The sequence below is a fragment of the Oreochromis aureus genome, linkage group 3 (genome assembly GCF_013358895.1).
Source record: "Oreochromis aureus strain Israel breed Guangdong linkage group 3, ZZ_aureus, whole genome shotgun sequence".
Classification (NCBI taxonomy): Eukaryota; Metazoa; Chordata; class Actinopteri; order Cichliformes; family Cichlidae; genus Oreochromis; species Oreochromis aureus.
The window spans coordinates 4,798,172-4,942,350 of record NC_052944.1 but is presented as its reverse complement, the minus strand read 5'-3'; the positions used below and the strand labels follow the sequence as shown (position 1 = coordinate 4,942,350).

General features: G+C 40.9%; 5 protein-coding genes and 1 long non-coding RNA gene across 16 annotated transcripts in view; 4 read left to right on the top strand and 2 right to left on the bottom strand.

The window, feature by feature from the left end:
* Positions 1–10,796: 10,796 nt before the first annotated feature.
* rab1ba (zRAB1B, member RAS oncogene family a) lies at positions 10,797–22,184 on the top strand. The gene is made up of 6 exons (XM_031727199.2): positions 10,797–11,093; positions 15,366–15,438; positions 15,566–15,661; positions 17,544–17,639; positions 17,885–18,016; positions 18,684–22,184. Exons 1-6 carry the CDS (start codon positions 11,080–11,082, stop codon positions 18,876–18,878), a joined length of 606 nt encoding a protein of 201 aa, XP_031583059.1. The 5' UTR covers positions 10,797–11,079; the 3' UTR covers positions 18,879–22,184.
* Positions 22,185–31,079: 8,895 nt separating this feature from the next.
* peli3 (pellino E3 ubiquitin protein ligase family member 3) lies at positions 31,080–78,029 on the bottom strand. 8 transcript variants are annotated; one of them, XM_039609185.1, is made up of 8 exons: positions 77,864–78,029; positions 73,561–73,659; positions 60,639–60,839; positions 44,161–44,290; positions 40,847–40,948; positions 39,145–39,360; positions 33,200–33,388; positions 31,080–31,843 (listed from the first exon to the last, which is right to left on the bottom strand). In XM_039609185.1, exons 3-8 carry the CDS (start codon positions 60,809–60,811, stop codon positions 31,244–31,246), a joined length of 1,410 nt encoding a protein of 469 aa, XP_039465119.1. In that variant the 5' UTR covers positions 60,812–60,839; positions 73,561–73,659; positions 77,864–78,029; the 3' UTR covers positions 31,080–31,243. The 8 variants fall into 8 exon arrangements, with proteins under 8 accessions (XP_039465119.1, XP_031583055.1, XP_039465120.1 ...); XM_031727195.2 differs by lacking the exons at positions 73,561–73,659; positions 77,864–78,029 and adding exons at positions 64,230–64,306; positions 73,342–73,549; XM_039609186.1 differs by lacking the exons at positions 73,561–73,659; positions 77,864–78,029 and adding exons at positions 64,230–64,306; positions 73,342–73,549 and having other exon boundaries at positions 60,639–60,836.
* Positions 48,076–56,143, top strand: LOC120438772. Of its 4 annotated transcripts, XR_005612126.1 has the most exons (4): positions 48,140–48,386; positions 48,540–49,873; positions 50,247–50,393; positions 56,033–56,143. It is a non-coding gene; the product is annotated as an uncharacterized LOC120438772 (long non-coding RNA). The 4 variants fall into 4 exon arrangements; XR_005612127.1 differs by lacking the exons at positions 50,247–50,393; positions 56,033–56,143 and having other exon boundaries at positions 48,095–48,386; positions 48,540–49,034; positions 49,100–49,984; XR_005612128.1 differs by lacking the exons at positions 50,247–50,393; positions 56,033–56,143 and having other exon boundaries at positions 48,114–48,386; positions 48,540–49,161; positions 49,236–49,984.
* rce1a (Ras converting CAAX endopeptidase 1a) lies at positions 77,050–106,252 on the top strand. Its single transcript, XM_031727198.2, has 8 exons — positions 77,050–77,552; positions 88,893–88,995; positions 89,119–89,202; positions 92,135–92,213; positions 92,410–92,577; positions 98,295–98,366; positions 98,452–98,514; positions 99,594–106,252. Exons 1-8 carry the CDS (start codon positions 77,383–77,385, stop codon positions 99,815–99,817), a joined length of 963 nt encoding a protein of 320 aa, XP_031583058.1. The 5' UTR covers positions 77,050–77,382; the 3' UTR covers positions 99,818–106,252.
* A 9,346-nt stretch (positions 106,253–115,598) lies between these two features.
* Positions 115,599–118,580, top strand: cd248a (CD248 molecule, endosialin a). The gene has a single exon (XM_031727192.2). It carries the CDS (start codon positions 115,799–115,801, stop codon positions 117,974–117,976), a length of 2,178 nt encoding a protein of 725 aa, XP_031583052.1. The 5' UTR covers positions 115,599–115,798; the 3' UTR covers positions 117,977–118,580.
* Positions 118,581–133,818: 15,238 nt separating this feature from the next.
* The window catches only part of znf16l (zinc finger protein 16 like), a 15,579-nt gene continuing 5,218 nt past the window's right edge, over positions 133,819–144,179 (bottom strand). The window contains exon 3 of the mRNA XM_031727197.2: positions 133,819–137,302. Within this exon, the coding sequence (XP_031583057.1) occupies positions 136,596–137,302 (707 nt within the window). The 3' untranslated portion in view covers positions 133,819–136,595. The remainder of the gene's footprint in view (positions 137,303–144,179) is intronic.

Below are 144,179 nucleotides of genomic sequence, written 5' to 3'. Positions count from 1 at the left end.
TTATTTACATTTATACATATATCACATATACACATTTAAAATCTTTTTTAACTTAATGTCACATATAACCTAATTAACGGTATATTATATTATTACATTTTTCAATCAATATTAAGGTCAACATCTAACAAAGTATACTGATTATATCTAAGCAGCTTTTATTATGAAGTTAAATGTGGATCATTTCCTGTGTTGGTTCGGTGAACTTGACACTGACGTACATAGTAGTGAAACTATCGCTTTATTTCAGTTTTTCTTTTTATTATAAATGCTGCCACTTGTTTATCTGCACACCAATAACCAGAACAATTCAGTTACTTTTCTGTGATTGAACATGGAAAGTTTGTACAGTTTTCCTTCAAATTAAATAGCGTAAACTTCACGTTAATAATCACCCAGTGAGCAGCTGAGTCACATGATATTATTAAAATCACTCTTTGCTTTGTCCCTACCTCTACCCCAAAGGATATGCATTTTTTGCAGATGAACACATTTGTTCCAAACAGTTTCCATCAACGTTTTCTCTCTGTTTGCTTGCACGTGGGTTTGACTTAGTGTGAGTTTTTTTCCTCGTTAATATCCCAGGAAAAGACTCAGCACTTCCTTTCCTCCAGTCAGTTCCTCTGTCAGCTCAGAATTGCAGCCAACTAGCAGCAGTGTTGTAGAAACACAAGAACTGTCACAGTCATGAAATCCCGAGACATAAAGTGACACACATTCTGCAAGTCTTGCAAATGTACTGCCATATAATGCTTCAGTGCTTTTTATTGTACACACTAGTAGTCAGATAAAGTACTATGTCAGCAACATGCGACCCTTAAATTCTCTTTTATGGTAAACGGACTAGTTGTTACTCTACTCAAGCACTCAAAGCACCTTATGCAGCTAGTTTCATTCACACACAAGCAAACTGTCAAAGTGCTGTCCAACATTCACACTACAATGAATGGAACACATCTGCAGCAACCTGTGTTGAGTATCTTGCCTGGAACTGACCCACCAACCTTCCAATTAGCAGATCGGCTGCTCTGCCTCCTGAGCCACAGCTACCTCACAGACAGCTGGACAGATGTTGACTGGTATTTCTTTATAAAATGCCAGTTAAAACAAGGATGAGTTAAAAATGACAGCAAAATGATACATGAATAAAATTAAAGGTGACCACATAATACGCTTAGTTAAATATGAACTTTTCAGTAAATTGAAAGCACAGCTAAAGTGACCCAATAATGACAAATGAACAAAAATAACTTACAAAAGAGTTTTTTAAAGAATGACAGCAAAAAGACAGCCTGCTACCAATACACAAAGATGAACAAGAATTCACACAAATGATCACTTTTTAAAGACTCAGAATCAGAATACTTTATTAATCTCATAGGAAATGATTTTGTCACAGTTGCTCCAAGACAGCAAGAACAGTAACTAATCAAACTAAAATAAATACAATATATTACAAAGTTACAAAATATAACAAAATTGCTCTAATCAATACAGATAGCTCTAACCATTGTCCCAGTATATTATTCAAATTAAACACACATGAATGACACTGAGGTGCCCTTCTGTTGTTTATCATCTCTGTAGAGGATGTGCAGATAATCACAGTGTGCAGCTATTGCAGTTTGTACTTGTGCTTTGAATGGGGAAATTGTTCAGTGAGACAGCCACAGGCAGGAATGACTTCCTGTGTCATTTAGTGGTGCATTAAGGTAATCTCTGTCACAATCAGGTGTGTGGGAACAGACAGAGGACCGAAATGCAAGACTCGGCTGGCTGGCTTGGAACCGATGCGGTCTTTTATTACAGGAACCAAGTGAACTGAACATAAATGATTGAAATAAGCAGGAACGGAGACAAACTGAGCGCTTAAATGGGCAGGATAATGAGAGGATGGGAAACGGGTGGGAAAACAGCTGGAATAAATCTAAGTAATGAAACAGAGGAAGTTAAACTACAGATAATGCACACAGAACAAAAGTCAATCACAAAAAAGCAGGAAACAGACACGGGAAACTAAACAGTGACAAAAAGTCCAAAACCAAATCACTGGATCAACCACCCAGGTACCACGACAATCTCTGTCTCTCACTGAACCTGCTCCTGTGACTGGCCAGCATCTCATGGAGCGGGTGGAAGGTATTGTCCACCAGTGTCCTGATCTGGACAACATCTGCCTCTCCAACACCATCTAACTCTGTTCTCCTTCTCTAATGGAACCCTTTTTTCCACCCAGACCTGGAACATCCCTGAGACATCCCCTGTGTTCACCCTTATTCTCTTCCTGCAGTTCAAGCACAATAAAGACTGTTAATCTCTCAGTGACTCTCTTTGTGGATCCAACTTTGCTATGCAGCCACACAGCCATGACACACACATATATGTATCCCTGCTACCATCTTGCACCTGGGGTCAGGCTGGGGTCTTGCCTATTGTGGCAGAGCCCAGCCTCTATGGCGCTTGTGCTTAGAGCTAGTTCCTGTGCTGCCATGATTAGTGAAAAAATTATTATTCCACTTATTCCTATTAATCTTTTCATGTAGTTCTTAGTGCACTGGTGGCAGCAAATCAGTTCTGTTAAACTTAAGTACAATAAGTGATAGCATTTCTCCAATTTTCTTTTAACAAGCACAACTATTATGGCACAATGCAGTCTTTGTACCAGAAGGCTTGTACTTGACACGTGGCAGTCTCCTGGCAGCTGAGCCATTGTGAGTGTGGTGCAGTCTAACAGTGTTAGAGATCTTTTCAGTCACGGGGAGACAGCGAGCTAGATGAGTGGCATTCCAAATCTTTCCATCAGTCAGCAAGAAGGCATTTGAGCCTTTGTTACTGTTACAGGAGGAGTAACTCTGGGGTGTCCTTTAGCAACGTGATGTGGTTTCCCTATCCTCACTCTCTCTGCTGGTAGAAATTTCTGCATGATGCTTATGATCAGCATAATGCTGCATTTTAAACTGATATTTCTTCACTGAGTGACGTGCAAAGTCATCCAGTGGAGACACAGTAGAAGGCAAAGGGAGGATGTCCAGTTTAGTACACATCTTCCTGCCAGACAGGAGGGAGGACGCGATGAAACCGTTCAATTGCTCAGTTTGCAGCTGGGTAGTAGACAGATGTTCTGCTGATGTTCTGGCTACCAGGCGTTATATTTGACATCCCTGGTCTAAATGTTAGGTGTGGTGTTCAAGCTGGTACAGCTTTAGTTGTGTACTGCACATACTGCAAGGTAGGTCTGGGGACGCGTACGTGCTTGACCATGTATCTCACAGCAGAAAACTCATTCTCAATACTCATGTACATTCACTGCTCACTTCAATCTGACAACCCATCAAAGGAGTTTGTATTTTGTCACTCACAGCTCCAGATTGCTCACTTTCCTGAATACTATCCAGCACTGCATTAATCTTTACAATCAAATTACTTCCACATTTTTTAAAGTTTGTACGAAACAGTGAATACAGTAAGTTGCTGTCAGAGGTTTACTTGCAACAAATATAAATACATATTTTCAGTCTTGTGTCACAGCTGCTCATCCAAATTTCCCTTTCAAGTATCCCAGGGACTACTGGAAACAGATCTGGTGACTGAGCAGGTCATTGGAGTACAGTGTTGTCTATTATTGGTGAGTCAGTGCAAAATGTAGCCTTAGTTTCCTGTTGTAGCCGAGCGACATGGCCCCCAGTGTTGTCTTCTGTTGGTGCCCATTTGCTTAAAGGTCAAATGTGCTGTGCTTTCATAGATGCTCTTCTGTGTGGTTGTTATTTGTAATGAGTGGTTGTTTGAGTTACTGTTGGCTTTCTATCAGCTCAAAGTAGTCTGGCCATTCTCCTCAAACATCAACACATTTTCAACCAGGAAACTGCTACTCACTGGATATTTTGCCATTTCAGGCCTTTCCTTGTAAACCCTGGGGATGGTTGTTTAGGAAAATCCCAGTACAACAATGTACTTACACGAGCCCGTCTGACATCATGTGATGTGGGAAGCCAATCTCAGGTTAGTAATTCATATAAGCATGTAGACATGGTCAAGACAGCCTATTGAAGTTCAAACAGAGCGTCAGGTAGAAAGGTGAGTGGCATGGTTGTTTGTCTGAGTGTTTCAGAAACTGCTGATCTACGTTCCCACTCTGTCACAGTCCCTGTTTTGTGTTTTGGGGGATGTTTTCAGTTTTCTTTAGCTTGTATTTTTGATCATTTTTGTTTGCCCACCTGTAGCAACGTGTGGTTTGCAATCTCAGTCTAGGAATATGCTCTAGATGTGCAAAGGTCTGCATGGGCTAGCAACTAGCGGTGAATTCACTGTGTTCTCCAATAGTCCAGAACGCAGCACCTTCATCCTGCATTTGTTCTTATTGCTCCCACTGCAGACACATTTGGACGATGGGTGGACTGAACATTGTCTCATGGTTTGTAGTGATCCATTTTGGTTCACTTGTAGTTCACTTGGGTTTTTCTCTCATTTCAAACTCATCAACTGTTTCAGATCAGAGTAAACAAACTATTTATGTGAAAATTCCCCTATGTTTTCTGATTTCATACTTTCGTACTCGTGTAGTATCTTTTTGTTTTCAGGCAGGTTTATCAATCTCTGTTTTTTCCTGCTTTCCTTGTGTTTCTGTTTCTGGTTCAGTCTCATTTCTGTGTTTGTTTACGTTTCTGTCTTCTCAGTCAGTCATGTGTTCATGTTTGTTTATCTCCTGTCACTGTGTCACATGTCCTAGTCCAGGTCTCAGTGTTTGTTACTACTCGTTTTGTTTAGACGGTCCCTCGTCTCGTGTTTGTTGTGTTTAGTTTTGCTTCCCCTTGTCTTGTTATTCTGATTCCATTCAGCTGTGTTCCCCGGTGTTTGGGGAGGAACTTTCCTAGTGTGCATTTACAGTGGCTTGCAAAAGTATTCAGCCCCCTTGAACTTTTCCACATTTTGTCACATTACAGCCACAAACATGAATCAATTTTATTGGAATTCCACATGAAAGACCGATACAAAGTGGTGTACATGTGAGTAGTGGAACGAAAATCATACATGATTCCAAACATTTTTTACAAATAAATAACTGCAAAGTGAGGTGTGCGTAATTATTCAGCCCCCTGAGTCAATACTTTGTAGAACCACCTTTTGCTGCAATTACAGCTGCCAGTCTTTTAGGGTATGTCTCTACCAGCTTTGCACATCTACAGACTGAAATCCTTGCCCATTCTTCTTTGCAAAACAGCTCCAGCTCAGTCAGATTAGATGGACAGCGTTTGTGAACAGCAGTTTTCAGATCTTGCCACAGATTCTCGTTTGGATTCAGATCTGGACTTTGACTGGGCCATTCTAACACATGGATATGTTTTGTTTTAAACCATCCCATTGTTACCCTGGCTTTATGTTTAGGGTCGTTGTCCTGCTGGAAGGTGAACCTCCGCCCCAGTCTCAAGTCTTTTGCAGACTCCAAGAGGTTTTCTTCCAAGATTGCCCTGTATTTGGCTCCATCCGTCTTCCCATCAACTCTGACCAGCTTCCCTGTCCCTGCTGAAGAGAAGCACCCCCAGAGCATGATGCTGCCACCACCATATTTGACAGTGGGGATGGTGTGTTCAGAGTGATGTGCAGTGTTAGTTTTCTGCCACACATAGCGCTTTTGCATTTTGGCCAAAAGTTCCATTTTGGTCTCATCTGACCAGAGCACCTTCTTCCACATGTTTGCTGTGTCCCCCACATGGCTTGTGGCAAACTGCAAACGGGACTTCTTATAGTTTTCTGTTAATAATGGCTTTCTTCTTGCCACTCTTCCATAAAGGCCAACTTTGTGCAGTGCAAGACTAATAGTTGTCGTATCGACAGATTCCCCCACCTGAGCTGTAGATCTCTGCAGCTCGTCCAGAGTCACCATGGGCCTCTTGGCTGCATTTCTGATCAGCGCTCTCCTTGTTCGGCCTGTGAGTTTAGGTGGCTGCCTTGTCTTGGTAGGTTTACAGTTGTGCCCTACTCCTTCCATTTCTGAATGATGGCTTGAACAGTGCTCCGTGGGATGTTCAAGGCTTGGGAAATCTTTTTGTAGCCTAAGCCTGCTTTAAATTTCTCAATAAATTTATCCCTGACCTGTCTGGTGTGTTCTTTGGACTTCATGGTGTTGTTGCTCCCAATATTCTCTTAGACAACCTCTGAGGACGTCACAGGGCAGTTGTGGAACTGTTTTGCAAAGAAGAATGGGCAAGGATTTCAGTCTCTAGATGTGCAAAGCTGGTAGAGACATACCCTAAAAGACTGGCAGCTGTAATTGCAGCTAAAGGTGGTTCTACAAAGTATTGACTCAGGGGGCTGAATAATTACGCACACCCCACTTTTCAGTTATTTATTTGTAAAAAATGTTTGGAATCATGTATGATTTTCGTTCCACTTCTCACGTGTACATCACTTTGTATCGGTCTTTCACGTGGAATTCCAATAAAATTGATTCATGTTTGTGGCTGTAATGTGACAAAATGTGGAAAAGTTCAAGGGGGCCGAATACTTTTGCAAGCCACTGTATTCTACGAGACTCCATTGAGTCTTTGTTGCATCATCCTGTGTTGTTTTGTCCTCACTTACAGTTTGTGTTCCCTTAAGATTAGTTGAAGTTTGGTTTCCTAGTTTTTTGTGCTGTCTTTTAGTTTGAACTCTTTTTTGAACGTAGATGATATTAAGGGTGTGCAGCTACTGCATTGCATTTGGATAATCTCAGTACCTCACTGAACATGCCTCTGTGACTGGCCAGCATGTCATGGAGTGGGTGGGAGGAATCATCTAGCATTGTTCTCGTCTTGGACAACATCCACCTCTCGTAACTGTAACTGTCTCTACTTGGGCCTCCAACACTCTTCCCTTTACCGTCTGCAGTTAGTTCAAATTGCTGCTGCACGCCTTCTAACAGGTACTAGAAAGTATGATCACATCACCCCAGTTCTAGCTAATTTACACTGGCTCCCTGTCAAATACTGTATAGACTCAAAAATTCTCTTGCTTACTTTTAAAATTTTAAACAATTTGGCACCCAGTTATCTGACTGAACTCCTCCGCTTGTACAACCCCAGGAGAGCACTAAGTTCTTCTTGCCAGATGCTCTTAGAACAACCTAGATCGCGGCTGAAGTCCAGAGGTGATCGGGCTTTTGTAATTGCACCACCTACACTTATATATAACCTCTCGTAGTTCTGAGTCTATTCATTCCTTTAAATCACGTCTTAAAACTCACTTTTTTACTTTGGCTTTTGAATCAAATTAGTTTAATCATCCTCAGGCCTGTTTCATGTCTGTCACCTTTGATTTTTGTTGCTGTGTTTGTTTGTTAACTTTTTTCCTGTGCATTGCCTTTTAATGTCACGCTGATTTTTGCTGATTGTTAAGCACTTTGATCAACCTGTTGTTTTAAAATGTGCTATATAAATAAATAAACCTTAAACCTCTCGTACACCACCTTTAGAGAGTGCAGCTCCACCCCCAAAATGTTACTGGCCTTGCAGATCAGTTTATTGAGTCTGTTGGCATCCCAACCCTCAACTACAGCATGCAACACCATAGAGGATGGCACTGGCTGCAACAAATGCATAGAAAATCCTGAGCATTGTCTGACAGATGTTAAAAGATCACAGCTGCCTCAGGAAATAGAGACAGCTCTGACCCTTCCTGTAGTGTGAAGTAGTGTTTTTTTTTTAACCCAGTCCAGTTTATTGTCAGTGTGTACTCGGAGGTATTTATTATCCTTCACTGTGTCCACTTTGACCCCCTGAATTAAAACAGGTGTCACAGGTTTCCTGGTCCTCTTAAGATCCACAATCATTTCCTTGGTGTCTGTCACACTGAGCTGCAGATGATTCTGTGTGCACCACATTATATGACTCCATCTCTTTACCCTGACCGATGCAACTAACCATCACAGAGTCAGCAGGAAACTTCTGAAGATGGCAGGACTCTGTGCAGTGGCTGAAGTCTGTGATGTAGAAAGTGAATAGGAAAGGGCGGTTCCTTGTGGTGCCCCTGTGTTGCTGATAGTTTTTAAACCAAAGTTTTTCTTTATCTAAATAACGCACTAGCATATCCTGTCCTTTTACCACGTCACTCTAGTTATACTGTCTGTAATGCATTTACTATCAGTTTAACACTACCTTAACTCTAACTCTTTGCTTCTCTCTCTTACTTCTTTACTGTAATTTTAAAACTATCCATCACTCCTTTAGATATTGTTTTTACAGTTAGGTCCACATGTATTTGGACACTCACACAAGTTGTTGTTTTTAAACTGTTTACTGAAACAAATTCCAATTATAGTTAAATAACAGACAACATCTGTAGACTCTCAGGTTTCATTCGAGGGTATCAGTACATTACAATACATACATTCAAATTTAATGAAGGTGTTATGATTCAATGAAATGTCGTGGTTTGTGATCACATGCTGGCTGTTTTGATGTGTGGCTCCTCCCATTGGTGTACGTGTGTTTTTTGAATCTCCTCCCTCCAGGCTGGGCGTGTGGGTGTGTCTGTGGCTGGTGAAACAGGGTAGAGCGCTTATTGGCTGATTCAAACAAGCTCTTGAAGTCCGGATTGGATGACTGAATGGACAGCAGCCTCTTAACCTCCAGCTGACAGCGCCCTCCCTTGTCTCCTCTACACCCAACAAAGAGCCAGCTAGTTGTTTGTAGTTCTGAGCATCTGTGTGAGAAAGTCTTTTCGTACAGTGTGCGCTGTTTGTAATTAAGATATCTTTGTGTTGGGCTAACAGCATTTTTGTAAATTCTTATTCATGTGTGTACATTGAGCACTGCAGCAGTTCATTAGGAGTGAGAAGCCCTTTTTCTTTTTTTTTGGTAGGAGCTTAGTTTAGAGAATTGTCTTGTTTGCTTTTACTTTCTTAAACAGAAGATTAGAAAAAATCCAAAACTTTTTTGTTTGTTATTTTGACATTGTTCATATCTGAAGAATATAAACTGCTGATTAGCCCCTTTAGTTAGTGTGTTGCTGGCCTGTCATGGGAGTCATGGGAGTGGGGATCGCTCCTGCATGTTAGGTCCCGGTTACCCCTAGGCCGGGTTGAGGGTCGAGGAGTTTCAGCCCCTTAAAATGTGCAACCCTGTTTTTGAAGGGAGAAAAGTAATTATTTTTTAATACTCAAATTTCCCATTGATAGGGCCAATGTGAGTTTATCATTTTCCAGATTGAGTTGATTGGTTCAGCTGCCCGTCATGTGCGAAGGTAACTCTACTTGGACAAACTGCCTGAAATGCGTTGACAGAAACATTTTAGGGATTTTGAGTCATTCTGCACTCCGATTTCCTTAATTGTGTTAAAAAAATTTTAATCGCGTTAACCGTGATGGTGGATTAATTTGCGTTAACACGTTATTTTTGACAGCATTACTTTAAACACATCAATCATGTAATCTTTATCTATTTTGGGATTAGGAACTTCTGTATCATCATTAAATATCCACTAATGATATCCAACTCTTGCTTCTTAAAATCATCCTCTCTAGGATGTTTATTGTCGGTTGACTCAGCCAAGTCAGTCAGAAATGGCTCCACATAATCAAAGAATTTTATTTGGAATATTTTTTTAAATGAGGATTTGTTTTTAGTAATTCCTTCCTTGCTTCCCTTTCTTTCCATAGCAAATCATATTCTGTTTTATTTTTGATTGACATACTCTTAATTTGCAGCAATTTACTGGCCCCATAATAAAGTATTATATACAAGCTAAATCTCAATCACTGATCCCGAGTTTCCTCTTCTTCATTTATGGCACCAACTTAATTACTTCGGACATCATGAGTAGGAACAGTATGTTGTTGCATGTCAATGCTGCTTTATTGATCGAGACTCACCAGCCTTTTTATTTGATAAACACTTCTACAAAATAGAGGTATGAGGCTGTATTGCTTCCCGTCTATTGTAATGAGGAACGTTAGGTTGCTAGCAAACAAAACAAAGGAGCTAACAGCGATACTGCAGAGTCAGAGGGAATATGGAGACTGCACAGAGACCTGCTATCTTCAGAAGTTTCCTGATGACTCTTGTTGGTTTGATGCATCAGTGAGGGTGATGAGACGGAGAACCCGGCTGTGGTGGACTCCTTTGTCATGAGGTGTGAACAGAATCATCTGGAGATCAATGTGACAAAGATCGAGGAAATGATTGTGGACTTTAGGAGAACCAGGAAACCAGTGACCCCAGTTTCAATGCAGGGGGTCGATGTGAAAATAGTGAAGGACTATAAATATCTCAGAGCACACAGTGACAAGAAAATGAAGCTTATGCGTAGTTTCAATAAGGAAGCTCTGTGGTCTCACATCTGTCTGATGTCACTCATGCTGTATGATTAGTGTGGTATCATACATAATTTTTATAACTTATACAAATCCCGTTTTTTAATTTGAAATCAGAAAAGTCACACTGAGGGTAAACACAAGCAGCTCTGCGCTAACGTAGCAAGGCACACTGGCTGCGATGACGTTATGTTCACCATACAGATGCCCGCGTTAACCTGACCAGCACAGGTTAACGTGGGCGTGTTTCCTAAACAAGCAGCTGGTGTTAAACAGCTGTGTTGTCATCCGCGTGACACACAGGGAGACGACCTGTCAGTGAAACCGTCCCATCGGCGGATGCAGCACGTGAAACACGGAGAATATGTAAACAAATCTAATCTGTCGTAAAACTCATTTAACCTGAAACACCGGGAACTACTGGGAAGTTCCACAAGCCGCCATGTCTGTATTTAAAAAAAAAAAAAAAAAAATGGTTTACGCTTCTTAATTACACGTCATCTTTCGTCACTACCGCACCTGCGCAGTCGTCTCATACATTTAGCAAAGAACGGTCACAGAAAGGCAGAAAGAGAGAAAATATATTAACCTAACCGGAGGAAACGATTTTCTGTCCGTAAGGATTAAAGATATACGAGCCGATAGAAGCCGACTACAGCGGAGGAGTCAGAGCAGTGACGGGGACGGTAAACAACCATCGATGTGCCTCTGATATCCGGACATACAAGTCATCTTTTTTGCCTTAGTAGGAAGAGACGAGTCGCCGACAGAGAAACATCCAGACTGAAAGCATGAATCCCGAATAGTGAGTTTCACATTAAACACAATCAACTGCACGGTTGTTTTTATTGTATTCTTCCAGAAAGTATTTATTATGTTTGACTAGTTTTATGCTACATCATACCAGGCTGGTTGTACTAATGTTATGGAGAACAGCAGGTCACGGGCTTTTGTAAACAGGGTGCGAACAGCGTCTTTAATGTGTCAGCTTTCCCAGTGCGGTGTCTCCACATCAGCAAATACTTTGCTTGCTCGTGTCTCCCGTTTCCACTGTGACCGCCGGGACCTTTAACTATGACCCCCCAACAAAACAGTGCAGTGTAGAGAGAAACACTAATGTAGTAAAAAGGAAAGAAACGCGGTTATTGTTCATTTCAGATACTAGAGCCAAAACGTGTAACGTTAGCCAGCTGATGATTGGGCTGTACTGGCGTGTCATGGCTGACCTGTAGCCTGGGCGAACAGGCTCCGCCTACTCTGTTTCCCTTTTCTCCATGGAGACGGCCACACAATGGAACACACTCGAGAAAAATAAGTTTTTAGTCCCACTTGCACTTAAACTATTTCCATATCAATACTTTTTAGATATATGTAAAGGCAGTTCATTTGTGTTATTTGCATAGTTTGTTGCTAAATAAAAACATAGTTTCCACACTTTAGTTAGAAATTCTTGAATGTCATAAAATGGAATTTGTTACATTAATTACCCTGAATAACCATGTGTTTATATCACAAACACACACACACGTGATATAAATATTTATATATGTTTAAGGGATGTACGGAGATTATGACTGATTAATCGCACAGTCATAATCTGCCTGTGCACTCAGCCTCTTTGGTTGACCACAGTGAGTCCTGTTAAACCGCTGTGTGGTCTTCGACCTGCACCTCAGTTTCAGGATGCTGTCAGTCTTCTTAGAGCCAGGCCATCTTTGTAGAGCAGCAATTCTTTTTTTCAGATCCCCAGACAGTTCTTTGCCATGAGCTGCTATGTTGAACGTCCAGTATGAGAGAGTGTGAGAGCGATAACACCAGCTTTAACACGCCCACTCCCAATTCTCACCTGAGACCTCGTAACATGACGCTGGGTAGGAAAAAATGGCTAACTGGGCATAATTTGGACATTTTCACTTGAAGGTGTACTCACTTATGTTGCCAGGTTTAGACATTAATGGCTGTATGTTGAGTTATTTTCAGCAGAGGCAAATTTACACCGTCATACGAGCTGTACACTGACTGCTTTACATTGCATCAAAGTGTCATAGTTTCAGTGTTGTCCCATGAAAAGATATAATAAAATATTTACAAAAATGTGAGGTTTGTACTCACTTTTGTAAATATACATCCATTAGTGTGTAATTACATTTTCTAACATTTGATACATTTTCATAAACTTAGAATTAATCCATTAAATTTGTGGCAGTACACCAAAGGTAGAGGAGAGAGAACTCGTAGGCCTTCACAGGCTGTGGAGGCAAATTTAATTTCATGTTTGCACCTTCAGAGTCTAGATATTAAGGATCATACCTATGCTTTGTCATCTGAGAAGGGGTCCCCTTCACCTGGGATGTGAAAACACGATGCAAAGTAACAACTGGCATCTGAAAAAAGTGTCATCTCTGATAGGTTTGTAGCTTAAACCTATTCGCTGGAACGTTGAAGACAATGTAATTACACAGCAAAGCAAGACACGAGTAGGCAAAGTTCTTTATGTTTCTCGTGCACGGGAGAGAACTGGACAGGCGCCGTTCCTTTGCTTGACCCCAGTTTCTCTCGTCTGCTCCCCCCGTAACACTGCTCTTTTATTGAGGTTACATGAATATACATAGGTTCATTAACATATGACGTCTACATACACACAAAGAGTACCTTGCCTGTGCGTTGTGTAAGTGTGTGTGTGTGTGTGTGTGTGTGTGTGTGTGTGTGTGTGTGTGTCCTGTGAAGACTCCCCAAAGCTGGTGCCAGGAGTCTAACAGTACATCTAAACAAAAGGCTCTTATACTTAACCAGATACAGAGTAGGTGCCCTCCTATACCATAAATCAGTAAGAGCAGATATAACCTCTCTCCTGACCTTAAGTTGTGTGTGCATGCCAGAGTGCTCTGGGAGGCACACAGAGTCTCCACAGACTACTAAGGATCAAACCTCTATCAGTCTACAACTAATTATAAAACTCTAAGCATATATGAGTAGATATTTCTAAGCATAAATGACAATCAACAATACAAATCTAACAATCTCTTTCTCCTCACTTTAAGTCTCATCTTCTCTAACACACAAAAGACTGAAGGCCTACACTCAGAGTCAGAGTTGTTTTTTCTGCTGCAGCTATATGCAATTAAATTGGGAGGGGTAAAGGCCCCAGTATACTCACCGTTAGGCACAGGAAGTGGCTGCAGTATTCTTCTGAATGATGGGTGTTGCCACTCAGACAATATTGGTATAAAAGTGCTAACATATGAGGGGCAGAAGTGCAAATCGAAAGCAAAGACTTTGCAGCGTTTATTTATTGGCAATGTTTTTTTTCCTCAAACTTCCCTCCCTCTTCTTCTTTCACTTCTTCACTGTGTAAAACTCTGGATACTGTAGGTCTTCTAAAAAAGGAAGTCTCACATCAGAAGTGCTCGACTGACTGGTAGAACTCTCAAACATGTCTCACAAATTTAGAGGATCATCATTTAGCCTGGAGAAATAGTTTGTTGCTTTATAAGAAAGCCCTCCGCAAAGCCAGAACATCTCACTATTCCTCACTGATTGAAGAAAATAAGAACAACCCCAGGTTTCTCTTCAGCACCGTAGCCAGGCTGACAAACAGTCAGAGCTCTACTGAGCCAACAATCCCTTTAACGTTAACTAGTAGACTTCATGAACTTCTTCATAAATACAATTTTAACTATTAAGGAAGAAAACTACTTGTAACCATCTCACACTCAATCTTAAGTATGATCAAACTATCTCAATTAATCAGCTATGTAACACAGGCCTTAAAGCTGGCAGTAGTTAAACTGTATATATCACATTATGTTTGAATAACCTCCAAAAACAAATGTTATTTTCAACCATAGAGTGCCTAAAACAGCACTGGCATACTCATTTTAAATCGACCATTTATTATTTTTTTCTACTTTGTATACTAAAAATCTGACTGAACTGAAATGTTTTATTTTAACCATTTTTTTTATCCATCAGTTGCACACAGAGGATTTTCATAAATGGCAGTACTGTCACAGTAAGTCTCTCTCTGTGGTCAACCATAAGCCTTTAACAAACAAAGGATCATAGCAAGAGAAAAGTCAATCAAGCAGAATTCACGAGACAAAATAAAACATTGAAATTAAAAAGATGCTCTTTTGTGAACATAAAAATTGTACAATTTAAAAAAAATGTGATGCCCTCAAATTACAGAAACAAAAGTCTAGATAGTGACTATAAAAATGACTGACCAAGAACAGTCACAGGTATCGCAGCTTAACGTTTTCTTTGGCGTGTGGGGAGACGTTTAAAACATTCGTACTTTTGCAGTGGATGACTTTTCAGCTGGTGGAATAAATTCTTCGTACTGCTACCTTTTGCAGCAATAGTTTTACAGCATGTTTTGCAAATTACTGCATTTTGTTCAGCATCATCTGAAGCTCCTCCTGGTGCTATATTATCCCGTGTCTGGTAGGATATGAACACATGCTCACTGCAGTGTGCTGGGTAGAATATTTTCCAGTTGGGAGGGGGCGATAAATGATGCATTCACAGTGTGTGGAAGAAAAAAAGTGAATATTGCCGTGGTAATTTATACTCGATTGTTTCAGTAAAGGCATTTTAACCATTGTATGTGGAAAAACTTGCGATACCTATATATCGAGTCTATTCGATATATCGTCCACCCCTGATTTGAAGAACACTGTACTTCTCAGGGGTCGAGTCGTATCAGCTTAACCTTGCCTGTCTTCCAGGTATTTTATCTGCACACTCCTTTTGAAAGTTGTGTTTGAACAGTAATTGTAAAAGGAAAAAAAGTTGTATTGTCCATTGTTATAAAGTCACATAGGTCTGATTGATTGTTGTAAGATGAGGTAATATTGTATATATTATAGTATAATTATGTTTTTGTTTCCTGTGACTTGGTACACATTTGTTTGAGCATCCCTACTTCAAATTAAAAAAACAATGGTTCCATTTAATTAAAGGGGGATTTTGCACTTAGTCGGGGCCGTATTATAAAATCTTTCTCACTGTTTTTGATTTTGTTTTGTTTTTTTATTGCAATGGAAACTTTTCAGCCTGGTTCTTCTTATTTCAGTGACTATCTGTTCAAGCTCCTGCTCATTGGAGACTCTGGTGTTGGAAAGTCTTGTCTTCTACTGCGTTTTGCTGTAAGTAGTACTTCCTCACTTCACTTCTGTTGGACTGAATGAATGTTTTTTAACTGGTTTTGCTGTTGGCCTGACCAAATCATGCTGTCCCTTCCTTTTCTGCCCCCCTTCCCTCCTCTTTCTGTAGGATGACACCTACACAGAGAGCTACATCAGCACCATTGGAGTGGACTTTAAGATTCGCACCATCGAGCTGGATGGCAAGACCATCAAATTGCAGATTGTGAGGGCACATGTACACACAGAGCACCATATTTATGGTCTTCTTTTGTGGCTGGTTAAGGGAAATTTGGCCAGACTGTGACAAAACTTGCAATTCTGGAATCTGTGAGATGTCAGCTTTTAGAAAGTGGATTGTTTGCTTGGTTACATGGTGGACTGAACATGGGGTTCGATAGTTTATATTTACACAGCAGACCTGACGTCATGACTGGTGAACCTGGAGTGAGTGAACTTCAGTTTTTGACAAGTCACGCCGATGTCTCCCCGTCCCAGCTATCCCAGCCCATTGTTCTTCGGAGAATCTCTCAAGTTCCTCCAGATTTTATAATCCTCTGATAAGGAGCTTGATCTTCAGTTAACCCCACAAATATTTAATTGGATTCAAGTTAGGGCTCTGTGCAGGCCAGTCAATAAAGTTGTTGTTAGTTTTCTGAAGGTAGTATTTCACTATTAGAGAAATATGTTTTAGATCGTTGTCATTTTGGGAGACACAGCGATGATGCAAATCCGTTTTTGCTGTGACTGCTTCATGATACTAATCACTCCAGCTCTTGATACTTGGAAATGCTGTGATAACTTTGCATGTCCATCTCCTGCTTTGTGAGAATCAACAACTCTTTTTCCTCAAGTCCAAACTGATGTTTTGTTTTGATCGTTTGTGAAGTGACAGGTCAAATCCTTGCTGAACTTTTTATACTACATGTACATTGGACGATTTCATTGTAAACACTGGGCAACTCCTGAAAAACAACCCCACATCATAAACCCCCTCCAACAAGCTTTACACTTTGAAAGTCATACAAGTACTGTTCTCCTGGAAACCGGCAAACTCAGATTTGTCCATCAGATTGCCAGAATAACCCAAGAGAACATGTTTCTGCTGTTGTAGAGTCCACTGGCAGCATGCTTTACACCACAGCTTCCGATGCTTTGCGTTGCGTGCGGTGATATAAAGCTGCTTGGCCATGGAAACCACTTCCATGAAGCTCTCTATGCACTGTTCTTGACCTAATCTTAAGGATTCTGAAGAAAGTTTGTAGCAATTGATTCTTCTTAAAGTTAGCAACCACTGTTCACTATGCACCTCAGCATCCGCTGACACCAGTCTGTAATTTACATGGCCTACCACGTCACGTCTGAGTTGCTGTCCTTCCCAATTGCTTCCACTTTGTTATTGGAATATTTAGTATCAAGGTAATTTGGTGGCTGTACTTGTTGCACAGGTGGCGTCCTATAGCAATATCACGCTGGCATTAACTCCTGACAGGGACTCATTCTTTTACAAGTGTTTGTAGAAGCAGTTTGCATGCCTAGGTGCTTGATTATATACACCTGTGGCTATGGAAGTGATTGGAATACCTGGATGCAGGGATTTGGATCGGTGAGTGAATACTTCTGGCAGTATAGTGTATTTTTGACACTGCCCTGAGGCGTGTCTACTAAAGGTAGATGTGTTTCCTCAAAGCTTTCTAATTTACCAAGTCATTAAAAGGCTAGAGTCATCATTCTTCTGGAAAACAGAAATATTTGGTCTACTGGCAACTTTATAGAAATGTTACCTTTGTCAGAAATCAGACTACAGAAACTTAAAACAACGACGGCGCAGGTTAACTTTGGTCTGTTATTAAGTGTATCATGGATTTAGGGTCAGTTATGGACATTTAATGGGACCTGCAATGTTAAATGGTAAAAGCAACAGTTGACACTGCTTAACTGGTGGCTTCATGAATGTTTCATTTTTCACAAACACAATTGTTTTTCTATCATAATATGCTCACAGCAAATCAAAGGAAGAAATGATCTTTGTGCGTGTACTTGTTATAATTGTAATCTATTAATATAGCCTCCCTTTTTCTCCTCCTTCTCTCTCTTCGTCCCTCCAGTGGGACACTGCAGGCCAGGAGAGGTTTCGTACTATCACCTCCAGTTACTATCGTGGAGCCCATGGCATCATAGTTGTTTATGATGTGACAGACCAAGTGAGTGAGCGATCTACAATCCTCAGAGCAGGCATTTTTATGGAGTTATGGTCTATTTAATCTGAAGTAAAGTAAATAAATATTTGCCAATACTTGCTACTTTTATCTGAAGAAGTGGTAACTTGGTAAAAAATTACAGTCTTGTCTTGCTATGTTCTCCACAAGGAAGATTTGAATTTTTGAAGATACTTTGTATTCATGTTTAGAGACAGCTTTTTGTTCATTTTCACATTCTCATTGTACAGGAGTCCTATAACAATGTCAAGCAGTGGCTTCAGGAAATTGACCGATATGCCAGTGAAAATGTCAATAAACTTCTGGTGGGCAACAAGTGTGACTTGACGACTAAGAAAGTAGTGGACTACACAACTGCTAAGGTATGGCTGCTTATGAATAACTGTATCTCTCTCTCTCGTGAGGTCATTTTGATGGGACCTGATTATTCATATCAAATATGATGGCATATCTGGATGGCATTATAAAACTAGTTCATGTTCATGTTATTATTGGTTGTAAATCATTTTTATCCTGTTCTCTTAAAACCTCCCTCAAAAGCCTTCAGTTGATCCAGAATGCTGCACCGAGAGCATTGACGGGGGATCGTCTAAGGAGCTTAGAAAACTTCTTCAGTTCTAAAACCAAATGTTGGAGAGTCCCAGGTATTTAATCCCTAGTGGAAGATGGGATTAAATGCAGTTTTGAGATCCCTTGCGTGCTGCCTCAACTGCCACTCACATCTTGCATCGGGTGATCTCACTTGAAAGGGTGACCCCGATCAATAGTGGGTCAACTACCGTCTTAAGGGACAACTCCCACTAGGGATTAAATACCTGGGACTCTCCAACATTTGGTTTCAGAACTGAAGAAGCTTCTCAGATGAGAGGTGAAACATCTTCAAGAAACTTAAAGAAACTTTCTTTCTAAACTCCTTAGACTACCAGGACCTGGATGACTGAGAACCCACACAGACACTTGAGGCCACCAAATGGACTGAAATATTCTGACAGCAGATTTTACACTAGAAATTTCTTCTTATCTTTTCAGGAGTTTGCTGACTCTTTGGCGATCCCCTTTCTGGAGACCAGTGCCAAGAATGCCACAAATGTAGAGCAGGCTTTCATGACCATGGCAGCCGAGATCAAGAAACGCATGGGCCCCGGGGCCACAGCTGGCGGGGACAAGCCCAACTTAAAAATCGATAGCACCCCCGTCAGGCAGTCTGGAGGGGGTTGCTGTTAAAGGACCTACAACCACACCACAACCATCTCAGTGATTTCTCTACTCTGTTCCCTCCCATCACCTGTACAACTCACACCCCACCATATAACCCACTCCCACTCCCGACTTTCCCTCTGTGACCTGCTCGGACAGAGGACTAAACTGCAAAGTCAGATTGAATCTGTATGAGGGTTAATTCAGACCTGTTCAGCCTTTTGATTAGACAGAGAGGAAAGCAACCAGGAAACACTGAGACCATTTTTATCTTTTGCCGTGGAGGCAGAAGGAAATGAGATATGGCAGGAGATTGGCATTAATTTAGAATGAAATGGAAATAAACGATTAGGTTCAGATTTAAGTGAGGTTATTGCTACAAAACACACAGACACAGTAGTCTGATGGCACGAGTTACAAAAATTAAAGCCATTTGGCCAAATGCATTTCTGCTTGGGCTCCGTCTGTTTTTACTGATCTCAGCCCAAACTTCACTCCCTACAATTATTTACCTGCACACACTCATTACGCTACACACTGTGGATGACCTGAACTCTTTAGGATGCTAGCAGTCTTATAACTGTGACACATCATCGCTGTTTCCTGAGGAGGGTCTAGGATGGATGATGGTCTAGGGAAAGCCCAATCAGGGAGCCTCCTCTCCTTCATCTATTTCCTTCCTCTTCTGAGCCACTTTTTTATAGTGTGTTTAGACAAAAGCAAGGTGAATGTTTTTATTATGTAACTCTTGTTTGAGGAATCAGCGTTCTTTTGCCTCAGTCAGCCAATGTACTAAACATACAGACGTATGCTGTGAGCCAGCAGGAAACAAACCCCACTGACCGTGTCGAAGAGAATCTGTTTCTCTCTGTTGGTCTGTTTTTATGTTTTGGAACAGTTACATTTCCCCCCAAAGTTTTTAACTCGCGCACCTGGGCCTAACTTTGCTTCATCGTGTATCATGTCATGTGTAATATATAGTCACATTGTCTTTTTTCTGTCTGAACACACCTTGCTCGCTCTTTTTCAAACAGACTGGGACTCTCTGCTACGGCCTTCATGGTGCTGCACTCTGTTTCATCCATGTAAAGAGATGGAAAGTGTTGATGTGAAAGATGGGAGAAGGAGAACTTGCTTTCAGTCTCTTTATAGTGGCAGTTGTTGTGTAAGAGTAAAGTAACTAAGCGTCTCTTTGCAGCCCCGTATGCAGAGGCTGAACCACTGGGTTGGGTCACCTGAGCCTGACTCTTACTGTTGTTTTGTTGTTGTTGTTGATTTGAGTCAAAAATTCAGATATGAATAAAATCACCAATATTTGTATTTATCTACATACAATCAGAATGTAAGTATTGTAATAGAATCAGAGCTGCTCTGCTGGATAAACTGTGATTGCACCATTTCTAAATTATCTCGAGCATCTTTTTGCTACATTCTGTATTGGATGGTATATAAACTGATTTGGTTCGGGCCATGAAGGTGTTTCCCTGACACAGCACATAGATGATGAACGATGACTAAGCTGGAGTGAAGAGATTCACTCAGTCGTACCCATGTTTCATCAAAGCTTGCAGAACTTTTTGTCCCAGGAAATGTTTTAAGGATCTTAAAGGTTCCTTTAGACTGGAGTTCGTCTGTGTTTCCGCTGCAGTCTGGAGTCCGGGGACAGTCAGTCTACTGGAATGCAATAAAGATGAGCAACCATGTTATACTGTCGTGATCACTGTTCTCTGCTCTCTGTGTCTGACTGGTCAGTGCTGAGCTACAGTCCACAGAGCCAAGAGGCTACTGTGAACAGCGTGAATTTGAACTTTGGTGGCATTAAAGAGCCTTCACAGGATTTTTTGTGTGGAAGGTTGGACACATGTATTTTAGGATAACCACAGTGAAACTTTTCACAGTAATATTTGAGTGCCACTGCGTCTCTCTTAATCAACAAATTGTTTGCAAACAGTAAAAATTTCTGTCCAATAACCATCAAACAAGCTACAGAGGAGACTGGTTGTGAAATACTGAAGAGTAATGAATACAAGACTGAAATGTTCAGCATTACCAGCATCTCTCTAGAGTTTCTTTGTAAGTGGATTTTAAGGGGTAAAATAATTTCATTGGAAACTAAATTTCAGCCCTAATCCCTGCAGTGGAAACTCTAAAGGAACCTGGTTCTGGTGATAGAAACAGGGCTTTATTCTGACAACATTGGCAATATCCTGCAATTATCTTACAATAAATTTTCTGTCAGCATTTTGTTTTACATTTCCTTTTGTATTTTCTAATTCAGCCCTGTTGTCCAGTTACATAACAGCAGATTTCCTTGTTTGCAGATGAAGCTGGTGCAGAGATGTGCTGGTTGAGGGAGTTTTAGAAAAACTGATGTTCTTTGCCTGTTATGGACCACACGTTGTTTCAGTCCAAGAGTATCTCTGGTTCTTCATCAAATTCTTTAGTGCTCTTCTTTGTGTCTTGTTTACATTTGAATGGGAATTTGAATGCCTTGTAAGAAAGCTGTACTTACATACTGCAGTCAGTTTCATCTTGTGCCTTGTGTTTGTGGGTGTCTGGATGTCCAGGGACTGAGTGCTTTTGGTTTTATGGCCAGATATGGACTTCCAGTACTGGCCTTTATCCAACAATGTCAGAGAAAATTGGTAAACCTTAAGATCAGTTCAGTCCTGACCTGCTGTCATAAAAATTAAGCTCCCCAAATTCGGCTCCCTTCTCTCAACCTGGCAGCATTTCCAGCTGATGTGAGAGCAACTGCTACATGTACAAGGAAAAACACTGAAAGAAGAAACAGCAGACGGCACCTTGAAGATGAAAATATAAAAAAATGCAGATACCCCCCAAAACCCCAAACTTGTTGAGTCGTGTGTGTGTGTGTGTGTGTGTGTCTACGCATCAGTGTCTATCAGAAAGTTCTAGCTCTGCATAGAGTTGAATAAAGCAGGTGTGACGGTGGCTTAATGTGTGAAACTAACATAGAAGCTTCAGTTTGCAGAAGGTGATTTAGTCTTAATTGAATAGATGCTGAACAAGCAGTCATATTATAATCAACATGATGATGATGATGATGATGCACTTTGAGGATTATTTTTTTAATTAAATGTTTTCTTTCAGCAAGTCTTAATATTCTTCTGATTTATAGACACTGAATCCTGCTCTGCTGTGTAGTCCATGGAAATATAAGGAGACCGTCTTTGTTTCTGAATGTGACACATGTCAAACATTTCTCTTTATTTCACTTCCCATTTTGTTTCTTGTGGGGGATTTTGTTTCCTGTGTTATTTGGACTCATTCATTGCTGCTTAGTGGCTTAATAAAGACACTTGATGTTTATTTATAAAAAGCAGGTGCTCAGCTGTCACCTGCTGTCTTTTTTCTCTTTGGTGCTGTCTCCCTGCTAAGCAAGATGGCTTTGGGTGTGTTCACACACACACACACACACACACACACACACACACACACTGACAAAAAAAGACTGACCTAAAAGATGGGATCATGGCAAAGCTGGAAACCTGGTTGACAAGAAGATGTGTATGCAACATTGTGGACAATCCTTACTTATGTCCATCAACAAAACCAACCAGCTAACCCACACCATGGCAGCTGTGATCAGTGAGATGCTTAGTTTTAAGATAAACTTGAAGAGATAGAAAAGATGGAAGCCAGGAGGATAACCAGCTCCACCGAACCATCCAAGGTGTACTCTCTGGCAGGAGTCTGGAATGTGGTGAACACTAGAGGCCAGTTTGAAGCCAATTGCACAAAAGTCACCATGAAGTGTGGGATTTACCTAGGAGATGCTGTCTCCATTGCTGTTCTGCCTGAACCCCCTCAGTAAGATCACTGGCTATGGATAGTAACCATAGAACAGAGTAATCGTTAGCCACTGCCTCTAGATGGATAACACCGATCTGTAAGCCAAGAGTGAATGAGATTGATTGATTCTAGGGTCAGTGACATTGGAATGTCATCTGGATTGGAGAAGTCTAGTTGGATAGTAGTGAAGAGAGGATAGGTAGTCACCAGGTAAGAGCCTAGGTGCAGGCTGTGCAAAGATGCCCCTGAGACAATCCAGAACATAACAGGCGGATGCAAGATGCAAGTACCCAGGGCATACGTGGTATCCCATAACCAAGTGGCTGGCATAGAATACAGGAACATCTGCGTTGAGTGTAGCTTGGATGTCCTGAGGTAAAAAATGGGACACACCTGATAGGATTGTCAAGAATGACTGAGTTAAGATCCGGTGGGACTTCCAGATACGGGGAAACTGGTGATGGCTAACCAAGCAGACATGGTAGTTGCCATAGTGATGCAACTATACCAAATGACAGCAACATCAGGAAGAAGGAACATGAGAAGCTGGAGAAGTACCAAGAGTTGAAAGAAGAACTCGAAAGGATGTAGAGGGTCGAAGGTAACAGGAGTATTGCACTGTTGCACTTGGTGGACCCCCAAGCTAGGCGAGGGGCTTCAGCATATCTCAGGAACAACATCTGCAATCTGTGGCCTGGGTGTTATATGCCCTGTAAATGTTGGCTTGCTGTGCTTCTTAGTATAAAAGGTTTATCATTAAGACATGAGAGGAGCTGGACGTAATTAATGAAGCTGCAGCCCTGGTGGCGGTGTGAGAGCAAGTAAAGAACAATTAAAAAAACAGAAATTAAAGGGTAAGTAGGCTTGCAAGTGTTGTGTAAGCTCAGTAAGCTACAGGGCTTAGATGCACTGTTTTACCTTCACCTTGACATTGAAACCCATGATTAAACCTGAGGTTATCTGCTAAGCTTTTAATTGTGTGATTAGTAGGCTACATGCCTCTGACTGTGCACACAAAAACATTAATTATGCTTTCTTTTTACATGCAGAATTGTTGCCATGAGGGACAATCTTAATGTTAATTATAGGCCTATAAACTGATATCACTTAGGAGCGTGAGAGTGTCAAGAGTATTATCTCCATCAGTCATTCACAGCAATGTTAATTCTTCTTTGCTCTTGGGGCAAAAGAACCACCACAAAGAGTGGAGTGTGCAGACGAGTTCAAAGACCTGGGTCACAACACGAGACATTCACTCAGCTACACAAGACACAGAGTGAAGGAACAAGACTAACTGGTCTGGGTCCAAGACATAGACAAGTTATAACATTTATAGTTTCATTACACCATGTGGGCTACACCTCACCTAGCTCCGTGACATAACAAGTTATACATGTGTAATTACCTCCTTTGGCATGAAGACAGGGGGTGTGGTCATGTTGGGTGCCACTGGAAACAAAAAGCTAAGCTAACAGAAGAGTTAGTAACGGTTTGACTCATGTGCATTTGATTCTTTAAACATAAAGTTTTCGTTCAGTAAAAAGATAACAGGACTTGCTGGTGATGTTCAACAACAATTTGGCAACATCAACAAGCAGCCATGTTGCTGCAATGTGTAAAACCAGAGCTGTGAATATCCGAGGTAAAAAGAAATATGACAAGTTGAGACCTAAAAAATAGGCTGATGATTAACAGAAATGGCATCCATTCACTGTAGCAGAGATCACAACGTCTCTTGAGCTGAGTCCCCGTGTCTGAACATGATGAATTAGAATAGCTGGTGTTTGTTTGTTTTTTTTAAACAACTGCAAACAATTAGAAGCAAGCAAACAATTTATTTATATAGCACTTTCAGAACAACTCCAAGCTAAAGAGAAAGTGCTGTACACTTGACATGCCAGAAATGATACATTGAATAAGTAAAAACATTTTTTAAATAAAATAAAATAAGATCATAATTAAAATGATTTAAAAAAATAAAATGAGCACATTTGATTAAAACAACAAAATCAGGGTCAGACTGTGTCATATGCCAACAAGTAAAAGTGGGTTTTAAGACGTGTTTTAAAAGTGGGCAGTGAAGGGGCCTCTCTAATGTACTGGGTCAGATTGTTCCAGAGATTAGGAGCAGCAATAGAGCAGGCCCCGCCCCCTCTGAGCTTCCTCTTGGACCTGGGTACCTCCAGGAGCAGCTGGTCAGCTGACCTGAGAGACCTGGGGGGTGAGTAAGGATGCAGAAGCTCAGAGAGGTAAGTTGGGGCAAGACCGTTTAAACGTTTAAAAACAAACATAAGAATTTTAAAATGAACTCTAAGGCAGCCAATGGAGTGAAGCGAGGATGGGAGTTATGTGCTCTCTTTTACGAGTTCTGGTTAAAAGTCGTGCAGCAGCATTTTGGACCAGCTGCAGCTGAGAGAGAAGACACCGACTAACTCCAAAATACAGACATTACAGTAATCCAAACGAGATGAAATAAAAGCATGGATTACTGTTTCAAAATGCAGCCTGGATAAAACAGGTCTTACCTTTGCCAGGCGCCGTAAATGATAAAAACTGGACTTGACAGTAGCTCTAATTTGAGTGTCCAACTTAAAATCACTGACCATCTTAAAACCCAGGTTTGTAACACCAGGTTTAAAATACTCTGCCAGGGGTCATCTGTGATAAGCAAGTCATTTACTATTCAGCAAGTGAAGTTTTTTCTAAGATAAAAGCACAGGACTGCAATCTTTGGCTTTAAAAGAAAATCAAATGAAAACAGATTTTCTCAATTTGTTACCCCTAATAAGGCATTTAAACATTGCTGATATTGTTGCATACTCATTGACTTTGTGACCAATAAGCCAGTTTAACTGGAGTCCCTCGGTAAAATGTATCATGTGAGGTATTGAAATGCAACTTATTTTGCTATTATGTATTTGTTTCCTTACTTTTAATTTATCATAATTTATCTCAACGTCACCTTTTAACTTGTTTTGTTATTTATTATTAGTGATTTATTATCACTATTTTTTCTTTTTACTTTATTACTACATTATTTTGTTCTTTATTCTTCTTACTTAATTATTTGACGAAAAAATTGTTGATATTTGTTTGTACTTTGTTATTACTCTGGTTTATATATTAATTGATTGTTTGAGCTTAATCTTAAGATTTTTATTTTCATTTATATATTTATTATTCCTTCGCCGCCTTGCTGTGATGTAATTGGCCTTCAATGCGGCCTCTGAAGGACGCAGCCCCTGAACTGGGACACAGCTCTGTGTGTCCACCTGGGCTGGCAGATGACCTGCAGTATCACCTACTGTCCACCAGATGGAGCAAAATAGTACTTTTCCTTAGTTCTGATACTAGTTGGCACTAATTCACTTTTTTTATTATCTGCTATACCCTCGTTCTACACACAGTGAAACACACTTACTGTCAGATAAACTGGTGCTTACTTCCTCTGTCCTCCACTATTGCACCTGAATACTCTACCCCTCAGCTCCGATTTTATCGGATATTCATGGACTTTTTTTCCTCTCTCTTATTCTAATATATTTTAATATAAAAATGTAAATGCTGCTAACAGAGAGATGCCAAACTATGTTTCATTGTTCTTGTAACAGTAACAATAAAGATCTATTATATTCTAAAGAGACAAAGAACAAAGACAAACATTTTACGACACTTTGTTGCTTTTGAACACTTCTAAAGGGACTCTAACCCACAATCAAAACCACCCAGTGGGCTCAAACCCCCACGGTTCAGCTACCTGATAAATGTCCTCCAAGAAACTACTTTGAGTATATTTCAGAGCCTGTCCTTTTTACTTTTGCTTAATGAAGGTAAATAAGAACTTCAGAGTTTAAGAGTATTTTTTAACACTAGTATCTATACTTCTGTTTTTAAAACTTATTTTTGTGCCTTTTAGCTTTTATTGGATAGAGACAGCAAAGCAGGGAGAGAGGAAGACATGCAAAGGGCTGAGGGTCGGACTCAAACCCAGACCTAGTGCTCTCCAACCATAGGGCATATGGTCACCTCCTCACCCACTGAGCTAAACCAGTATCTTTACTTCTACTTAAGTACAAAATGTCTGTATTTTTGCTACCTCTGGGACTTACAGCTTTAGTGGGGCAACTGTTTGTTTCTGGATTTTGTCAGCGGCGACTTCTTCTGTAATTTAGTGGGAAAGATAGACACAGACACAAGCTGCACCTGATTGGCGGTTTCAAATTTAGCAGATTCAGACCAGTGAACAGTCATGACCCTGTAATCCTGTGCTACGTAACCCTGTGTGAAAAAGTCAAAGTCCTGACCCGAATCCGATTGAGACGCTGTGGCATGACCTTAAAAAATGTGGTTTATGCTTGAAAACTTTCCAATGTGGCTGAATTAAAACAATTCTGCAAAGATAATTGAGCTAAAATTTCTCCACAGTGGTGTAAAAGACTCATTGTTATCAGAAACACTTGATTGCAGTTGTTATAAGGTTTAGGGGGCAGTCACTTTTTCACACAGGGCCATGTAGGCTTAGATTTTGTTCCTCCTTAATAATAAATACCTTCATTTAGAAACTGCATTTTGTGTTTACTTGTGTTATCTTTGTCTAATATTTAAGTTATTTGATGATCTGAAACATTTAAGTGTAACAAACATACAAAAAACAGGAAATCAAGAAGGGGGCCAACACTTTTTACACCAGATGTAACAACATCATCTAAATTCCTGCCGAATACAGTACACTTCTGAAGACAGTAATTCAATTCAATTTTATTTGTACAACGCCAAATCACAATAACAGTTGCCTCAAGATGCTTTATATTGTAAGGTAGATCCTACAATAATACAGCAAATGCAGAGAGGTCTATTAACACATAGTGAGTGAAGAAGAAACACCCAATGCATCATGGGAGTCCCCGGCAGCCTACGTCTATTGCAGCATAACTAAGGGAGGATTCAGGGTCACCTGGTCCAGCCCTAACTATATGCTTTAGCAAAAAGGAAAGTTTGAAGCCTAATCTTGAAAGTAGAGATAGTGTCTGTCTCCTGAATCCAAACTGGAAGCTGGTTCCACAGAAGAGGGGCCTGAAAACTGAAGGCTCTGCCTCCCATTCTACTTTTAAATACTCTAGGAACAACAAGTAGGCCTGCAGTGTGAGAGCGAAGTGCTCTAATAGGGTGATATGGTACTAAGTAAGACATTAGCAGCCAAAAATCTGAGCTTCATTGGATCAGAATGATTTCAACACCACTATGTGGAGCTTTGTTCTTGAATTCCTGATAGCTATTCACCATGACTGACTCAAAGCCCACTGTGTTTGGAAAGCTGTTTGCGTTGTTTTATTTAATGTTGTGTTTTCTCTCTTTTAATAAAAACTGCACTATTTAAGGAGTGAGTGGGTATTGCAGCCGCCCATTATGGTGATGCAAAGTACAGTTCAAAGATGATCTGGGTAGACATTCATTCACTTTTATTTTTTCCAACCTGTCACATTTCTGTTCATCTGTGGCTCCTGCCACAGGTGTTTAAGTTTAAAAGAGTAGTTAAAGGTAAGCACTTGGATTTTTTTCTCTTGTTTTAAGGAGTTGTTGTAATTTGACTCATTTGTTTCAATAAGGTTAGTTTTGATGTTTGAATAGATCTGTTTGCCATTGCCTTGGTTCAGCCTAAAGTCAGTTTATAGTCCTAGTTTTTTTGAAAAATTTGCTAAATAAATGCATCATAAATAACTGTTTGTCACGCTGTGTTTCTGGTGGCTTGGGAGTCGAGGAAGATGCTGTCTCAGCTGATCCTAGAGAGGCATATCAAGTACATTTGCGTCATAATTAATCTTATTCTCTTCTTTTTGTTATTCTGACATTCATAAATGATAATTATGGAAGACAATCTTGAATTCTCGGTTAGATTACATAATAAATTAAAAAAATGTCTATTTGGACTGTTTTTAAATTAAACGAGCAAAACCAACCCCCACTGGCTATGCTGCTTGAAAGAAGCTCCAGTAAACACAAACATTCAATATTACACATAAAATAAATAAATGCTTCCATCTTGCATGAATCCATCCATAAACTTTGATAAGAAGTACATTTATTGCACAGGTTTGGCAGTAATCACACTTGGGTGAAGCTATAATTGAATTGAATTTTTAAAAAAAAATATGGTTAATCACAGTTAATTTATAATTTCTTAATTTTTGACATAAGGCCAGGGATTTGGGGCCCTGTGGGAAAAAAAAATCCAACTTTGGGCCCCACCACTTTAATATTGCAAACCATGCCAACCCTAAAAATACAATACTGTGCAGAAATTGATCAAAATTTTGCTTCAATATATAGATGTTTTGATTTTGTGCAAAACTGATGAGATATCTGCAAGTCTTTTCTTTCTTTTTTTTTTTTTTTTACATTTTAATGTTTTTAATAATAAAGTTATTAGATATATGTTAGCAACGTAGGAACATTAGTCAGAGAAATTAAAAAGAAATTAAAAGTTACACTAAGTTAACACTGAGATATTAAGGTACACTTGAGAACGGAAAATGTCAAAAACTAATAACAAAGGCATTTTAAACCATTAATCACAGAATGAATAAATGTGTGGCAGCTCGCATCGTGCATTATCAACATCACACGTTATACTCCAGACAGCGAGGAAGACAACACTTCAATAACCTGATGTTAAATATGAAAACATGTTCCTATAAAAGATGTTCACGAATTACTAAAATATGACAAATTAACTCATAAATTGCAGTTGAAAAGTGTGGCGCATTGTGCCGTGCATTATGAATGATGCAAGCTGTTTGAAAATTCATGACAGCTACTTCAACAAAACTTAAAATCTAAAATAACAAAACAATAAATCATCCAGCCTTTTTCTTCCTCTTCTCTGAAGTCAGGTTGCGGGTCAGCAGCAGGGAAGCCCAGACCTCCCTCTCGCCACCGGCTCCAGGTTATTTGTGGAAACATCGAGGTGTTCCAGGGCAGCCGATGGATGTTATCTCTCCAGTGTGTCCCAGGTCTATCCCGGGGCCTCCCACCCAGTGTTGCCAACTCCTCAGTAAGGAAAATCGCTATTGGCTGTCCTAAAAGTCGCTAGAAGTCGCTAAATGACGTCATCACCTAATTTGCATAATTGGTCACGCTAATATAATTGTAACCTATGTTGTTGGAGAGAGAAATAACATCGTGGAAGAGACATAAAGTGAGTAAAAAACGTCCTAAATCCATTTAGAGTTTATTTAGAACTACAATTAAATTTCTTTTAGCAATTATTGTTTTTTTAATGTCACAATTCCAACCCTGCTCCTTTATCCGGGCTTGGACCGGCAAAAGTGACCCGAAATAGGCACTCTGGTGGAGTTACTTTGTGTTTGTGTGTGTTTATAAGTAGTTTTAAACCTTGTGATCCACAAAACCGCATAAGAGTAAAAGATTAAAAGAAGAACTGACTGCGTTACAGCACCCGCTGCTTGTTGAGAGTAAAAGCGATACGCGCTTTCACGTCTTTTTTTTAGCGACTTTTTATAGAAAAAAAGTCGCTAGGGGGTCTGAAAACTCGCTAAATATAGCGACAAAGTCGCTAAGTTGGCAACACTGCTCCCACCGGTAGGACATGCCTGGTCGGAAGACCTTCCCCAGGAGGTGACAGCCTAGTCTCCTTTGAACATGGAGGAGTAGCGGCTCTACTCTGAATCCCCCCTGAAGGACTGAGCTCCTGACACTCTAAGGGAGAGCCGGTCCACTTTTCGGAGAAAGCTCATTTCAGCAACTTTTTCAATAGCGTTAACAAAAAGATCAGGCCTAGATTAACAGATGTATGTTGTTTTTCAACAATGCTGCGCCATCTGCTGGCAGACGGCTGCATAACGTTTAGGACAAAATAATTGAAATAATTAAGCAAAGGCAAACATGACTTAAATAATCCTTTGGATATCTTTTTTTTTTAAATTAGTAATTTTCCAAGGGGCCTCCTGCAATTAGACACATTTCTAGTGTCTAATTGTCTCTTTTCTTTTTTGAAACCCAGACTTCTTTTTTAATGGAGCAGTCCTCACCACTCCTGGGCTCAGCATCAGCATCAGGACAAAACCAAATCGTGAAATAAGGAGGGGGGAGGCCAGGTCAGAGACTGGATTTTATTCTTTGTTCCCAAAAACAAAACAAAACTAATGCTAGGAAACAAACATGTACAACAAGTAGCTTGTGAAGCACACATTATGGTGATAGGTTAATCATTTCTGTCTTTTTTCTTTAAAAAAAGACTAATAGATTGTTCTGCTGTTTTCTAGGGCCCCTGTTATGGACCCTTTTCTCCCCCTGGCGCCCCCTGGCTGTACTGTTTACCAGCTGCATCCTACATGGATGCGAGCAGCAGTCTAGCTATTAGAATGCTGACACAGGAAAAAAGATACAGACATGTTGTTTTCAACACAATTTATTTTACATACTCTCCATACACCTCATATTCCATGTGAAGCCTTGGTATGTACTATTGCAAGTTGCTTTCAGCTTATCATGTCAGCACACACAGTCTTTAGTCAGCAGGTCCTTAGTCAATCCGCCCGCACTGAATTCTCTCAGCTTCAATCAACGGGCCCCTGGAAGATGAGTTTGATGTGGCCCTGCTCTCCTGTCAACCAGGTACCACAGAAAGGGCAGGCAGCATGAAAGGCATGAGTGCCGTGGGGTAATGGGATCTGGCTCCATCCTGCTACTGTCTTTTCTGAGCAAACGTGACCACAGGGGCAGAAAGCATGAGTGGGTGGCCCAGCGTCCAGGTACAATCCACCCTCACAGCCCAACCACAACGGCACGTAGGGGCCTACTCTTCGACACATAGGGCACTCCCTCTCACCTGTGCCGGCAGGTGCTGTGCCTCCAGGGCCGGGGGGGCCTTTTTCTTTCCGGTAGCCCCAGTTGTGGTAGCCGTGTACGTGACCGCAGTTGACATAAACCCAGGGTTGCTTCTTGTCGACAATCTCGCGCTGGGCCAGGCTGGGGAAGGCCAGCGTGTTGAAGCCCACAGGACACTGAGGCCTCGCAGCGTTCAGCTCCTGTCGAAGGCACTCCAGCTGTTTGAGAGTAGGAGTATGCCGCAATCCAGTGGGGGTCCTCCACAGCAACGTTGCTCCACACAGATCAATCAGAGAACCATCCTGGAGTGTGTTTGACTCATTTTCAACCTTCAGACCAGAACAGAAAAAGCAAAATGTGGGTGTAGATATGAAGCAAGGAAAGCATCATTATCAGAAAACTGAACCAGTCACTATCAGCTTTTGTATTCTTGGAATTTTGGGAATTTTCTTAAACTTGACAAAACTCTGCAGGATTTTCACTTCTATGCCACCACACAATGGGATGTAGCAATCTATGGAGTGTACAGCATCTTCTGGAGCAGCGGCCCCAATGAAATTTAGGGTTTTAGCAAATGTCTGACCTCAGGCAGAAAAAAATATTCAGTCACATTTAAATGTATTTACTCAAAAGACAAAGAAAACTCTGTGTTTATGCATTTATTGTTTTTTTATTTGCATCTTCTTTCAATGCGCTAAGAATAAATACTTCCTAGTTACTTTGACTATTGTCATTATTTCTAAAGCTGGTCTAAGGTCACAGTCCTTAAGCTGCAGTTCATCTTTGACTGCTTGACTTAACTTGTATACCTTCTGTGATAATTTCGATTATTAGATTAGCTTTTATATTAGATTATTTAGATTTAGATTATTCAGCAGGCCCCAGAAATGGACTGAAAAATAAGATTTCATTCATCATCACAGGATGGTGTGCAGCCAACAGCTTGAATGTTTCAAAACAAAGGAAGTACTGTGTTAGTCCAGCTTTGGTCTAGAGAATCGTTTCCTCAGAACGTTTTTCTCTGTAAATCAGCTGAAACTGTTACTGGAATTAAAATCATCCACATGCTGGTAAAAACTTCATGTTTATTATGGGCCAAGAAATGTTTATATAAAACCAACCAAGACCTAAATTTAAGTTAAGTTTGGTTTAAGTTGAGTTCGTTATTCGACTCAATATTACTGTAATAACAGAGAAACCAACCAAATCATTGCCTCCTAATTAAATATCAGAGAGACTGTGCTGTACGACTGTGCACTGAGTATACTGACATTTTTCTTTTCTTTGTTTTTTGCTCCTTGTGGCTACAGGCCTTTACATGTTTTAAAGAATAGCGTGCAGTTTAACTGCAGCGCAGAAACACTACGTGTTACTAATTTAAGCTAATTTAACTGGCTTTAAATCCCATTTAAAGAATTGCACTCAAACACACATCAGGAGCTAATACACACTGCTGAAAGGACGCCTTTCCTCCTTTTTGAAATATTGATTAAAAAAACATAACAGACTCTTTAAATACAGTTATTCATAGGTTTAGATATTGTTTAGCTTTGCAGTCTGTGATGAATCAATCATCAAAAGAAAGCCCCGCAATTTCAAGTTTTTAAGTCAGGCTCAGTAGTTTGGACACTTGTATCCACATGAAGTCTGCATGAAACACATTTAGCCATCAGCTCCTTTCTTACCAGTTTTCCTCTCTGCTGGGCTGAGCGTGTCTCCCTCAGTGCAAAGACATTTCCACAGACTGAGATTTCTCTCCAGACCCCAGGAGCCGGCTCAGACACAAACTCGCCCGCTGGGTGCATGACCAGCACACCATTGGTAGTCAGACCATCCATCAGGCCATCTGATGTTCTCCATTTGGCAGCACGCTCCTTAGAGACCCCGCATGGACACACACAGAGCAGGCAGATATTCAGGTTAACATGAATGACGGTGAGGTGTTGGAGGTTGTTGTTAGAGATGGTTGGTAAGAAAACAGCTATGGCTGCACTTTTCTTCTGCTAGCTCAGTATAGGATGACCAATGTACTAACTAAAGCACAGAGATGCACCCATGCCTCAGAATAAACTCAGAGGATGCAAATCAACTCTCCTGATGAAATAGCAGATTTCTCACATGTACTTTAAAAAGCTTTTATAGCACCAAGGATCTGCAGGTGCTTTGGTTCAAAGACATTTGATGCTCTTGATAAAAGTGGAATCTTTCATGATTGAACACTAACACTGAGGTTATGTTGTTTGCGTACTTTGTGACAGTTAAAGAGTAAACAAAGACATTTGGCAACTAGTTATAAGAGTACACTTCTGATATGTAAAAAATGTACGAATGTTTGTTTCATTTTTATTTGAATTATTTCAATGTAACATTTTAAATGTCTTAAAAATAACATGGAAAATGATGACTTTGAAAAACACAGTAAGAGTTCATAAATTAAAAATATTTGACATACAATAAAAATAACATTTATTAAACATAAAAGGCTGCATTCTTCATTCTGACTGTAATTTAACTTAGAAAAAGCTTTTGTGGACTTGAAAACAAAATATTTCTGTGTTTATTTTTTTACATAAAACATCACAGTAAGATGCATGAAACAGATCAAACATCATTTTTAACCAAATGTAAATTTATCCCAATACAAACTATGATCAGGTCTCTGTTTCATATTTTGTGGATTTTTATAATTTTCTATTGACACAGGTCAGTGTCACTGGGCCTCATTTATATTTACAGTGCATAATTTAGCTGAAAATAGACATAAATTAAAAATGTACCAAAGTAAATCAAGCTCTTTCTCCTTTCACGCCACACAGCGCTTACATAAAGCTCCTCACCTATTGGCATCCAGCCTTTACGCCACTGCCACAGTCGGCTGTTGTCATTGAAAGCTGTGCTTATTTTGTGCTCATCAGAAACTAGGGGAGCGTTCCAAAAGTACCTCCTATGTCCTATTCCTAACCTCTTTTAGTGGATAGGAGAATCACTACGGACTTAGGAAAAGAGAACAGTCAGATGTGACGTCGTACATGTACAATGAAATTGTGGGTGCTCCACACCAGTTGCTTTGGCTTCTGTCACATTCTGTACACACAGGACAGACTGAAGGTCTCCAGTTCCTGCTCTCCAAAGATGGACCAGTCTGTGAGATCAAAACAGTCTTAGAGCTGGAGGAGAGCATGGCCATGTTTTAATGACCCAGGCGTTTGGAGGGGTTTGTTTCCTGAGGGGTGCAGGCAGGGATACAGTAGATGGACTACAAAATGTGCACACTTGCCACAGCGTGTTCTAACAACAGTGTTTTATGGAGGTCAAATGACAGAACAGCCAGTGAAAAATATTCCTTTAATATAAATGTTGGCATTTTAAAGAAAAAGTAACATTTAGGGCCAGATTAACTAACATTGACCCGTTTTCTTCTGCTTATGCCTCATTTATGCCTGACTTAGACTTCTGCAGGAAATCTACTTAGTAACTTATGAGGTAACCTTCCATGCCCTTCAGTTGTTGCTGGCTGCGTCGACCAAACCTGTAGTTACAGTTCTCATGAAGTGCACTTCGGGTTAAGTGGACGGTCAGGACGTAGGGTTGTGATGTTGTAAGTTACCATGTAGATTCTACAGTATGACCCCAGTCCATCAGTTTAAATATATTCCATTATCCCTTATCTTATCTTATCATATCTTAAATGTTATCTTTAATTAAAAGTGACTTTTATTATTGCTAGATGTCAGTTTATGTTACGTTGTCCTTTTCCTCCTGTGTCTGCTCTTTCTGCTCTTCCAAAGACAGAAGACCAGGAAGGCTGCAGGACCCGGCGGTGTGCCCCCCTCCTGCCTGAAAGTCTGTGCTGATCAACTGATCCGTTTTCAGCTGGATCTTTAACAGGTCTCTGGAGCTGTGCAAAGTGTCCTCCTGCTTCTAATGTTGCACCATCATCCTAGTCCCAAAGAAATCCACCATGACATGATCGAATGACTACAGGCCTGTCGCCCTGACGTTTGTGGTTATGAAGTCTTTTGAAAGAGTGGTGTTGAAATACTTGGAGTTGAGCCTGTTCAACACTGTGGAGATGATGATGGACTTTCTGAGAAACCTTCCCACCATCATCGTCTCATCATCCTCAAAAATACTCTCACTTCAGATTCCTGGGATCTGCCTTTACACACAATCTGAAGTGGCCCTCACATATAGACTCTGTCTGGACGAAGGCCCAGCAGAGGTTGTACGCACTGCGTACTGTTCATCTTCTAAACTGCCATCATCCAGTCTGTCCTGTGCTAGTTAATTATACCTAATACTGATCAGAATATAATCAGGTATAATAAAAATGATTAGGTGTATAGATGTACAATATATATGTATATATAAGACCCTTAACAGATGCCTGTGCCACTTTTATTTTAACTATGGTGTTTATTTCTTGTTTATTTTTATTCTTTATCACGCTGCTGTAACACAACAATTTCCCTCGTGGGATGAATAAAGTATCTCTCTGTCTATAGCTAGTCGCCTCAATATGAACTAAATTAAATGACTGTAGATTTCTTTCCAAGTCCACAATCAACAGCCGCTTCATGAATGTAAATATGCACAACAACAAGGTGCAAACTAGGTGTTACACTCAAAACAGGAAGGTCAAATTAGACTTTGCCAGAAAACATCTAAAGCCTCCTTAGGCTTGGAAAAAAGTTTCTCTGGACAGATGAAACAAACTTGAACCACAATGATGGAGAAGGAAAGGAAGTAGATTTAGATACATCTTCATCTGCCAAACACAGTGGAGACAGTGTTATAACATGGATTGTATGGCTGACAATGAAACTACACTCCCAGTGTTTATGTTACTGCTGATTAAAGAAGCAGGATGGATTCTGAAGTGTGCAGGGCTACAATCTCTGGTCAGGCTTTGCCAAATGCTAAATGGTAAAAAGGTGCTTTGAGTGACTTTGAATGTGGCACGGTGGTCGGTGCCAGAAGTGTTTAGTCTAATTATTTCTGAAACTGCTGACCTGCACATCCATCTCAGCTTACAGAGAAATGAGAAAATATCCAGTTAGCAGCAATACTGGCTGAAAATATCTTGTTGATGCCAGAGGTCAGACGAGAACAACCACACAGCTTTGTTCTGACGGAAAGGCAACAGTAACAAACAACAAAGCTGTTAAATATTAATGAAAAGACAACATTTGCTCCGTACAATATTATACATTTGTGTTGTGTAAAGCGCTTTGAGTGCTCAGGTAGAGTAGAAAAGCAGTCCATAAATTTAGTTCTGATAGCCACGTTGTCAGGGGTCTCAATGAATCTCTTATTATTATTCCTCAGTACTCTTAGCACAGAGGTATCACATTTTAAATTGCCCCACCCTAGCTTCTGCTATGGTTCTTAAGATTTCATATTTTAAAATACATTTAGAAAGGAAGGAATATTTCAAATACAGTACGGAAACTAACAACTGGAGGCTAATTTGAAAAACTATCCCCAGATAGCTCATATCACATATGCATTTATATATTGTAGAAGTCAGATTCACCACTAACTGTCCCAGACTTGCAGTTAATTTAGAATGAATTAAGTTAACATCCATGTCTTTGAGGGTGAGAACACACCCAGAGAGATAAAAACTGGTTTAGTTGGTGAAATTATCCACAGGTTTGCAGACTACTTGTTTAGGGAGTCAGAGGCAGCAGTATCTGATGAGTCCAGAGTAGAAAACTGTTGTATGTAACCATAACATGTATAGATTATTTAATTTGGTGAGTACAGTATTATAATAAATGAAGAAAAGCATGCAAGCTAGTTCAGGCAAACTACTTGCTATACTGTCTCTTCATGTCACATCCCAAAACAAATGATGTTCAACTACAGGATTTCACTTAGCATAGAGAGACTGTAACTGTTTCAGAAACCTCCTTTAAACCTAGTAACAGTTACTAGTTACTGATGAAGGGAAAACCAGAATGACACTATGTTGCTTTTCAGTACTTTAGCCTGGCTGACAAAGAGTTGCAGCACTTTTGAGCATCGTTTTGCTTTAGCTCCCAGTAGTAATGAGTTCAGTAACTTTGTAACCACAGCCGCCTCGAGTCACACATCTGTTAGCAAGTCAAACTTAGACACTGCTGATATTTTACAGACCCCTTCTCTCTTATTGATCTCTCTGGGTTACTTTATGCAGACTGAAGTCAAATGCACAAGAACCCATCCCTATAAAACTCTTTTAAAAAGTTCTGCCTCTAAATAAAGCATAGATGAGTTTGTTGTTATTAATAAGTTATATACCACAGGTTTTTAAGGTAGATATAATTAAGCTGTTACTTTAAAAAATGTAAATTTAATCCATGTGTTTTAGCCAAAATTCTCAAAAAGTTGATCTAAATAGGCTCTGTGATCGTTTGTATAATTTCAGTCAGGATTTCAGGTTCATCACAGCGCAGAAACAACAGGTCAAAGTTACTAATGATCTTGGTATCAGACAGTGGACTAATATCTGTGCTTGGCCCAACAGACCTTATTACAGCTCTCAATACTTTACTACAGAGAGTAGTAGACAGCATTGGTATAAAAGGAAAATGCACTGTGCTGGTTTAACAAGTCACCTTCTGATATACAAACTTAGCCATGGTGTTCCACTATAACCAACATTATGTTAGTTTTTTCACTTGGTGAGCAAATGTGAGCAAACATTTCCATTTCTAAGCACAATAAATACTCAGTTATGTTTATGTATGAAGTCACAAAACATAAATAAACAAAAGAAATTATACAGGTGTACATAGATAATGTTTTTTTGTGCCCTTTAACTGTAAAAACTAGCTGTGCTGCAAACTCTATACTAAGAGCTCTAACAGTGACTAAACATGCAGACCCGTTTCTCTGGCTAGTCTTCCCTGAATCCATAATTTAATTTAAAATCCTTATCTCAGGTACAAAGTCCTAAATGACAAGGCTTCATCTTAAAGACTTAACATATTACTTTGAGAAGGCACTTCATTCCCAGAGTGCAGACTTACTTGTTGCGTTTAAAGTTCCAAAATTAAAAATGGGAGGCAGAGCCTTTAAATCTCTGTCCCATGAAACCAGCCACAGGAGAGGAGAAAGACGTTCTCTCCACTTTTAAATCTAGGATTTAAACTTCCCACTATTATAGTTATACCATTCATGCTGCAAAATATGCTGCTGCTGCTTCCCTGCATCACTGTCTGCTGTTGTTGTTTGCAGGGAGTGATGAACTCAGCTGTAAGACACTAAACACAGCACCAAAAATAATTTGGATCATACATGTTATGACATGTGATCTGTTTACTGACTAGTCTTAAAAGTCATAGCTGTGAAGATAAACACATGACCAAAGTCTCTTTCATAACTCATGAGCAACAACTATTAACTCCCTCCCACACACACACACACACACACACACACACACACACACACACACACACACACACACACACACCTTCACGTTTTCATGCAGCTCAATCACATGAACAGACATGCATTCCTGCAGCTGTGATGTCACACGTGGGTGGAACAACCACATCCCTTCTGTCAAACTACCGTGGTTGCTATGGTTACCAGTGGCGCGTACCAAGCGATGCCTGACACCCACGTGGGAGGGAACACTCACCCCCAGGAAGATGTTCTTGGAAGAGTCAAAGCCAGCGGCGTAGATGCGAGCCGTGTAGGGAGCACTGCGCTCACACATGATGCGGCAGGCGTATCGTGAGATGGTGCTCTGAATTGATTGGCCTCCGCCCTCCCCCACCGCACCCCCAACTTGACCACTGCTGCCTGCTGTGTCCGTCACCACAAAATCAATCATGCTTTCTGTGGACCGGCCAATCTGAGAGAACCGAGAGAGAGGGATCACTAAGACCGTTACAAAGACATGCTGAGCACAAATAGTCCAGTGCAGAGTCTTATTGTGCATGATTTAGAGACATGTGCAATTATTTGTATACAAGCATCATTCGAGTGAAGAATCCTCTAGAAGATAATCATGTTCCAGCTGATTTTTTCTTTCTTTGGTTTTTGTCAGCTGTGTGATTTTTTTAGTAATACTTTATGGACCTTACTGTGTAAAGGGACGGTAAGGCCCTATAATAATAATAAGACTAAATTGATTTACTTAGTTCCCAGGCATATTCTTAGATGTGGAAAGTATAATGCCAGCATAAAGATTATTATTCTGAAAGATGGTGGAACCTGGATTAACAAAAAAAATTCTGTCCATAAATTTTGAATGGCAGAAGCCAGTTTTAGTAACATTTGACTAAATACATGAAGTAGTAAAACACTTGTGTGTGTTAGTGATTTCACTTTGACCGCTCTGAGTAGAAAAGGACCACATGAGAACCAATCAAGTCCGTATACAACGCATACGTCTCTGTGTTTACTATGTGGTGCTGCATTTTGATTTTCAACAAAGTGAGAGTCAACTAACAAAATGCTTTCGAGCCTGGCTCGTGTATATTTTAATTATGAAAAGATCAATGTGTGACAGAAACAGTATTTTTAATTGTTACTAGAAATAGGCTGTACCAGACAAAAGGTCCCTGAAAAACATGCAGACTTTTTTTGTGTATCATCCAGAAGGAGCTGGGACTCTACCCAAAGACAACCGTCTTTACAGCTGTTAGCAGTACAAGCTAAATTCCACTCATGGATCTGACCCTTAAATAGAGAACAGTGGAGCCCTGGCTTTGTTTGGGTCTTTGGCTGGAAAACAACTGCAACCTGCTGAGGGCAAACAGGTCTGACTGCAGACTGGAAAACAGTTGTTGCTGGTTTTACGGCTTTATGTTTAGTATCCAAGTAGGCCAGATCTATACTGTGTGTTCTCAGTCTAACATACCAATCGAAAAATAACAATTGCTTTAAAGTCTGAAGCAGAATAACAAAAAATATTAGTTTAATTTTGTAAATATGTTATAATTAGGTCAATTAGTGACAAAGAACATCAGAGAATATTGTAATCTTTAAGCCTTTTCGTCCTCAGAGACATAAATAAGCTTGAATAAAGGCTTGTCGCCATTATTAAACCTCGATAATCCTTTGATTTGTCATACTGTTAAATGAATATCATCAAATTTCAGCTTATGTTTTTAGAGTTACTATTTTCCTTTTCATATTCTTCCTTGAGCTAAGACTATCTAAGGGTATGTGTTCAAAGGTTAACAGATTTCACCCCAACCAGTGTTCAGTGGTACGGTTCTGTCTTCTGTTTGTGGTATGTTGTTACAATATTTTACACGATTTTTTACTTTCCAGTGTCCTTTTTTTCTACAACAGGAAACAGTGTGTGTGAGTGTGTGTGTGTAGACACTGACCTGAAACATATCTGTGTTGGTGTCATGGGTGTATTCCACAATTACAGAGTGGCTCCGTGACAGTGTGTAGGAGATGCTGTGCTGGCTTTTGTTGCTGAGTGCCTGCCAAAGGAAAACATATTATACATCACACCACATCACATTACTGACCTCCAGAACAAGCTACTTGGAGAGCATTTTCTATTTTTAAAGACAACAACAGCACCTGGATTTATATAGGTGCTGAACACTTTAACCCATCTTGATAAAGGGGCCTGCCAAACGCACACTCGGTGCAGCATCTCCCGACAACCCTTTATGAAAAGAGCCAGTCTGAGTAGCCTCTTGTGCTGTAATTTTCACCGTCCGGCAAAATTAACTTGCTACTCTCTTCGTCTCTTACAATGACTTTCTACAGTTACAACAAATAATTAAATAAATTATGGCATTGTAAAGCGCTTTGGGTGCCTTGAAAAGCGCTATATAAATCCAATCCATTATTATTATTATTGTTTTGGTAATACTCCTACCAAAACCCCCCAACAAAAAGCAAAGCACTGGATGAAGTTGATTTGGCACAAAATATTATATCCTAAATAATTGTATATTTTTTAATGAAAGAGCTAATGACCTGTAAGCTAGAATTAATCATGTGAAAGAGTCAGTGGAATTAATCCACTATGAAATTAAAGAAGTGAAAACAAATATGAAATTATCAAGAGAGTCAATAAAATTGAGCTAAAAAAAATGGAAAGCAAGATACTTGAATTTTAATGTTATAAAATACGTCGGGACCTATGCCTATAGGGCTAACTGGAGCATCTGTGCTTTAATGAAGACCTGTGCCCAGATGACCCTCAAAGAAGAATTGCACTGGTTGAGAAAACTTGAAAAGCAGGGGAAATGGCCTTTTATACTGGATCCAAACCTCACCTCACTGAAGCAGGAGGGAAAAGAAAAGAGCTTCAACTTCTCGGATAATATGTAACTTCAAGGTGGTGCATACGTTACATAACTCCCATTTTGGGGGTCTCCAGGTTACTGTATTGATCTCATTAGTGCTGCTCAATAATTTTTACATTAACTCTTGCCAACTTTTGCTGTTATTGCTCGCTAGTTCTTAATGCATTATTCTCTACTAAGTGAGATTAGTTTTTTGTAAAAAGGGAGGGAGATGCAATCTTGCTATATCTATGTCATTTTCTATATCTATTTCTATATTCTTAGGATTGTGCAATCGAAGCATTATCATCATCATGCAGCGCCTCTACTCAAGACCTGTGCAATATCAGTTTCAACAGAGACTCCAGACATTTAGGTGGGTCCAGAAGGAGGTTTTTGAAAATGAAATTTTTATATTAATGCAAATCCAAGTGTGCTAGGGCTCGTGGCTGATTGGTTACTGGGAGACCTGTGTGAGAGGGGGCGAGGGAGCACAAGAGAGGGAGAGGGAGCACGAGAGGGAGAGGGGACGAGAGAGGACGAGGGAGCAGAAGAGAGGGAGAGGGGATGAGAGAGGGCTGTTGGAAAAGATGAGGGGGAAGGTAAATATCAGTGGGCTCCACCTTTAAAACCGTTCATGTTGTCATGGTTCTGACCCAGTGTTTTGAGTTTTCTTGTATTTTGGTGACTGTTGTGTAATATTTAAGGTTCATTTACTAGTTTTGACTTGATTCTATGTTTCACTTTCTTGTCCATTTAGGTTCCCGTTGTGTCGTTGTCGTCTGTGTCCCTCACTGTGTGTTTGTTTATGTGCGTGTGTGTGTCCTTGTGTCTCGTGTCCCTTTTCTGTCCCCTTGTTCTTCTCGTGTTCATTCCATGCCTCCACTGTCTGTAAAGTTTATCAATGTTTCCCCACTCCATCATGTCTTTCCCTCGCCCTCTCTCGCTCTCTTGTGCTCCCTCGCCCTCTCTCGTCCCCTCTCCCTCTCTTGTGCTCCCTCGCCCCCTCTCGCCCCCTCTCCCTCACCCTCTTAGAGGTGTTTCTCTCCTTGTGTTCCAACTCGTCCCCCCAGTCTGTCCTGTGTCTCATGTCTGTGTGTTTTATGTCCTATTGATAAGCTTGGGTGTCTTTGGCTACGTTCACACTGCAGGCGAAAGCGCATCAAATCCGATTTTTTCGCCCCTATGCGACCCGTATCAGATCTTGGTATGACAGTGTGAACGGCACAAATCCGATATTTTCAAATCCGATCTGGGTCACTTTCGTATGTGGTACTGAATCCGATACATATCCGATGTTTTAGAAAGCGACTGCTGTTTGAACAGTCACGTTGCATTAAATCCGTCTTTTACGTCACTGACACAAGACAGACGCCAATTATCAGCGCCGGAGAAGACATCGCGAACGCTTCTTGGTCATCCAGTGTAGATGTTAGTGAAACTGTTGGGAAGACAACGTGAACATTTTATTTGTACTGTATAATCTGCAGATTCTGACAGAAATCTGCAGATTATCCTTTGAAGCACCGCTCCTCTAAAACAGCAATAAGGATCATTATTAGGTTATTTACATTATTATGTAAATAACAAAATAACAAAAGCAAAAATTGGGAAACGTAAAGTCCGAAGTCTTTATATTAAGGGCCATCAGTCAAACAATATTGTTTGCTCTGGGTCTAAACAGAGCGAGTTGTGTGTGACATCTTCTTTTGCGCATGCGGGCCGCTTTGAGCGTTCACACTAGAGCGCGTTTGATGTCGCATTTTATTTGTAGTGTGAACAAGCAGACAAAAAAATCGGATTTGATCAAAAAATTGGAATTGAGCATTAAGACCTGCAGTGTGAACGTAGCCTTTGTTTGGTTCTCACATGTCACTTCCTGTCTTACTTTGAAGGTACCTCGTCTTACGTGTGTTATATTTTGCTTCCTCTGTCTTGTCGTGTCTGGTTAGCTCCAGCTGTGTTTTCTCGTTCTCTCGGAGTCCTTGTGTATTTAACCTGCCAGTGTGCTTATGTTATACGCTTCCCAGTTTGGTTTTTGTTTAGTTCAGCACTAAAGCTGCCTTTTGAGTTCAGTTTGTTTCCACGAGTCTGCATTTGGGTCCATTCCTTCCTGTCCCATGACACATGTTTTGAGAGTTGTCTCTTTCTTACCCTTCAACCTGTTTTTAATTTTATTAACACCAAATAAGGTGAAACTGATCAAAAACCCCTTCTTCTACTATTGATCAGATCAATACCCCAGAAGTTTAAGTGAGTGGATGTTTTAAAGTATTAGGTTAATGTTTTGAGCAGTATATACATATTTTTATTGTAACTTATTTTTTGCTCAGATCAGTGACAACTCAATGCTGGAATGAATTATTTAATACTATAATAAACTGACTTCTTACCTTTGACACCAAAGGAGTTGAGACATTGTGGATAACATCAGGTTTGACCCCATTGGCTTTGGGTCTCTTGTAAAGAGCCAGACGACTTCTTCTGCGACCTTTGTCCCCATTGGCCAGTGACCCGTTGTGCCTGTGAAAAATAAAATCAATTGTACCTCACTATAATGGTTATAAAGACTTAAGTTTAAATAATTCCTTAGCAGAAAAGCAAACAATGTAGCTAGGGGCTTTTTAACTCTATATAAGTCAAAGGTGCTCTCAGTGGCAAACTGCATCAGTGCTGGGCTGGTCAGTGGACTTTTGAAATCAACACTGGCAACCTGGGATGAGGAAGAAATCTGTTTCGAAAAAAACAATTTTATGCACCACATATTCAAGTGTACTACGTAGGTGCATGGGTTAAAGTGGGATTTGGCAGGTGGTAAAACAATGACTCATATCAGTCACATATCTATTGGAAGCTCTTGTAGATGTTTTCTTTGTTGACAGGCTATCTGACCCTTGATGTTGCTGGCTCTGAAGTTCACTACTCTTTGTGAATTGTACCAACTATATTCTACAATATATAAACAGCTGTTACAGGAGCCATTGTGGCTGCTTTCCAAATTGTAGCCAGTAAGAAACTTGTACAAAAGCAGTACTTGGCAAGTGTTTCTAAAAAACATGAGCAACTTAAACTCAAATTGATGAAAGTCTTTCAAGAGGCAAGTCAATATACTGAGCAGTCAGATTAAAGAAAAAAGGGTCAACAACAATAATTTAAAATACTGCAAATTACTAGTTTTAGCCTATACTAACTATCCTGTATAACCGCTGAATAAGATTAAATTATAATTTTGTTTGTTAAGCAACAGCTCATGTGCAGATCTACTATCTGAATGAAAAATAACATGAGTTAGAATCCCAGAAAATTGATGCTTTTCATCTGAGCATTGCATTTTCAGTGGAAGAAACGTTTCATCACTTTTCACTCAAATGAACTCTTCAGTATCAGCAAACTGCAGGTTTCCATAGAGTTATAAACAATGCATTTGCATTATGACCAAAACTAGCACTGCTGACTGACAGTGAGGTGTGTGGTCAGATTCATGATTGGTAATATGCAAACTGATATTGAACAATGGTCATGAATACCATTCAAGGGGAGTTGAGGAATGGCTGCACACTGCACTGTAAGATGGTGAAAGATGCAGCCCCGGCCCCTCTTTGGTTCAGAGACAGTCTTTCCCTTTTCACATAAATGACCTCATTGACTCTGTGCTCCTCCTCCAGGATATGCACATCATCCTCATCTTTGAAAGAGGGATTAGTTTAAAATAAGGGCTGCACAGAGAGTTGTCGGAGGCAGCCACTTAACCATCACAGAAATATACACCTCCAGATGCAGGAAGAGGGCCACCTGTATCATAAAGGACCCCACTCATCCAGCACACTCACTCTTTGTCCTGCTCCCCTCAGGCAGGAGGCTGAGGACCATTAAATGCGAAACCACCAGACACCAGAGAAACAGCTTCATTCCAGAAGTTGTGAGACTTCTCAATACATAATGGACAAGAAACTGCTACTGTAGTACCTTAATCACTACTGATACTTTGCTGCTAAAATATTTATACCTGCACTTCTATATCTATACTCCATACTGTTACTCAGGTTGTTGCACTTCACTTATTTGTATTATTCTATTACTTATCTGTATTATTTATTACTTATTTGTATTATTTTATTACTATTTGGTACTGTTTTATTACTTGTCATTCTGTTGTTTTTATGGAAAACTGGGACCGTGGGTACGTAATTTCATTCCACCTCATGTAAACATGCAATGAGAATAACAATAAAGCTTCCTTGAATCCTTGAACCCCTTATTATTGGCCTATAGGTGTAAATAATCAAGGATCCTAGCCTCATATGGTAGCTCTTCTGTATTGTGCCATCCATTCTATCAGAGGTTGTTTGGTTTCCTTGATGTGTAATTTACGGCAATCCTCCTGGAACTTAACAGAGTGTATCAACCTGTTTGTCCCAGGGGAGCTGACCTTGGGACTGGACCTATTTTTAATGCAAAGTGTTTTGGGGTTTGAAAGCCAGAGAGAGGTGGGATTCTGAAAAAATGGGTCTGCTCACATATAAGGGATCACTGAAGGTTTTTGTTTATGCAGCAGTTATCCTTCTCTCCTGGACTGTCTGCAGCATCCTTTAAGTGCTTTCCCAGCATCAACAAATGTCTAGATTGGATCATCACATTCACTCAATGCCTGTTTGATATCATGTACTTCTGCTGCTCTTGCTGCTGCATCTGTGGGTGGGGATGGTGTTCATTGTGTTTCATAACACAGAATGAACACAGTTTGTGTCCAACTTGTATTTCAGTGGATAAGAGTCAAACCTTATTGGCTGATCTGTATGTGTTGGTTATGTTACATAATAACTTTTAAATGCCCATTACTGAATTTCACAGTCTAAGAAATCTAGCCTTTAATTTTCATATCCTCCCTGGTGAACGTCATGTGTTTGTCCACCACTTAATGCGATCAGTGACTTGTGGTGAGAGTTTATTTCCACCCTGGTATTATCCATAAAACTGAGCCAATGGCTGGGTGGTGTTCCGGTTTTCAGTACAGACTTGGTGTAGCTTTCCCCTGCAGTCCATAGGATTGTCATTTTCTAGCTGTGTCAGACAATCTATCAACATCTCGCTGTAACCACAGCCTGGAAAATAAGACATGTGATGAAGCAAATACAATATATTTAACATAAAAACACACAAAAAGAGAACCTGATGTCACTCAAAATGAACTTGAATTAAAAGCCAATGTAAAAAAAAGTTTCAGAGTCTTCAGAGTTTCAAGATAGGATTTGAAAGACTGTACAGACTCTGAAGTACGAGTACTGAGTGTAGGCGCTGCAACTGCAAATGCCCGATCTCCTCTATGCTTTAATCGAGACCTCGGCTGTACTAAAAGCATTTGGGTAGATGAGGAGTTTGCTTAAATAGCTGGGTGTTTATTTAAAACATAAAACTGAAATGAGGTAAAAGCATCTTAAAATCAGCACGATAATGGACATGGAGCCAGTGTAAATTTGATAAAACTGGAGTGATGTGATCGTACCTTCTAACACCTGTTAAAAGACGTACAGCAGCATTTTGGACTAAGAGAATCACAGTAGTCCAATCAAGAGGTGATGAAGGCATGAATAAGTTTTTGTAGGTCTTTAGGAGGAAGATAAGGCTTTGCAACTTCACGTAACTGATAAAAACTGGTCATCACAACTCTGAACACTTGCTTCTCTAATTTAAAAGAGCCATCTCCAGGATTCCTTACAGTCTGGGAATGATGTGGCAAGAGGGCCGAGGGTATCAGTTAACTGATCCAAAAACAATAACTTCAGTCTTATTTTTGTTCAGGGTAAGAAAATTCTGTGTTAGCCAGTCTGTAATGTCTGATGATGATGTTGTTGTGTGTACTAAGTGACAAGAGTGCCTTCCTTGTTTTGATGTTGATATTGGATGCTGACAAAATTCTGCTAATGTCAATTTTATTTCTGTAGCACATTATGTGTCAAATTGATCTATTCTATCGTTGCTCCATTGTGATGACCATCTCACACAACACCAGAGAGTGGATGGTTCTGCACTGCAACAGCGTTTTGGCGTTCTCCCAGTGCCTGGTTGCACAACGCTTTTAGAGCATCATTTTGAAACACGCAGTGACAGTGTGTTCATGTTCTTACAGACTGTCTGAGCATAACAGGCAGATTATTCGGAAAGAAGTGGCTGCTATGCTGGAGATGGGGGTGACAGAGGAGTCACAGAGAGCTCGGTGTAGCCCCATAGTTCTTGTAGTGAAGATCACGGTGTGACGCCCACCCCATGCCCCATGCTACTGGTAGATTACCTTATCTACAGAGTCCAAGGGGGAAAAGAAGGTCTTCTCCACTCTATATACAGTAGTTTGCACTAATTCGTCAGTCTTCCTATTCAGAGCACCACTTTGCTGCACCTCATGGACCACGCTGCATCCACACCCTGCACATGCTGCCGTGGATGATGTTATCATCACCTAGGTGGAGCAGATGCAGTGAGCGTCCACAGTCCTAGAGTCCCTGAGGAGCTAGCTGCTGGGGCCAGAGAGGAGAGAGAGGTATCAGGAACATCTGCAGCGAGGAGCGCTGACAAATCACGAGGAGCTGGAAAAACTCCCGACAAAAGCACAGCACGAGTAAAAGTATGCTTTAAATAAAGACTCATCCACTGCTGAACCTATTTTTTGTTTTTTCATTAGTGTCTGCTTACATATGAGACTTTGAGTGCTGGACTTTTTTCATATTTTAATTAGAAAATTATCAGACATTTTTAACATATCTGTTTAAAATTACAGATTCTGGTTCATTTTGAGCTAAAGGAAGACCTGCGAAAATCATGCTCAGTCATTGCCAAAGATTTCAGTGTGCTGAAAGCATGTTGGCACACTGCTTAACAACAAATATTTCTGGAACAACTTCACCTACTTCCAAGGTGCATGGAAAAGATAAGGATGTGACGACGCAGAGACTCCAGCAACACTTAAGAGTAACGAGAAACAACTTCAGCCCAGTGGTTCCCAAAGTGGGGGCGTGCAGGGCCATTGCAGGGGGGGCACGGTATAAATAAAAAAAAAAAAGAAAGCTTGGACACTGCTAGTGTGGCAGGATGAATGTTATCCCTCGGTCCAACCCACTTTCAGCCTGGCGCATTAGGGGGCGCTAGTATAAATAGTGGCCATTTGAGTGTCCCTGGATCGCTTACCTGTGACCTCCTTTTTGGTCACCTGACTTCCTGTTGGTGTTGCTGAGCTTAGTTGCGGGTTACTTTTCCGAAGCCTCCATCGCAGCTGGTAGGTGTTTACTCATTGTAGTGTATATATTACTTTGCTTGATGGTAAACAGCTATTGTTTGTAGGTCGTAGCTGTAGAAGCCTCCTCTGAGCCATTCTGCTTACGTTTTATGACACGGCTTACTTGGTATGTAATCAACTTCTGTTACGCTCTCTGCCTTCTGTTGTTCTTTTATAGTAATTATTTATTATGCTTTGCAGGAAGTGTGGGCCTGAGTTTTGCGCCAAGCTACGTGAACTGAAGTGCTGCTGCTTTGCTTTGCTTTGCTGTGATGCTTTGCTTTGTTTTACTTTATTTTTACTGTCTGTTCCGGCTGCGAAGTTTCTTTGCTGCTGCCAGCCTTTAAAGTGGACGTCGGCGTGAACAACGGCCATATGCATGCCACGCGGGTCGGCTGGCGCGCATACTGATTGACTGACTGGATAATTAACTTATAGCCGTGCAGACGGCAAGTCGGAGCACTACGGCGATTCCGTTTGCTCCATATTTTAGAGTTTTACCCAGATTGTATGTTTTACTGTTTGATTTGTAGTTTGGATTTTTGTTACGCCACTGGTGGGAGGCCCTTTTTCTAGCTGCAGATCACCAGTGTGGTCTTGCAGTTGGGTTATCCCCCAGCGCTATATATTAGTTTTGTTGTAATATATTAAAATTTCCTTTGTTTCTTTTATTCAGATGCGGAGTGCTGACGTGGAGGAGACTAGGGTGCCTTGGTGGTGGGATCCTCTGAGTGTACACACCTGCCTTGTTTAATTTATTAGTGTGAGTGTGCTGCACTTGTGTCTTGGTGTATTTTCTTTTTTTTGAGTTTGTGTGTGGCATCCCTGCCCCTCCACTGGTAAGCCTCAGCTCTGAATACCTTTTTTTGTATATTTTTACACTGATATTTATCACTGTGCTTTTAAATGTTGTTTTAATTAATAAATTGTCAATTTATTTTATCATTGAACCTCGTCTCTGTCTTGAGTATAACAAACCTAACTGCCTTCGTAGTGATTAGTGTTACCTCCAGTATTCTCTGGGTGAAATTCCCAGGGTGGCGTTGTCTTTTTAAAACTGTGAAGAGTAATTACTTTATTTCCACCTCGTGCTGCCACAAACTTGGCGTTGTCGACAGGATATACTCTTTAAAAACAGAGACGTGTGTTCCTTTTTAATTTTTTTATTATCTGGTGTAACGTAAACTGTTTTTTAAATTTTATTTTGTACAGGATAAAAGCAAAGCAGCAGCTACTTTGGTGTGGGATTCCACAGCTGTGTTACAGAGATGGAGGAAGAGTTACAGGAACTCAGGGACTTGATCGCGCAGCTGAAAGCAGACAATGAGAGGCTGCGTCAGGAGAGGGCTGTTGAGTCAGGTACTGGTGCTACACCTTCTACTTCAACCGCATCATCTGTTAGCCCCCCAACTGCTAGTGTCTCTGTAGCAGAGAGACTAGTTTTGTGCCCCGTGACAGAAAATGCCCTATGTTTAGAGGAAAATCAGGTATAGGGTTGAATGAATGGTTGGAAGAAATAGAAGCTTGTGCTAGGGCACGTCATTTGTCTGTGGCTGATAAAGCATTTTTCCTGTTTGACCACCTGGAAGGGGAAGCACGTGAGGAGATCAAATATCGCTCTAGTGCAGAGAGGACTGATCCCGCTAAGATAATCACTATATTGCAAGAACTTTATGGCTGTTCAGACTCCTATGTAGCATTGCAGGAAGCTTTCTTCTCTAGAAAACAGCAGGAAGGTGAGACACTGCAAGAGTTTTCTCTCGCTCTCTTGGGTCTTATGGAAAAAGTTAAATCAAGTGCCCCCAGTGGCATGCCCAATGCTGATGTTTTATTAAGAGATCAATTTGTTGAACAGGTCTTAGACAGTACCTTGCGGCGGGAGTTAAAGCAGCTAGTAAGGAGGCAGCCAACACTAACATTGCTAGAGATTAGAGGGGAAGCTATTAGGTGGGAACGTGAAGGGTTGCCTAGTGGTGTTAGACATAGAAGCAGTTCTGTCCCTTCTGTCTATGGCATTCAGTATGGGGTCCATAGTGGTCCTTCAGGAATAGCCCAGTCCACCCATTTGTCTGAGATGAGTGAGATGAAGGAATTGTTAAAGCGCCAGCAGGAGCAACTTAATCAGCTCACTCAGAGCATTGCTCGATTGCAGGGCCCCCATCGAATGTCTCGCTCAGGACGGAGCGATTCCATTATATGCCGACGTTGTCAGCAACCTGGACATTTTGCTCGGGAGTGTGATGGGGAACGTGTTCCTCGTTCCCGGCCTCCTTCGCAGGCTCCTCTGCATAATCGCAGGCACTCTCCTTTAAATACGGCTTGGAAAACTAGCACCCTCCGTATTGCCGAGCCACAGTTCGGTGGGGTGTCTATTGGCTCAAGGGTTGTTTCTAATGGTCCAGAGGCAGTCTCCAAATTAATTTCATCCTGTCCGCATATAGATGTGGACATGGGCGTATAAAGGTACCTTGTTTGGTTGATACGGGGTCCATGGTCTCTACCATTACTGAAAGCTTTTTCCGCCAGCATTTTGAGTCCTGGGGTCAAGAGCGTCTCCAAGCTTGTCATTGGTTGCAGCTTAAAGCGGCTAATGGTTTGTCCATTCCCTACCTTGGCTATATCGAGCTAAGTGTAGAGCTCTGTGATAAGTTTCTTCCACAGTGTGGCGTGTTGATCGTTAAAGATCCTCCAGGTGCAGGACCTTCCACGGTTCCGGGTGTATTGGGGATGAATGTCATTCGGAAGTGTTACCACGAGCTTTTTGGGCAACATGGTGAAGCATTGTTTAGTTTGGGCTCTGTCACAGAGGCCCCTAAACCCCTTGTGCATGCGCTGCAAAAGTGCCATGATGTTAGTATAAGAGCCCCACTGGATTTGTCTGGCCATGTGAGAGTGAGAGGTAAGCGAGCATGTTGCATTCCGGGTGGTGTAATGAAAATAGTGGCTGCCACCTGTTCTGAGCAATATTCAGGTGCCACCGTGTTATTTGAACCTAATGATGTTAACTTGCCTGCTGGACTTTTAGCGTCCCCTGCATTGGTTCGAGTGGTTAGAGGTACTGCATACATACCAGTTGTTAATGTAGGGACCACGGCAGTCTTGCTTCATCCCAGGACCGTTATAGGGACCCTGGAAGATGTTCATGTGGTCAGTTTGCCTGCTGGTGTGACAGAAATACCCCCTAACATAGCCACAATGGCATCTCACACTGCCACTCCTACTGTGCAGGATCAGATGGAAGGAATTGATTTGTCTAAACTGTCAGCAGAGGAACAGGGACAGGTGAGGTCTCTCCTTAACAAATACAGCTCGGTCTTTTCTGCTCATGACACTGATTTGGGTTGCACTAACTTGATCTCCCATGACATTCCGCTCTTAGATGATATCCCGTGCGGCAGCGTTATAGGCGCATCCCCTTCAGAGTATGAGGTTGTGAAAGAGCATATTAATCAGTTACTAGGGGCCAAGGTGATTAGAGAGAGTAGCAGCCCTATGCTTCTCCCATCGTGCTCGTTAAGAAAAAGGATGGCAGCCCCGCATGTGTGTTGATTATCGGCAATTGAACAACAAGACAAGGAAAGATGCATTCCCCTGCCGCGCATTGAAGAATCCCTAGATGCGCTGACTGGTGCCCGTTGGTTTTCCACCATGGATTTAGCAAGTGGCTACAATCAGGTCCCAGTTACGGAAGAGGATAAGCCCAAGACTGCCTTCTGTACTCCTTTTCGGCTTATTTGAGTGGAACCGAATGCCATTTGGGCTCTGTAATGCCCCTAGCACCTTCCAGAGACTAATGCAACGCCTTTTCGGGTGATCAACAGTGCCAGTCTCTGCTTCTCTATCTTGATGACATTGTAATCTTCTCATCAACAGTACAGCAACATCTTGAGCGGCTGGATGTGGTGCTAGGTCGGCTTCAGCAGGAGGGCTTGAAAGCAAAGCTTGCCAAATGTGCCTTTTTCCAGCGGGAGGTTCGCTACTTGGGCCACGTCATCTCCGATCAGGCGTCTCCACCGACCCTAGCAAGGTGGAAGTGGTGGCTAACTGGCAGCCTCCTAAGACTGTTTCGAACTACGCTCCTTTCTTGGGTTTGCCAGCTATTATCGCCGTTTAAGTGAGGGTTTTGCTAAGTTGGCGGCACCTCTGCATAGACTGGTGGCAGAGTGGGAGGCAGAAAATCAAAGAAGAGGTCAGAGCATGGTGTAGCGGAGAACTGGACTTCAGAGTGTGCTCAAAGTTTTGAGGCATTAAAGACTAAACTGACAACAGCACCAGTGCTTGCTTATGCAGATTTCTCTTTGCCTTTTATTTTAGAAGTGGATGCCAGCCATGGCGGCCTAGGGGCAGTGCTCTCCCAGGAGCAGGGAGGTAAGGTGAGGCCAATAGCCTATGCCAGTCGGGGTTTGAGGCCTACTGAGCGCAATATGCTAAATTATAGCTCAATGAAGCTGGAGTTTTGGCACTTAAGTGGGCCATGACTGAGAAGTTTAGAGAGTACTTGTTGGGCCACAAGTGTATTGTTTACACCGACAACAATCCTCTTAGTCACTTGTCTTCTGCTAAACTTGGGGCTACTGAACAGCGCTGGGCAGCTCAGCTCGCTTCGTTTGACTTCGACTTAAAGTACAGGTCAGGAAGAAGTAATAAGAATGCAGACGCTTTATCTCGCCAGCATCCATCCGATCCTGAGGAAATTAAAGCCATGGTTCCTGGTACAGCCTTGCCTGAACCTCTTCAACAAGCCTTGCGGCTGGGACCAGCTGAGGTATCCCAAGCTGCCATTACAGTTTTGCCCCATCTCACTACTCCTGATCTTCATACCCTCCAACAGGTCGACCCAGTGATAAAGGAGATCCTGGTGTTCTGGAGAGGAAGCAGCGACCCAGCTTTGAGGAGCGGCAGCAGCTTGCCCCACCTGCTTTGGTGCTGCTACGACAATGGGATCGTCTGATTGAAAGGGATGGAGTTCTGTACCGTCAGGTTCATCGCCCTGATGGTGCCGAGGTGGTACTTCAGCTTTTGCTGCCTAGTGCACTAATTGAGCAGGTGTTGACTCATGTTCATCAGGACCACGGCCATCAAGGTGTGGAAAGGACCCTAGCGCTTCTCCGCTCACGGTGCTACTGGCCAGGTATGTCTGCTGAGGTAGCTAGCTGGTGTCAGAGATGTGAACGTTGCCAAGTTGCAAAAGACACCCGACCAGCAGCTCAAAGTTTCATGGGACATTTGTTGGCCTCTCGACCAAATGAAATCTTGGCCATTGATTACACTCTGCTCGAACCCTCCCGGAATGGGCTGGAGAACGTCTTGGTAATGACTGATGTTTTCAGCAAGTATACATTGGCTGTCCCCACTCGTGACCAATGTGCTGCTACAGTGGCCCAGGTTCTTGTAACTGAGTGGTTTTCAAGTTTGGTGTGCCTGCCCGTATTCATTCCGATCAGGGTCGTAACTTTGAAAGCTCCCTGATCCAGCAGCTCTGCAAGTTTTATGGTATTGAGAAGTCCCATACTACTCCTTATCATCCGGCTGGAAATGGTCAGTGCGAACGTTTTAATAGGACTTTGCACAATTTGTTGCGGACCCTGCCAGTATCCAGAAAAAGAGACTGGAATGTATGTTTGCCCCAGTTACTCTACTGTTATAACACCACTCCCCATCAGGCTACTGGGGAAACTCCATTCTTATTGATGTTTGGGCAAGAACCCAGGTTGCCAGTGGACTTTCTGTTGGGCAGAGTACCGGACCCCATCAATGGAGATGTGCACGAGTGGATTCAGGAGCATCAAGCCCGGCTACAGGTTGTACATGAAGGAGCCAAGGAACGACTGCAATTGGCTGCCGACCGCAGAAAGAGGCACCATGATAAAAATGTGAAAGAGGCGCCATTGAACGACGGGCAGTTGGTGTTCCTGCGCGATTTGAGTGGAAGAGGGAGATGTAAAATCCAAGATCGATGGAAACCAGCGGTATATAGAATCCTGAAGGCACCTAAAGGAGGTGGGGCAGTATATACCATTGCACCTGCAGATGATCCTAGCAGTGTGAAGCATGTTCATCGTACCTTGCTGAAGGCTGTGGTAATGGCACCTACACCATCAGAAGGGCCTGCTCCGTGCGGTAGCCCACATGGACCAGAAATATCATCCGCAGAGCCAGAACATGACTCATCAAGTGACAGTGACCTGTTATTCCTGAGCATAGGAGCTCCTCAAGTAAATGTTTCACCATCTTACAGCCCAGTGGCAGTGATTCCAAGTAGCTCTGAGTTGTTGCTCCCGCCAGAAGATCGAACTTCCGATGTTCCAGCCACTTGTACAGTTACTCCGAGTGCAGCACCAGTTCCATCTAGCTTTCTTCCTGTTCCCACTACGAGCTCTGATACAAGACATATTGTTGTGCGAAGAACCGCACGGTCCACGGCCGGCCAGCATTCAAACATCCATCATCTCCCAAGACCAACAGGGGAGGTGGCACAAGGGGCTGCAAACTCTATTTCTGAGCTTAGAATACATACTGTCTCCGCATTTTTTAGGCCTTGGGATTAACCTGGGTGTCTTTGTAATCCATCGTCGGGGCGACGATGCAAAAAGGAGGGGTAGATTGTGGCAGGATGAATGTTATCCCTCGGTCCAACCCACTTTCAGCCTGGCGCATTAGGGGGCGCTAGTATAAATAGTGGCCATTTGAGTGTCCCTGGATCGCTTACCTGTGACCTCCTTTTTGGTCACCTGACTTCCTGTTGGTGTTGCTGAGCTTAGTTGCGGGTTACTTTTCCGAAGCCTCCATCGCAGCTGGTAGGTGTTTACTCATTGTAGTGTATATATTACTTTGCTTGATGGTAAACAGCTATTGTTTGTAGGTCGTAGCTGTAGAAGCCTCCTCTGAGCCATTCTGCTTACGTTTTATGACACGGCTTACTTGGTATGTAATCAACTTCTGTTACGCTCTCTGCCTTCTGTTGTTCTTTTATAGTAATTATTTATTATGCTTTGCAGGAAGTGTGGGCCTGAGTTTTGCGCCAAGCTACGTGAACTGAAGTGCTGCTGCTTTGCTTTGCTTTGCTGTGATGCTTTGCTTTGTTTTACTTTATTTTTACTGTCTGTTCCGCCGCGGTTTCTTTGCTGCTGCCAGCCTTTAAAGTGGACGTCGGCGTGAACAACGGCCATATGCATGCCACGCTGGTCGGCTGGCGCGCATACTGATTGACTGACTGGATAATTAACTTATAGCCGTGCAGACGGCAAGTCGGAGCACTACGGCGATTCCGTTTGCTCCATATTTTAGAGTTTTACCCAGATTGTATGTTTTACTGTTTGATTTGTAGTTTGATTTTTGTTACGCCACTGGTGGGAGGCCCTTTTTCTAGCTGCAGATCACCAGTGTGGTCTTGCAGTTGGGTTATCCCCAGCGCTATATATTAGTTTTGTTGTAATATATTAAAATTTCCTTTGTTTCTTTTATTCAGATGCGGAGTGCTGACGTGGAGGAGACTAGGGTGCCTTGGTGGTGGGATCCTCTGAGTGTACACACCTGCCTTGTTTAATTTATTAGTGTGAGTGTGCTGCACTTGTGTCTTGGTGTATTTTCTTTTTTTTGAGTTTGTGTGTGGCATCCCTGCCCCTCCACTGGTAAGCCTCAGCTCTGAATACCTTTTTTTGTATATTTTTACACTGATATTTATCACTGTGCTTTTAAATGTTGTTTTAATTAATAAATTGTCAATTTATTTTATCATTGAACCTCGTCTCTGTCTTGAGTATAACAAACCTAACTGCCTTCGTAGTGATTAGTGTTACCTCCAGTATTCTCTGGGTGAAATTCCCAGGGTGGCGTTGTCTTTTTAAAACTGTGAAGAGTAATTACTTTATTTCCACCTCGTGCTGCCACACTAGCATCATGGATTTTTGGTTTTTGACGGGGCTCCCACACAAACGCAAAGCAGAGGACGAAGCATCGCCAAATATGCTTCCAAACAAACTTCCTTCCAAGCCACAGACTAGAAAATATGATGAAGCATTCTTGCCTTTGGCTTCACCTGCGCAACAGCTGTAGTGCCAAGGTAGGTCTCCCTGACAGAATGCGTTTCCCCTGTGTCGGGAGCACACGCCGGGCTGTCCAAATCACGGACAAACAGTATCCCACATTCTTCATTTTTAGTTCACAAACACTTCTTATAACGACTAACTACTCCTGAAACTTTTAGCTGTTTATACAGTAAAGTTACAGGAGGATGAAAATAATTATCAGGCAAAATGTCCTTTATTTGTTGAAATAACCCTGTCCGATACCACGTGAGCACATTATAAGCACACTATATACACGATGTATGAGTTACAGAAACATTGTGGGGGTGTGTACGAGGGCAATAACATGATATAATAAATAAGGGTGGAAGGGCTATGGTCATTAAGGATGTGGATGGTAATTGCACATCTGCCAGAATATTGTACAGAAAAATGAAAGACCAAAATATTGTTGCTGCCATTCCCTGTGCAGAGTCAATAGCAGCGACAGAATGACTGTATGGGAGAGGTCTGCTCATGCTCTTAATTTGCACTAATGGTTCTGACAGCCCACAGGTAGAAGCTGTTCTTTAGTCTGTTGGTTTTGCACCTGATGCCAGAGGGCAGGATGTTGAAGAGGTGGTGGTTAGTGTTGTATTGTTTACAGTGTTTGCACTCTGTGCTTATTGTCCCTTGGGGTTTGCCGTGGTGGCAGTGGGGTGGGTATGATTACGGAAGGGGAGGTGTGTTATGTTGTACCAAACCAGTGGTAAATAAAGAAGATGGTGGCTCAAGAAGCAGTTTAAGAATATGATCTTCATAAGTTTAACAACAGAATATTACAGTTGGGATGGAGGTGGTATAATCTCCCTGGCTCTGGAGAGATATCTAGAGCTGACAACGGAGTCCAGGGAGGAGAGTGGACAGCCGATCACCTTCTCTGCAGTTCTGATGACCCTCTGGAGTCTCTTCTTATCGGCTGTTGTGCAACCAGAGTACCACACAGGGATGGCAGCACACTCTCGATGGTGGCTCGATAGAAGGACACTAGTAGGTCAGGCCGCAGCCTGTTCCAACTCATCTCAGGACACCCTCTCCACTTAGCCACCTTTTATGGACAGGGGAGGGGGATCTGAGTTTGAGTCCAAGTTTACCAGCTCGGCTATAAGAACAACAAATTACAGTAGTCCAGCCTAGAAGTAATAAATATATGAAATTGATTTTCAGCATCATTGTGAGACAGGATATGTCTAATTTTAGAGATACTGAGCAAATGTAAGAAAGCAGTCCTACATATTTGTTTAATATGTGCACTGAAGGACATATCCTGGTCAAAACTGAGTCCAACGCTGCTCACAGTGAAGGCCGAGGCAGTGCAATCCAGAGTAAGGATCTGGTTAGATACTTGTATTTCTAAGATTATTAGTGTCAAGGACAATAACCTCAGTTTGATCTGAATTTAGAATTTAAAAAATTAGATGGAATCCAGGTCTTTATGTCTTTAAGACATTGCTGCGTTATATAAGGGATAATATTCCCAAAAAAGTAATTACATTACTGTTACTTTCCTGTAAGCACGCCACGTTACTAAACTGTGATTTTGTCTGTGAGAGTGTCTCATGACAGTGACGTACGAGCGTGCGACATCCGTGGTAACAGACGTGTGCAGATCAGCAATGAATAATATGGAGTGATGGAGAGAGTACGACCATGCAGCGTTTAAAGCTTGGAAGTAATCACATTACTTTGAGTTTGATTCTGTAAAAAGTGACACAAACATTAGCGTCTGCTGTTCACTCTGTGTGGGAAGAAAACTTCTTTCTACAGTGAAAAATTAAACTTCAAATCTGAGCGAGCAGCGAGCATGCTGCCACGGGAATGTGACACTCACAGAGAAACCCCCGGATCCCCCCCACTGACATGACCGCTGTGGGCAAACCTCCACCCGCCCCACTCCTGCTAAACACAGACAATAGATTTAAAAGCTGCTGAATCTTTGATTTTATTTATTTTCTGCTGTGTTTTACTTGCATCTATTTGAAAGAGTGTAAACAAAAAACACGATTTTATCTTATATGCTGGAATATGCAGACAATATGTTTAAATGTTAAACACATTACGCATTTTTTTTCTCTAAACACCGCGTCTCTGTGGCTTTTAAACCCTCAAACACGCTGTGTCAGGTTCTTTGATAATTCCAAAGAGCTGCCCAGCCCCCACAAAATGTAGCCCAAACAGCTGATAGGAGTGATACACCCATGCACATCTACCAAGTTAACACTGGTAAAACACTAATATGCTTTAATTTAGCTTGAAATAACGTTCCCCTCTAAAGTACAAAGACAAGACTCAGAATGATTTAAAAAGCAGCCAGTGTCCAAATAACAACTTTGAAATAGCTTCATAAAGCCTGCAGAGCACTTCAAAATAGAAAAACTTAATATAGAGAAATTATGGGAGGCTCAAGACTGGTTGTTGCCAGATGATCACAGACGATTGTCTAAGACTGTTTGACTTATTTATTTGATGCTGTATTGTCACAATGACTGTCACATGTCCAAAATAGTCAAGTTAATGTCACATGGCTATTCGTTACATGTCTGCAAAACCTCGAGTGGTTGAAAACTAGTCATCAAGTCATAGTCAAATCAGTTTGAAGACAAGTTGGCAAGTTTATGGTCTTTACAAGGTAAGCTTCCTGGTCAAATTCCAGATGTGCAAGTGCAACCGGTCATAACTGGACTTTCAATCTCAATATCAAACAGACAAGTAGATATCCTTGACCTCGATGCCAAACGAAAATCAGATATGGGGCTTGACTGTTATTAGCCTTTTCCCTGAATCATCATTTCTCCATACATGCATGTGACCTAGACTGACCTACTGTTTCTAATAGATCAAGAAAATATACAGTGCATCAAGATCTTTACAGCACATCTAGAGAGTACGGAAATAATAAGATGGGAATTATTAACTTATTTACTAATATTTTCATCTCATGGCTAAAACGCCTTTGCTTTGGTTTAGCAGAAATCTGTATGCTGCTTTGAGTTATCCTGATTAGCTCAGTAGAGATGCTCTTATCTTGTGCTGCTTTCCATTTAATGTGGAACTTTTGACACTCAAAGGTCAAAGGTCAGAGCTGGGAGTGACATCATTCCCAGCTTAAACATTTGTTCAGTAGTAGGTTTGGAAAAGCAAAGAGAATTTGTTTTGCTCCTTGGCAGAGGGTTGAGCCATTCATGCATTACTAGCAACACAGTGCACTGTACACAGTGTACAGACAGAGCATGTTCAATGTTCTGCATGCATCTCAAGTCACAGATACACAATAGTGGCAGTACAGATTACAAGTTGATACTTTTCCTATGTTTATGTGCATTATTACAATCTTGGTTTGATAAGGTGGGGTTGGTGGGGATGTGCCAACTTTCTGAACTGGAAGTCCAACTTCAGGGACCATTTCAGTTAATAAATGACTAGGAGCTAAGGAAGACTAAGAATTCCAAATATGAATGGAACACACTCGTATAATCAGGCAGATTCATGAAGTTAACATCAGAAGTACATCAGAGGACACAGTGCTTTAATATCATACCCCAAGACGACGAGCTCTCCATACTTTACGGGCTCCTTGTCCTCGGGAAAGACTCCATCGTGGGGTTGTGAGCTTGAGCCCAAAGGAGGCGAGGGCTGGCTCTTGTTGCAGGATGGGCGCAGCTCCAGAGATGGGGGGGGACACAACGCCTCTGAGCTACCCTCCAAAACCATGCCCACCGGCCACAGCTGGGGCTCGCTGCTGGGGAGAACAGGTCAGAAGAAAATCATAAAAGCCTGTGCGTTTGAATGGGATAACGTACATTTAAAGTCGTAGTATATAGTTAGTTATGTTTAATATCTGATCATATAACAATGGTGTGGCAGATGATAAAATGCAAACAATCTAATGCATGAATTATAGGTCAACATTAGCACACAGGCTGCAGTATAACAGTATTCACAGCTTCCTCGAACTCTACAACCTGCTCAGCACAGAGGTGCAATGTTAAGAAGTGTTTTCACACACAGAAGACTCCTAGCTGAAATCTTCTGGTTGGCCGTGGCCCCGTCTGTATGGAGTTTGCATGTTTTCCTTTGTGTACATGGGATTATTTGATTTCCTTATTCGTTTGTTGTTACGTTAACAGGTGACTTGAATTATTAAATTTAACAGGTTTTGTCAACAGGCTAACATAGAGAGCAGACAACCATTTGCACTCACAGTCACCCCTGTGTGCACTTCAGAATCACCAGTTAAGCTAACCTCACTAACTGCATGTCTGTGGACTGTGGGAGAGAACCCACACAGACACAGGGAGAACATGCAAGCTCCACACAGAAAGGGCCCGGCCCTGGTGGATTCGAACCAGGGACCTTGCTGTGAAGCAACAATGTGGTGGTGTTAACACTGTTTCCTCACAGTATGAAGGTCCTTTTTTAAACAGAGCAAGAGATTTTTCATCATAGTATTTCTAAACATAATATTTTTCTTTAGAAATCGTTTTTACAAATAACAGAATTATTTCAGAAAAAATCATAAATTACAATCATCAGTATTATGACCTTGTGAAAAAATGACTCTTTTATTTAGAGCCAACCACGATGTGCTGCTCAAACCTTCAAGTAAAATCAAGTTAAAGCTTTTAATTTACACACAGTATAAAGACACCAGCAAAGGTCTGAGCTGTCACTTGAAGAAGAACGATGCCAAAAACAGAAGAAATCAGGTTAAACATGAAACAAGTAATTTCTGATGCTGACAAAGCAAACGTCATATCCAACTTATAGCCTGTTTTTCCAATTTTCAAGTCCTGGGATGAAACATGTTAAGAAGCAACTCAGAGCCACTCAGTACAAAACAACCCAGGTCGACGTAGCAAACAATAGATTTAGAGACTGAAAGACAATCAGAATCAGCTTTACTGTCCAAGTATGCAGACAGAGTATTTGGGTATTTCTTTGATTTCAGAGTATGTGGCAGATTAGACACACACGATGCAGACATTAGCAACAGACAGACAAAAATAAAAATGACTCTTTGGTTCAGCAGCAGGTGTGATGAGTCTTTTATGTACAAACACTGAAGTGTTCAGAGGGTTTCCCCCTGTGGGGTGCAGTGCTGTGTAGTGCCTACCAGAGGGGAGGAACCTGAACAGATTGTGTTTGGGGTGCGAGAGCTTTGCAGTTATGTTTCTTTCTCTTTTATTCAATTTTTGTTATTTATATAGTCCCAAATTACAACACCAGTAACTTCAAGTCAAGTTTTTCTGCAGGCCTGACTGTCTATGACGATCTGTTCTTCCTGAGCTGATGGAGGAATTATATCCTCTGCTGGGCCTTTGTAATAAAACTAGTTAGAAATGTGTGTAATGATCCCAGAACAACTGCCAAGACACTTGTGAATGAGTTAACCAAGTCCTGAAGTGTCGTCTGAAAGAAGACTATAATCATATTCATGCACACAAACTGACTGTGAGGATTACAAAGAAAATGTCTGTTACAGAAAATATTCTGTGAAAAAACCAAAATGTCCATAAATATTACAGAGGACGTGCTTTAAATCTGTCCGGGCAGAAAAAATTACATCTTTTAAAAGTGTGTGTTAAGCATATATATTTATTTAATTAATAATTATTATTATAATCCAAGATTTAACCTTATTTACAGTATGAGTATTATTAACATCAAACTACACTTAAAAATACTTTAAAGTTGAACAAAAACTACAATATTAACTCGAAACACTTTCAAACACAGTACAGTAATAAACAACAATATACTTCTATAATGAAGTCTTTGTATTTTGTCAGTATTTCAGCATTACAACGCTGAGCTTCAGGTTCACATAGTGAGAGTCGGACATAGAACTCAGTTGTTTGAAATGTAATATAAGACAGCGCTGAAAAACAGACTGCTGGACCTCTAATGCAACACCACAAGTCCTACAGTTACACGTATCTCAAAAAGGAAAGTAAATAGTCAACCTCAACTTTGCTGATTTTGTGAGCCATTAGCAAAATAAAATCCTGAGCTGACAGGATGTGAAATCTCTCATATTAATTTAGTAAAGCCGGACACGGCCCAATCAGATTCCTCAGTGTTTCCTTTGAAAGTTGCTGCCTTTAAGCCCCAAAACAAAGTGGACGATACTTGCAGTTCCTCCAAAGTATTCTTAAACTCAGGACAGTATCCAGAAGTACAAAGTAAATGTGCAGCGGTCCAAATAACATAACAGCAGCAGCTACGACAGAGTGAAATGACTCCATACTGCTTTAACATTTTTATTTGTAATATTAAGTATAGTCAGATATAACTTTAATAATCCTTTAGATTCTAACAAAGTATAACCAATAAACCATGTCTCTGTCCTGAGGGAAGCTGAATTGGTGTTGGCTTGTTTGAGTTTACTGAAAGCTCTGACGTGCAGCAGCACTGTGCAAACTCCTAACTGCTCTGTTTGTGTGGTTATAATGATAATGTATTAGTATTACAAAATAAATAGTGTGTAGAAAAAAAAATTACCAAGGGGGCTCCATCAATGAGACATTTTTGGCCTACTTCTTCAGAAATGACTGGCCCTGGTTCACTGTCAGGAGCGCTGATATGTTTGGCCTGGCACCAGGTTATCACATAACTGACTTAGTGTCAGTATCAACACTTGCATTGGAGCCACACAGCCAGTACAGGTACACAGCAATAGCTAAGGTGGAAGAGATGTCAGCACACTGCCGAGTTGAGCAAGTGTCCCTTTGTCCTGCATTTCACCTACTGAAGAGAGATTCAGCAGTGCCTCCATAAACCGAAGCTTGAAGTTAAGTGTTAAGGCTGGACAGGCTTTGCACCTGACTGATAAGCTCTATGAGAGGTCCAGAGGAAGTCTGTTGTATATCAAAGTTTGATAGCCAATGCTGCTCAAGATTTGCAGAAAAAAATCAGTGCATGTCTCAATCTGTTTAAAAGAACGAAAAATATTTGTTTTAAAAAAGACTGTGGCACATACTTCATATATATATAATTTTCTTTATCTTGTTTCCATCCACATCCACAGATGAGAGGGAAAGAAAAAAATAAATACATTTGTCATATGATCGTTATACAGAGCATTTTTTAAACAAAACAAATGTGATTTAAACACATTTTAAATACTCACCAATCCTAAAGAGCTTTTACAATGACAGAGCTAAATGGAGACCAACTACTGCATTTCATAGGCAGAATATCACATATCTGTAAAATAACAAAATTATCCATTAGTCTTAAAGCCATTTTCACAACAGTGAGGTAAAGCATTCAGCACAGTTCTATCCTGAATATAGAAATAATAAACACACATGTTAGCATTCACAATAAGGCAGCTCATCACAGTGTAAATGACACCAATGACGAAGGCTTTTGGGTTACAGTCACAACATACTGAGATGCTAGATGTAGATCAGTCACAGCAAAGAAACATCACAGACGGACACACGTTAATTATCTATTAACATTCTCATACACACAAATGGGAATTATACTTTAGGCTTTAGAATATTATTTATTCATTTATGCTAAGTACAATTTTCTCTACAAGTTATTCTTAAATTTTTAAAAGTCTTTAGTGAAACACAGAAGAATATCTGAACTAAAGTGGACACCATGCTAGACGCCAACAGCTTTCCAAACAATGTCCACGCCATTCCAAAAAATGAAAGGAAAGCAAGTTTTTCACTAACTCCCCTTCATGGCTAGGCTGGTATAACATTAGCTAAAAGCACAAAGCTTTCATTTTATATAATAACTGTTATACTGAAACTCAGGTTTATGCTTAGTTAGTGACTGCAGCAGCTACATCAGCATGTGGATCAGCATGTACAGGGGCAGCTGCTACGTGCTGGTAATGTTACTGCTCCACACTTCCAACAGAGCAGCAACATTAACAGTAAGGAGCTACAATCCTAAAAATAGTACATGAGCATGAATTTCCTCATTTTGTGGCAGCAGACATGTTTCGATAAGCAAGTTGTAACTCCGCCCACATTAGCCTGTTAAACTGTTACAGCACCGCAGGCACCTTTCCTTACTACATGACTGATGCAAGTATGTAACAGTCTGTTGTCATGCAGGAGAAAGAAAGGAAAAAGTTGCAACAAATCGTTTCTCAGATTTTATTCATTTATATTTGTTTACCATTGATTTAAAGAAAAGATTTGATAATGATTAACATTAGATAACAGGGTCCTGATGCTTGTCTCAATTAACATACAGCATAAACTAAAAACTCAAACTTAAAAAAAACCCACCTCACCCAGTAAAAATCCAGCTGGGTCGAGGGTCTACAAAGGATCGAAACTCTGTCTCATGGGTGTTTTAGTTTTACATTTGTATTTAAAATGTAGGACTTCACAACCACTGGAATTCAATTCAGTTTTATTAATATAGTGTCAAATAACAGAAGGCGCTTTATATTGTAAGATGCAGACTCTACAATAATATAGAGACAAGTTTCCTTTGACTTTTCCTTTGTTAAAATCCAAGAAGTAAAAGACAAGATGTCAAAAATGAGCCTCTGGCATTAGAACGCAGCTCCTGACAACATAGACGTCCACAAAGACGGGACACATGCCAATGACATCTGATTGTTGTGTGCTGGACATTTTAAATATGTATTCCATGACTCCTCTCTCTCCTACCTGAGATATCTTTACCACATTATGCACTGGCATCCAGATATAAAATGTGCTGTGAGAAAAACAAATATGTTTGTTGTAAAATTTTGCAACTCTGTTTCCTGCTGAATACACAGAAACTTCCACAGATGTTTCCATGTAATAATCCCGAGAATTAGACATATTATTTACATTATTGCTTTTAAGCAAAGCAGAATGCTGGGAACCTCAGGTAGGATTAATTTCAGCATTATAATATAGTAATACTATCCAAATGTTAAAACATCAGTCAGTATTATATGATTATTATTAGGTTATTACAATTCAAACTCACAGACATTACCTTCTTATTTCTAGCAGGTTATCGTGCTGTTACCGCAGTAGTAAACTTGTATTACTAACTGGTTTTGCCTCATGGGGATGTCTTTATCACCACATTACTACCCACACTTCTGGGGTAGAAGTGTGGGTAGCATTTTGTGCTTCATTACTGAAGCACAAAATGCTTTAATTTGATGCATGCGACTCTTCTGGTCCTCCATACAAATCCATAAAAAAATGAAAATAACGTAGGAAATGAATGAAAGCATACTATAAGAAGAAGGTGATCAGAAAGAGAGAAACAATGTAGAAAATAGAGGAAGAGGAGGTTTAAACGACAGGGAGAGGTGAAGCAGGGAGAATTGCAAGATTAGAAAGAAAAGACACAAGAAACCTTAAATTACTTTCTCTGGATGAAGAAGAGATGAGGATGCTTGTGTGTGTTTGATTATATGTGTCAGCAAGTGCATGTGTACAAGTGTCAGGATGATGAATTACCTGTTCTAAGCCACACATTTTCTAATAAACCCACAGTCACATCCTGTGTGTGCAGACACAGGGAATGCAGCTCTGAGCAGAGTGGATACACTTGCTAAGCTACTGTAGCCAGAAGTACTTAGTTACAGAAATACTTAGTTACAATAGTTTGACTGTTAAGCTTGCAACACTTTAGTCAGAAGGCTTATTGACATAGTTATGAAGGTGTGTAAGTAAATACTGATTTTATGGATTTGTATAATATATAATTTGTAATAATTTCATTGTTGAAAAATATCCGAAAATTGTGAATACTTTATGAATTCCTCCTTCTCCCATGGGAGATGGGGGAGAGTAACTATTAAAGTGAATAATTAATAGACAAAAATATTTGTTGAACATGTGGGGACCTAAAATATTTTGTTTTTTTGTTTGTAGCATTTCCAGATTTGGTTTTAGTGCTTCTACTCTGACATGTGATTTGGGCCACACTACATTTTTCAGGTGTAAAGTACAACATTATGAGATATGGGAAAGCATATTTTGTAAGACAATAATTTCTATAAACTTTTTCACTTATTAGGCAAATATTCAGTTAATTCAACTGTGAAAAAATGCCCAAATGTTTCCTTTCGTTTTTGTCTTTATTATCACTGAATATAGATTAAGTTGCTTCTACAAATATGCAACATCGAGATGACAATTTTGGCTTTAGGGAAATTTTGAGGTCATTTTTTACTTTATTTAAATGTCATAAATGATTAAGAAAAAGAGGCAGGGCATGTTTGTCTGTGGAAGAGAAAGAAGAAGGACCAAGAGACAGAAAAGAAAAAGCCAAATTTGTCTCTTCTACAAACAAATGAACAGAGAGCTAAATATATTCCACTGACGAATGAACTCTGCATTGAAACATGGCTTCAGGACAAAACTGTCTCACTAGTTCTGTTCTTCAATCTATTTAAATAAAGATGTTCTACTTCTGTTCTTGCACGAATTCTTAGTCACTCTGATTGAGATTAATAAACGTATTATTTTCCCCATAAATCCAGTTTAGTTGTCAAAATAAGAGCAGATATATTTGTAAACATGCAACTTTATTAAACATCAATTCAGACATGGACGTTTTCGTTTTTTCAAAGCAGGGCAGAGAGCCACAGAGCAGTGTCTACAGTGCATTATGTAAGACTTTATTATGTACAAATCCTACAAGCCAGTGTTATGAACGATTACCCTCCCCCGGTAACAAAGTCAGCCTCTGATCTCTGCATGTGTCCACGTGTCTTTCTGCTTGCACTGGGTATTAATATTTATCTTTAGCTTGTTGAACTATTATAAAATGCACTTATCAAGGTCAGGATGTCATGCTATTACAGTTTTTTCCAAATTCTCCACATCAGACATGAGTGCTGCTATTATGGGATGATCTCATCTCAGTTTTTTCATTGTAGTCTCTTTAACCTCCTAGGACCTGGCGTCCACATATGTGGACATCACATTTTGGGTTATTTAGACCAAAATACTCAATTTTGTTCTTCAAGGGCCTGATATCCACTTACGAGGACATTATACTGCTACTGTTCTATTAAAATTTTAAATGAATATCCTCATATGTGGCTCTGATTTTTTTATAAAAACAAAAATAAGGTAAAAAAAAAAAAAAATCTGGTAATTCTTCGTTTTTACATTCATTGGGCCCCAATATGCCCAAATATCAAAGAGAAATTAAAAATGCATGTCGTGGAAGAGTTCGGGTCTTAGGAGGTTAATATTTACATTTTCTAAAAGCCAAAGTATTTTAAGAGGGTGTTGATATGCAAGTATTACCAAAGAAAGGACATGATCTATTTTGAAGTATCATATCATTTCAGTTCACAGAAACTCTTTTTAAAGAGTTTTGAAATTTGATCCTGTTTTGGTGAGAGAATACATTCAACTCACCAACACTCAGCAAAGGTTCACAAATAAAAGGGAAGGCTAAGAAATGACAGCAATAGTCTCCGATCACCTACAAAACCACTCCCTTTTTGAGGATGTCTTCTTATTGCTTCTCCTGTGCACCTGTTGTCACACATTTATGCAAAACAAGGTAAAAATACGAATTATAAACCCCTGTGAACCTAACTACACAGAACTGAACTGACTATCTCACCTATAGCCACGATCTTTGGGTAGTGAATGAAAGAATGAGACAAATAGAACAAACAGTAACAGACTGAATTAAAGTCCATTACTGTTCTTATTGTCTTAGAGTAACTGTAACCACATAATTTCATTACAGATTAATAAAGCATTCTGATTCTGATGAATCTACTGTTCATTTCTGGTCCTCTCTTTCTTGCAATTTTTATAATCTCTTAAACAAATCTTTACCTTTGAAGATTTGTTCTTCAAAGGTAAGGACTGCTCTGTAGTGTAATATTCTACGGTCCTTAGTGGACTGGGTGGCAATCAGAGGTGGGGGACCTGTGCTCCGATCCCTGGCTTCCAAAACTGGCTTGTTGTAAATGGAATACTGCCTCACTGGTGAGGAAGGAGGCTGACCTGGTGCATGAGGTTGGCAGATACCAACTAGATATAGCTGGGCTCACGTCAAGAGGCTCTGGAACCAGTTTCCTGGAGAGTGTTTGGACTCCACCCTGGAGTTTCCCAGATGGGAGGCAGTGGTGCAAATGTATCCCCCCGGTTCGCTGCCTGTGCGTTGGAGTTTTCCTCAGGCCCCAGGTCCTGACTATCGTTTGTACCTAAGCGCCAAATGACAGTTCAGAATCCCTGGATGAGGTGCTGGAGAGTGCTCCACACACAGACTCTATTGGGGACTTCAATGCTCTCACACTGATGTGGTTAAACAACTGCACACTGGCATGACTCCTGGGGCGGGTGAGATTCACCCTCAGTTCCTGAAGGCTCTGGATGATGTAGGGCTGTCAGGTCTGACAGGTCTTTGGGTGGGTTTGAGGGTTTGGGGTGCCTCTGGATTTGAAAACTGGGTTGTTGACTCCCATGTTTAAGTAGGGGGACCAGAAGGGGTGCTCCAACTATAGGGGGATCACACTCCTCAGCCTCCCTGGGAAAAACTCTATCACAGACCAAGTCCCTCTGGGTATTCTGTGGAGGGAGTTTCAGGAGTTAGGGGAGTTTGGCCAGTTGTTATGGGCCATTCAAGCTGTACAACTGTAGCAAGAGCTTGATTCATAATGCTGGCAGTAAGTCAAACACCTTTCTGGTGGCTGGCCTTTGCCACCGATTCTCTTCATAGTTTTTATGGATAGGATATCTAGGTGTAGCTAAGTCGGGGAGGGTCTCCTCTTTGGTGATGACGTGGTTCTGTTGGTGTCATCAACTGGTGACCCCTGTAGCAGTTTGCAGCCTACTGTGAAGCGGCGAGAATGAGAACTACCACTTTGAAATCCTAGACCACGGGTGTCGAACTCCAGTCCTCGAGGGCTCCTGAAACTTTTAAATATGTCCCTGCTGCAACACACCTGAATAAAATTAGTAGGTCATTAGCAAGAACTGACTGCATGCTGAGGTGGCAACTCCTAACCGCAAGTAAATTTAAATAAATCTAAGTTTTTGAAAAAATGTAATTGTAAAAGTACTTTTATTGCACCGTGTTCATTCAGTCATGACCTGCTGTAACATGAATCAAATGGCTGAATTGTCACCTCAGCATGGAGTCAAGTTCTATAGAGTCTTGCTAATGACCTACTAACACAGGTGTGTTGCAGCAGGGACACAAGCAAAGGTTTCAGGACGCCGGCCCTCGAGGACTGGAGTTCGACACCTGTGCCCTAGACTGTGGTTCTCAGCTGGAAAAGGGTGGAGTGCCGCATGTCGCGGATACAGGCAGCATATATGAATTTACTTCGAAGAGTGTCTGGCCTCGCCCGGGTGAGCAGCTCAGTCATTAAAGATGGACTCAGAGTAGAGATACTGCTCCTACACATCAAAAGGAGGCAGCTGAGGTGGTTCGGGCATCTGACTAGTATACCAGGCATCTCGTACTGGTGAGGAGGCTCGAGGCCAGGCCTTCCTGAGAGATTAAATTTCTTGCCTGGCTTAGGTACATCTCTGTGTCCCCAACAGGTGGCTGGGGTGAGGGAAGCCTGGGCTTCTCTGCTCTGACTGCTGTCCTAACTACCTGAACCTGGATAAGCAGCACAAAGTGGATGGCTGAATGGATGGATGTAAATATTCATCCATTCACCAATCAATCATTCAATTCTGATTGATTGATTGTTTGTTTGTTTTTTCAGGTCAGGTATCGGATCAATGCATATGCTGCTAAAATTATGTTGTTGTAATTATGCATCTTGCAAAGCAAACTAAAGTATAATATTTTGGGTTATTTAAATGTTACATAAAAATACCAGGCAGCTTAATACAGTTTAATGCAGGCTCAACTGGTTAGTCTGGTGCAGAGCAGACTGATGCTTGTGTCACTGTAAGGTTACATCAAGGATAGCAGACATAAATACATTTAAGATGATTAGATTTACTCACTTAATTGCACCTTTCATGCTAGTTTTATATGATAGCTCATATTGCATATACTTATATCTGGTGGAATTCATTTAGTTACAAAAATCCACAAAGAACTAAAAATCCTAGAGCAGCAGCAGGACAAGTCAGCTAATCACAGCCTAAACATAAAGAAGACTCAGCTGGAGCACACAATACAAATTATTATGTGACTTATGGAAAGTGACAAAATCACTTCATATCACTATATCCACTGCACTGCTTACACATGACCTTAAGGGTCCTCCACATTCCATATCTATAACCCCTGCCTGTTACCCATCTTTCTGCAAAGGTAGTAGTTAAAAAAGCATACTCAGATAATAATCAATGCTAAAAGCGAATATTAAATTACACTTGCAGAAAGCAAATATCAGCAGTCCCATAAATGCCTCCTGAAGCTTTAGACACCTCTGCTGCAGGCAGGCAAGCACACAGGTCCTCTCCTCTCACTAACAGCTGAAGTAGTCAACGTACGTAATACTGAACAACACTTCAGGAGGAATTTTGAGGGGCCAAGCTCCCGTTTCAACAATACTAAAGCATTAAAAGGTTATTTTTTAATTGGGTATGGTTTGTGGCTCACCTGCAGAGGAGGGGTGGAGCAGTGGGTTTAGGATGTGGTGTCAGGAAGGCTGGTCGTCACAGCCGGCAAGCACAACCTAACCATGCCTTCTCTACTCGAGCAGGACACTGGGACCCGACGAGAGCTGTGTGGTGTGTGCTGAGTAGCAGGAAGCAGCTAAAAAGCTGTGCAAGCAGTGGAAAACCTCATGAAGAAATGCACTTTTCTTGTAACGATGTGTGCTACTGGTCCTTTATGATTATAGCAGCTTAACTATTAGTAATTTTCAACAGTCACGTTAGCTGTTTTTAATCATTGACATAGAAACTAGCAGGCAGTCGTTAGATTAAAAAACCTAAAAAGCAATAATTACTGTTGGGCTGAATGGGCTGAATGGGATACGGAGCTGTGGACTGGATTACAGACGCCTGGAGAACCAGGTGGGTTGCTGGCTGTGCAGAGCAGCAGGGAAACTGTAGCTGAACTGAGATTATTTTTGTAGCAAGCTGTGAGGTCAGCTTTAAAATGCAGGCCGCCACTGGTTCAAAAAAGCTCTGTTTTTTATGCCTTCTTCATTTTAGCATAGCTGAAATCACACTTATCCAAAGTTAATTTTTAACACTTCCATAATTCTCTTCCTATACAATAATTTAATTATTTAAATTTGTTAGGTATTGTACTGTTGTACCCTTTATTAGTTGGTTCTGAAATATATTGTGTCTTCAGCATACAAAAAGAGCTAAATAATCTGCAAAGTGAATAAAACCTCTAAACTTAAATACCTATTTTGTTAAATCTAGCTTATCGTTAGCAAAATAAGTTGACAATTATCATTTACTTTTTCGAGGAATTGCTTCTTCTCCATTCAGAGTTGTTGAAGGATGGGGTCCAAATTTTCATGTGATATTGAAAAATGTTTTTGAGTATTTTATTCTAGTATTACGACAACTCTAAAAGTGAGACTGTTGTTTTGTATTATTTTAATCACTACAAAACTGCTTCATATGCATTAGTGCAGCAGTGATGTTGGTGACAGTAATGCTTGCTTTGAAATAGTTTGGCTTCCGTCTGTAGCCACTAGCAGCCAAACCACAGCCTCACCAGCACTGAGAATACACAGACGTGTGTTTTTGTGTACGGTTACTTCGCATCATGTCACAGATTACTAATTATTGTTGAATCGTGAATATCATCGCAGAACTGTTACTTTTAACGCTCTGAGGCTTACTGAAGTGCCATCCCACCAAATCCTCCTCCGCCTGCACACACTCTGGAAACGTCTAGAAGCTGGAAGTGTCACATGGAACTGTTAATGCACCACAAAGGCTTGATTTGTGATACAAGATGATTCAAATATGGCTTCTTTCTCCTCTTCTTATCCTTCTGTGTGCGCGGATTGCAGCGAATTGCGTTTTTTCCGGGCCATGTTTTTGTGTGCACGGAGGACGTGTAGTAATCTGAGCAGATGTGATCACACAAACAGGCTACACAGAGAAAAATAAGACATTTACGTAGAATCCAGCGAAATGCAAACGCAAGCGTTTGTACACAGGTGATTCCTCCCTCACGAACAACATAAGCTACATACTGCGAGCACACACCCTCCATGCAGAAGCACGCATATCTGTGTACTACATGTACACAGCAGCGACGTAAAGGTAGCCGATATAACAACCAAACCAAATCCGTTCTTCATCACTCACATTAGTCTGACATCACATAAATCTCTTTACCTCATAAAGACTCACGTCAGCCTTGAATAGGCGATAAAGTCAACAATCCACGAATTAAAAGGCGACTTCGATTCCCATCACCTCTCCAGAGGAGGAATAAAGCACACAACAGGCCGGCTTGCGTCTCCTGACATTTGATGTTTTGTAGAGGAAGCTGCTGTAAGAAGAAGGCTGTAAGAAAGACAGGTGATGGGAAAATGGGGATAAACAGGCCCGTACCCGCGGATGTTTGCCAGCAGAGGTCCAGGACGGCTCGGATCTGTGTGGAATTCCTCCTGTTGATGGGAATATTTGCGGGGGCTTCAGTCGCCGCACGGCCTGGGAAGCGTAAAGAGGTGTGATGGAGAAGAACAGGAAGCGCAGAGCATCACAAGCAATATCATCTCTCTTCCGTTCATCTTACGCCAGAATCGATTCTCCCACATATAACGGCAGACAGTCCGATGTCACCTCTCTCTCTCTCTCTCTCTCTCCTCAGTTCAGTTCAAAAGTGCCACAGCCAGTTTGTTAAAACAACAAATCATAAATCATAATAGAATAAAATAATAAAAGTAATAAAAAAACAATAAAATAACACAAAGATTAATACACGGCTCAATTCATTATGTGCTTCAATAGTCATTTCAGGTCATTCACTGTGTCTCCTGTTTCTCATTTTGCAATGTCACTTAATGTTAAACGTAGCTGTTCCTTCACTGAATGATTTCCGTTTCTGGAGGCTATTAAAGTATGAAATGTATATAGATGTTCATTGGTGATCGTTTGTCCAGGAAATCTAGTATTATTTTTGCTTTACTTGCATGATTTATTGAATAAAAAACGTTCAAGCCCATTTGATACAAAAGGTTCTATTACAGAATTCTATAATGTGATATATGTGGCAAAATATGATACCATTAAATAAATGCATTGGGAAAACCATTAGCTGTTAAAAATGGAGACAACCCGATGCAACTACTTATGCCCATGCAACCATGTAAAATAACAAAATAAAGCTTGCTTATGACCTCACTGAATTGAATGCAAGTTCAATGCAAAGACACTAAAACCATTAACAAAGAAGCTTTGCAATTTTATACTTTATTCATCTGCATATAATCAAGTTCTGGAAAAAATAAAAGGTTTCATATTCAAAAATGCATGAATTATTTATAGTGTGTCTCTGACCTAAAATCAGAGGAACTGGACAATATGATTGTAAAATTGGCACTGAGAGGTCGGATGGACTTACAACCAAGTTCTAAAACATATATAAAAAAAAGAACTTCTGCTAAGCAGGAACCAAAATAATCCTCATCTAAAGATTATAGGCTGATTATAAACTCAGGCTGTATCACAACAAGACTGAAAAAAAAGCTTGTGTTAAATGCTGGGTGCAAAACAATCCATGTTTTTAAGAGGAAGAGTGCCCCTCATTTGCCATGAGGGGATGATGCTGGTCTGTGCACTGGTGTCCAGCTTGAATATTATCTTTAAATTTTCGCATCCAAGTTCTCTGTCTGCACGTGCACCATCCTCATCTTCAGTTACAGTAACAGTATCCACAAACAGTTCTGAGTCCTCATGTATTTCTTTGATGGAATGCACTTCTCTATGACCTGATTCACGTGAAACTTCGTTTTACAGGCTTTTGCAAAATGATTTGACTTTTTGTATTTCAGACACAGTCTTCCTCTGGTCTCTGGTCTTCCTCTGGTCTCTGGTCTTCCTCTGTGGGGCATTCTGCTTGTGTACTGTGATGTCCCCCACATGCCTTAACTGGTGTTTTTAACCCTTCGTGTATCAGCGCGCCCTACTGTGCCTTTTCTTCCATGTTTATGTTGTATTGAGTGGACCTCGTGGCTGTTACTAGCCATAGCCTTTAGCTGCACCTGAGCTCACTCATGGGAGGGGGCTATGTCGATTGCTGTTTCTAAAGTTAGGTCTTCTCCTTAGCTGGGCAGCTTTTCCCTCACTATTGGGGAGCAAGTTCCAAATTCAATACAGTCCCTGACCATTTGGTCACTATTTTTATAGTTACAGTCTTTCACATGTAGCTTCAGCTCTGTAACAAAGTGCTGAATTGACTCATTGGGGAATTACAAACAAAGTTACCATTTACCACTTTTCTGTACCACTGAAAAGTTCCTTTATTTTATTGCAACATTCTAAATGGCACCATTTTGTTTAAGTTGCTGCTGCAGTGACACTTGAATTCATCACTTTTTGTTGGCTAATTTTGTAATTTTGTAATAGAGGCTGACAGAGGTGCAGGAGCAAGTGAGCCTGGCCTGCACTGAACAGCCGCTTTGGACGGGTGCAGAAGCTAATTGAAGAGGTGGATACACATTGAAACTGCACATACCAAATGCTCCAATGTTTTTATGACCTCAGATAACCTGTAGGAGCACCTTTGGCAGGCCTACACACTGACATTAGCCCACTCTCATCGGAAAGCTCTGCCCCATTTAATGCTGCTGGAAGATGAGGAAATGGGAATTATCCTAATTTCAGAGACCACAGCAATGGCTGAAAGTCTGAAGAGATGTCCTGCAGATAGGACGTGAAATGTCACTGTGGACGCGATAGTGGAGGTCCAAATGTACCCGAGTGAACCAAACACGGGAAAACTGGAGAATCCTCAAGAGTGTTGGGATGATTGTGAAAGCTAGACTATCCATTCACTTACACACTGGAACCCAAAGCAAAATCAAATATACATTATATAGATATAAAAATACAGTGTAAATATCTTATTTGAATGATTACTGGAGAGAAAGGGAGAGACAGACACTGGTGGGGGAGCTCCATTCACTCCTATCAGCAGAGAGAGAGCAGCACACTGGGCTGTAAAATCAACCACCTCTGCTTTCAAGGAGAAAATAAAACAGGCAGCTCAGCTCTGACTCCGTCTGTGCTCTCATTTTTTTCTGCTTTCAACAGAAGATGTTATTTGTAGCATTAATTGGCGTCATCCTCACTGTAATCTGTTACTCATATACTGTGCCGCCATAAAAAATATATTTATATTAAAGAAAAAAGCTAGAAAAACACATTAATTAATTACAGGTGGTCTATTTCTTAGTAACTTTCATGACAGATGTGTTTTTTCCTATCCCCCTTTTCTTCCCAGTTAAGCAGGTGCACTATGACCAAAACTCCAGACTCACAGTAAAACATCACCCCAGTGTTAAAAGATAAAGTTCAGGAACATTTCTGTGTGTATTACAGCAAACACAGCAGTCTTTTCTCTGTATGTTTGACTTTATAAATTGATTTATTATGAGCAACGCGAATGTTAACAAATGGAGAATTTTACTGAAGCACACTGATTATTACAGTCACAGCCTGCTGTCTTTAACAGGCTCAATATTTTTCTTGCCTTGATTGTGCGAAGATTTCTACAAAATCCTCACCGTCGATCACCGTTATTGACAGTCTGGTGAAAAGCATTATGAAGATGTAGTGACAGCCAAATTGGGCCAGCAGATGTCATTGTGGAGGAACTAAGAGGAGAACAGTCTGGCCCGATATCACAGAACTGTCACATGATATTAAACAGAAACTGTCAAGTCACCTCTGTACATTGGGCAGTCATAATGAAGCTCATATGAAGCTCAATTAAGTTAAGTAAGTTGTAGATTGAAGCTGCTCTTCATATTTTTGACCACCAGATGTCACCAAAGAGGACAATAACCTTTTTTCGATACAAGCTTCAGAAAGTTTCATTTGGCCATCACGAACTTTTGGAACGCAGCCTACATCGCGGCGCCGTCGATTAATCGCATCTTATATCCCATACGGCCACGATCCAGAAGAAGACCTAGAGGACACTACCGGTAGCGCCAGTAAATATCGGAAAGAAGAAGAAGAATATATGATGACGTAATCAGAAAGCGCCGTAGACGTTAGCAAACCAGTTAGCTCAGTTAGCCCGCAATTTGAAAGGAGCTTACTGACAGCTTCACAGCTCGTGTGGGCGAATGTTTTATCTTGTTAAATGAGCCAACAGCACCTCTGGTTCCTAGCAGCTGTTTGGGTTAGTCCTGGCTCGCTTTCATTATGACAGAGGAAGAGGATTTACCAGCCAACTTTTTGACAGAGAAGATGCAGCACAGCAGTGGAGAGCTGGTCCCTCCCGACGGCCTGTGTTGGTTGTCAGTACTGTTCTGTCTGATGCTGGCTTGTTTTTATGTTGGCAGCTTATATGTGTGGAGGAGTCACCTGCCGAGGTGAGCTACATACGCTTTATGAATATAGTGAGGTTTATTTGAAAGGAGAGTCAGTGAACTGCTTTCATTCTTATATTATTTACCCATACTGAAGTCTGCATTAAGTTTGAATTAATATTTAATTAGAAATAATTGATCAATCTGCATGTGTGTGTGGACCACGTTAAAGAGTCACTGAAGAAAGGCTGCAAGTGACATTTTTCATGTGGTTCCATTCGTTTTAGTGCTACAAATAAGGAAATGTATCTTCTATGATAATCTTCAGTACTCATATCACGGTGTGTGGCTACAAGTGCAGCAATGACAGTTACCTTGTTTCTGACTGGATTAACCTGTGAGGAGCTTCCAGCGCTGTAGTTTCTTGTGTTGCTACTTTACCTCCACCTGGGCACACTGTATATGTTTAGTCACACACTGTAGACCAGGTTTTAAATGGCTAAATGACCTCCTCAACCTCTCTTGAAGTTCTCCAGAGGCCTGGTAATGAATAATTCATTTGATTCAGGTGTGTTGACCCAGGGTGAGACCTAAAACCTGCAGGAGACCGGCCTTACAGCCCTGGAGTTCTCCACCCCTGCTGTACTATCACAGCTTCTTTTCTCAGGGTGTTTTTTTAAACTTGAAGTAAAACTTGGTTCAGTTTTTCACTCACAGATGCACAAAGAATTTCCTGTCGTCTGACAAGGGCATATATGGATGCAACAGTTGTCAGATTCGGGGCCAGGGCAGATATTTAACTAGAAAGTGCATTTTCTGAAGAAACTGCAGTGTGAATGCTTGAATCTGAATGTATGCACTGAAATGAATTAATTGCTGAATTTTAAGTTAAAAATGTTGAATGAGATGAAAAATACAGAAATTTTCACCTGAAAACAAAAGTGCAGAACTGCTAAAAGCTGACATCCACACAGAAGTTGGAAAATAGCTGAAAATGTTTTCATTGTAAATTAGAAAAACATAAGTAATGAGAAAAGAAAATTCAGAGTCAGAAAACATCTGAATGAATATTAAAAGTTCATATTCTTTGAATCACTGAATGACTAAAATATGATCCCTCCACTTGGATCCACACAGTTGTAAAGATTTAAATCTCTGAGCTTTGAAAGACACGCTGTTGGATAGAGAACAACAATAGCTATGATTTGAGGGTAAAATGATGGCTGGAGAGCAAACACTGTGGACACAGCAGCAGTTGAAAGAGAAGTGTTTAAGATGATTCTTGACACAGTGAGAGACAGAGCTCGTTAGGCAGGCAGGTGTGAGCCTGGTTGCTATAGTGACTGCACCCATTGGCTCCATACACACGCACACAGACATGCACCTCACTTTTGCTGCTTAAAATGAACAGAAAAGTTAGGCGAAACAAATCGTTCCCAAATGAAAAGTACAGGTCCTATTGACGAAATTCTTTCACCGTGAGCGCAGCAATGTCCAGTCTACCTAATTCTCAGTTTTCATGCCTGTGGAGTTTATTATATGGATGTGGTGACAGTGTAAAAACACCATGCTCTTCTGATTTTCAAACGAACCTTCTGAGCCATTTTAACATTAGAGTCTATGGAGGAGTTGGAGGAGGAGGCTGTGCTTTGGTGACATTTATGAAAGAACCATAACACCTAGTACAATAATAAACACATTGGATGAAAGAGGACAGCGATGGCTACGTTTTGAGGGTAAAATCAGACCGGTAGAGCAAACGCTATGGACACAGCAGCAGTTTTAAAAATATTTTAAGATTAATTTTTTGCTCCTCTCACTCTAGCAGTTGAGCTGTCTCACTCTAGCCCCAACATTCCGTCCCATACACACCCATTATAAACTCTGAAACGGGTGAAAAAACATCATGAAACGTAAACTGGAACTGAAGAAAAAGTATAATAGATATTGAAAAGATAAATACAAGTTGAATAGTTGAATGTCTTGTCTTCGTTTTAAAGTTTGAATGGTGGCTCTACGTCAATGTATGTGAAAGTAGATACAGTTTTAAGAGGAGTAAGTTGAATGAGGATTTGAAGGGTCTCCCCATTGAAATACATGGGAAATTTTTGTTGAAAAAAGTTGAATAAAATGAAAAATATAAATGTTAAAAATGAGAAAAGTAGAAGCAGTCATGTCCTAAAGAAGGGGAATCTAACAGTGTTTGAATGGTTTTTTTAAGTTGAACGGTTTTGAAGGAGTTAGATGCCAAAAAACGTACGGAATATATAAAATAGAATAATAACTAGAAAGTGCATTTTCTGAAGAAACTGCAGTGTGAATGCATGAATCTGAATGTATGCACTGAAATGAATTAATTGCTGAATTTTAAGTTAAAAATAAAAATGTTGAATGAGCCTGAAAATACAGAGTTTTTAACCTGAAAACAAAAGTGCAGAACTTTTGAAAGCTGATGTTCACACAGAAGAAGTTGGAAAATAGCTGAAAAGTTTTTAAATTAAAATTTGGAAAACCTAAGAAATGAGAACAGAAAATTTAGAGTCAGAAAACATCTGAATGAATATTAAAAGTTCATATTCTTTGAATCACTGAATGACTAAAGTGTGATCCCTCCACGTGGATCCACACAGTTTTAAAGCTTTACATCTCTGAGCTTTGAAAGACACGGTGTTGGAAAGAGAACAACGATGGCGACATTTTGAGGGTAAAATGATGGCTGTAGAGCAAACACTGTGGACACAGCAGCAGTTGAAAGAGAAGTGTTCAAGATGAATCTTGGCAGAGTGAGAGAGAGCTCGTTAGGCAGGCAGGTGTGAGCCTGGTTGCTATAGTGACTGAGCCAGGGCTCCATACACACGCACACAGACATGCACCTCACTTTTGCTGCTTAAAATGAACAGAAAAGTCAGCCCCAAACAAATCCTTCCCAAATGAAAAGTACATGTCGTATTGACAAAATTCTTTCACCGTGAGCGACAGCAATGTCTAGTCTACCTAATTCTCAGTTTTCATGCCTGTGGAGTTTATTATATGGACGTGGTGACAGTGTAAAGACAGCCTGCTCTTCTGATTTTCAAACGAACTTTCTGAGCCATTTTAACATTGGAGTCTATGGAGGAGTTGGAGGGAGGAGTCTGTGCTTTGGTGACATTTATGAAAGAACCATAACACCTAGCACAATAGTAAACACACTGGATGAAAGAGGACAGCGATGGCTACGTTTTGAGGGTAAAATCATACCTGTAGAGCAAACGCTGCGGACACAGTAGCAGTTTTAAAAAAGATTTTAAGATTAATTTTTTCGCTCCTCTCACTCTAGCAGTTGAGCTGTCTCACTCTAGCCCCAACATTCCGTCCCATACACACCCATTATAAACTCTGAAACGGCTGAAAAATCATCATCATGAAACTTAAACTGGAACTGAAGAAAAAGTATAACAGATATTGAAAAGATAAATACAAGTTGAATAGTTGAATGTCTTGTCTTCGTTTTAAAAGTTTGAATGGTGGCTCTATGTCAACGTATGTTGAAGTAGATACAGTTTGAAAATGAGTACGTTGAATGAGGATTTGAAGGGTCTCCCCATTGAAATACATGGGAAATTTTGTTGAAAAAGTTGAATAAAATTAAAAATATAAATGTTAAAAATGAGAAAAATAGAAGCAGTCGTGTCCAAAAGAAGAGGAATCTAATGGTGTTTGAATGGTTTTTCTAAGTTGAACGGTTTTGAAGGAGATACAGTACAAAAAACGTCGGAAATATATAATAAAATATAATAATAACTAGAAAGTGCATTTTCTGAAGAAACTGCAGTGTGAATGCTTGAATCTGAATGTATGCACTGAAATGAATTAATTGCTGAATTTTAAGTTAAAAATAAAAATGTTGAATGAGCTGGAAAATACAGAGTTTTTAACCTGAAAACAAAAGTGCAGAACTTTTGAAAGCTGATGTTCACACAGAAGAAGTTGAAAATAGCTGAAAAGTTTTTAAATTAAAATTTGGAAAACCTAAGAAATGAGAACAGAAAATTTAGAGTCAGAAAACATCTGAATGAATATTAAAAGTTCATATTCTTTGAATCACTGAATGACTAAAGTGAATCCTCCACTTGGAACCACACACTTTTAAAGGTTTACATCTCTGAGCTTTGAAAGACATGCTGTTGGAAAGAGAAGAACGATGGCTTCGCTTTTGAGGGTAAAATGATGGCTGTAGAGCAAACACTGTGGACACAGCAGCAGTTGAAAGAGAAGTGTTTAAGATGAATCTTGGCACAGTGAGAGACAGAGCTCGTTAGGCAGGCAGGTGTGAGCCTGGTTGCTATAGTAACTGCACCCAATGGCTCAGTACACACGCACACAGACATGCACCTCACTTTTGCTGCTTAAAATGAACAGAAAAGTCAGGTCGAAACAAATTGCTCCCAAATGAAAAGTACAGGTCCTATTGACGAAATTCTTTCACCGTGAGCGCAGCAATGTCCAGTCTACCTAATTCTCAGTTTTCATGCCTGTGGAGTTTATTATATGGACGTGGTGACAGTGGAAAACACCATGCTCTTCTGATTTTCAAACGAACCTTCTGAGCCATTTTAACATTAGAGTCTATGGAGGAGTTGGAGGGAGGAGGCTGTGCTTTGGTGACATTTATGAAAGAACCATAACACCTAGTACAATAGTAAACACATTGGATGAAAGAGGACAGCGATGGCTACGTTTTGAGGGTAAAATCATACCTGTAGAGCAAACGCTGCGGACACAGCAGCAGTTTTAAAAAGATTTTCAGATTAATTTTTTCGCTCCTCTCACTCTGGCAGTTGAGCCTTCTCACTCTAGCCCCAACATTCCGTCCCATACACACCCATTATAAACTCTGAAACGGCTGAAAAATCATCATGAAACTTAAACTGGAACTGAAGAAAAGGATAATACATATTGAAAAGATAAATACAAGTTGAATAGTTGAATGTCTTGTCTTCGCTTTTAAAGTTTGAATGGTGGCTCTATGTCAACGTATGTTAAAGTAGATACAGTTTGAAAATGAGTAAGTTGAATGAGGATTTGAAGGGTCTCCCCATTGAAATACATGGGAAATTTTGTTGAAAAAGTTGAATAATTTAAAAATATAAATGTTATAAATGAGAAAAGTAGAAGCAGTCATGTCCAAAGAGAAGAGGAATCTAACGGTGTTTGAATGGTTTTCTAAGTTGAACGGTTTTGAAGGAGATAGATGCCAAAAACGCACGGAATATATAATAATAATAAAGATTACAACAACAATACTGTGAATGCTTTTACAAGCATTCACACTAACTAGAAAGTGCATTTTCTGAAGAAACTGCAGTGTGAATGCTTGAATCTGAATGTATGCACTGAAATGAATTAATTGCTGAATTTAAGTTAGAATTTTGAATGAGATGAAAATACAGAAATATGGACCTGAAAACAAAAGTGCTGAACTGCTAAAAGCTGAAATCCACACAGAAGAAGTTGGAAAAGAGCTGAAAATGTTTTAAATGTAAATTAGAAAAACCTAAGTAATGAGAAAAGAAAATTTAGAGTCAGAAAACATCTGAATGAATATTAAAAGTTCATATTCTTTGAATCACTGAATGACTGAAATGTGTGATCCCTCCACTTGGATCCACACAGTTTAAAAAGTTTATATTTCTGAGCTTTGAAAGACATGCTGTTGGAAAGAGAACATCGATGGCGACGCTTTTGAGGGTAAAATGATGGCTGTAGGGCAAACACTGTGGACACAGCAGCAGTTGAAAGAGAAGTGTTTAAAATGAATCTTGGCACAGTGAGAGAGAGAGCTCGTTAAGCAGGCAGGTGTGAGCCTGGTTGCTATAGTGACTGCACCCAATGGCCCCATACACACGCAGACATGCACCTCACTTTTGCTGCTTAAAATGAACAGAAAAGTCAGGCCGAAACAAATCGCTCCCAAATGAAAAGTATAAGTCGTATTGACAAAATTCTTTCACCGTGAGCGACAGCAATGTCCAGTCTACCTAATTCTCAGTTTTCATGCTTGTGGAGTTTATTATATGGACGTGGTGACAGTGTAAAGACAGCCTGTACTTCTGGTTTTCAAACGAACCTTCTGAGCCATTTTAACATTAGAGTCTATGGAAGAGTTGGAGGGAGGAGGCTGTGATTTGGTGACATTTATGAAAGAACCATAACACCTAGTACAATAGTAAACACATTGGATGAAAGAGGACAGCGATGGCTACGTTTTGAGGGTAAAGTCATACCTGTAGACCAAACGCTGCGGACACAGCAGCAGTTTTAAAAAATATTTTAAGATGAATTTTTTTGCTCCTCTCACTCTAGCAGTTGAGCTGTCTCACTCTAGCCCAACATTCCGTCCCATACACACCCATTATAAACTCTGAAATGGCTGAAAAAACATCATGAAACTTAAACTGGAACTGAAGAAAAAGTATAACAGATATTGAAAAGATAAATACAAGTTGAATAATTGAATGTCTTGTCTTCGTTTTAAAGTTTGAATGGTGGTTCTATGTTAACGTATGTGGAAGTAGATACAGTTTAAAAATGACTAAGTTGAATGAGGATTTGAAGGGTCTCCCCATTGAAATACATGGGAAATTTTTGTTGAAAAAAGTTGAATAAAATTAAAAATATAAATGTTATAAATGAGAAAAATAGAAGCAGTCATGTCCTAAAGAAGAGGAATCTAACGGTGTTTGAATGGTTTTCCTAAGTTGAACGGTTTTGAAGGAGTTAGATGCCAAAAAACGTACGGAATATGGAATAATAGATAATAAGAAAGATTACAACAACAATACTGTGAATGCTTTTACAAGCATTCACACTAATAAAGATTTGAATAACAATACTGTGAATGCTTTTACAAGCATTCACACTAATAACAAAGTGGCCAATTGCAAAAGCAATGTTTTCTTTGTTTTGCTTGATTCTGTTTGTATTTCTTTTGTTCCTGTGCTTGTACCAGGGAAGCAATTTGAATGGCTACAAAATAGGGCTGCTAAATTTATGGAATCCTATTCGGCAACAACTTGATGGCAGTCAAGGCAAAAATCTAACAATGCAGATGTTCGCACAAAAAATAATGGATTCCTTTCTGTGAGGAAAAATGAGTCCTTGGTTCATTCTGCAGCTAAGTGATACTTTTACTGCAAAATTTTCATGCTCCACTATATCACAAGCGCCTGGCTCAGGCTTTACTTTGAAGTTGTGTTGAATTATGGTGCCACTCAAAACGGACCAGGCCAGAGCCTAGATGATCTCTTAAGTGTTACTGTGTGTAAAGATGCATGTATCCTCTGACCTATCACTGTGACTAGCAAACGCCAAAGGAGTATACTGCGATGGTTATAACTGGGCTTTCTTGGTATTCGCTGGCCCCAGTCACATAGGGAAAGAAAATATAGATTCTCTAACCACTTGTGAGTGGTTGTTGGTAGTAGTTGTGTAGGTGATTGCTAAAGCGCTAGTCAAATGGGCCTAAGACCCGTCAGTGACTCTCTGCCAACTGCTTGTTCTTAGAGAAAAGTGTTTATTCCAGGACTGGTTGGTGAGTGGTTCATAGCAGTCGTGAGGTCTCTAGAAAGATAGATGAGATGTAGAGTGCTGCACCATAAGTCTCCTTGCTACCTTCTTCAGTGCACACCTGTAGAACGCACCAAGTGGTAGGGGAGCTATGAAGTGTGACACAAAACTGAAACAGAAACTGTTTACGTTCAAACTAAACGTTTCATCTTTTGAAATGTGTTGGTTGTAAGGCAGAATTGTGAATTTGATGGTAAACATCCTCCAAGTTTGCATCACATCTTGGAAAGTAAAATGGCGAATGACTGCACAGAATACTGTGTCTTTCATGTAAAGCAGCTGCTTGTGACCAAACACAAGGCTGGTTATGGTGCACGATCTTATGATGGAGTACTGGTGCCACGGCTCCTATACCTCTACAAAATGTGCAGATGAGTTAGTGAAGCAAGTTGATCAGCTGTCTTATCGTGTCTTGTGATAAAACATACATCCTCTTTATGGCACGGTTATAACCAACAATGTCCTTGCCCACTTCATTTTGTAGAAATCCAGCCAATTCTTTTAAGTGTTTGTGTGCGCGTGTGTGTGTGTGTGCGCGTGTGTGTGTGCGTGCGCACGTGTGTGCGTATGTGTGTGCGTGCGTGCGTGTGTTTGTGTGTGCGTGTGTGTGCGTGTGTGCGTGCGTGTGTGTGTGTGTGTGTGCGTGTGTTTGTGTGTGTGTGTGTGCGTGTGTGCGTGCGTGTGTGTGTGTGCGTGTGTGTGCGTGTGTGCGTGCGTGTGTGTGTGTGCGTGTGTTTCTGTGTGCGTGTGTGTGCGTGTGTGCGTGCGTGTGTGTGTGCGTGTGTTTGTGCGTGTGTGCGTGTGTTTGTGTGTGTGTGTGTGTGTGTGTTCTTTTCCCCTTCTAAACAGATGCAGCTTTCTTTATCATGTCCTTATACTTAACACTACACCGTTCTTATGTAAAGAGTAATAACTGCCTTGTAACTAAAACTGATTCTTAACTCATCTGCACCAGACGTTGTGGAGAGTGTGTAGCAGCCGTGGCAGCTGTTTGACTTGAAACAGCTGTCTCTGCATTTCTACTTTTTTATCGAAATAGTATTTCAACTTTATTCTCAAAATGAGCAATAAGATACTTTTTTCTTAATGCTGCCTTAATACTTCTTCATAGGATCCTCTTTGTGATTGGTTTTATCCAGTGTCAGCCAGCAACCCTGAGCAATCCCTTGCCAGCCGGTCTGGGAGTACACACACTCCATGGTGACCAGAGGTTGCCCAGATGTTAACACCTGGTCTCTAACCCTGTGTGACTGGTGCCTTACGAAGCCTAACACCACAGTAAAGTAGAACTGGTGTTGCAATGGTTGCGATCACCTTTCTCTGTTATGCTCGGCTTTCTACTCTACACTCTGAATGTTTAAAGGAGCTGTTTATAGTTTCATTTACTATGTTTTACTTCCAGTGTAACCAAACAGTGGCAGTGTTTTACATTAATGTATTGATTTTGGATGAGACTGATGTGCTGTAATGGTTATCACCGTTTCCTAAAGTTCTCTTTGTGCTCTTTCGTGTTTGTCAGAGTGGTCATTTGAAAATTGGTTTATAGGTTGTCGTGTAGATGTGTAACATACACCTTTTGTATTGTTATTGTAAGTTGATCCTGTTTTTAACAGGCTCAAAAACGCCGTCTTAATATAAAGTTAATGTGGAGCAAATGTCTCTTATATGCCTCCTGTTGCCTTTATTTAACTTGTGTTGTATCACTTGTCTGCCCACTTATGTGCACTAATTAATAATGTAACTGGGGTTAATCATGCACTTCTTAATGTGAACACAGTTATCCATGTTTGAGTGCTCACAGGCTGGTGAAAGCTTTCTCTCCGTGCTGAATAATAGAAACAGAATAGATGAAGCAATAGAAACTCTCCTGTTTCTTTCCCTCTTATCTACTGTATTTGCACAGGTGCAGAGACTCGCTACTTACACCTGTTCATTTATTCAATGCCCACAGAGTCATAACAAGTGGATGGCACATAGTTAATGTACTGAAACTCTGGCCTCCACCCTCCTGTTTGGTTTAACAACTTTTCTGGGAGAAATATTTTGCACTGACAGTGACGTCAGACATTTAGCAAATGTCAGTCTTTAGCACTGCTGTCTTTGATGGTACGAATGTAGCAGAGACTGTGGCAGCTCATCGTCATCACCACTCCGTTCTGGAGTTTTCTCTTGTTTGCTGATTTCGTGGGAGATGGTGTAGTGGTCTTTTTTTTCAGCAGTTTCTAGTGTTAGGTAGTGATGGGAAGTGTTTAGTGATTCCATTGTCACTGGGTTCTCACTGGTTCCCTCGAGACATTAATGGGCATTAATCTGCACGCTGTGTGGTCAGAGGTTTGTCCATGCTGGAGGCATTTCCTCTCTTTGTTGTGATCAGTGTTTGGGTCATTACTCAAAAAAGTGATGTACACAGAACACTGCTCTTAGAGATAATGCAGTACACAACTTAAGTACTCCAGGCAAAAGTAACTTTTAAACTCTTTGTTGTATTACTTTCTCTGTAAAATGATCTGAAATTCATTGTCTGAATTTGAACGGGGAGCTGTGGTGGAGAAATCTGATTAGGACCAAATATTTAAAACATTCTTGCATTGCATGCAGCACTAACTGAATGGATGTCAATTCCAGTGACCGTGTGATGCATGCTTTGCACTGTTATTGAATGCACAGACAGGTCCACTTTCCAACCAGCTCACATACCTTCCGGATCACAAACGACCACTAAATTACGCACTTAAAACTGCGGCACTAGCAGCTGTTTTTTGAGTGCTCAGAGTAGAAAAGCGCTATATAAGAACCAGTCCATTTACCAGTTACCATTTAAATGGCCAACTTTAAAGCATGAAAAAACTGTTTCAAAACCTGCTGTTCAAAGCACTTCTTGCAGGCTGCTGAGTTTGCATCTTTTGCTGTGAAGTACAGCCAGACTTTGACCGCCACCTCATGCATGTAAATGTTGCTGAACTGCAGAGCTCCTTCAGTGACAGGCTGCTGCATCCTAGATGCATGAAGGAGCGTTTCCGCAGGTCCTTCCTCCCTGCAGCTGTCAGACTGTACAATCAGAACTGCTCCCAACAATCATAGATGTTTACATCAGTGCTGTAACTGCCATAAGTTAATTAACCGATTCGCACTACAACCTGGTTTGCCTCTTATCTGTAGTTATTTTTATTTAATTTAATAACTGTACAGTACTCTCTGTTTATAGTAACCATTGTCCTTAATGTAAATATGTAAGAAAAATTGTGTTTGTTTCTGTTCTGTGTCCTGTGTACTGTTTGTTTGTATATGTGTCTTTCTGGCTGCTGTTACAACCAAATTTCCCCTTGTGGGACAATGAAAGGATTATTCTATTCTATTCTATTCTAAATAGTGTTATTACAATATAAAGCCTACCAACCAACTGCTGTTGTGATTTATAGAAATATGAATAAAACTGAATGGGGTTGAAATTGAATTGAATACTTTTGGGCTGTTTCTGTCTTCATTACGACTCCATGCAGGGCAGCTTTTATCATTCACGTTGATACCTGAGTGTGGCTGCTTGATTGATGGGTCAGTGTCTGCGACACATCACTTTACATTTGTAGACACTGAACTGGACTTTGCTGTGTGTACGTTATTGGTTCCCCATGGAGGATTTTAATGTGCTTCTTTATGTGTGCATTATTAAACCAGAGCTCAGTAGTGAGTGCTGCCAACTCCGTTCTCCTCCATCTTATCAGCATACAGAAGCTGTTTGTATCTCCGTACTTGTGTGCTTGGGATAACGTTCTGTGCGTGTTTCCCTGTCCTCAGGGACCATCCTGCTGTCATAAAGAGACGCTTCACCAGCGTCCTGATTGTGTCAGGTCTGTCGCCCCTGTTTGTGTGGGCATGGAGAGAATCCGCAGGTGTCATGGTGAGTTGAGATCTTGGATAGCTTCTTCACTGTGCTGTGTTCCAGTACCTCAGGATTAACATTTTGTGCTACGTTGTATCACATCGCTGTCTGATAACATTTCTGTTTTCATTTGTGTGTCAGAATGGCCCGTCTTTGCTGGTTCTCATGGGAATCCGGTTTGAAGGCCTAATTCCTGCCATTATACTTCCTCTGCTCCTCACCATGGTAAGAAACAGCCAATGTGCTTACCTCAGTAACATTACTACTGGGTTAGTAATACATGTTAGCCGTTAAACTGTGCTCGATTAAAATGATTTGGGAAAGAAAACATTTATTTTTCTTTAGTTTGAATGATGAAAACATCAGTTGTGGGAAACATGCATGTTTTTACAAGACACTTATCACCTCTGAGCGTCCTTGTAATCTCTCACTCAGAATAAAGTATGAGACTGTATAGAAACAATTTCAAATAATAATTTAAATTGTTACTTTTATTAATGTTTCACACACTTATTTTGAATCTACAAAGTTACAGAAAAAAATTCACAAATGTGACAGTGTTACTTTCTCATTCGTACTTACATTCACATACATCCACAACAGAAAAGTAGCCAGGGAGATGAAGAAAGTAGGCGAACACATCTGGAGTCTGTGTGTTCAACAAACAGGTTGGTGGCAAAAACAAAGGAAAAGGCTTATAGTGACCTCTGTGTGAGGCTTGACACTAAGGAAGTAGTAAAGGACTTTTATCATATGGCTACACAGAGAGCCTTGGACAGTCTTGGATGAATGTATGAATGAATGTACTGAAGAGGTGGAACCTCTTGAGGAGCTGGTGGAAGGAAAAATGAGAGTGAAGAGGATGGATGAATCAGGAAGTGCAGAGGATTAGGAATGAGCAAGTGAGGGCAACGATGACAGCTGGTCTAGATGACATATCTGTGAGGTGTGTAGATAGGAGGAGAGAGTTCAGTTGTTAACTTTTTAACCAAAGTATTTAACAGTCTTGGAGGGTGGGAGGATACCTAGAGAGAGAGAAGTGGAATAATGGTTTTCAAGAACAAGAGCTGTTGTAACTATGGAGGGATAAAGTTGATGAACCATATCATGAAGCTATGGGAAAAAATTATTGATGTTCAGTTATGAAGAGAGGTGATGGTCAGGCTTAATGTTGAGAAATAACACTACAGATGTGATGTTTGTTTTCAGAGTGTTGATGGAGTATAAAGAAGGTCAGGAGTCGTACTGTCTTTGTGGATGGATAAAAAGTTTATGATAAGAAAGGAACTGTGGCACTACATGAGGAAACCACGAGTTCCAGTGAAGTATTTCAAATCTATGAGGACAGCAAGACAGTGGTGACGTATGCAGCACGTTAACAGTGAAGCAAGGAGTAGAGGTATTGAAGTGTACAAGTTAAATACCTGGGATCAACCATCCAAACCAAAGAGAGGTGAAGAAGAGAGTGCCGGTAAGGTTGATTTGTGACAGAAGGATTGTAGCAAGAGTGAAAGGTTTACAAGATGGTAGTGAGACTTGGTCCGATGTTTGGTTTGGAGACGGTTGTACTCGGAAAATGAGAAGTTGTTGAAGCTGGAGGTGGCAGAGATGGAGATGTTAAGGTTCTCACAGAAAGGACGAGATTAAAAAGCTGCCAGACAGGAGGAAAAGTTTCAGACCACAAAAAAAGGTTTGTGGATGTTGTGAAGGAGGACGTTGAAAGAGCCGATGTGACTTTGGAGGCGACTCCAAAAGGAACAGCCGAAAGACGAAGATTTACAACCAGAACTCTGTGATTGCCTCAGATTAGCGACTGCGCATACCCAAATGTGTTCTGAACGCTCAGCGCTCACACACGGAGTGACTTTTATCTTCTTTCTGCTCTCAGATCTGTTACAAACCCAAACAGAAATGTCTTTCAAATACCAGTATAATGAGAGTATGTTAGATGAATATCTGATGCAGAGCCACTGAACATACCTGTTCTTAAACAGCTCTGTGGCTTCCAGTTCACCTATGCATTAACTTCAAGATCGTCTTCAGTTTCAAAGTCTTTATTAACCTTGCTCCTCCATACTGTCTCTTTTGCACACTCTGCTGCTCTTCAGCTTCTCTGTTGTATATTCCAGCTGCTGGCCTGACTGCTATGGGACTTGAAGCCCTAAGACTTTGAAATATACTCTGTCCAGATTTCCAAATCATAAACTCAGGTTTTAAGATGTGATTGTCAAATGTAAACAATCTGTTCACAGTTGCCCATCCTTCATTATAAATGGTCATAAGGCCTTTGCCACCAAGTCCATTGCAAAAAAGGAGCATGAAAATTTTTCAGATGTGAATTTGTCAAGTAATGGACATGTGCACCGAAAGTGTCGCGATTTCATCCTCAAATATAATTCATCCTCAAAAAGTACAACAAAAAACCCAGAAGAAAGCTCAGATTCTGGATTCATTAAGTTCTCAAAAGAAGAATTTTATGGTTTGATCCAGTTGTAGCTAGGTCCAATCAGTGCATCAGCATCTTTCACTCCACAACACCTGGTGTGTGGCAAAAAGCAAGATAAAAACTAAGCAGTGCAAAGACGAAAGACAAATCCACTGACTGAGGGCTTATTTCTTACTTTTATCATGATGTTTACATGTTGACATAACGATGAATGATTTTAACCGACCATCCTTAGTTAGCGTAATTGAAAGGAGCCAGTTGAGGTGAATCGGGCACCTGATAAAGGCGCCTCCTGGGTGAGGTGTTCCTGGCATGTCCCGCCGGGAGGAGGCCCCGGGGCAGATCCAGGACACGCCGGAGAGATTATATCTCTCGGCTGGTCCACCAGCAGAACCCTGCCTGAGACAGAGACTGAAAATGTATGCCACAATGATTTTTTCCTCATATAATTGCCATTTGGGACATTTTCTAAAACAATGATTTGAGTCAGGTGAGAAACTTGAGATGCAAGAAAGACGCAGATGCTTAAATCTGTGTGTGACTTTCAGATTCAGGTTCCTTTATTGTCATTCAGTCAATGATCACAATTACATTGATGAATTAAGTTATGTTGACTGAGGAAAAAACAGAGATTTTGTATGAAGCTCTGGTAATGGCAGCAACATCTCAAATATTTGGAAATGCTTTTATTTGTGTGGCCATGTGCTGCAGGTCCTGTTTCTGGGCCCACTCATGCAGTTGGCCATGGATTGTCCGTGGAGCTTCACCGATGGGATCCGGGTGGCCTTTGGTGAGCCAACAAGCTGTGCTTTGTTTTATTCTTGAACTGGATTCATGATTTTAGATCTGTTTCTAAATTTGGTTTACTTTTGGTTGCTTTTGAGTGATTTATCTCAAACTGTCTGATGCTTAGTCTAAAATATGTTTTGGTCGAGCTTCATTTCATCATAAAACTTTGCATAACCCCGTCTTGCTCCTTCCTCTAGACCCGTGGTTCTGGATGTTGTGTGCCAATGATATGCGGTGGCTGAGGAATCAGGTGGTGGCACCACTAACTGAGGAGCTGGTGTTCAGAGCATGCATGTTGCCCATGTTGGTGCCCTGTGCTGGTCCTTCTACTGCTATCATAACCTGTCCCCTCTTTTTCGGAGTGGGTGAGTGCAAGTCTGTCCAGCTTCTCCACAAGTTGTTTATTTGTTTTTCTGTTTTTATCCAGCCATTTTAAAAAACTTCACACAGTGCTGAAATAAAGAAGCGCTGTAATAGCCAACAAGAAGACAATAAATAAACCAGTAAATAATAATTAAATTAAAAAAATTACCAATAGAAAGCCTGTTTAAATAAAAAATTGTTTACTGCTTTTTAAAAGAATCCACACTGAAAAGCTCTGTCCCCCCGAAACGTTAGCCGTGTACAGGAAACAACCAGCAAACCTGTGAACGAAGACAGCGAGCAGCACTGTGTTTTATGATTATCTGGAGCTTAGCTGTTTTGTGCTCTTTAGGTTAAAACAAGAATTTTGAAACAAGTCCTAAAATCTATTTATAGCCAGTTAAAAACCCTTTAACCTTTATCCCGTCACCGGCGACAGGTTTTTCCAGCGTTTCTTTAAACTAGCGTAACTCTTGAACGGTTTGCGCAATCTTAAAAATTCCAACGGTTCCTGAAAGCAGCGACTCTTCGTTGATATTAGAGTCGTTAAGGTAACCCCAAGCACTGTCACAGCAGCCCTGGAAGAGGAAGGTTGAGAGAGAGTCAGTGCGAAGGAGTCATACAGAAAACTGAAATTAGGTCGGACGAAACCTAATCGTCCTCAGGAGACACACAAGATCAATCAATATATCAATATATTTCACAATACAGAGCACTTTCTGTAAATTCCATGAATAGATTATATAACTACCACATCAAGTACCATTTCATTTTTACATTTAAATTAAATAATCAAAAATGAAATAACCATGGGGCTTACATGGTGTTATTCTGTATTGGGACACACTAGATGACCCCATGCAGTCACCTAAGAGCTTCCCTGAGGTCTCCACCTGTCATTACTGCTCCTGTATGTTCGTCAGCAAACTAGCCTGTCAAACAGGCTCGGATGAAGTGCACTGTTAAGTTCATACAGTGATGTGTTGTTTGGCTCGGCCACATATCTGTTGTTGGAGCGTAGTATGCTACGTTTGATACTTTGGCCTGACACTCATGATATAAACGAGGGAACTCGACTTGGCACTTTCAGCTGGGTGTTGTGTACCTGGAGCCAGGTGTTTTGAGCAACGCACAAAATCTTATATAGTAGTGCTGTCAATAGATTAAAAAAAATTAACCAATTAATTTCACAATTTTCTGTAATTAATCTCAATTACTTGATCAATAGCCTGGTTGCAATTACATTTTTTCAACTTTATATTTAAGCTTGTAACTGACATTTATTCAATATAATAAAGTAAATGCAGAATAAACACAAAGACCGTTGGAAGCTTAAATTCAAAGAGAATTTGAATAGTTTTCTTCAGTCTTTTAGCACAGCTTCTCTCCTGTGAAATACAGCTTTTAAAAAAAACCCTATATACTTAAAGGTAAGTATACACTAATACATAATATATATTAGTGCTGCCAAACAATTAAAATGTTTAATCAGATTCATCACAGGGTTACTGTTGATTCATTTGATTAATCACAATTAAATATCATTCACTTTTATTCTATATTAATCGCATTTCATTTTGCATGAGCAAACAGACTCGAGAAAAAAGGGAAAATATACTCAACATGTTTATTGAACATCTTGAACATTCATGTTAACAAAAACTCTGTAAACATGTATCCTCTCTCTCTGTCAAGTCCTTGAAACGAGGAACCAAAGCTGTGTAAAGCGCCTGTTCTCAACAATATTAACAGGTCTGCAGTTTGTTGCAATCCACTCGGCGTCAGTCAAAATGTCCGAGGTCGACTTACTGAGTCCCTGATGCTCCGTGAGTGGTTTGTCCAAGCTGGGTGACGCGTTAGCCAAAGTGCTAGCAGCATCCCCAGCTAACGTATGCTTCGCGTCAATGTGATATTTTAAGCAGGAAGTGCTTCGGTGAAAAGAAAATACCTTCTTGCACAATGTGCATAAGACTTTATGTTGGTCGACTGTTCCGTCTTGTTATTTTTTAATACTCAAATTTCCCATCGAGAGGACCAAAGTGCGTTTATCATCTTCCATATTGAGTTCAATGGTTCAGCTGCCCGTCACTACCAGATCTACTGCACATGTGTGAAGGTAACTCTACTTGGACAAACTGCCCAAAATGCGCTGACAGAAACATTTCAGGGATTTCGAGTCATTCTGCACTCCAGATGCATTAATTGCATTAAATTTTTTTATTGCGTTAATCGTGATGACAGCTTAATCTATGTTAACACGTTAATTTTGACAGCACTAATATTTATAGATGAAAGTTGGCAACTATTATCTTTGTGAGTCATTATTATAAGGTGTGTCATGGGGAAAAAGCTGTCACTGGAGGCCAAGTCAGTGCCATGCAGAGTGTTTAGCAGAACTCTTAGCTGGAGGAGCAGCAGCTCTGAACGGGGTCAGGAGACGCTAACGAGGGAAGCGAGCCAAAGTGCTCCGTAAACTCGGTGGGGGTGCACGCTTCGATTCACCTGGCAAATCTATTGCCAACAACATGGATGAACTGCAGCTACTCAACAGCTTAAAATCAACTTTTCCAGATTTGCAACTTTGTGCTTCACTAAAACCTAGACAGCTGAATACGTCCCCGGCTGCTCATTAGATCTGTCGGACTTCCAACTTCTCCTTGTGGACCGTAAATAAAGCTTTCTGGAAAAGCAAAAGAAGGCGAAATCTGTTTGTATACAAACAAAGGTTGGTGTTTAGATGGCGCAGTGTTTGGACAGAAACATGCAGTCCTCACCTAGAGACCATTATCACTAGGGCTGGGTATCGTCACTGATTTCTAGAATCGATTCGATCCACGATTCAATTTAATTCGATTTGAATCTGGGAAATTTTGACAGTCAGAAATATTATAATTCAGATCAGTACATTTACATATTTTGTATCAATAAAAAGGAAGCTGACACACGCAAGACTTTATCAAAGGTGTGAGCGTCACAGCAGATGCCTTTGTGTCAAAGTAGCTGAAGATAAAACACAGAAAAACATGAAGGTGGAAGCAAAACAGTAAAAGTCAGAGTGAATCCATGACGATGTTTATGTGAAGCGTAGTTTGGATCGTCTTTTGCTGCTGTTGTTTGGAGAGAGATCAAACTAACAGCTTTAGAATCAGCGCAAAAAGGGCGTGAACACAAAGCGCGGACCCGCCGACAGATCAGAATCAGCAAGCTGTCGGCTTTCAGCCCCGACCGTGAGAAAGGCGACATCTCACTGATTCTGATCCGCGGGTCGCGCTGTGTGTTTACGTCTTTGTGCAGAATCCGTGTTCCTGCTCTCATTTACTGTCTTAGCTGTTTGGTGGTTGTTGAAATTTTGTGAGGTTTCACCAGAGATTCTGGTGTTTCGGGCAAAATAAATTTATATTAAAAAATCGATTCAGGATTTTAATGAATCGATTTTACGTTATCCAAGCCAGAATCGATTTTAATCGATAAATCGATTATAAAAACCCACCCCTAATTATCACTGAGTTTAAATCATTTTATACTCCACAGGAGTTCACCTTGTTAGGCCTGTGTTAGCAAAGCATCATATCACCTGGCTGACCAGATAACTAACGCTGAGGACAAACACCCGGTCTCCCTGCTCATTGTTCTTGATGACTTTAACAGAGCAAACCTCAGACATCAGAATTCAGCCAGCACATGAACTGTCCTACCAGGGACAAAAGCACTCTGTCCCCCATCTGCTGTAGTCTGATCACTGCCTGGTTCATCCTCTCCAGACTTACAGGCAAAATCTGAGATCTGTCACTACCTTGTTTACAGGACACAAGCTTTTATACCCACCATTACGGCGCAGGAAGCCCCTGCAGTTTTCTGCTGAACGACAGGTGTCACCACTCAGACAATATCGCTGCATAAGTGCTGCTATAAGAGCACAAGTCAAACCCAGAAATCAAGACTTTGTTGAGTGCTTTTTGGAAGTCGTCCCCCCCCCCCCCCCCTTAAATATTGTGTTGATTGGAAGTAGCAGTGTACAGGTCCTTCTCAAAAAATTAGCATAGTGATAAAGTTCATTATTTCCTGTAATGTACTGATAAACATTAGACTTTCATATATTTTAGATTCATTACACACAACTGAAGTAGTTCAAGCCTTTCATTGTTTTAATATTGATGATTTTGGCATACATAACTCATGAAAACCCAAAATTCCTGTCTCAAAAAATTAGCATATTTCATCCGACCAATAAAAGAAAAGTGTTTTTAATACAAAAAAAGTCAACCTTCAAATAATTATGTTCAGTTATGCACTCAATACTTGGTCGGGAATCCTTTTGCAGAAATGACTGCTTCAATGCGGCGTGGCATGGAGGCAATCAGCCTGTGGCACTGCTGAGGTGTTATGGAGGCCCAGGATGCTTCGATAGCGGCCTTAAGCTCATCCAGAGTGTTGGGTCTTGCGTCTCTCAACTTTCTCTTCACAATATCCCACAGATTCTCTATGGGGCTCAGGTCAGGAGAGTTGGCAGGCCAATTGAGCACAGTAATACCATGGTCAGTAAACCATTTACCAGTGGCTTTGGCACTGTGAGCAGGTGCCAGGTCGTGCTGAAAAATGAAATCTTCATCTCCATAAAGCTCTTCAGCAGGTGGAAGCATGAAGTGCTCCAAAATCTCCTGATAGCTAGCTGCATTGACCCTGCCCTTGATAAAACACAGTGGACCAACACCAGCAGCTGACATGGCACCCCAGACCATCACTGACTGTGGGTACTTGACACTGGACTTCAGGCATTTTGGCATTTCCCTCTCCCCAGTCTTCCTCCAGACTCTGGCACCTTGATTTCCGAATGACATGCAAAAGTTGCTTTCATCCGAAAAAAGTACTTTGGACCACTGAGCAACAGTCCAGTGCTGCTTCTCTGTAGCCCAGGTCAGGCGCTTCTGCCGCTGTTTCTGGTTCAAAAGTGGCTTGACCTGGGGAATGTGGCACCTGTAGCCCATTTCCTGCACACGCCTGTACACGGTGGCTCTGGATGTTTCTACTCCAGACTCAGTCCACTGCTTCCGCAGGTCCCCCAAGGTCTGGAATCGGTCCTTCTCCACAATCTTCCTCAGGGTCCGGTCACCTCTTCTCGTTGTGCAGCGTTTTCTGCCACACTTTTTCCTTCCCACAGACTTCCCACTGAGGTGCCTTGATACAGCACTCTGGGAACAGCCAATCCGTTCAGAATTTTTTTCTGTGTCTTACCCTCTTGCTTGAGGGTGTCAATGATGGCCTTCTGGACAGCAGTCAGGTCGGCAGTCTTACCCATGATTGCGGTTTTGAGTAATGAACCAGGCTGGGAGTTTGTAAAAGCCTCAGGAATCTTTTGCAGGTGTTTAGAGTTAATTCGTTGATTCAGATGATTAGGTTAATAGCTCGTTTAGAGAACCTTTTCATGATATGCTAATTTTTTGAGACAGGAATTTTGGGTTTTCATGAGTTATGTATGCCAAAATCATCAATATTAAAACAATGAAAGGCTTGAACTACTTCAGTTGTGTGTAATGAATCTAAAATATATGAAAGTCTAATGTTTATCAGTACATTACAGGAAATAATGAACTTTATCACAATATGCTAATTTTTTGAGAAGGACCTGTATATAATAAATAATACAGAGTGTGTTCCAATAATTTCTTTGGAGAGTTGAAGTTGCTGCATGTCTGAGTGCCTGCTCTGTGCTCTCTTCTAGCTCACTTCCACCATGTGATTGAGTTGCTGAGGTTCAGACAGGGCACACTGTTGGGTATTTTCCTCTCTGCAGGTGAGAACATCTTTTCACTACATTTATTGTGACTTCATCACAGGAAAGCAGGAAGATGCACTTTTGTTTTTCTGTTTTGCAACAGTGTTTCAGTTCTCCTACACGGCAGTATTTGGAGCCTACACAGCCTTCATCTTCATCAGAACAGGTAAGAGGCTGTTCACAATTGTTTTCTCTTCTTTTTCTTGGAGTGTCCCGTAGGCCTTACACTGGGTGGTATGATTATGTTTGGGTTTTCTGAACCAGGCTGTCCAGGCCTTGGCTCAAGAACGTTTACAGAAATGTTGTCTGTCATCAGTCCTGAAGCACCTGAGATAAACTAAATTAAAGAAATTTACCAGTACATAATTTTAAAATAAAATGCACAGGTCAGCCATCGTATAAGCCAACAGATGTGCATTATTGGGAAAAATATGTCTGCTATATGTGAAAGAGGATATAAGATAATTGTGCATAGCTTTGAAGGGAATCAGCATTAAAGTGCACTGAATGTTTTTCCTGTTATGGACCACACAGAGTGGTTGTTACAGTTAAAAAATAATTGAAGGTTTACTGAATATGAACATATTCTTAATTTTGATTTGCCTGCAGCATGCTTATTCCACAAGCCTGTGTCGTAGTTTATCCTTATGTCTCCAGCAATATTATATGTGTGGGATTTAGAGAAATTAAGTTAATAAGTGTGGTAAAGTAATTTTTAATTTGCTGTTGCATTGTGAAGTTATGCGCTGGACGTTGGTGCCATTGGCCTTGGATGAGTGTTTGAAGTGTCGTAGGCTTTCTTGTGATCAGTTCAGGCAGTGCACAGGTTGGCCAGTGTGGCCTTACAGCCTGCAGCAACTGCTCTGTCCACCAGTAGCTGATGTTCTGCTCATGTATTGAGCCGTGTCCTGTTCATCTTACTGTGGTACTGAGGTATGTTACTGGCCGGTAGTTGGATGGAGCGGTCTCCTCTGTATATACACTATACACTTCATCATTCAGCAGTTTGGGGTCCAAGCTTGCACGTTAGCTGATTATTTAAAATTCTGTCCTCTTGTCCAAAAATGTTCTCTGCTGTCTTTAAAAAAATGTGTTTTAATATTTTCAGTTACAGGATTTAAAGGATTATTTTCTAAAAATCAAAGCATTTGTTTTTTCGTCTATCACAGCTGAATGGGAAGCTAAAGAACGCTGTGACACTGTCAAACAGTGGGTGTAAATGGCTGTTTTTTCTGTCTGTTACAGGTCACCTGATTGGTCCGGTACTTTGCCACTCCTTCTGTAACTACATGGGTTTCCCTGCCATCAGCACAGCTCTGGAGCACCCTTACAGACTCACTGTCCTCTCCTCCTATATACTGGGGGTCCTCCTCTTCTTTCTCCTTCTGTTCCCCTTCACCGACCCCTCCTATTACAGCCTCCCAGTCTGCACCCTCGCCTCCTTTCCCAGTCCCTCCTGCCTCTCCTGATCCTTGTCCCACCCTCACATTTCTACTGTTGTCAAGAAGCAATTGAGGGTGTTTTTGCTTTTTTTTAAAAAAAACTTTTTTACTTGTTTTTGTTTCCTCATTAGCGTTAAGAGTTAAGGTCTGGTCAAATTTGGGCCAACAGTGACGACTCTGTTGCCACAGAGAGGTGAGGAACTCTGTAGACCCGTTCTTTGGTCTACAGGCACCTTGTTTGTCTATATTTATGTGGCACCAGTCCTGTAACTCTGTCGAAAGCTGGTTCTCATGGTGTGCAGAAGTTAGAGTCGCGTTGCTGAGACTAAGCTGAGAATAAACTGGGACAGTCGATTTCCAAAGACAGCTAATGTGTCGTACACTGCCACACAGATACGGGATAGTACAGAAGAACTGACATAACACAGATGAACAAGTTCTCCTTAGAATGCTGGTAAATCTCTGTGATAAGGTACCACAGTGTACCTCTGTGATGTACTCCTTTCGGTCTGACTCGTTTTGGATGAGTCTGGTTTGCTGCACCTGTTTTCATTGTTATGATGGCTGCTTCTGTCTGAAATCACATCACTGACATCACATGACAGGTTGGAAACAAACATGCTTCCTGCTCCTTTCACCTCACTCATAGCTGTTTGTGAGTAACATGACTAATTTATATTTTCAACAAATAATAGTCCGTTGTATATTGTGTATATGCAGAGTGATGGGGATTGCTATGTTGCTCACGTCAGTTGCTAATTATTTCCACTTTCATGCCAGTTTTCCACTGCAGGTTCCAGTTTGTAAGCTAGCCTCTGTTTAAAATGAGTTTCTGTGATTTCTTAGACTTTCCTACATCATATGTGTGCAGACTGAATAGGACTCATCCTTCACTCTGCTGCCTTTTAGCTTCAGCTAAATAAAACCCCAACACATGGGGCACAATTTAAGAGAGAAGGAAGAACCGTGAACACAGATTTATTTCAAACAAGAGCTAGACAGTGCTGCTGAAATTGGTCACCAGTACATGCCCACAGGACAAAAGAAGATTTGTAACAACCTGCATTGTGATTGTTGCTGTTTTAACCATCGTTCACCATCAGTAGGCAGAAATACAAGCACTCAGGATTGTCGCTGTCGATGGCTCCCTCTTAAATAAACCAGATTATGTAAACCACTTATTTTTACATCATATTAAAGCCAAACTTATACATACAGCAAAAAAGCAAAAGCTGAATAAAACCCAAGTAAACAGGAAGCTTTGAGTACTCTGCAACCTGATTTATTTTGAGGAAACCGTAACTTGAACTTCTAACAAAAACTAGTGTTTTTGTGCAGCAGAGCTGCTCCAAACTTCATTTACAGTTTTTACCCCTCAGCTGTGAAAGGCTGATGGTGGTGTTTTCACTCCTCTGGGCAGGTGGTCGGCATGGATGCCCAAGTTTGCCAATGCGATAACGAGGCGAGGCGACGTAGGAGCATCAAATTGATACCAAAGTTGCAGCTGCTAAAACTTTTGGTCGAGTTTGAATCTCTGTGACCTCAAGGTCAGAGGTCAAGTTCTCTGACAATCTTGTGAATACAATAACTAGATCATAACTAAGTCGTCTAGGATTTTCAAATTGATGCAGTAGGTGTGTCTACTAAAAATCCTGAAAGAGTTTGATTCTCAGTGACGTTGACCTCAGGGTCGGAGGTTAAGTTTGATACCATGTGTGCATGTATAAGTAGCGCTGGCAGCCGGTATTTTTAAAGAGAGTAGCATCCGTGACCAGTCAGTGATTAATAGGATGATAAGCTCCAACTGGAAAATTCCTGAATTGAACCCTGAACGGCACAGTGTACATTTGATTTATTTAAAGTGCAAAGTGGTTTAGATACTATGGTTAAACTATTACCTGACCTGTACGTGATTAAGAGTCATCATGAGAGAATAGTTACAACAACAGAACCAAACTCAAGTCCCAACAGTGACAAGCTTTAGCTGTTTGCACCAGACGTCTGTTCAGTCTGAGAGTATTGTTTCACAGCAGAGTGACATAACAGTGTGCCCTCACCCTCTTTCTTATTGACAGACTGGTACAGTCACCCAGTGTCTCTGCTTGCTTCATGTCCACTAGTAAGCTAGTAACAGGTTAAAGCTAGTGTGAGACTGATTGGAGAAAAAACCAACTAAACAAAAAAACAGAACACTTGAAGACACACAGCTGCACTCTTACTGTGAAGACAAAGCAGATTGCTCTGACCTTCAGCAATAAGTCCTACGTGTGGAAAAGGTTTTAGATTGATCTTTAGTCAGTGAAATAAGCCATTTTTGTACATATGTAACTCCAGACATTTTTCATGTGTTTGTCTTGGCTGTACCTCCCTGAAGCTGTCAGTCGAGGGCAGCGAAGCACTTTGGGAAATGCAGAATGAACTGATTGAAAGGAACAAAAGACCTTTCAGTTCTGTTTATCATCCTGTCTGACATCAGTTATCTGGTACTGAAAAATCATTTCCCTCTAACTTAAATTTAATTATACACAATTCTGCTGGTCGTTTGTTTGTGATCAGCTTTTCTCCTTGTCTGATTCCTACTTTGACTCATAAGTGCTTGATTGCTCTGTTTGTAGTTCAGTCCAGGCAGGTAAAAGACTGGGAAAAGTTCTTTTTCCCAGAACTACACAACCAGTTATAATATTTAGGAGGCTCCACTGGACACACCCACTGGCAGTTCTCATGTGGCTGTGGTGAAATATTTGACTACTTACTCCAGTTTATTTGTATAACTGCTGAAATATAAACAGTGCTGACCTGTGCATCAGTTCCACGTTGATGTTATGATCCACCCTGTTCCAAAACAGAGTGCCTGAACATTTTATTAATGTTGAATTGTTGGTCTTTTTCTTCATTTTATCCATTTAGTCCAGTCACATTTGAAAGGTCTAGAAGATTATATTATTATTTTATTCAAAAGAGTCACTTTTCCAGAAATACAAAATAGTGTGCAGAATCCATGAAGGATGGCTTCCTGATTTCAAATTAGACCCAATCTGGTAATCAAGTCACACACTGTGCTGGGTAATGTTCTAGTCATCATTTCTTTACTAATATCAGTTTAAAAGAGTGAATCCACAAACAGTGCATGCCAGTCAATTCAGTGTTATTTACAGATTAGGGCAGGAATGATTATCCCCAGTTTGTTAGTATTTGTTTTGGTCTTCGGGGAGTAGTTTCTCACAAAGAGCACTGTTTGGTTTGGCTGTTGTGTTGGAAGACAAAACGATGACACAGGTCCAGTTTTGCTGCTGACTGCTTGAGTTGTGCTTTATCATCTTCACATATCCTTCTTCATGATTCCTTCCTTCCTTGACAAGATTCCCAGTTCCAGACACACTGACGCAGCCCCGCAGCATGATGTTTGACTGCAGGGATGGTGTCCCTTGGGGTGTGTCAACATAAGCAGTGTCTTTGTGACCAGAGAGCATCTCATCTGGTCAAAGAGCATATTTGCAGCATACACCATTTTTCTCAGGGTTCTCCTTCGATTACTTCAGTCTGGCTTTCTCTTGGTCTGCAGTCCTTTACTGATTAGTCACTTCCAGGCTTGGCTAAGTCATTCACTACAGTCTCTGCAGTTATTCTGGGGTCTTGAGAACATCTTTTACTAGTTTCCTTTCCAGAGTCTTTGAAATGGTTCACCTCCTCGTCTGCCGTGTTTTGTTTGGGCTCTGTGTGGTTCTCTTTGAGTTTCTTCTTATGCCAGTTTGGAAACCCTGTGATAACTTTGTACAGACATCTCCTGCTTTGTGAGCATCAACCATCCTTTTTAAGTCTAACCTGATTTCTTTTCATTCTAGTGTGATGTTTGACGACTCAAGCACTTGCTAAAGTTTTAATGGGTGTAAATTGGAAGATGACTCTCAGTTTTATAAAAAGTTAAAGCATGTCTTAGCAGAGCAGTGGTTTGTGCAGGAGCCCAATGAAGTCCGTTTGTCAGGGGGATAATTACATTGAACTTTGTATTTTATAATTTTCCCCCCCAAATAATTCTGTTTTTATGTGCAAATAGAAATATGTGCTTTCTAAAGAATTTAAAAATGCTATTTTGAAAATCCAATGCTTGTCAACAAAGAGAAATTGGAAAGAAAATTCCCAGGGGTAATATTTTTGTCCTCATCTGTGTATCTCTATAAAATGACATTCTTTATATAAATGTATTCTCAACAACAATCACAGACACAAATCTGAACAGTCACACCTCTGCAGAGGGAACATTAAGGCTAACAAGCCAGATGTTGACTGTTGAAAAGAAGGGTAACATGTCAATGCAGAACATCCCATCTGTTAAGGAATGACTTGATAGAATCCCTGAGTTTAATATATTTATAAAAGTAGATTCAATTCAGTTCATTTTTATTTATATGGCTCCAAATCACAACAACAGTTGCCTCAAGGTGCGTTAAAAGTTTAAGCCCCTGCTTGCTAACATTTTCTTTTGAAGATCCTGCTCCTGTATGATAAAGGAAACAGAGGCATCCAATTTCCCTTCTGCCACAAATATACCAGAAAATGAGCCACTGCTTCTACAGCTAGTTTAACTTGATTGAACCCAGAGGATGAAAGTAAAAGCCCACGAGTTAGATACTTGATTATTTATTACTTTGGATGAACGGCTTTAATGCATTCATTAGAAAAACGTCTATAAAATCAAGTGTGTTACATGTTTCTGTTGTTGACAGAAGAATGAGCCACTACATATAAAAATGTCTGTTATTTCTAAACATGATGCGACACTTTGGTTAAAACCTTTGAATTATAGCTGAAAATCTGCACTTCAGTGATAACGTGACTGTTTGATTAAAATCCACTTTATTCGCTGCAGTAAACAGAGGCAACATTACAGAAACTCTTGTCTAATTTTGGGCCTACCTCTATGCAGAAATAGGATTATTAAGAATATATGATATACTGTGAAACTTTCAGAATCTTGAAAAAACTCGATACAAATTTGGTCTTACTGCTTTGCACTACTTGAGCCCAGAGAATGTAAAACTGCATCATTAATAGACTGGTGCTGATATAGTGCTTTTCCACTCTACTGGAGCACTCAGTGCTTTATACAGCATGCCTCATTCACACCAGCACTTTTTATGTTTAATTTCTGTCTAAAATTCACACACATTTATTGGAGAGCAAATTGGTTTCCAGTATCTTGTCCAAGGCTACTTTGGCATACAGCCAGGGAATGAACCACCAGCCTTCCTATTGGTGGATGACCTGACCGGAGATACAGAGTCACAGTAACACATGGGGGATCTATTGTCACTGGGTTAAATCACTAGTATCTTAGTGCAAACACATAAACAGATTAAGACCAGGTTATGTTCAGAGTTAAGGTTTAAAATCAGGAAAAGCACGCAATTTTCTTTTAAATTTACACTTTGATTTAAGTGCTGTATAGATCGACTGCTGTAGGAATATATTTATATATGCAAACTGATAATCAGTACTCTACTAATCCCGACTGAATGGATCCCAGATTTCTCTGAATTTACCCAAAATGAAAATGCAATTCATGAAATGAGGCGATACATCCTGAAATAAAAGCTGAGGCATGTTTTCTGCAACTGCTCAGTTATGTGGCCACTCACATTAAATCCATAAACAAATACATATGCATGCTGGGGGCTGGTAGCATTAGTTATGTTGTCCTTTTAATTCTTTGTAAGCATGTGTAGTTTGAGTACAGATCCTGTCCTGGTTTGATTGAGTTTCTTGCCTGTGACGTTACCTCACAGAGATTGGATGTACCCTTCATACCAGGTGAAAGCAGCAGTTTCCATCTAATTATTGTGCTCGCTGAGAGCAAATAGTCGTAGTATTTTCTCCTCGTCTTGGTTTGACTGCAAGCGTTTCACTTTCCTGCCACTGACATTACCTTGAAGACGTGGGATTTTTGCAAGATGATCAGACTGAAGCACTGGTTTGAGGTTTTTGTTTGTCTGTTTACTTTTTTTGTTTTTGTCTTTTTTTCTTGTTTTGATTTGTTTGTTTGTTTTTACTGTTGTTGGAGAAAAATACTTCCTCAGCCATTAGTGAGTATTTGCTACTGAAGATGCACAACCTGTACATGTGAAATAACAGGCAGAAGGCAGAGTCTATTTTTGCTTAAACAGCTCCTTATTTTCATACAGAAACACAAAGGAAGATTGTTTCACACGTGCATATGTGAAAGCTGAGACATCTGCTGAATCCAAACTCCAGATATTTGTATCGAGCACTATATTTTGTAATCAGATGTATTTTGGTGACAGGAACAGAGTGTACAGATATGTGCATGTATTTTATGCTCACTGTGTCCCACTTGTTTTACAGTTAGAGGCTACAGAACCATGTTTTAGTACGACTGTCTTTTACAGGAATTTTGGATTTACTGCAAAATATAAATTTGTAAATAAAGAATGTCATTTTATACAACTGCCTGTGTCTGTGCTTTTGTCTCTTAAACACTGACTGTTGAGTAATCTCGTCCTTTGTCTTTTTTAAAGCAGGACAGTCCCTTTGACCCCACCACAAAGCACTGTGTCATACACAGCGGTCCCTCCTTTATCGCGGGAGTTACCTTCTAAAAATAACCCACAATAGGTGAAATCCGAAAAGTAGCCAACTTTAATTTTTACAATTATTATAGATATTTTAAGGCTGTAAAACCCCTCACTACACACTTTATACACTTTTCTCAGACAGGCATGAACATTTGTTTAAACACTCTCAAAGTTCAAACCTTTGTAGAAAAATAAGTCCAGTATTATAGGATTAAACCGAAGATCAAACCCTGTTTTCAGGTCCAGAACATGGAATAGAGCAGCTGCCAGAGAATTCAGCATTAATGAATCAATGGTACGGAACAAGAGGAAGCAAGAAGAATGAGCTGAGTAAAGTTTGACTTACCTGACTGTTTTTGGGGGTTTTTTCGCTTAATGCGCTTTATAATCCCCAAAATACAGTAACTTCTACCTTCATTTAGCATTTTACAGAAGTCCAACTTTTTGTGCGATGGTTAGCATCCTCCTCTGCCTTCTGGATGCTACCGCAGCTGCCTTTGACGGTGCAAAACGTTTTGTCGACATTGTTGTGTTTGTAAGTTTTGTCCCCAACATACAGTGCAGCACTTCAGAGTCACACTGCTAGGATCGAAGATTTATGTCAATTTGACAAGCTGAAGGCATTCTGTACTGTACAGGAGACAGGGCACGAGACTGACTGACAGCCAATCATTACGCAGAACACAACACGCTGTAAACAAAAAAAAAAAAAAAAGAAAACCATGCAAAATTGCACCAAAAAAAGCGAGGCTGTGAATGGTAAACCGCGTTATAGCGAGGGACCACTGCATTTCATATTTGTCTGAATCTGAATGATTATTACTGTGGCCCTGCTTACTAAAGACCCAACTTGATGCAAACTGATGACAGTGCAGCGCTGTAACCCCTGTTCATAGTGCTCTAAACTTGGTTTTATCCTAAATGATAAAAAAGAAAATGGACTAATTCTTATATAGCGCTTTTCTACTCTCCTGGAGTACTCAAAGCACTCTAAGCAACATGCCCCATTCACACCAGCACTGTCTTCTATGCTATAAAGTGCTTACTAAATACCATTCACACTCTGATGAATGCCCTCTTGGCATGCAGACTAGGGGGAAGCCAGCGATCCAACCACCAACCTTCCTATCAGTAGTTGACCTGAGCTACTACAGCCACCCCGTCAAGGCAAAATCTGTTTTCCTTGCCAGGTTATAATGAGATGTAGTGAAAAGTGAGTATGACAGTGTGAAAGCTAGAGTGCTATTAAAACTGAGGCGAGAGCACCAACTGTTGGTCAGTAATGCTCATCGATGCCCCCCGATCGAAATCAGTGGTTTTTAAATATAAATGTTTTTTCCCCAGAAACTCTGGAAAAAACTGATTTTTTAAAAAACTTTATTTAAAATTTTACATTCAATATTTTTTAAAGCTACATTAATCCAAATGTTACTGATTAAAAAAGAACAAGCACCAGTTAAATACACTTTTCATATGGTGCTCACTGGTGACTGTGAACATGCCCTGTAGGTGATTCACACCAGCAGTACCATGTAGGCTACTGCTGGGGTAGATGGTAATAATTAATTTTCATAGTAATTCAGTGTCCAATTTAACAGCCCCAGGTCAGTAACTCAGAGTTTTATTGGCCCATGTACATTTCCATTGGCCTGTGGGGGGAAAAAAGCTTTTTATTTTCGATCCATCCTTCCATTTTCTTCAGCTTATCCAGGGCCTGGTTATGGGGGGAGGCTGGGAGCTCATGTATGTACCGGCTCACTCCTGGTGGCTGCCTGGTGCCTGTAGCCCGGCTGGGCCCCTTCTCAGGGGTGGGGCGCCCTCAGGCCTCTGGCCTCTGGGCCTGGGGCTCAGTCCTCTCTGGCACAGCCGGCTGCCGGCAGAGCCCGCGGGCACTTCACTGCAACCACCTCTGGCCTCTGCTCCGTGGCTGCTGGGTGACCCCCTTTTTTTTTTCTCTTCTGTTTTTTTCTTCTCTCAACAGGTGATCCAGGTGTTTTTTTTTTCTTTTTTGTTTGTTTGTTTGCTTTTCTTTTTTTCTCTCTCCCCTCTATTCTGTCTTTTTCTCCCTCTGTTTCTCCCTGTCCTATCCCTCAGTCATGTCTGTCCTGTCTGTAACAACTGAAAATAAAATAAAATAAAATAAATACATAATTATAATAAAGGTCAATCAAATGGACCAATATGGCAAGGCCATGATGATCCACTTGGTAAAGTAAATCCACTAGGCATCTTTTTTGGCCTTCAGACAACAATTCTGATGGCTAAAGATCCAAACGGGATAGGCTAAAATTCCAGAGATCTAAACCAGTCTGGTTACTTGGGATCATTAAAAATAAATAAATGATTCTTGGCAAGACCATCATTTTTACTGAAGCCAACTTTCCCATGAGTGACATGAGTAGAGATTTCCATCTAAAATTGTCTTCTACTTTCTTTAAAAGTGGCTCGTGGTTTAATTTAGTTAAATCTGTCATGGTCCGGCATGCCTTCCCAGGATCATCAGCAGAGGTCCGTTCTTCGTACCTCGCTAAGTAAGTTAGCCGGATTTGATTGTTGACGATTTCGCGTGATCTTGGATCGTTCGGTTCTCTGAAGCTCATCCGGGACTTGCTGTCATAGCAACAGATCCGTAAGCGTAAACCTGCTCGGGAGCAGGTTTACTTTATGTAAACAGGATTAGATCGCGGCCACTCAGGTATGTCCGCTGCAGTTATACGAAAGCAACAGCGATATTTCTCCACTGTTTTGCCATAAATAAATATTATCAATGTAACTAAAGATAATGCAGTATTTGATTCTTTTATTGATTTCATACAGATACATACAGCTCATTTCCGAAAAAAAGGGAAATGTACTATTAATCATTCTATGTCATGTAGTAGATTATCCATCCATCCATTCGCTTCCAGATTATTCCAGATGTAATTCATATTTTAGAGTAGTAATAGTAAATTACTACGTGTAATCAAGATGAGAGACCACGGCTATAAAAGCGAAGGTGGATTTGGGAAGTCTGTCGCAGCCATGTCCTGTCCGTTTGTACGCGAGCAAGGAAGGTGCAAGATTGATAAGGAGAGTTTTCAGAATTCAGCGGATATTGCGGGATAGACGGGATCCTTCAGCTCAGCGCGACAGTGTGCTCATAGAGAGATATCGATTTTCCCGTCAGGGTATTATTTTCTTTCTTTCTTTCTCTCTCTCTCTCTCTCTCTCTCTCTCTCTCTCTCTCTCTCTCTATAGATATATAGATATATATATATTTCCCAACTTACTGTGCATGCTTCAGTCACCCCTTGCATGGAAACAGGTAAAAGTGATGGAGTGTTATGTCAAACTACATACAAAAAACCCCACAATGTCAATAAATGTCACAGTACAAAAAGCCGGGGTGTGACGAGGGGGTGCAGGACCACCACCTGTCTTTATGTGCTCTGCCCTTTTCTTGGTTGCTGTTATAAACAAACAAACAGATTATTTCAGGGTCTCTTTTCAAGAGACTAAAAGCAATATAAGTGATAAATATTACCATTCTGTAGAATATTCCTATATTTCACTTTTACTTGTTCCCATGTTCTAGTGGGTCCTGTTGTGGCTCTAATGTGAAAGAGGATATGATGTAATATAATATAATGTGGTATAATATAATATCACATGATATAATGTAATATCATGGATCACTTACGGGCTTAATTTGTCAGCAACTTTCTGCCAGCCCTCTCTCCTTGCTTTTGCAGCCTTTGCAGTGTTCCCCTGCGTTTTAATTAAACTCTGAAACTCCTGATATCCCTCAATCAAGAGTTCTTGGTCTGCTGCCGTCAAATACTGAGCGCGCTCCTTCGACATCTTCACCGACCAATCACAGGGTTGCCGATCAATGTTTCTACTATCGATGCGTAGCCCCTTTTAAGCCACCCAGTGATCTCACATTACTTCATCCAGCTATACTAATCGTCAACAACAGGTGTGTTCGGAGAACCGGATTAGCGAGCTCAAAGTTAGCGCGATGATTTGATCTTGGATGTGTCATTTGATCTTGGATGTAGTAAGCGAGGTACGAAGAACAGGCCCCTGGACTGTTGTTTTTGTTGTTGTTCTCTCTTGCTCCGCCCACCCTTCTCTGTCTGGGCGGAACTTATTGTGGGTTCAATATGGGTTCCTCACCTGCTGTTCATTATCTCCGCACTCCTGCCATTTTCTTAAGGTGACAGATCGGTGCTTCACGATGCTGGTTCGTGGTACTACTCGTGTCAGTGTAGCCCCGATGCTAATTAAACTATTTTCTTCCATCAGAGTCGCCTTCAGTCTAACCTGTGTTTCTCTCTGTGAATAGGCCTGCTGGACCCATCCCTGTTCTTCCCTGGAAGTGAGCGTGAGTGAGTTTGTGAGTGACCAGCAGATTGCAGTGTGTGGCTGAAGAAGAGTGTTCATGACCTACCCTTTTTCCCTGGAGCCCCGTCCCCTTCTACCTTTTATATATATATCACCTAGTGTTCTAAATAAACCCTCTCTTTTCTTTAAAAGAGATAATTTGGCTGTTCTCCTCTTCCCTGGGAGCAGAGTTTTTCTTGGTGGGAAAAAAGGACACGATTTTCAGGCCATGCATTGACTTAACACGTATGCTTTGCCCTCACTAACCTCTGCTTTTGAGTTACCCCAGGGAGCCATGATCTTATGTAAACTGGACCTGTGCAATACATACCATCTGGTGAGGATAAGGGAGGGGGCGAGTGTGAGACTGCTTTCAACATCCACCTTTGCCATTTTGATTATCTAGTCATGCCCTTTGGACTTACCAATGCTCCATCCGTTTTTCAAGTGCTCGTCAATACATTCTCCAGGACTTCATTAACCACTTTGTCTTCGTGTACCTAGACGACATTCTCATCTTCTCAATTTCAGTAGCTGAACATGAAAACCACGCCAGACGTCTTGCAGCGCCTCCTTGAAAACTGGTTATTTGTCAAAGGGGAGAAGTATGAATTCCACCTCAAAACAGTGTCATTTTTGGGCTACATCATTGAACAGGGAAATCTCAGAGCCGACTGAGACACTAGCTAAGGTTGTCCACGAGTACGTGTCTGCACCACTTGTGCACAGAATAAGTCGCCTAACCAGCCAATGGACTGCCCCGGCTCCTGCCTACACTGGGTCGGCCCTGATGATGAAATCGACTGCGATTTCATCACCGGCCCACCCCCCTCGGTAGGTAACCATAATTGAGCATTTTTCGAAGGCTGCTCACCTAGTAGCATTGCCCAAGCTTTCCACAGCTCTATAAACCACCCAGGTGCTGACTACGCACGTCTTCCATCTCCATGGAACCCCCGATCGAGGTCCACAATTCACCTCTCAGGTGTGGAAGAAGTTCTGTCCCACTTTGGGTGCTAAGGTCACTCGTTTTCACCTGTGAACAAATTATCAGACAGAGCGGGCTCATCAGGAGCAGGAGGCTGCTCTTCGTTGTGTCGCATCCACCAACCCAGGCAATCTGGAGTGAGCAGCCCCGCTGGATAAAGTACACCCGCAACAGCCTCACCTCTTCAGCAACAGATCACCTCCCTTCGAGGCCTCCCTTAGTTACCAGCCACCTTTGTTCCCTGCCAAAGAAGGTGAGCACATTGTACCATCTGTCCAGCGCCATCTTTGCAAGTGCTTGTGCTGTTTGCCAGGGACAGCTCAGGGAGACCACGGCTTATCATTGAACAGAATCGATGGTGGTACCCTCTTCAAACCCAGCTTACAGGATCTGGTGTCTGCAGCTGATATAAAACCCGTAACTAGCCAGCTGCAGTCTTGCACGACTCTCTGCTGCTTCTCTCCTCCTGTTATCCCCTGAAAATCCCGTCCCCTTTACAGACTGTCTGCCCCTAAACAAGCAAAAACCAAACAAAAAAAATAGGCAAACATGACTTAAACATAAAATATCACAAAGAAAGCACAATCCAGTATCCACATCTGTGCCAAAGAGTGCTCTCAGGATGAGGTCCAGGGTCCTGATGGTTAGTCAGGCTATCAAAATGTCCTGAAGCTGGCCCAGGCCCTGGTGGAAGTCAGGAACCTTCAGGGGTTGGCTTGTAATAGGGTAAACAGACTCTTGACTCTCTGGCAACGCTGGCCAGAGAAAGACAAGCTGTGAGTGGTCTACCCTCCCAGACACTGGGAGAGGCAGGGTGGTCCAAGGCAGTGAAGGGAAAAAATGACATTTCTCTTTTCAGTAAGTATCAGCTGTGTATTACAAACCATCTTCTGTCTTGGACTGAAGGCGAACTGAACCAGAGGACTTTGTTCAGTGGTCAGACCTGACGTGAAGCTATTTTACTGGATTGAAATCTGTGTTGTTGCTTATGTTTGGATGCAGCAGTCTAAAACCAGACATGGTTTGGTTTTCAGGTTCTGTTGACAACAGAAAACCTGGGATGGGGCTGGGGGCGGGAAATGCAATTGTAGCCCTTCCAGCTATTGCTGGACAGCCTCTGCCAGCAGCAAAAGGGCTGTCCTACCAGTGGGAGGGACAAGGACAGTTTTCTGTTGTGTTTCTTAAATTAAAGAACTTTGTGGCATCACGGACACAGTTATTTCCATAGCAACAACATGACATGGCAACAGGTTAAACAAACAGTACAAAGACATTTTAATTATAATTACATCCAATTTCACAAAAAAGGTCATTTTTGGTAGCTTGTTTCATCTCCTAAAAAGTTATTTACAGAGTTCATTTATAAAAATCAAGATCAGTTAGAGAAGTCTTTACACTGCACCGCACCTTTCAATTCTTTAGTCACATAAATCCTGAAAATCTTGTGTTGAAACAGGAAGGAGAGATTCTGCAGAGTGAAGAAGCACCATTAGAGAAGGTTTCCTAGTCTGTATAGAGTAAAGCGCACAGCTACAAACAGTCCTGTTAGTCCACATCTCTGTTGTCTTACTTGAACACATTTTGATACACTGAGAGCACCGGACTTTAAGAATACAGTGGTCCCTCGCTATAACATGGTTCACCTTTCACGGCGTCGCTGTTTCACAAATTTTTTTGTGTAATTTTGCATGCTTTTTTTTTTTTTTTACAGCGCATTGTGTTCTACATCCTGATTGGCTGTAGTCCATTGTCAATCAATCTCGTGCCGTGTCTCCTGTACAGTACAGAATGCGTTCAGCTTGTCAAATTGACATAAATCTTCGATCCTAGCAGTGTGACTCTGAAGGTCTGTACTGTATGTTTGTAAGTTTTCTCCCCAACAAACAACAATGTCTATGAAACGTTTTGCACCACAAAGGCACCTGCGGTAGCTCCCAGAAGGCAGAGGAAGATGCTAACCATCGCACAAAAAGTTGGACTTCTGGATATGCTAAAGGACGGTAGAATGATCATATTTTCCGGATTATAAGGTGCATTAAGCGAAACAAAACAATCAGATAAGTCTAACTTATGGCAGTCTTCATGTAGGTAACTAGTTAATGCAGCAGGATTAGTGCAGAAAGGAAGGAAGCTCTGATGCAGGAGACAGGTCAACCAGCTTGTTCTGTCTACAGTTCCTTTGTCTTTGCAGACTACTCTTTATGTTCTGATTTTGTTTTTTATTTACTTTTTTCATTCTTGTCCCACAGTAGCACTGGAGTATTTATGCCAAATATCTTTAGACGAGATACCAACCTCAAGTTGATAGTTTGGATTTTAGCTAAAAGATGTATTCTTTACTTGTAATTTAGCCAAAATAGATGTATATACCTTCTAATGGTAATACAGAGTAATTTTTAATTATGGCCAATAGTTGCTTAGTGGTTTTGGAGCTTGACTCACACAGTGGAGAAAAAGTTAGGATCCCTTAGACCTCTGCTGCTTTTTTTGTTTCATCTGTCTCGTGACCACTACGTCTCTGAATTTTGGATAATAAAATAGAAGACAGCTGGAAAAACTAATTTAAATCACATCACATCTGTTTACATCAAGTAAGCAGTTTCCAATATCCAAATGTATTATCTCCTTATTTGCTCTTTTGTATAGTACAGAAAAAAGGAAATTGTGGCTACTGCAGCTTCAGGTTCATTAATATTCCCTCCTCACATCTCTGTCTTTAGAGGTGCATCCAACACGTTATAAACTCTGAAGTTGGCAACTCGATTTATTTCAGACTCACAGGACTCCAGTAGCGAACCGCCAGCCATTCTCCACTTCCTAACCCTCTCTCCCAGACACACACAACCAGAGCCCTGCTCCATCTAAAAGATCCTGTTTAGAAGCACAAGTGTCTCTCTTCCACAGCATGTCTTTATCCTGTCTTCCTTCTCTCACCGCAACCAATCACAGCAGATGGCCCCGCCCCTCCCTGAGCCTGGTTCTGCTGGAGGTTTCTTCCTGTTAAAAGGGAGTTTTTCCTTCCCTCTGTCGCCAAAGTGCTTGCTCATAGGGGGTCATATGATTGTTGGTTTTTCTCTGTATGTATTATTGTAGAGTCCTTACAATATAAAGCACCTTGAGGCGACTGTTGTTGTAATTTAGCGCTGTATAAATAAAACAGAATTGAATTGCATGATGTCAGAATTGCCAAATTATAATTAAGAATAAATAAATGAGAATTATTTAATTATCAATAAACTCATGTGCATTAAAATACATGAATAAAAGCATTGGTATTGTGGAGCTGAACTCCTGAAAAGCAAAGAGAAGTGCCAAAAGGCAATCATAAACACTAAACATGTCGAAGGCAAAAGGCCTAATGGAAGCCATAAGTGGCATACATGTTAATGTGTTATCAAAATCATATTGAAAGAAAGGTTTCAGAAAGTGGAATATATAGAAGAGAAGACAGAATATATTTGATGGATTTCTAGAAAGAATATTTGTTCAAGCCATCATTCACTCTTCATTTGAGATAAGTGTCACAGTTTTATCTCTGTGAACGTGTGTTTGGATGTATGAGCGCATACATATCTCTCTGCTTGTCCAAATGGCAGAGTACCAACTATGTCCACAGATGGAGCTCATGAAAACCATATGACATACTCTGAAAAAGAAATCAGTTTGCTATTCCTCCCCCAACTCTGACATACACATTCACAGGGTCCCCTCTCACCCCACCCCTTTCAAAAACATATTAATCTCCCTTTAACTCCCTCCCTCTTTCCCCTTCTCCTCGTCCTGCTTGTTGCTATAACTCCCTCCTTCTTACTCCTATTTCCTTTTCTCTCCTCCCTCTCTGCTTCCTGAAGTCTTGAGACAGTCTGCAAACACTCCAGTGCTGATCTGTTTCAGCAGTATAGAGTGAAGACCACAGAGGAAAAGAAGTTAAAATTCAGGGAGGACCAAGACTAAAACATCACATTAAGAAGAATCTTTTAAAGGCAGATGATAAAAGTGTAAAGAGAATCAGGGTGAGAGGCAAGCAGAGAGAGGACATATAAAGCCAGTTTAAAATAAAGAATGGGCTCCCTGATGAGCAGTGCTTTTCTCTTAACCTCCCTGCTGGCTTTGCTTTTTGGATGTTCTTCAGTCCTGGCCCAGAACCTGAGACAAAGAGATGCACTATGTAACACAGATGGCTGCTTTGTGGTCTATTTTCACCGCAAAACCTTTTTGCAATCATGGAAGGCCTGCAAACAAAAAGGTGGCAACCTGGCCACCATCAAGCGGAAGGTGGATGCAACCGCTATTGCCACTCTCTTTTCCACTGTGGATCTGCGCCACTCACGCACCACTGTCCAAGTATGGATTGGCCTTCTGCGCCAGCCTCGCCAGTGCACTACCTCGCACCCGCTGCGAGGTTTCTCTTGGACTACCGGTGACCAGGACACAGAGTATACCGACTGGCAGAACCCGGACTCCCCTGACTTGTGTTCAGTGCCTCGCTGTATATTTATGGGCTACAGCACTGAAGACCAGGATAATAATTTTAAATGGATAGACAGTCCTTGTGCAGTCTCTGCAGATGGGTATCTGTGCCATTATGCCTACGCAGGTATGTGCCCTCCCCTGTGGAGTGAGGTAGAAGGCACTGTTATCTACACCACACCGTTTAACCTTCTAAGCCCACTGCTGACTCATGTACCCGTTGGATCTGTTGCTACCGTACGCTGTCCTTCAGGCACCAAAGAAGAAAAGACGGTTTCATGTATGACGAGGGAAGATGGCTCAGTGGGATGGACCAAAGAATCTCCTCTTTGTTCTCATTTCTCTATATCACACAACCTATGTGGCCAGGATAATGGTGGATGTGAGCATTTCTGCATGCCAGATTATGGTCATTTCTACTGTGAATGTGCTGATGGATACACGCTTGCACCAGATGAACGCACTTGCCTCGATGTGGACGAGTGCCTCGGAAGTCCTTGCAAGCAGATCTGTGTGAACGCCCCGGGGACATTTGAATGTCAGTGTCACGAGGGCTATGATAGAAATGATGAGGGTGAGTGTGAGGATATTGACGAGTGTATAAATGACTCATGTGAACATGCTTGTGAGAACACCCCAGGCTCTCATATCTGCCACTGCCATCTGGGCTATTCCTTAGTACCTGAGGATCCCAGCCGATGCCAGGATATCAATGAGTGTGAGATTCCTGGAACATGCGAGCAGATGTGTGTGAATTATGAAGGTGGTTTTGAGTGCTATTGTAGTGAAGGCTTTGAACTCATGTCTGATAACTATTCATGTGAGAAGAGAGAGAAAGGAGATGACCAATATGCTGTCACTCCTCCTTTTCTTTGGGTCACAGGTCAGGCTGGACCTCTGTGGGACTATGACTGGAACCCAGAGCAGCGCCACACTGACTGGCCTACACAGGAGGAGGAATCTCTGGACTGGCTGACAGAGTCCACCACAGTTTCTGATGTAATTTGGGCCACCAGTCCCCCACTGGAGAAACTGTTCTCTGATTCAGTGCTGGACCCCCTGACACAGGGAACTGATAAAGATGAAGAAGAAGCTGTAGAACGAGCTGACTGGTCCAACGGTGGTCAGAGATCTCAGTCTGAGCTGAAGGTTTTGTCACCAACTGCCTACAATACTCCTCATCTCCTTAGCTCCAGCGCTACCCCAGACCTGTACAAAGAAGGTGAGGGTGAAGCTACTACAGCTCTTCCCTTATACCCCACCTCAACAATCTCAGAAGGAGCTTGGAACTGGGGGGCGGATCTCGTTACTTCAAGCAAGATTCCACAGAGTTCTGTCACAGACATGCCTAAAGAGTCCAGTTACCACAAAGAGCCAGAAGGAGAAACACAGAGGAATCTCCTCAGGGAAAACTTTCACTTCACAGAGGCGGAGTTAAGCAAAGAGGAAATGAACTTTGTGGAATTTACCCCCAGTCAAAACCTGGCCTTTCCCACCGGGCTGGCTTCTTCCCAGCCGCCCCCAACTGAGGACAAGGAAGGTGATGACAGCCCTTCGGAGACAAAGGGGAGCACTTGGCTCATGGTGGGACTCTTCATACCCATCTGCATCTTCATTGTGGTAATGGTGGCACTCGGTTTTGTCTACTGCAACCGCTATAGAGTTACAGCACACGATAAGAATGCCGCTGACTGCTACCACTGGATCTCGGGGTCTCATGATAAACAGGGAGCTCCTGACCCCTCAGCAGGGGTGCAGAGCTGTGTTTAAAACTGTGAAGACATTTACATAAACAAACTCTGTTTCAGAGGGAAAGAGTGGTGATGAATGCATCTGGTCCCTCTGACTCTGGACTATGGGACACATTTAAATAACTCTTGAATCTAAACTCATAATGACAGGAGGGAAAGTACAGAGAAAGTGTTTTTGTGAATATGTTTTCTATGTGGTACAGAATACACACACACACACACACACACACACACACACACACACACACACACCGTCCTGATTATTGACATGTTTATTCGTTTCAGCATGTCCCAGATGAAGTAATTCCTGCTTATAAAGTTAACCGAGGTGTTTGTTTTGTAATGGAATTTGACAGAAATTACTGTTACCTGTGTTTTATATGTGTGGTTGCCTCAGTCAGCAATGAATGAAGGGAAACTTTACATAAATGTCCAGAAGGAAACATATAGAAACAGAAAAATGCTAAACATAAGTTCGCTGTGTTGGAGCAGAATTGTGGAGCTGCGATAGAACAAAACCCTCTGTTCATGTTTGTTTCTTGTTACCATTTTAAAAATATAATGCTTGTAATAGTTCTTTGAAATAATGTCACACTCCATAAACCCTGTGATCGTTACACAGAGACTGGCTGTAGCAGCTGTTTTGTGACACTGACCTCGTTTGTGAAATGGCCAGCAGTTCCTGAATGCACTAAAAAAATCTTTTATGGCCACCTTGGATGAAATCCAGCTGTGTACAAACTGCTTTCAGCGTAGCTGCCGATGGAGCTTCCCATTTTTAAATTCCCAAATGACAATGAGATTTCAAGGGATTTGTATCCTGCATTCAAAACTGACTATTAACACGGGAGGAAAGAAGATTGTATAGAGCACTAAAAATACTAATAAAGATAATAATAGTAATCAAATGAAACTAATAAAATGTGGTATAATTTTTATAGATAAATCTGTTCATTCATTCATTCATTTTTATTTATAGAGCACCAAATCACAACAACAGTCGCCTCAAGATGCTTTATATTGTAAGGTAGACCCTACAATAATACATACAGAGAAAACCCAACAATCATATGACCCCCTATGAGCAAGCACTTTGGCGACAGTGGGAAGGAAAAACTCCCTTTTAACGGGAAGAAACCTCCAACAGAACCAGGCTCAGGGAGGGGCGGGGCCATCTGCTGCGACCGGTTGGGGTGAGAGAAGGAAGACAGGATAAAGACATGCTGTGGAAGAGAGACAGAGATTAATAACAAGGTTATTCAGTGCAGAGAGGTCTATTAACACATAGTGAGTGAAGAAGAAACACCCAGTGCATCATGGGAATCCCCCAGCAGCCTACGTCTATTGCAGCATAACTAAGGGAGGATTCAGGGTCACCTGGTCCAGCCCTAACTATATGCTTTAGCAAAAAGGAAAGTTTGAAGCCTAATCTTAAAAGTAGAGATAGTGTCTGTCTCCTGAATCCAAACTGGAAGCTGGTTCCACAGAAGAGGGGCCTGAAAACTGAAGGCTCTGCCTCCCATTCTACTTTTAAATACTCTAGGAACAACAAGTATCTTTTTTGTCAAAGCTCAAAGAAATCTGATTTGATGTTATCTGATGTTCACTTGTCAGACTCAAAGACAGAATCAACTTTACTGACCAAGTACGTGTACACATACAAGGAATTGGGCTCTTACCTACTATATACACGAGGATTAACTATGAATGCATATATATTCATAGTTAAGAACAAGAGAGAAAGATGTACAATAGAATAAAAATAATATGTACAGTATGCAGTGATACAGCAGCAGGTGTGGTGTTTTTAAATGCAGTGTTCATCAGCGTGACAGCCTGTGGAAAGAAACTGTAGATGTCTGCTTATGTTGGTGTACAGTGCTCTGTACCAGAAGAGAGGAGTTGGAACAGGTTGTATTAAGAATTTGTAAGTTAAAGATCATGACAAGTGTTGAGTTTGAAAGGTTATTGGAAATAATAGTTCAGTTAGAGGGGAGCTTTCTTTGACCAGTTGCGATCACGTCACCTAAGACAGGAAGTGGCATCTGTTAAATGCATTTGAACACTCAAAGCTATTAAGCAGATTAAATATGCAGCAAGGGTTTCAACGTATTTTTGTCATTGCTGTGATATTCTTGTCATTTAATACTGTAGTCAAAATCCTGGAAGCTCAGAAAAAGGGGAATAAGGATGCTGTAATTGGAAAAATAACTTTTATCACCAGAGTCTTTCCTTGGAATGTGTTTTTACAGAAAATACAACAGGATGATTCAGGACCTCACTGGGAGGAAGCATTGTGACTGTACTGACTAATACAGTCTACTGATCAAAACCAGCTGATGTATTTGTTTGGCTCTCAGAGGGGGTGTCACGCTCTCTTTTCTCTCACTGTCTGTCCAATTATCAAAATCACCGTCTTTTCTGCAGGTCTCAGTATACAGACACAATCTGCTCACTTCTTACAACACTGATGTATATTATAAATAAAAGCAGTCATAGTTTGTTAGGTTTGTCCATTATTTAGTATAAAATCTAACATGGTGTACACATTTGCTGCAAGGATCTGGCAACATGTTGCTGTCACTACAAAGAAGCAGAGAGACAATCAGAGAGCTATGCAACCTTCAGGTTAGCCCCTTCCCTTCTGTAAACACAAAGCTGAGGGTTTCAGCTGTTATTCAAATTGTAGTGCTGGGAGGTCAAATGCTCTGCAGCTTAAGAAAACACCAGCAAATAGAAAAATGCTGTACAAGCACACAAAACACAACAGAAAACAAATGTTCACCCTTAATAATCAGCTGTGTGGATAAGCCACGTATATACAAGCATCTGCATATTTTGAGAGGTCTGATTTTATTTTCATGATGATAATGAAATATTAGTATTTATTGATTTATAAAATTGAAGACAGAGAGTAGTGAAGGGCTGAATTTCAGCAGCAGTCTTTGGGTAATACCACCCCCATGGTGCATGGTAGCCAGCCCAGGCACATAAATGGTTCTGTACACGGTACACACAGCCCCAGTACAATACATCACAGCACACATGTGTGTGTTTAAGGTAGTTGGGGGAGGGGCACATCTTCGCTCCCTTGGGACATGGGGCACTTGGACTCCTCCCACAGAAGTCAGCATAAGGCAGTTAGACCTAAGTATGATGTATTACCATAAGTAATTCACTTAGATCACCTAAAACGCATAGTTTGAGTGAGGTTGGGAAACGATAACTAAACCATTGATAAGTCTTCACATATCCTCTGCCCCTGAACAAGCGTACAACATCACACAGCATGCATATAGTTCTTAGCAGGGTTGCCCATACAAAAAGTTCATGAACTAAACACCAGAAAAAAATCTGCCTGTGAGTATACAAATGTTTTCTTCACCACTAGTTTTCTATAATCCTCTCACATCCTCATGCCCCTCTTATCTTCACTTCCCATCTATCTTGTATGAAAACTGGCGAAGCATCTAGGGCACACTACCACAGAACACTGCATGCAGACATACTGTGTTTTCATGTGCATGCAGCATCATGACACTTTTTTGTAAGACCATGTATATCACCTGTTAATTGATGCAAACATTATTGTTGGATTTATGCTCTTTAAGTCAGACAGAAATGTTGTAAATGGTATTATTTTGAAAATACTTTGTTTTTCTGTAATGTTTTTTGTGTAGAAAATGTTCGTCCCCTGCTCATCCTGACAGAACGCGATTCAACATATTGCATTGCTTTAAAAAAATCACAATATGTCTGATGGTGCATCCTCGGCTCCACCAGCATCCTTAGTGTTTCACTGTCACTACTGCTAGCTTTGAATTTCCTGATTCACCTTTTAGCTTTTCTAGTAGCCATTCATCATCAGTTCCACTGACATCATCATCCTCAGCTGTCTAAGTTGATACCTTCCACTATCCTATAAGCCTTCCTATCACAAACTGCACTTGAATGTCTACCAGTTCCTCTGACTGACTGCTGTACTGAGCCTGTCAATTAAATGCCAGGTTGATATCTCCTCCTATCATACACGTGGCCTCAGCGCCACATGAAAGTTCCTGCCAAGCATCGTAGCAGCTCAGATGAACTGCCACGTGGCGTAATACATGACCGGGGCCCAAAATACAATTGTCAGAAAGATCAGAGTGAATGAAACAAATCACTGATCCATATCACCAGGATAGACGGCAACAATATAGGAATGTCATTCAGGCTGCAGAAGTGTAGACGGATGGTAAGTAAGGGAGGGAAAGTAATCAGAACTGACGGGATTGCACTACTAGAATCCCATGAAGAGGCCGCTAGGAAAGCTTCAACTACCAAATACCTGCAGAGGGTAAGACAAGTCCTGAGGAGTCCGCTGAACAGGAAGAACAGGCTCTGCACACCAATGCCCTGAGCTGGCCAAAGAAAGCCAATGACATAAAGATAAGGAAGCTCCTTGCCATGGATGGAGGGTTTTATCCCAAATCCAGCACCATGAGACTGGAGGGTGAAGGTAACAGTGGTCCCAGTGGTAATCAGAGCACTTGGGACAGTAACCCTCAATCAAGCTAGGCGAGTGGCTTCAGCAGGTCCCAGGAACAACATCTGATATGTCTGTCCTGAAGAGCGCAGTCTGGACAGCAGAAATACTCTGCGGGACCCTCAAGCTCCCAGGCCTCGGGTAGAGAACCCGTGGTTGAAGGATAAAGACAACCCACAGGGCGAGAGGGGAATTTTCTTTGTGTGTGTCTGTGTGTGCACACTGAAAAAAAAACTAGAAAGAATAAAAGAATATCTTAATGTATACATGATTCCAAGATGAGGATAGGCCCAAAAGTTCAGTTTTCTAACTCATCCAAGTGACTCCTTCACAATACTTCAGTCTCTAAAATGAGTTAGACCTTGTAAATATAAAAACTAAGAATCATCTTTGAAAGAAAGTGACTTTAAAAATGTGCTCATATGAGGAGAATGATTTTTGTTTCTTTTGCAAGTTGGTGTTGTTTCTACAAATTAGATTACAGTCACATTTATCAGGACACGTCAGGCATGTGAACTCTTATCAGTCCCTGTAGTGTTCACTTAATTAGCAATGCTCTTTGTTTCTACCACAAAATCCAAGTCTGGCAAAGTTTTAAGTGTATTATGAGACTGTGACACAAACCATGTAGCAGTATGGCTCAGACCAAGTAGTGCTGATATATATCAATTTTAAAAGAAGACCTGAAAAAACCCTCTAATAACACTTTGTTTTAAAGATTTAAATCATACAATGCACTGAAAATGGGCTTTTTACTACGTGACAGTCGTTGTCTTTGTATCGTTGTCCTTGTGTAGAACACTCCTGTGCTTTATTTAAAAGCAGGTCCTGATGATACCATGGCTTAGTTTTGAGTATTAACTAACAAAATGATCAAGTTCTTTATTTTTTAACATTAACATAAACCACTTTTGTTAAGAAGTCAAATGACACTTTAGGCATAAAGTATACTACAGTCTTAAGTGGAAGAAACACTTTTTATTACATTGATAAAATAGATTTTAAGTTATAATCAAATATGTTATGGTCACCAGTAGCATGCATCCTCCACATTCCCAGTCCTAATGGGTCAAATCCATGATGGGCACTACCTACCGTACAATAACGTAAAGTTCCCCTTTTATAGATAAATTGCAAAATTAAATAAGTCACAATTTTAATTGGTCTCATGAGCTCTTCTTAGTTAGTGTATAATTTGGTTTTTATTACATGGATTTGCAGCATATATTTGTAATAGAGTCACATTTAAATTGAATAGTCTGTTTATGTGCTGATCATCTTGCAGCTGTTGCTCTAGATTGCTTCCAAAAAAGCTTTCAACCGAAAAACAGGAGTTAATAATGGCCACCTGGGTGGTTCAAGCCTCATTTCCTTGTTAGTGCAAAACATCAAAACAGTCAGCACATGTAGCTCAGAAAGAAAGAAATATAGTGGGAAAAATCTCCACATCTGGAAATGTTATCACTTGCTTTTGCATGGAATCCTCTTCCATGAAGACTTGATATAATCTGCAGGTCACTGCACTCTGAACTGGTTACTGTTTGTATAAATTCTACCATTAAGAATGTCTCTTCCCTCTGCAGAAAGCTTTGTTGGCAATGTAGTCAACATTTCAGAAACCACAAGGTGTCTGAAAAAAATGCGACATTGAAATACTTGAGCCAGAAGATATAAATGATCACTATCCTCTAATATCTCCGATAATTGATTCTGTTCATCTGGATGTAGCGTTTTCAGTGGGAGAAACGTTTCTTCCCTCCTCCAAGTGACTTCTTCAGTCTCAGCTGACTGCAGGTTTCCCCAAAAACCCCAAAATACGCTGCGCCAAAAATGGGTCCGCCCCAAGGATCGGGTCCCCCGACACAAACAGAGTAACATAGTGTACGCTGTTAAGTGCAGGAGGATTGCCAGGATTTATACATCGGGGAAACCAAACAACCTCTAGTGAAGTGGATGGCACAACACAGAAGAGCGACCTCGTCCGGCCAGGACACTGCAGTCTATTTACACCTACAGGCCAGTGGACACTCTTTCAAGGATGAGGATGTAACATCCTGGAGGCCATTTACGTGAAAAGGGAAAGACCATTTCTGAATCGAGGAGGGGGCCTAAGGGTACATCTGTCACCATCTTACAATGCTGTGATTGCAGCCATTCCCCAACTCTGTGTGAATGGTACTCATGACCATTAACCTGTGGTTGTTGATCAATGGTCATGAGAATCTGCATAATTATGATGAAGAAACTGACCTCACAGCCCATTGTTCCTTCACTGGGCTGGTTTCAGTCATTATGCAAATGTACTGTTTCTAAGATTGAAACCTGCAGTCAGCTGAGACTGAAGGAGTCACCTGGTGATGACGAAACGTTTCTCCCTCTGAAAACGTCCAGATGAACTGAATCAACTTTTGTAGATTTACTCACCTGGATGATTGAGCCTTCATCAAGATATCCTCTAATATCTTCAGGCAAAAACAGACATATCATTGAAGAAGTTGCTTCTTCAAAACATGGACAGAATACTTTGAGGTTCTTGAAATTGACTGAGAAATGTTAATTGACATATGAGGAAATTAGACTGCACGTAAATGACAGTTGTAGTATGGTTTAGAAATATGTCCGGCATATTTCTAAACCATACTACAACTTTAGTCATTTTGGTCCTCTGTGTTCACTCTGCTTTTACTATCAGCCAAGAATGAACCAAACACAGGCTAACAACCCCCAAGAACAGGATGAAGACTAAATATGTTTGATAAAATAACATTAAGAGAACAGAATGACAGAGCCGATGACAGAGTCTTGTTTAACTTCTTACAATTAAAAAATGCATCTCAAACATTTGTGCTGCTATATCTCTTGGCACAGATTGTGTATGTTGTTAACTTCCAGTAACTATTACAAGCCTCTGTGACTCACCATTGCTGTTTATTGGAGTCAATGGAGATGATTCAACTCTGACCTATTAAAGGGTTGGCTAATATGTACTGACCTACACAGTGGAACACTTGGAAACAACAAGACAACTTTGATGAACAGATAGTGGGTATTTATGAGATAAATTTGGTTTAGCTAGGGTCTCAGTTTTATTTAACCTGGGGGGGAGGGGGACACACACCATGTTTCCTTTTAGCTGAAAAACATTACACCCAGGTAACTTGCAGTGTTGAAGACTTGTTTTCTGATGCTACCCTACAATCCGTCCTGCTCTGTAGTAAAATCAGCGACATCTGACCGTCCTGTTGCTCCCATTTATACAGCCTATTTAAAATCTAAAACTTTAAATTGTCCGTAGCCTACTGTTGTTACCACTGTCCTGTTTCAAATGGAAAGAGAGGTTGCCAAAAACATTTTGAGGCTCAAGAATGAGGCTGGTGCCATTCCAGATATGGTAAATGGCCTGTGTTTATATAGCGCTTTACTAGTCCCTAAGGACCCCAAAGCACTTTACATATCCAGTCATCCACCCATTCACACACACTGGTGATGGCAAGCTACATTGTAGCCACAGCCACCCTGGGGCGCACTGACAGAGGCGAGGCTGCCGGACACTGGCGCCACCGGGCCCTCTGACCACCACCAGTAGGCAACGGGTGAAGTGTCTTGCCCAAGGACACAACGACCGAGACTGTCCAAGCCGGGGCTCGAACCGGCAACCTTCCGATTACAAGGCGAACTCCCAACTCTTGAGCCACGATCGCTATAGATATGTTAACATTGTTCAATCTTCTGGATAATCAGATCTTCTCCACACTGAAAACTGTTATTTAGGTTGCCCTAACAATCCCAGTTAGCAGCTGTAGCTGTGAAAGGTCTTTTAGTGTCTTTTGTCGGCTCCATACCTGTCTGAGAAGGACCATGGGTCAGAGCAGACTCCAGCACCTGGCTGTGATGTCAGTTGAGAAAGAGATGCTTGACAGAGTTGACCACCAAAAAGTGATAGACAGATTTGCCAACCACAAGGTGAGGCGATTTAGGTTAAAAGAAAAGAAAAAATCTGCAGAGCCATAGTATGTGCAGTAAAGATCATACATTGCACCATAGGCAAAGCTGCCTCCATTTTTAAATATTTTGTACATTTGTACATTTCAAGGACTCTTCTGGTTTTGGAGTGTATTTTTTATGTATCTGTATTATATTATACATACACATTAAAAGTGAATCTCTGTCCAAAAAATGCACTCAGTTTACTTCTTATTCACTATGAGCATCATTCATTATTCTCCCCCAGTAATTAAGGTTAATATATTTATTTTTTTAATTCCAATCCATTCTTCTTTTGGAGCATTTAAATAACCAGATTTGATGGTTTTGTTACATTTTTTTTTAAAAAGTGTTTTGCTTTCACAAATGTTGGGATTAAATTGTGTTAAAATGTACAAAACAGTGAAGTCATGTATCGTGACGAGGACCCAGGCACAGAGAGACTTGATGAATTTAAGAATCTTATTATTTAATGAAGAAATTTGCACAGAGATGGTAAAATTCTGATGACTGATAATGACAACAGACGACGAGGACAGGGAGGACCAGGGGTTTAAATGCACCAAGGAGACAGTCAGAGAGAACTCGGGACAACTGGAGACATTTAAGGAAGCAGGGAGTGACAGAGACGGGGAAGAAGTCTCATCGTGACATGTAAAGTTTACCTTGCCTGGCTGTGCAGCTCTCTGGGTGCTCAGCACGCCCAAAGCTCTGATCCTAGAATCGCCCCTGAATCTAGGACTGTAGATTATATGTGACTAGAATAGTGCATTTTCACAACTCACTTCAGACCTTTCTGATTTCTCCTGTTATTTTTCTAACATTTGAGTATGTCTAGTATGTTTACTTTTCAGATGTTGCCGTCCATTTTTTTTTAATGTACTAACAAGTTAAGAGAAGACGGAAAGAGTTCTTTATGGAGCTGATGAATGCTGAAAATAAGAGATGAGGGATGACAGATGGAGGATGGTAAATCAGAGAGTGGAGTGCATTACTAAAGAGGAAGTGAGAGCAGATATGAAGGATGAAGAATAGAAAAGACCAGATAACATACCTGTGGACAGACAGTGGACTTTTTGACTGGATTGTTTAACACAGTCTTGGAAAATGGAAGGATGTCTGAGGAATACTGAAGTGTGCTAGTGCTGAGCTATAGTAACTACAGAGGCATAAAGCTGATGGACAGTATAACGAAGCTATAGGAAAGACTAGTTGAAGCTAGGGTGAGAAGAGAGGGAATGATCAGCAGCAGCTTCATGCTCAGAAGACAAAGATTGCTTTGGGACTGTTGATAAATATAGAAAAGGGCAGGAACAGTTCCACTGTGTTGTGTCTTTGTCCTGGTCAGCTTGGATTGTGACAGGGATAAAAACAAAAGATACTTGGACCAGTTTCTGCAACTGTTTCAGCTTTGGTTTGGGACTTGTGCCTGTACTGCATTAGACTGACATAGCAAAATGCACCAAGCATTGTTTCTGACAGAAGACACAACATGTTTTTGTGACCAAGCTGATAACCAAACATTACAGAGCAGAGATCGGCCACTTCCAGCCACTAAAATAGCACAGCGCTGCTGACTGTTGCGCACCTCCAAACCAGTATGCTTTATGGGAGTTCTACAGGTTGTAAGGTGAGATAATATTCAGGCGAGGGTAGAAGAGACTTGTGGTGGGAGTTCTGGAAGTGTATCAGCCCAACTGTGGGAGAAATCCAGATGTTTGCCATGCAAAAACTCAGGCAGTCATTAATAACAAGTTTAAATTGGTCAGTCTAGGGCCTCCTTTGGAGCCCCACCTCCTGTTCCCATAACTATTTCCTTTCACATTTTCTTTCTGGGAGGCAATGTTTAACCAAGCCATTTCCTAAGTCAAGAGTGCTACAACCCACTTAAAAACCACAGGCTCTCATGGGACTCACCCAAACCTAACTCTTAGCTCTAATCGTGATAAAAAGAAAGCATCCTAACACATACCAGCCCTCATGACCTCCAAAAGGGCGAGGTTTGCCATTAGATTTTTTAAAACTGTGTTTGTTTGTTTTTAAATATTATTTTTATACCACTAGGTCAAGACAGCCATACCCCAAGGCATTCTCACGCTCCAACTGAACCTTCCTAAAAATATAACAGGAAGTAGTGTGTTAGTCATGAAGAGAGGGGTTAGTGAAGGGCAAGTAGAAGGTTGGTGAAACAGTGGGTCGAAAGGATTTTATTGCCATATTTGTCAGCATGTATCACTCCATGCAGCATGCAGCAGTGCTTTCTCACCACTGCTGTACTTTTAGCAGTCTTCCGGATCCAGTTCCAGTTGTATAAATAACAGCAAAAGTAACTAGAAACCAGAATTGCACTAATGAATACCTGGTAGGCAAAACCTCCTTCTTGACTAATTTTTTGTTGCTTTGTATTTTTCATGACCATGTACACCTCTGTACAAGGAGAATAAGAGGGTCTAAAGTTTTGTAGTAGTGTCTTAGGTCTTTTCCAGACCACACAGCGATGTATGCCGACGTATATTCACGGTGTGTGTAGTGGTAATTCAATTCAATTCAATTTTATTTATATAGCGCCAAATCACAACAGCAGTCGCCTCAAGGTGCTTTATATTGTACAGTAGATCGTACAGTAATAGGGTTACGGTAGGTAGTAGTTTAGTCTCTGTAACATTGCTATAAAAAGAAAACATTACTACATTATCCTATAATAGAATATAGTGAAGAAAATTAAGAAAAGCACGGAAACACTGCTAAAATTCAATGTGTAGGCTAAAAATAATCCAGACAAATCTATAACCTATTTTAAAACCTTAAAACACTGAAGATGGTAGAATACCATAAACTTAATCAATGACAATAATAGTTTTGTATCTTGATATATTTTAAAACACATTCAATCATACATTAATGTTTTACAGCAGCTGTAGCTGAAGGAGACGCCAATACAGAATATTAAAAAAGCTTAGGAGCCAGCTGTACTGCAGAGTCTATTAATGTTTGTAGACAAGAGCATAAATGTGCCAAACTTTGAAATGTTAAATACAATAAATATGTCTTGGCACCAAAGAATGAATAAAGCACGTTAAAAGTCACACAGTGGATGTGTTCTCTCGTCAGCGACGCTGGTCCACTATCTGACTGAGGTCTGAACATCTGTGCACATCTGTCTGTGGAGGGAAGTCAGGGAAAAGAAGTTACTACATGAAATTATGATCTTCATTTGGGCTAACACAGAGCACAGCTGACTGTTTGGATATCTTCCAGGCAGTTTTAATGGCGTTACTCTGTATTATAACACAAAATGCAGAAATAGAACCTGACATTGAGACCGTGAGGTGACTGGCACTGATGCCCTACAGCAAGAGGGCTTTGTGTTTAAACTAACTGGTTAGCTAGAGCATTTTTGTGGAGTTCATAAGTTCTTCCACAGTCCAATGAGACACATGTTAAGTTGGAGCAGCTGTACCTCAGAAGGTAGAGCAGGTCATTCTCTAATCAGAGGGTTGGTGGTTTGATCCCTGCTGCTCCCAGTCAGAATGCCAAATATCCTAACTACTACTAACCCCAAGTTGCTTCCTGATACGTCAAAGTGTCAATGTTAGACAGAAAGCACTTACTTTACTTAGCAAAGACATAAAAAAATGCTTGGGTAAAAGAGGCGAGTTTAAAATGCTTTCAGTGCTTGGGTAGAGTAGAAAGGTGCTGTATAATGCACCATTTAAGCCCCAAAACACTGAGGTGTGAATTTGAAAATGTGAGATTTTCTGTCTGAGAGCCCTGCTAAACAGAAACAACTTTAACAGGTGCAACGCAACGCAACTCTGTCTCTATGACAGCTGGGACAGACTCCAGGCCTTGGACCCTCAGCTGCATGGACACATTCGGGAGCAGGTTGTCATTTCTGCATCACAGAGACAGCCACCCCGCCTGTCATGATCCCTGTCCTGTGTCAATAGTTCTCCTGTGTTGTAGTGGGAGTTGCAGTTCCTACGGTGCATCGTGTCAGGGCAACTTATCCTCCGCTTGGCAAATTCTTATTGTGAATTCAACATCCAGTCTCAGTGCTGTGCAATAGCAAGACCTCATACAGACCTCGTTAAGTCTGGATTCTACCCTGGCAGTGCTGCCTCAGTCCACAGGTCCCTCCTTTGGCCACCCTTAATTCCCACGGCTACAAACCTTTTTCCAATCTGCATACAAGAATTCAAGAATTCCAGTTCAATTAATGTCTTTCTGCCACCTCATGCGATCTGAAAACAATATATTTATAGCAGTGATTCTGAAATTCACTTAACACTCTTTGGTAAGTTATTAGAGAGTAACCGGTTATTTTTTCTGATTTTGTGGGATATCACAAAGCTGCTATTAACCGCTGTTAACAGCTGCTGTAAGTCCTTGTTGCTTGTGCAGTTTTGCAGCAAATTGCAGATATTCTTTTCTGCACTTCATCAGTCAAGATCTTGAATTTCTTTGCCCCTTGAGTCTCGTAATGACGATTCAAATTGTAATCCTTAATCTGTTTGCCACAAACAAATTCAATTCAGTTCAGTTTTATTTATACAGCGCCAAATCACAACAACAGTCGCCTCAAGATGCTTTATATTTTAAGGTAGACCCTACAATAATACATACAGGGAAAAACCCAACAATCATATGACCCCCTATGAGCTATCAGGCTCAGGGAGGGGCGGGGCCATCTGCTGCGACCGGTTGGGGTGAGAGAAGGAAGACAGGATAAAGACATGCTGTGGAAGAGAGACAGAGATTAATAACAATGCAATCTATTAACACATAGACCTCTCTGCAACTTTAAATGTTGCTCAAAATGTGGGCAACTGTAACTACAGCTACAGTCTTCCTTTTAAACTTAGCATTCATTATAACATAACTTGCCAGTACAACACAATACAAGAGAAATTTAGATTTTGATGTTTATTGGAATGAAAGTATCTGGAGCAGACTTGACTCAGACTCGGTCACTCTGCGATGTTGGAAAATGTGATGTCTGTATGTCATACAGTGGATATCCAATCCATCCATCTTCTCTGTTCAGCTGCTGTAGCTGGCAGCTGTATGTTGAGCCTTTTTCTCTATTTTTTGGTAGCACTTCCTATTACAGCTCTGTAATGAAGGGGTAAATAGTATGGTAACAAGAGTGTAATAATGAGGTAATCTCTAAGTTATTACCATGCAATTACCTCTGGTAGTTTATGTGTAATGGTAAATGGTAAATGGCCTGTATTTGTATAGCACTTTACTAGTCCCTAAGGACCCCAAAGCGCTTTACACAACCAGTCATCCACCCATTCACACACTGGTGATGGCAAGCTACATTGTAGCCACAGCCACCCTGGGGCGCACTAACCCTAACCCCCTAACCCTACCGAGGCTGCCGGACACTGGCGCCACCGGGCCCTCTGACCAATGTGGTGGAAACAGAGCTACAAAATGAAAATAGTCTGTTTATATTAAATAACATACTAATAACATATTATTAACCTAATGTTATCAGTTATTAGTTAAAGTCTTTGATTATTACCTGAAAACTCGTGTGGTAGTTTCTGTGTAATAAGCATAAACAGAAACAGTCTGCAAAGAGCTGGCTGCCAGTAGGTGGCAGACTGCTGCCTACTGGGATACTTAACTTTCTATTTCCTGGATAGATAAAGAAGAATTGGGGTGCCTACTGCTAACTTTAGCCATCATTTGTGTCCTTTTTGTGTCCCATGCTTGCATAAAATAATAGATTATAACAATACATTTGTTGACCTCCCAATGTCAGGAAAAAGAAAAACATATTGTGCAAATAAACATGACAAAACTCACCTGTGGCTACTTGGGGTCCATTCATTTCACAGTTATACTTTCAAATGAGAGCTATATATATATATATATACATATATATATATATATATATGTATATATATATACACAAACGTGGACAAAATTGTTGGTACCCTTCAGTCAATGAAAGAAAAATTCATAATGCTCACAGAAATAACTTTAATCTGACAAAAGTAATAATAAATAAAAATTCTGGATATGTTGACGATTGAAAGTCAGACATTGCTTTTCAACCATGCTTCAACGGCATTATTTAAAAAAAATAAATGCATGGAACAGGCCTGGACAAAAATGATGGTATCCCTAGAAAAGAATGAAAATAATGTGACCAAAGGGACATGTTAATCCAAGGTGTGTCCACTAATTAGGGCCCCCCAGGTGTGGAGGCCTGTCTCCACCCACCACACTCCCTGCAGGTGGCTGATCCCCTCAGCCATTGTTGGTTCTCAGTGTCCGGAGCTGGGCGCTTAGGTATGTACCTGGCTCACTCTTGGCGGGGCCTGGCGCCTGTGGCCGGGTCGGGCCCCTTCCGGGGGTGGGGGGGCCCTCGGGCCTCTTGGACCAAGTCACCGCAGCCCACCGTGGCTTCTGCTCCGTAGCTGCTGGGTGACCCCACATCTGGAGCTCTCCTCAGCTCCTTCCAGCAAGGTGGCGCAGTAGCCTCTCCGGTGGTCCTCCTTGGGCTTTCACAGTCTTGGGGGCCTTTGGATGTCTGAGCCCAGGTCTCCTCCATATCTGCCCCATGCTCTGGGGGGCGGGGCTATGGCTTTCCACACCCCCTAGCAGATCATTACACGGAGAAATCTTTTGAACTCAAGCGCGCTCGCACACACACAGGTGCTCACACAGACTATATCTTCCTTGGCTGCTGCCTTAAAGCATATCGTGCGCTGTCGGTCTTGCGTGCTGCTCAATAACATTCAATATTTAGTATTTACTGTTACTTACACCTATGCAGGTTGTTGCTCTCATCTCTGTATTGTGTTGTTCTCTTGTTGTTTGTTTTCTTTGTACTTCTTTTAACAGGTGATCCAACAGATTTTCTCAGTGTGTTCTCTTACTGTCCCCCCTTCCCCTCAGTTTTTCTTTCTCCCTTTCTGTCTAATTGTCTGTCAAGTGGACCAACATGGCATTGCCATATTTTCTCCACTTGAAAAAATTAATCCATTGGGCATCTTTCCTAGCTTTCAGACAACAATTGTGATTGCTAAAGAACCAAACAGGACAGGCAAAAAAAAGAAAAAAGAAAAAAGTTTGCTTTAATAGGTTATTAATGTGTTATTAAATGGAAACAGGCATTTTTGCATTTTGCACCTCTGTTTCCTGCTTATTACACAGAATTACCAGGAGTAACCGTATGGTGATAACTTAGAAATGACCACATTGTGTTCTGGTTCCCCTTGTTACCCTACTATAACCCCTTTATTACCGAGCTGTAATAGAAAGTGCTACCAGTTTTTTTCTTTTAGTGGCTAATGACTTTTCTGCAATTCACAATTTTGTATCATCAAACACACAAACACACACACTGTAGAATTAGGTTTTAAATATAAACACCAAGTAGCATCAGGACAGTAAACATATCACAAAAGCCAAGTTTTGTTGCTGTTACACAGTCTGCATGTGGGTGGTGCTGTCCAAAAGCTTTGTCAGGTCCATCCATTTAGTTTCACATGTAAGAGGGATCCTGGAGATTCAGCAGGTTTGAGAACAAATCAGTTAATATGAACCTACTAGTGTCAAACTGTCGCATTTTAGTAATCAAAGATTCATGATTTAGACATACTTCAACCATGTCGGTCAAATAAGAAATGCTTTGCCTTTCTGATTCAAATATCCCAGCATGTCATCAAATGTCTGAATGCATAAAAAACACCAGTGTTTTACTGGCCTGGTAACAAAGATCATTTTATTACTTAAATATATTGAGGAGTAACATAGTGTATAATAGAGGAGCCAATGCTTATAGTTAGATTTATTTTTATTTATATTTTCAGAAGTCTACACAATGCTAAGGAGGAAAGCAATTAACTCAGAGAAGCAGCTGTTGCTGACCATTAATCTGGGAAGGGTTAAAGGCCATTTCCAAACAATTCCATCTGTCATTCTGTAGTGAGAACAATTATTCACAAGCGGATAATATTCAAAATCACTGACCCAGGGTTTGATGTCACAGCAAATTCACATGAAGAAATTGTAAATAAACAAACACAAAAAAACAAAACAAAAAATTCATTTGGTCTGCTTGTTTTGTTTTGCAGTGGTATCTTTGGGTATCTTGGAGTCATTGAAGCAGTCATGAGCTTTTCTGAAACGGGGTACTGCAGCAGGACAACGACCCCAAGCACACCAGAAAATCTGAAACAGAATGGCTAAAAAACAGAAAAGAAAGTGTTGCAATGGCCCAGTCAAAGTCCAGACCATGTCGTGACTGAAAGCTGTGGTGGGCCTTAGCAGAGCTGTACATAAACAACGAACTGAACCAACGTTGTAAACAAGAGTAGACCAGATTTCCTCCACAACAATGTGATGAAGAGACTGATAAAGTCAAACAGAAAACGTCTTCTTCAAGTGGTTCTCCAAGTTACTGAGTTCATGGAGAGTACTTAGCTTTTCATACGCCATTACTCAGTTTGGCATAGTTTTTGGTAAATTATCACAACGCGTTGTTGTTTCAGGATCTTTTGAAATAAGTGCAGAAAGTTCAGTGTTCCAGAAACGAAGTTCAACACACACAGGCTTTTCTTTTTTTTTTTGCCTTTGCTTGTTCAACAAACCTAAAACCCAAGTTGGAAATAACTGATCACAATAGTGATTAACAGCTGTCTCTGTTAAGCAGAGCTCTGTGTGCACTCATATAAAAATGGGACTTTTGCACGTCATATGACTCTTCTGCACAAAGTGATCTCCTGGGTTTTTCCCCAATCGAATCACAAATGTTACCAGATGATGATGATGATAAATATAAAGAATATACAAAATGTAAGTTAAACGCAACATTTTTATTGACATGATGAGAGAATAATGCTGCAGAAAGTTATTAATGTGGTGTTTTATTGCACAGAGTGCTTCAATTAATATTTTAATTCGAGTTAGTAACTTTAGCTCTGAGTGTTCCCTTAGTGCTGCTTTTTATATCCACATTGAGAGCACATCAGAGCTCTGAAGATTTAATTTGGACACATCTATACGCTAATAAAAGAGATGTGTAAATCGCCTTAATTTGTCAGCAGATCAAAATGAAATTAATTTTAATGACTGAACAGGTATTCTTGATGTGTGTCCAATGTTCAATGAGCTGCAATTCTGGTAGAATAAAATCATTTCTCAGCAAATTAAAATCAACCCCTCTGCTAAGGACCAGATTTCTTATGTCCTGATAAGCAAAACCTGTAAACCAGCAGCTACTCCAGAAAGAAATTATACTCTAGCTTTAATTCTCAATGTCTCATTTTTTTAGACAGGATTACAGGTGAACTTGTGATTATGGAAAAAAAAAAAAAAAAAATAGCCAAAGACTTGCCTGATATATCACCTTGTGGATGCAATAATAACTCCATCAAATATAATATTTTGCTATAATTTAGAAATGTGGCTGTGAATATGATATTCTTATCATTAGAAAGGAAGAAATCTAGGACCTTACCTGTTACACATAGAAACTGACAAGTTTCTGTGTCTGTTCAAGCAGTTTTAAATTTAAAAAATATGTTGTGCTTTACTTCAGGAAATGGTTAAAAATGACTTTAAAGACAGCAGGCCCTTGAGAATTTATCTATGGCACACCTGCCGTCATGTTTATATGCATAAACACCATACTATACACTATACACCATAGGTCTTCTTGCAAGTTCAATGTATACAATGAAAAAAACTTTGACAATCTCACTGCAGGACAGGTAACTTGTACCAGTGGTTTGCTTAATGATCATAGAAATATCGTTTTGCCGGTGGTTTCCGATTATTCTCAGACAATTTCAGACTTTATCTGGTGATAAAGGCGTTGGAATACTGTTGGAAGCTAAAGAACAATTCAATTTTTTTGCCTTGAGGTCAGTTTATTCAAGACACTGAGGCTCATTAAGCACATCTCTATCATGAATATAACAGAACATGAACATTGGGGTAACATCTCATAAAACCGAGTCTTCACATGTCCAGCATCCTCACGGTGTCATCAGAGAGCACTAAAATTACAACTTATGACTCAAACTCTGGATCACGATCCATCTTTGATGTACATTTTAGACTTCCTACTATTAGGAGTGTAGAGAACATTAGCAGAGGCCGATTACTGTCCCGGGGTGCAGCGGTGACTCTTGTAGGTGCCCAGATGTCGGAAGCTGCGCCCACACTGCTGACAGCGGTAGGGTGTGGCCCCGCTGTGGATCCTCTGGTGGGTGTACAAGTTTCCCAGTTCTTTAAAGCGCCGTCCGCACTGAGGACATGCGTATGGACTCTCACCAGTGTGCACCCGTTGGTGTCTCTTGAGTCCTGACAGCACAGAGAAACCTTTCCCACACTGAGGGCAAGGAAAGGGGCTCTGGGCACCGCTGTGAATTAGCCTGTGGCTTTTTAAGCGGGCTGCGTGGCGAAATCTCTCCCCGCACTCTGGACACACAAAGGGTTTTTCTCCAGTATGGATGCGCTGGTGCTGCCGCAGGTTGCCGAGGTAGTTGAAGCGGCGGCCACAGTCCCCACATTCATACCCACCCTCTATTTTGATCTCCTTTTTTATAGGACCCCCTCCTTGACTGATGTTTGCGACAGACCCAAATTGTGTGCTTCCCTCATTTTGGCCCCCACCAGCCCTCCTAGAATCACCACTGCTATCTCCCATGGAGGGTGTAGTGGAGGACGTGGACTGGAGTGCCTGGAGAGCCAGAGCTCCAGCAGAGTCTGAGTGTATTAGTTTTACATGTTCCTCCAGAAAGAAAGAGTCAGGGCAGAAGGTCCCACACATTGAGCAGATGTAGGTGTGACTGGATAACTGCTGGTCTGAAACAAAGACAGTTAAATTTACAATAATAAATAACACACCAGTAGGGAATAAATTGCATTACAGTCTGAAAGTGCTGTAACTAAGTTTAAGGATATAATTCCTCCACTGTTATCGTCTTCGATGACTACCTGAGCTCCCCCCAGATCTAGTTGTTAATAGTGTTACATCCTCACTGGATATGACTCTGGATACTGTAACTACTGTAAAAAGAAAGTCTCAAATCAGAAGTGCTCTAATGGGGTGATATGGTAGTATAAAATGGGTGGCTGTAGCTCAGGTGGTAGAGCAGGTCACCTACAAACCAAAAGGTTGTTGGTTCAATCCAGTCTGCATGCCAAACATCCTTGTGCAAGATACTAAGTAAGAGTGAATGTTAGACACAAACTATGCTGTTAAAAACAATATAGAAAAAAGTGCTTGTGTGAATGAACCAGTCCACTGACTGATAAGATGTATGTGAGGAGCAGGAGAGCCAATGAAGAGAAGCCAGTGTGGGAGAAATCTGCTCTCTCTTTCTAGTCCCTGTCAGGACTCTTGCTGCAGCATTTTGGATTAACTCAAGGCTGAAGGAGTTTTAGGACATCCTGATAATAATGAACTACAGTAGTCCAGCCTAATAAATGCATGAACTACTTTTTCACTCTGAGACCGAATATTTCTAATTTTAGAGATTTTGCACAAATGGAAGAAAGCAGTCCTACATACATGCACTGAAGGACATATCACAGTCAAAAATGACTCCAAGATTTCTATTGCCATGTGATGATCCCGAGCTCTGTCTATCCATGAAGCCAGATAACACACACCAGTTACTTAAACTGCAGGAAAGTCTTAAAAACAAAGACCTAGATGTCCTCTAACTTCCTGCTCCTAAATTCAGATAAACTGAGGTCATTGCACTAAAAAGGTTAGAAATATGATATCTAACCAGATCTTTAACCTGGATGCCATTGCCTTGGCCTGCATTAATAGTGTGAGGAATTTAGGAGTCATGTTTTAACAGGATATTCTCAATGCACTACTGTAATTAATTATTATTACTCTCCCCTAAAAACTCCCTAAAAAGCCTTCAGTTGATCTAAAATACTGCAATGACACTACTGACAGGGACTAGAAAGAGAGAGCAGATTTCTGCTATATTGGCTTCCCTTCATTGGCTCCCTGTTAGATCCAGAATTACATTGAAAATCCTGCTCCTCACATACAAGGTTTATAACAATTTGCCCTATTCTTCTTCTTCTCTTGGCTCTTGATGGAGGCGGTCACACTTATTCTCTAACCCTAAGAGAGTCTCCCAGACTTGTTCTCTAAAAACCTAAAGAAGAATTATGGATTTGATCAACTGGTCCCTTAATGAAACTGACCACCCCTGGCTTGGGAGAGCCCGATTGTCCTGCTGAGACGTTTGCTGCTGGATACTCGATGGTCGGTTGCGTCGTGTGTCTGGCGACATTCTCGATGGAGGACATTGAACGACATCTACCAATTCGGAACCATAATAACAGAGTTCTGGCTGATTGGAGCTGGCTCGGACCTGGCTTATCGAAGAACAAGAAGCGGCCACAGCTGTTCAAAATTCCACAAGGCTGGCCGACATGATATACGATGGGCAGGGCTGTGAGTACTCAGACTGTGTTTTTGAACGCAATATGGAAACGATCTTGGAGAAGCTCATGGCTCTGTAATATGGATAACATCTTGAAGAAGAACAACGGGAATTGAGAGACCTGGTGACCAGTGACGGACATTAGACCAACTGTAAAATTGGAAGCAGTTTGTTTGCACTAACCAAAACAACTACCATCTTCATATCATGTGGCCCCCCCTGGCACCAGGCTGGATGCTCAAGGCAAAAGCTGACGGGAATAACAATTCTCCTTTAGATAACAAAACTGTGTTGTGACTTTCTCCCTCCTCATTCAAGGCCCCACGCGTCGACCGAAGATTGTTGACTTTTGCCTAACCGGGTGAAGGGACACTTTCTCTCGGCTGAACATGGAACACACACACACACACACACTCATACGCACACACACACATGTACACTGACACAGACCTACACTCACCCCCCACCCCCTCCAAAGGCCTTCGAAGCTTATGCCTCCTATGTAGTGAGATGTGCTGATTCATGTGCTGAGGTGTTTTTTTCTGTTCTCAAACTGATCTCCCTGTTGAAGCTCAGTCTGGGGGGAGTTATTTTTTCTCCTCGTCTTTCCTCATGTTGTGCATTTTCCATTCTTACACCTCTGTGACCTGTCTTCCCCATGTGATGTATGTATGGTCGGAAGGGTAAGATGGCGCTGGCAAAGGTCGGCAGCCTCAACCCAAGAAATTTCCCACGCATGGGACTAATAAAGGTTATCTTATCTTATTAAAGGCCTGATTATTGACTATATGACAACTATAGAGGACTTTGCTCTCAGGCCACTTATTTGTGGTTCCTAGAGTATTCGAAGGTAGAATGGGAGACAGAACCCTCAGCTTTCAAGCTTCTCTTCCTAGGAACCGGCTTACAGTTTGGAAGAGATAGCCTCTCTACTTCAAAGATTAGGCTTAAATGTTTCCATTTTGATAAAGCATATAGTTCAGGATGGATCAGGTGACCCTGAAGCCTCCTGTAGTTAAGCTGAAATAGGCCAAGGCTGCTGAGGGCTTCCTGTAGTTCACTGACCATTTCTTCTTCACTCACTTCTCGTCACACTCTGTGTGTTTATACACTACTTTGTGTTTAATAATTTTTAAGATCTGGCTCTCTTCCACAGTTGTGTTTTGCCCTGTCTGTCCAGGATGGTTGTAGGTAAGGAGAGAGAGCAGACCATCTAGTAATTTGAAGGGTTGGTGGTTCAGTTCCTGGCTGCTTGCAAAAAGATCCTTCGGCCAGATACTGAACACCAAGTTGTTCATCACCGTGAATGTTAGAAACTATGGTTTCAACCCCTCACCCCCAACCTATTGCAGCAGATGGCTGCCCTTCCTTGATTCTGATTCTGTCAGAGGTTAATTCCTGTAAAAATGGATTTTCTTTCTCATTGTCGCCACACGCTTGTTCATAGGGGTCATCTGATTGTTGGGATTTTCTCTGTATTATTTTAGGGTCTTACTATATTAAGCACCTTGAGGTGACTATTGGTGTGAATTGGTGTCATACAAATAAATGTTTAAATTGAATTACTATTTAAAGTCTCCCTGCATCTCCAATTGTGAAGTGTGATGGGCTATGAATGTTTACAGTAAGGGTAACTTGTGGTCAAGCTGTCACGATAGGTTTTAAAATGGCTGTGTCATGACAATGGTGAATGGTGGCTTTAATTACTCTGTTTAGGTGATATATGGTAAGTTATATACAGTAGTAATAAGCCAATTACTGATTTATAAATGTAAATATATCAGTGCAACAGTATGAACAGTGAAGACCAAAGAGTAGAAAGTACAATGACTGGTAAGTTTTACATCCTGTCATGAATATCAGAGCTTCTTGATAAACAGCATCCAAATCTGTAAAGAGCTAACAGGACCACTCATATATATAATGTCACCATAATCAATGTGAGGTAAGAAGATGCAGCAACAAGTTGCAAAACACGATTTATTCTATCTATTAAAATACCCAGGTATTTGTAACAAGACACAAATATAATTGGGGAACCTTGTGCAGATATAGTTGCAGGAAGAGTAACAGGATTTTTCTTTTTGGCTGAAAACAACATACCCCTCATTTTGTCAGCATTTAGTACCAGTTTGAGGTGGAACAAATGTGACTGCATAATATCAAATACAATCTGTTGACAATTAGAAACCAGGGCAATTAAGTTTGGATGACAGTAGACAACTGTGTCATCAGCATAGAGATGAAGAGACATATCAGATCCATTCTGCCGGCAATTTTTTAAATGTAAATTGTAAAAAGTGTTGGACCTAAGACAAAGATTTGAGGCAAACCTTTAGTGACATTTAGAAAACAACAGAAACAATCATGGAGTTTAACACAATGCTTACTACCAGAAAGATCATTTGAAAAACCTTCCAATAGCTTGGTCTGTAAAGCCAATGTCAAAAAGTCTGTGGCATAACAGGTTATGATCTACATTGTCAAATGCTTTCCACAAATCCATAAGTGCTGCACAGTAGTCCTTCTGATCCAAAGCTCCCACAAAGGCATTGAAAGTTTAGTTGAAGCAGCACTGACAGTGCTATGTTGTTTTCTGAAACCAGACTGATTATGGGAGAGAATATTATTAGAGTCTAAATATTTCTTTACTGATCAATCTCAAGCACTCCAGCTAGTGTCCAAAGTTTAGAAATGGGTCGCTGGTTAAATGGGTCTAAAATAGGATCACCACCTGTAATTCATCCAGAGCCACATGGAAGACCATCACCTGTTATGGGTTTGGGGACAATACCTTTTCACATTGGTCCATCACAAGATACAAGACTGAAGCTGTGGGACCCCCACAGGTGTGCTCTACTGTGATAAGGGTCCCTCATGAACCCATTCAACAAGAGTTCATGAGAAATGGACTTAACTTCTGGATTTTCGACTGGAAGGTGCTGATGATTCAGAAGTCTCAGTGTTAACAAGGACAGGCTATTACTGGCAAGTAGTTTCTGATAAGGTTGAAAGATTTACAAAATCACTAGAAGCTGTTGAAAGCAGGTTTTGGATAGACATTGCAAGGGCCACTTGCAACTTTGAGTGTCACTGATGCAACTTGCATGTACATCAGTGTAGATCTGCACTCAGATTCCTAAACAGCTTTATGCCTTCCAGAAAGTGGAGTCACTTGGTACTGTTCATGAGAAAACCCTGAGTCCAGAGGAAACAGAGGCTATTTGGAGCTTTGAACAGACTGTAGCACGGAAGGATGGTCATCATCAAGCTGAGCTACCATGGCAATGTGACAGACCTGATCTTTAGAGCTGCAAAGGGACAGTTTGAAGGCCTTATCAGGAGAATGAAAACCAATGCAACTTTGCACATGAAGTACAATGATGTTACAAAGGATTACGTGCAGCAAGATATCTGTGAGAATGTACAAGAAACATTTCAGAGGTGGAGCATAAATATAAGAGAGTTAAGAGTGGTGATGAATCACCACATCACTGCTAACTTACTGGGCCTAACCTTAATCCAAATATGGTAAATGTGCCAATCAAATTCAGACACACTCAGATAGCTTGCACTGGGGATATCACAATGGCTTTCCTTTAGATAGCAGGACAACAGGACACACATGCTGTTTGGTTTCTGTGGCTTGATGGACCTCCAACCAAAGGCTGCAAAACTGAGTTGTGCATCATGTGAATGAGTGGTATTTGATGTGTTAACCGGCCCATTCCTGTTAGCTGCAACCATAAGAAAACATCTCAAGCAGTATGAAACGTTTCAGTTGCAGTTCATGTAATGTGGTGGCCGTAGCTCTTGGGGTAGAGCAGGTCACCTACTGATTGGAAGGTTTGTGGTTCGATCCTTGGCTCCTCCAGTCTGCATGCCAAGTATCCTTGGACAAGATACTAACCCCAAGTTGCTCTCTGATGCATCCATCGGAGTGTGAATGTAGTTAGAAAAGCACGCAGTTTAGAGTCAGTGCTTGTGAGAATGGGTGTGATTGGGTGAATGTGACATGTTGTATAGAGCGCTTTGAGTACTCCGAGAGAGTAGAAAAGCGCTATATAAGAATCAGTCCATTTACCATTTGTGCAGAAGGCCTTTTTGGTTACCACAACAGCAAAGGACATTCAATCTGTGCAAATGGGTGACAAAATCACCAGATCTGAGAGTTATGTGGACAGACAGTGCACACAAATGAGGTGGTCGTGGAAATGTCAGAATCAGGATCAGTTTTATTGACCAAGTATGTGTGCGCGTATCCAAAGACAATAACAACACGTATGATGCAGAGTAGAGCAGGGCGATATGACCAAAAATATTTATCACGATATACATTTGAAAATTTGCGATAACGATATAACTGACGATATAATTGACACTAGACAAAATACTTTACAACTCCACAACTTTATTAGTGCAAAAAACCCCATCAATGTATTTTCACTTAAACAAGCAGCTTTTTTATGTGCATTAAAGTTATATAAAAATGTAACAGTGCAAATGCAAATTCCTTGCTGACAGTTTAACCAAAAGGCATTTCCAGTGGAAACTGGCCAACATATCCTGAGCATAACCATGTATAATATCCACAAAACTTAAAAAGAGGTTATACACACACAATACGGTAATATTATGTTGAAGCACAGTACGTATCACTCCGCGAGGCTCCTGCCTACGATAGCCGTAATGCTCCGACAATCCATCAAGCGGTGCGGCGTTGTAGCTTAGCAAAGTCGTACTAAAACATTTGACAGATTTTCGAGCGCCGTGTACCACATAACATCATTTCGAGGTCAGTAAACACAACCAGAATTCATACATAAGGCACACTGGGTTATAAGGGGCACTGTCGATTTTCAGAAAAATCAAAGGATTGATTTTAAGTGTGCCGTATTTTCCAAACAACACGGTAATAATGACAGCCCGCTAGTGTGATACACAACAAATAGTGCTTTGTTGTGTATCTGACGGACGAACCAATTCTGGTTCATCCGTTTCATTTAACGATCCACTTTCGCTCTTCTCATTCTGCGTTGCCGCCATGTGCGTATGTAAACAAAGGCACTGCGCATGCGCGTTTTACCCATATTCTATCGCGATATTTCATTTTTCTATCGTTGCCCAAAATTACACCGGTATTGCCGTGAACGGTATGATATAGTCCAGCCCTAGTGCAGAGAGCAAAAATGTTGGAATAAAATTATGGAATAAATAAGGGATGGATAAGTAATTACATACAAAAGAACAAAACAGTATATACAGTA

What these genes read in the sequence shown, in the direction of transcription:
- rab1ba (XM_031727199.2), top strand. An exon ending in GTCTTCTACTGCGTTTTGCT is followed by an intron (nt 15,439 to 15,565) that starts GTAAGTAGTACT and finishes CTCTTTCTGTAG; the next exon opens with GATGACACCTACACAGAGAG. An exon ending in AGACCATCAAATTGCAGATT is followed by an intron (nt 15,662 to 17,543) that starts GTGAGGGCACAT and finishes TCGTCCCTCCAG; the next exon opens with TGGGACACTGCAGGCCAGGA.
- rce1a (XM_031727198.2), top strand. Translation starts at nt 77,383, where the DNA reads ATGACAGAGGAAGAGGATTTACCAGCCAACTTTTTGACAGAGAAGATG. An exon ending in TGGAGGAGTCACCTGCCGAG is followed by an intron (nt 77,553 to 88,892) that starts GTGAGCTACATA and finishes CCCTGTCCTCAG; the next exon opens with GGACCATCCTGCTGTCATAA. An exon ending in TTCCTCTGCTCCTCACCATG is followed by an intron (nt 89,203 to 92,134) that starts GTAAGAAACAGC and finishes CATGTGCTGCAG; the next exon opens with GTCCTGTTTCTGGGCCCACT.
- peli3 (XM_039609183.1), bottom strand. An exon ending in CAACTCCTTTGGTGTCAAAG is followed by an intron (nt 40,949 to 44,160) that starts GTAAGAAGTCAG and finishes TTCCTTTGGCAG; the next exon opens with GCACTCAGCAACAAAAGCCA. An exon ending in CCCAGCAGAGAGGAAAACTG is followed by an intron (nt 31,844 to 33,199) that starts GTAAGAAAGGAG and finishes TCTGGTCTGAAG; the next exon opens with GTTGAAAATGAGTCAAACAC.
- cd248a (XM_031727192.2), top strand. Translation starts at nt 115,799, where the DNA reads ATGGGCTCCCTGATGAGCAGTGCTTTTCTCTTAACCTCCCTGCTGGCT.